Below are 116,391 nucleotides of genomic sequence, written 5' to 3' on the forward strand. Positions count from 1 at the left end.
GGTGGGAGGAAGCAGGAGTACCCAGAGAGAACCCACTCCACTCCACACAGAAAGGCCCCAGTCAGGATTCAAACCTGGAACCCCTCTCGCTGTGAGACGAAGGTGCTAATCACCACAGCGCCGTGCAGCCCCACAGCGATTTTCTGAATATGGAATCTTTTACCAGTTAACTGATGTTTGAATATAACTTTTAAGAAAACTTTTCTTGTCTCAGTCAGACCATATAAAGTTTCATATAAGTTTGATGGAGATTTATATGTATAAAAATGCTCTTTTACATGATAGTGTGACTGCCTCTCCAAAGCTACACTATCATGGCACAGTGTAGCATTAACTATCCAGAGGGTGTGACAGACGTCGTGAATAGCTACATGTTTGCTGCTTATTGGTGTGATGTTGCAACAAATATGGTCAACTGGCAACAGGTCAGTAACGTGACTGGGTATAAAAAGAGCACCTTAAAGAAGAAGAGTATGTCAGAGGTTCAGCAATCTACAAGAAACTATGCCAACAATACAGAATATCATTCTTTGAAAATGATACACCTCTGTGCACAAGAGACAAATCACTGCATGGGCCCAGGAACACAACAGAAATGATTGTCTGTGAACACGGTTCACTGTGCATTCCACACAAATGCAGGTTGAAACTCTGTCATGTAAAGAAGAAGTTAGATGTGTACACATTCCAGAAACACTGTTGTATTCTCAGTGCCAATGCTAATTCAAAATGGACTGAGTCAAAGTGGAAAGATATTCTGTGGTCAAAATGAAAGAGGAGAGGGATCACCCAGCGTGTCTATGTTCTGATGTGAGCATAGTATATAGTACACAGAAAAGTTTTTGTTTAAACTTTATTTACAAGTATTTGCATCTTGCACAATATCTGAGTGTTATTGGAACTGAGGTTTTACTTAAACAGTACTTGAAAGTTACACTTTAAGAATTCACTGTAACATTCAGCACATGAGGTCTTTTAGACCAAACTCTGAATTACCTCCCAGTCCTACAGTCACTCACACACAGCATGAAAGGCAATCGTGTCCAAGAACAACAGGACACACACATGCTCACACACAGACATGGCTAGTTGGGTGAAGATGATTTTCCAAAGTGAGGATTAACTGCTGTAAAGCCTCCTCTCTTTTCTCTTTAGGCCCTTCTCTGTGACACAAAGCCAAGAACAAGTCATGGGATCTACAGAGCGCATTAGATCTGGGCCAAAGGCTCCCTTTATGGTTCATTTCATCTCTCTTAGGCTGCTTGTGGGTGTGTGTTGCACCACTGTGTCAAACAGTACACTCAATATCAGAATTTTCCAATAAAATCAGATACCTGTACTATACGTGTTTTAAAGAGTAAGTGATTTTCATCCGGCTTTAATTTGTGACCAGCGCTTCATCTCAGGAGAAAGGATGTTTCATGTCCTTTCTGTCAAAATGCTCATGTTTTGGTAATACGTAAACACTGTATTGAGTCTTCTGAGAGAGCTTGTTCTTTACAATTAGCCTCTGCTTACTGTGGGCCATTCTGACTCTGCACAGTGGATTTCTGTTCACTGTGTCTCCACACAAAATACTGAGTACAGCTCGGGACATTCTCAGTACAAGTGCAGAATTCAGTCCTTTTATGAGGTAAACAAAAGAACCCACACTTCATTTCGCCCCTGGTGGTCAATGTTACCATTGATAGCTCTGCGGGGAAACAGGGTTTGTCAGCGTGTCCTCAGCACGTGATTGCTGATAAATGAAAATGTTCAAATGCTGTAGTGCTGAACACGAAATCCATAGCAAAAATAACAGAGGTGAAGTATCTTAGTGGTACATAAAAAAAATTTAACAGCAGTTGTCAGCAGCTCTTCACGGGTTCCCACCCCCAGCCTGTTAGGAGACCTTCTGATTTACAATAATCCTACAGTCAAATCAAAGCAGATTTAGATGTTCTAAGGTCACATTTGCAGTTTAATGTTAATTTTTTTTAAAGGCAATTCAAATCTGTGTTAAAGTCCAACTGATTCATCACTGTTGTCAATCTGCTGTGGGAGAGGTAATCTAGTTAGGAGGATTAACTGGGTGAACTGCACCAGACTGAACCACTGCTGGGAGGGTGAAACTTTGAAAAACTTGAAGAAACAACTTCAGGTCCTGCATAAGGATGAATTCCCAAGACTTCACGTTGTGAGAATGCAAAACAAAATTCAAATAGACATACAGTGACATTCGTTCAGCTTGCTCACATTTGTTCTACTCAGCTGGTGCACATAATACATAAAAATCATCATCATTATCAGGTTATGACCTCCTTTGGTCATTAGACCCATAATCTGGCTCAGTGCATTGAAAAGACTCAACAATTTTCTAACTGTGGGATTAAAATGTCAGCTTGTAATTACTCATAATAACTTAGTTAAAACTGAGCCAGCAAAATATACTAATTTAAATGCTAATACATAAAATGCATTTTTTCAACTTAATTTTATGGATCATTGATGAATGTATACCTTGCTATTTGTAAATACAAAGTGTGCAGCAAGGGAAAGTTAAAGGGCGATTGGGATGCTGGTAATTTTTCCCCTCAAATCCCCTGTTTCGTCAAAGCCCCCAGATGGAAGTGATATGCTTGATATGCCCAGTGTTTGCCAAGATAATGGCTACAGACGAGTAACAGAAAACCCTTGACAGTGTAAACACGCGGCTGCTATCCAAACCACTGCTGCTTTTTGGCTGGAGCAGCCATTGACCGGTGTAATCTGCTGTGTAAATCTGCAGCTTGGCCCTGTCTGGCCACTGTCTGGGTTCCGTGCACTTGGACAAAAGCGACCAACACCTTGCTCATTCACAAAGGGCCTGGCCCTAATTGGAGCAGACAAGGCTTGCTGATGGAGCCTTTTTGAGCAATTGAACTTGGTCAATGAATCTTAGAGTGCCTAATGAAACATAAGGGAAAGGCAGTTTGACTCTAACAACAGGATCAACACCAAACTGTCTTCTATCTGCTCGTCAGTCTCAGTACTGAAGTTGTGCTTTGACCCGTGGCACCCTTTCATAAAAGTATGTCAACACAGAACCTGTGAAGACTCAGAAAGCGTTGACATTGTGCCACATAAGGGTTGTTGATGTGGTGCCTTTCTTTGTTATCATGGAATTTAGTTTGGGCCTTTAAAGAAAAAATGAGCCTGACCTGGCGCCATTCTGTTGTTTTGTTTTGTTATGAGCACAGAGAACAGGCTTTGTGTATCTCCGGTCCAAACGGTTTAGGATGGGCGACAAGCTGTTCTTCTTTGAAACTCTGAGGAAGGAGACAGGGTTCCTTTTAGAAAGCCACGAGGAATGTGTATGGGGAAACGTGAGTGGGCCACTGGAATCTCCTCAAAGGGAAGGAGTACAACACCAGCGCAGAGCTCTCACCACAGGAGATAGGAACAGGTCTTTGTAATTAGAAATGCCATGGAAAAATATGTGTATTGTTCACAGCCCACCAATTTTTCTCTCGCTTTTTTTTTTTATCCTTCTAGTCCTGCGCTTCACCTCTAAGGTCTTAGGCTCCTTGATTTCTTCTAGTAGGCCATCCAAAAGGCCTACACAAGTCAGTGACATGACATCTAATTTGTTCTGTGAAATCTGCTGTCTTCAGATTGCTTTATTTGCCAAGATTTTACAGATTTTAGAATGAGAAGTGTTAAATCATTTTTGGGTAAATAATCACACCATGCCTTTTAGTGTATAAGATATTGATATGCTTGTGTCCAATAAATAGATCAGATGGGAGGATAGAGGATGTTTACCTCATACCCACATTACTTGAGCACTTCCATGTTAAATGAACAATGAGAATGTCATACAGAATACAACAATACAAATGATACAAACATGATATAAATGTAACATATCCATAGGTCTTGTTCTCTTTACCCAATTGTATAGCTGCAATGAGATTGCTGTAACCATAGACATAACGTGTATATATGTCTCTATATGGCTGTAATTGCCCATTGTCTCAAGTTTACCACTAAAATATTAAGGCAACAAAAATGCATCCAGAAAAGGAAAAAATATAGTCTGTGTTAGGTTCAGCCTTAATGTAAAAATGTCTTGTTGTGAAATCAACAAGCAAATGACTGCGGAGTAAAAGTGTGCCATTTTATTCACTGGATTTTTTTCTTCTAAATGTGTGCAAATCTTTGTGTGAATGTACAATATTTATTCTCGAAATGTGGTTGCTTTGTGTCAAAAATGCGTGTCAAATGTGTGTAAAGAGTGCAGAGAAGAGAGAAGCTGTCAATTATCAAATTAGCGTTAGCGGCGTTCTACCCCCTTGAGGTTGCCATGGTGATAAAAACTGCAACACATTTCACCTCTGCCCGGAAATTAGCCCCAGAGAGGACAAACGTATTCTTTTCTTACTTTCCTTTTTCTTTCTGGCACTTCTGACTTTAATTGAAAAGAACGCTGCTGGTTCGTACTGGAGCCTATGCGGCAGTCGAAACGCGACATTGCGCGAGAAAAGATTAAAGCCCTTCGCTCATGTTGTAATAAAAAAGATTAAAAAAAAAACACGCGCACGGTTTGTCCCTCATGAAGCCACATAGCTCACAGCGTCGTTTCCATGGAGACTCAAGTATAATAGATACAGAAGGATATATCCACCTCTTTCTGTAAGCTAGCTAATATAGCAACCTTTACGTAGAAAATGTAATTCAGACTAACGGCGGGTTAATTTCCTAAATTACAGTAAATGGTTATGACTAAGTGTTAACGAGCAGTGACCTTTTAAAGCTACGACGACGTGTGAGTCAGTCATGCACGAACCAAATAATTTTTTAATTTCTGACACTGATGAAAGTAAAGAAGAGCCGGGAAGTTTTTCATGTGAGGAAGAGACGGTAAGTCAGCTGCTGAGACCTGAACAAGTGAACCCCACTGAAAGCTAAGTATGGCCAGCAGAATTAAATGTTGTTGAACCTTCTTAAAGACAGCGTTTATGATGTCTTTTAGCATGTTTTATGTATATATTGTTATTCACGTATTTCAAAGCTGTGTGTTTCCTCTGTTTCACCTCGCTCCAGGGACTTATAGAGTGTAGTTTGATCCGAAATGAGTCATAGAGTCATAGAGTCCCCATGTCATAAACAGAGACTCCTGTAATTTCTGCTGTCATCACACGACCATACAGGCTCCCCACTTCACTGTTTCCCTACAAACATTACTTGAAATTAACTTTCCCCTTTGAGTCAGATATTATTTCTGTGACAAGATCAAACCAATAGAATAAAAAAAAAATATTACAGGACTCCGATGGTATCCCACCATCTCTACTCAGCTACTTTGAGACCTCAAAAAGCAGAGCAGCAGTCTGTGAGAAACTCATCTCTGAGGAACTGGGAGGTATGTTGACTTGTGGAAGAATCATTATCACCAACCCTCATGTTTTTATTGTTTTTATGTTTAAAAGAAGCCACTACAAGGACTAATATGGTTTCCCCCACTATGGAGGCTAATATTTGTGCTTTCTTTTACTTTCTACTCAGACTTCACGGCATCACATGATGCTGATGGTTCAACAGATTTACCAATTGAACTTGATGAGGATATGAGGAAAGTGAATGAGCAGGTAACAGTGCCTCTTTACAGTCCAGTCTCAGCGATTGTATTGTATGTCAATGAAAACGCATGTGATCAGACTTTGTTTTCCCTGCTGCAGATTACTTGTGAAACAGAAAATGAGAAGAACATGACCGACGGTAGGTGAAAGTCAGAGTGCATGTTAGGTAAAATAAAAGGAAAATGTGTTATTGAGCGGTGAGTAATCTACAAGAAGAACAATGTTGCTCTGCTGCTTGATAAAATTCTGTGCAGTATTCACTTATTGCAGAATTCTAGCTGTAACTAAACAAACATGCTTCTGTATTTCACTGTAGAGCACCTGCTGCATGCCTCATAAAGCACTTATCCACAATATCTGTGGCAATTGAACTTTTGTCCACGAGAGGTCACTCTTTCTTTTTTTGTTTATATTCAAGCTGTGCAAAATGAGGAAATACAGAATCCCAGCATTTGTACAGATCATTGAGTGTTAATGTTACAATGGGAAGACGTAATTTGATGGTAATGAGGCTTTTAAGTGTTTGACCTTATGGAAAAAGCATCATTTAGACACCGTCTGCTATCAGCCCTGAGTTGGCAAAGCTTGCTACTCATAAGTACCATGCTGCCTTGATAATAAATGGGAAAAATGGTATGTGTTTTGCTAAGTATGCAATGAAGAATAACAGAAAAAGAGATGACTGACGACAGACTAGAGAGGAAAACATTTTTGTACTTTTTTCAGATGAGTATATGGAGAATGATTTGGCACTTGAGATCAGTGAACATGAGGCACAGCGAGAGAAACACCACAGTGAGGAGGTGCAGAAAGAAGAGCAGAGGAGACAAAGGGAGATGGACTTCCAGCAGGAGCTCAGGAAGATCATGGAGGAAGAGAAGGTAAGTCACGTTGGATTCAAAATGGTGCTTCAAACCAATAATGGTGAAAGTAACAGATAAATCATAGATTTTTGGTAACTAGTTGAGCTGAGCAAATATGTAAACCTCTATTGTATGATGTTTTGTGCCTTATTTACCTTATGTGAACTTGCTTTACTTACCTTACTTACCTACTTACCCGACTTACTTGAGACAGAAAGAAACTTTCCACTTGACTTCGTTAGAGTGACATTTAAAACCACTGTCTGTATCCAGCTCCATCAGATGAAACTTGAACTGATGAAGAAGAGAGCCCGGGAAAAGCTTGAACAGGAGCTGCTGCTTCAGCAGGTATGCCTGTTGTTGGTGAATTAGCCATTAGCAATTTAATATTTATGGAAATACCACATTATTTCAACCGACAAGACAAAATATGCTACTGAATTTTTTATATTTTTGGGAGCGATATTTAGCGTCATATGTCAGTGGTTCACTGAGCTCAAACACAAAAATGACATTCCCTCCACTTGGTGATTACACTGTCTTATTCCATTTGAATGTAGTGGACTAAAGTAAGGTTGTTTCTCATTTCCATGTGTTGTTTTTGTATTTTTGAAGCACACGTCATGTGAAGAAGTGAAACAGTAATGCTCGTTGTAGCTTTAATAACAACAGTATTTTTCCAAATTAGGAGTTAATTTGTAACTTACAAAAACGAGTGGAGTACGAGAGGAGGATGATTGAAGAGGAGTGGAAGAGGAAAAAAGAGGAGGAGGCAGAGAGAAAAGCAAAGGAGAAAGAAGAAAGGAGGAAGAGGGAAGAGGAAGACAAACGGAGAAGACAAGAGGACAGGAAAGAAATGGAGGAGGAGAAGAAGAGAAAAATTATAGATATGAGACTTAAAGAGAAAGAGGACAAGAGAAAGAGAGAAGAGCAGAGAAAAAGGAAAGAGGAGTACGATGAAAAGAGGAAAAGTGAAGAAGAAAAAGACAAGAGAGAAAGAGAGATGAGGAAGAAGGAGGAAGAAAGAAAAACACAAGAAATAAAGTTTAGGGAAGAGGAGATGAGAAGGCGGGTTGAAGAGGAGATAAATGAAGGAAAGGAGGAGAGAAGAGTAGAAAAGAGTGAAAGTAGGATAAAATGGAAAACTGAAAAGGAGGAAACAAAAGAAAAAGAGGAAAGATTATTGCTTGAGGTGGCTGTAAAGAAGATCTCACAAGGTGAAAAGAGAAGAAATGAACACAAATTAAATCCTAAAAATGAACTGAGAAAGATGGAAGGTGAGGAGGGGAAAAAGAGGGATGAAGGTGAGAAGAGAGGAGAGACGGAGCTGAGAATAGGTAAGAAAACTGAGGTGAGAACCAAGCGTGAGGAGGGGGACGAGCAAAAATCTGAAGAGGAAAGAGAAAATGGTGAGTTAGAGAGGAAGTCGATGGATGAAGATTTGATAAGAATGAAAGATGGAAGTGGAAAAATGGAGAAAAAAATGCAAGTCAGAGATGATGAAGGAAAGAAAAGGGATGAGGAGAAGGGAAAAAGTGTGGAAAAGAAAGATATGGTGAGAACGGAAGAGGAGAAGACCGCAAACACACAGACTAAATGGCATGAGGTAGAAAAAAAGAACAAAGAAGAGGAATGCAGACACACAGAAGAAGAAATCAGACTCAAGCAAGAAATCCAGGACAACAAGGAGTGTGCAGGAGACACCAGAGAAGTGGAACATGAGAGAAAAGAAGAAGATAAAGACAAGTGGCAGGACGACCTGAAGAAACTTCAAAAGAAAGAGGATGAGACAAAGCGTACGGAGGCAGACATGAGACATTCAGCGGAAGAGGTAAAAGAAGACAAAGAAGAAGAAATGAAAATGGAAGAAATTGGATTGAAAGAGGAGACTGGAGACAGAGAGGGGAAGAAGGAGTCTGAAGAGGAGCGGATGCTTATCAGCGAGAATGAGGTGGAGGAGAAGAAAGAAAACAACAAATTGATATTTCAAAACAAGAAAACTGGCAGAACTGAGCTCTGGTCCTCCTCAAGCCCTGGTCCATCACTCAGTGAGTCCACAGGGAGCCGGACCTGCTCTGAAACTGTACAGAACCATCTTTTAGACAAAAACATCTGTCCGGCTTCTGCATGTGAAACTATGGGTCAACAAGAGTCAGTGATAAAGTGCTGCACCTCCTCCTGCTCCGTACCTGTGAGCCTTCCAGAGCACACAGAGCAGAAGAGGCTGTCCTGGATGAAAGACTGCATGCCTTGGTCCAAACTGTCCCTCCAGAACACGAGGAAGCAGAAAGGTTCTGTGTGGAGTCTGAGAAGGCCGAGGAAGGCGGCCGGGGCCAGCAGGCTGCCCCCCCTCTGCCCCAACACCCTGCTCCAGTCATCAGGCTTCAAATCTCTGCAGGAGGTAACAACTGCTCAGTCGTGACATGACTCAGTGCTTCAAATGAGTGCACCCTGTCTGACGCGTTGTAGTCTAACGCGTTATAGTCTGACGCGTTATAGTCTGACGCGTTATAGTCTGACGCGTTATAGTCTGACGCGTTACAGTCTGACGCGTTACACTCTGACGCGTTACAGTCTGACGCGTTACACTCTGACGCGTTACACTCTGACGCGTTACACTCTGACGCGTTACAGTCTGACGAGTTACAGTCTGGTGTGTTATAGTCAGACGCGTTATACTCTGACGCGTTATAGTCTGACGCGTTATAGTCTGACGCGTTATACTCTGACGAGTTACAGTCTGACGTGTTACAGTCGGGTGTGTTATAGTCTGCCGCGTTATAGTCTGCCGCGTTATACTCTGACGCGTTATACTCTGAGGCGTTATACTCTGACGCGTTATACTCTGACGCGTTATACTCTGAGGCGTTATACTCTGAGGCGTTATACTCTGACGCGTTATACTCTGAGGCGTTATACTCTGACGCGTTATACTCTGACGCGTTATAGTCTGCCGCGTTATAGTCTGACGCGTTATACTCTGACGCGTTATACTCTGACGCGTTACAGTCTGACGCGTTATACTCTGACGCGTTACAGTCTGACGCGTTATACTCTGACGCGTTACACTCTGACGCGTTACACTCTGACGCGTTACAGTCTGACGCGTTATACTCTGACGCGTTATACTCTGACGCGTTACAGTCTGACGCGTTATACTCTGACGCGTTACACTCTGACGCGTTATACTCTGACGCGTTATAGTCTGACGCGTTATAGTCTGACGCGTTACAGTCTGACGCGTTATACTCTGACGCGTTACAGTCTGACGCGTTACACTCTGACGCGTTACACTCTGACGCGTTACACTCTGACGCGTTACACTCTGACGCGTTACAGTCTGACGAGTTACAGTCTGGTGTGTTATAGTCAGACGCGTTATACTCTGACGCGTTATAGTCTGACGCGTTATAGTCTGACGCGTTATACTCTGACGAGTTACAGTCTGACGTGTTACAGTCGGGTGTGTTATAGTCTGCCGCGTTATACTCTGACGCGTTATACTCTGAGGCGTTATACTCTGACGCGTTATACTCTGACGCGTTATAGTCTGCCGCGTTATAGTCTGCCGCGTTATACTCTGACGCGTTATACTCTGACGCGTTACAGTCTGACGCGTTATACTCTGACGCGTTACAGTCTGACGCGTTATACTCTGACGCGTTACACTCTGACGCGTTACAGTCTGACGCGTTATACTCTGACGCGTTATACTCTGACGCGTTACAGTCTGACGCGTTATACTCTGACGCGTTACAGTCTGACGCGTTATACTTTGACGCGTTACACTCTGACGCGTTACACTCTGACGCGTTACACTCTGACGCGTTACAGTCTGACGCGTTATACTCTGACGCGTTACAGTCTGACGCGTTATACTCTGACGCGTTATACTCTGACGCGTTATACTCTGACGCGTTACACTCTGACGCGTTATACTCTGACGCGTTACAGTCTGACGCGTTACAGTCTGACGCGTTACAGTCTGACGCGTTATACTCTGACGCGTTATACTCTGACGCGTTATACTCTGACGCGTTACACTCTGACGCGTTACAGTCTGACGCGTTATACTCTGACGCGTTACAGTCTGACGCGTTACACTCTGACGCGTTACACTCTGACGCGTTACAGTCTGACGCGTTATACTCTGACGCGTTATAGTCTGACGCGTTATAGTCTGACGCGTTATACTCTGACGCGTTATAGTCTGACGCGTTATACTCTGACGCGTTACAGTCTGACGCGTTATACTCTGACGCGTTATACTCTGACGCGTTATACTCTGACGCGTTACAGTCTGACGCGTTACACTCTGACGCGTTACAGTCTGACGCGTTACAGTCTGACGCGTTATACTCTGACGCGTTACACTCTGACGCGTTACACTCTGACGCGTTACAGTCTGACGCGTTATACTCTGACGCGTTACAGTCTGACGCGTTACAGTCTGACGCGTTATACTCTGACGCGTTACACTCTGACGCGTTACACTCTGACGCGTTACAGTCTGACGCGTTATACTCTGACGCGTTATACTCTGACGCGTTATACTCTGACGCGTTACACTCTGACGCGTTACAGTCTGACGCGTTATACTCTGACGCGTTACAGTCTGACGCGTTATACTCTGACGCGTTACAGTCTGACGCGTTACACTCTGACGCGTTATTCTCTGACGCGTTATACTCTGACGCGTTACACTCTGACGCGTCAGAGTATAACGCGTTACAGTCTGACGCGTTATACTCTGACGCGTTATAGTCTGACGCGTTATAGTCTGACGCGTTATACTCTGACGCGTTATATTCTGACGCGTTATAGTCTGACGAGTTACAGTCTGACGAGTTACAGTCTGACGAGTTACAGTCTGACGTGTTATAGTCTGACATGTTAAGTCATGTCAATTATTTTTCCCCTTTCCAAGGAAGTTAATAGAGACACATCTCTCGGTAGCTATTCACCATGAAACATCCCGCTATTAATTTCAATAAATAAATCTTTCTTTTTAGTTCGACTGATGTTCTGATATTTTATGCTTGAATATGATCAAAATTGTTCTCCAACTTGTACAAATTTCCAGAGCAGAAACCTGAGCAATGGTTTAAACTTGGCAACAAGGTCTTGTTCCTTTTTTTAAATATTTGCGAGTGAAAGCTTGCGTAATAAAATTAAGTTAAGTTTAATTTATCCCCACGACTCTTCTCTAGTGTATGAAATGCTATTTTTTTTTAGGATTACAGGTTTTCTGTACTTTAATATGTAAATAAGGTGTTATGTGATCAGACAGACACTCTTTTACAGGATTGTCCTTAAGGCGAAAATGCAACAAAGTCATCATTTTGTTGTGTATTTATGTGTAATTTTTCACTATTACACTGCAAGTTAGGGGGAAAAAATGCATCCACTGCTACTTAAGATTTATCTTTTCCATTGCTGAAAAAACAAACGATTTAAAAGGTAAATGAAAGAAAAATTATATCAGCAGTGAATTAAACCGAATTTAATTAAATTTAAGCTCCTGAGCCCTTAAACGGCTTCACCTCTCCGTCAGGTAACCACGGTGACTCTGGAGGAGTTACCCGGCTGCAGCCTTTCCACTCTTGTCCACTGTCATCAGCTGCGGTCCCTCACCCTCAGACGCTGTGGCCTCAAATCATTGGAGGGCATCAGCCAGTTGCAGGAGCTCTGCTACATTGATCTACGGGTGAATACTGAGTCAAAAATATTTGGAGTTGTCGCTTCCTTTTACAAGGTCCTACAATTTTACATTTGCTCTTCCTCAGGAGAATGACATCTCATCTGTGGACTGTGAACGCATGACCAGTTTACGAGTTCTTCGACTTGCCCACAACAAGCTGACGTCCATCCATGGTCTAAGTGGCGCTGACAGTCTGAGCGTTCTTGACCTCTCGCACAACTCCATCACACGCATCGGTGAGGCCTAGAAAATTCAGCTCCAGCTCACGAAAACAGCAACAGTAACTCTGTGTATTTCTTGTTGGAGTGAAAAACAAGATAAAAGCCAACAAATTAAGCATGAAGAATGAAGTCTCCACATGTTTTTGGTTTGATGAATTTTGATCCTCAAAGTTTGACTACCAGAATTCCAAAAAAGTTGGGACACTGTTAAACATAAGAAAAAAAAACAGAAATCAATGATTTGCAGAGCCTATAAACCAATATTTTATTCACAAAATGTCAAATGTTAAAAGTGAGACATTTTAATATTTCATTTAATATATTAGCTCATCTTGAATTTGCTGACAGCAGCACATCTCAAAACAATTGGGACAGCCATGTTTACTGCTGTGTAGCATCCCCTCTTCTTTCCAGAGCCTTGAGATGACATTTGTTGTGATTTTGTGAGTTGAAATTAAATTTTGACAAAAGTTACGTAAACTAAGGAGATGAGGGGACCGGTGTCTGGATCTTTGTGAGAGGATCGCTGTCCTGATATGTGATTCAAGCTGCTCAGACGCTCTGGGTGTTCTTTGTTGTATTTTGCTTTGCATTTTAAATTCTGATTTGTTTGACCACACAACAGTTTTCCACTTTGCCTCGGTCTATTTTGAATGAGCTTTGAGCCCAGCCCAGAGAAGACAGCAGGACCTCTGAGATGTGTTCACGTAATGGTTTCGTCTTCGCATGAAAGAGCTTTAGAGATTTGCGGGGCGCACGGTGAACTGACAATGATGTCTGAAAGTGTTTCTTAGACCATGTAATGATTTCCATGACGGAATGATGCCTGTTTTTAATGCAGTGCCACTTCAGACCCTGAAGATCATGGGCATCCAATATTAATTTAGTCCCTTGTGTACAGAGATGTCTCCTTTTCTCAGAAGCTTTTGATGATATTATGTACTGTGGACTGTACCGTGACATTGTCCCACAAATTTTTTTATACCCAATTCAGGTGCCAATTAACCGACTTAATTGGCAGGAGGTTCCTACTAGTGGGTTTTTCCTCAAGATGTTTCTTTTTAGCACTGCTTACTTTCCTCAACTTTTTTGAGACGTGTTGCAGCTACAAATTAAAAAATATATATATATAATGAAAATAATAGATATCTGCTTTCGTTTTCACAGCGTCTCAACCTTTTTGGAATTTGGTTGTATAAAGCAGCTTGAAATGGTGCTGAACGGACCTGTACTCAATTTAATGTCTCCAATATTCCACAAGAGGGCAGCATCTCGCCTATTTTCTGTCCTGACTTTCATGAATTTTACAATGAAAACAGAATCATGCCCACATACACTTGTCTATAGACTGCCTATATTATTTTGGAACTGAGCATTTCAAGTTTTTCCTCCTTGTGTGCGGTACTCACCCTCAGCTGTTTTCCTATCTCATCAATCTTCTTGTTTTTGTCTCACTCTTAGCTGGTCTTGAGTCTGTGAGTAGGCTGCAGAGGCTTTCAGTGGACCATAACCAGCTGATCAGTACCAAAGGGCTAAGGGATGTATACACGCTCCTCCACCTGGACTGCTCACACAACCACCTGACAAGTGTGGAGGGTCTGGAGAACAGTGCTCTGCTCCACACACTGGACCTAAAATCCAACAGCCTTACTGAGGTAAAAAGCCCCTGCTGATGAAAACTCTGGATCAAATGCCACTATTGAATAATGAGAGCTGAACTACAGCTGATTTAGGCCTACATCATTCTGCTTTAACCTTTTATTTTTGTGTGTATAATCATAAAAATGATAAAAAGGTTAATTCAACATGGGGTAAGCATGTCAAAACCCTCAGCCAACTTTTTTTCATTAAAAATGCTTAAGGGGAATCCAGAGAATATGACCGGAGAGATGATCTTTTAAATGACAAGTAACTGAAGAAAAAGAACACATGCAAGAATAAAAATGCAAACAAAGAAAACTAGCCAGCATGAAAGTGTGTATTTGCTCCAATGAACGACTTGGTACCCGATGAGCTTGACTTGTGGACGACACCGATGACAGTAACCACAGCAGGACTAAAGCAGCTGACATTGATGGATGGGGTCACTTAGTTGCTGCTCGACCAGCTGCAGCGGCAGTGTAAAGTTAGTCTAACCTCACAGTGTGACTAGTGTTAACTGACAACTTGTTTCTCCATCAGCCCCCCAGTCTGAACAACCAGGTCCTCCTCAGAGAAGTGCATCTGGACGACAACAGCATCTCCTCCCTGCAAGGCCTCGCTGCCTGCTGGCTTCCGCTCATGCAAAACCTCTCTGTGGCCCAAAACAGGTACAGAGTTATTCCTCAAGTCCTGCAAAGACATCCATCTTCACTTTAAACATTTTATTGGATAAAAATGGAAAAGAGAAGAAAAATAGAAGTTGCAATTTTTGGCTTGTAACTTCGGTTTTTCAGATGTAACTGCAACACCCCCCCCCCCCCCCCCCCCACCCCCCCATAGAAATGTATATCGTTTTCAACACTCATGCAGCCACTTCCATATTTTAGAAGGTGACGAAGTGATGATAGTGTGAGAGATGCATGATAAAGTCGTAGCTCAGAGTTTGGATTTTTCTTTTTGTTTCCCAGAATCACCCAGCTGCCTTCCATGATTGATTTTGTGTCCCTTGAAAATCTGGATCTTCGATTGAACTGTCTATCAGGTAACACGTTGTCTTGATTTAACTTAAAGGAAAGCCAACACGTGCTGTCAGTAAGCCTACGGATTTTTATGACTGTCTGCTTACTTTACCTGATTCAGTGAGAACTGTTTAGCTGTTTTTTGTGTAGCATCACATATGACACATTTTGTAACTCTGGTCTACTAAAATGAAAAATTGTTATCATTAACATTCCAGTACTTTTATGTTGTTAGAATTGACCACTTCTCTCTTTCCTTTTGCTTTTCAGTCCCTCGCTACAACTGCTTTTATTAAGTCTTTTAAGTATTAAGTTCAGTGCATTTTGTAGGAAGTTTGTGCAAACTGTGCCATAACATTAAAGCCACATGTTTGATATTTTGAGTCCCTTTGCTGCAACAAAACAACCCTGACCCAGTGGGGTAAGGACATGGGATATGTTGTGGTGTTGCAGAGTGGCAGTGGATCCTCTGATTTGGGCCTCAGTGGATTGGACTTGTTGCTTTGTGTCCCACTGATGTTTGATCTGATTGCGCTCTGGAGAATTTTTTGGCCTGGTCTGTGTTCAGTCTTCCTTTAGCAGTTTTGTGGTGTAGAGGGGGAGACATCTTATTTAAGGCTTTTGAAAGCCGAGAGGCGAAACCTTAACCGTGCAAGCTTTTTCAACATCTTTTTAATCGCTACATACGTAGAAAAATTCCAAAACGTTTAATGCGGAAGTATGTTGTGGTTGTGTTAAACATTTGCAAGTTGTTGTCTTCCTTTAATGGTTTTTTAAAATGTGCTGAGTAAATATCTTTTTAAAACACGGGTCTGACTGCATTGCAGCTACTTCAAAAGTTGAAACTCGGAGCAGGGAATGATGTCGAACCCAAAGTTTTTTAGATTCTAGTTGCCAGTCTTAAAGCCATTATGATCTGATCTCTTACCAAGCTAGCTATCATTAGCAGTGCCATTTGATTACATTACGTTGCGTTTTTCACATATGATCACAGTAGCATCTCAATATATGTTGAGAGATAGAGGTTGGACAGTACCATATGTGCGACTTATTCACTAAAACATAAATTGACAGAGGAGCTATAAACAGTTTAAAGGCAGTGGGGCAGCAGTGTTTGATTTTAAAGCCGGCGAAGAAATCTGACTTTTCAGTTTCTCTTTTTTATTAGAAACTTGAAAGTGATGATTTCCAACTTCAGATGGAACTAACTGTGTGTCACATCTGAAAGACACCATGTTGGAGTGACGTCTGTTGTTCAGTGGGATGTTATTTTACTTTAGTGAGTCAGAAGTTTTGGCTGAATGCATTTATAACTTGGTGAAAAAACGCTGCAAAAGTTCACAAATTTTTGAGAACAAATCTCTGTTTATTTCATACAGTTCATATTGTCTCCACATAAACAAATGAGACTTTTTTTCTTTTTTTTCGTGTCAGAGCTGCCGAATGTGTGTGAAAATCTGAAGGGATGTCACTTCCTTCGAGAAGTCCACCTGTCAGGGAATCCCCTTCAGCAGGAGAGAGGCTGGAGGTAGGGCCGAGGGATGGATGGAGGATGGATGGAGGGCTGTTATTTATCAAACATGTTGTTTTCTCATCTTTTTGTGCCTGCTAATTCAAATGCATGTGATACCATATATTTCCTCTGTCAGACACATTCACTTTGCAGTACCTGCTACATAGTTTAAAATCAAGAAAGAGTAATTAGAAACTTCCAAATTTCTTTCTCTTTGGATAAAAGTTTCAGTTTCCTTTGGTCTCAAATGCCACTTGTCTTTATTGAGGTTGAAAAGAACATACCAGTGAAAAGCCAGTATTTGTCTATCACAATTTCTTCTATTGGCTCAGGTAGTCTAAACATTCCAGACGAACACAGGCCACCCTATCCGCTTCCCAGGCCAACCAAAGTGATCTGCGTTACCTATTAGATTACCGTGAGGTTCCACAGACATCTGTGTCTCTGTACACCCATACTAAGCGCTTATAATTCTCAAAATATTGATACAACAGAAAAGTCAATTATCTTTCATTGTCAATTTGCTCATTCTCTTCCAGCGCCTAAACAGTTCAAGACAGCTTCAGGGAGTTTATCTGAAAAATGTGCAATGACCGCTTATATTATTTTTCTTGTTCTTGTTGGGTTTTAACAAGCTGTGATGTTATTTGGCTCTTCGTAGTTATTCACACCCATTTAGTAACAACAAAATATCTAAAATCTGAAAAGTTATACTCGCCCCTCCAAAAAGCCCTCTGAGTATCAGTTTTAGATTTTTTTCTTTCATGTTTCATCTAGGATTTGACTTTTGTATCAAAAAATGAATCCCTGGTCTTTTTGTGGACTTCAAATCAGCAGCGTCATGCCAAAATTAAAACTGATTATTTGAATATAACGTTGTATATTGTTTATTAGCTCACTATTGTTAGTGGGTCGTTCTCTGTCCAGGTTAGTCCTAAAAGCATGGGTTGCTTTTGAAAACTTTGGCAGTTTTAATCCTTAATTGAAACATTACCTTAATATTTCATTGAACTTTACTTAACCTCCTGTGCCAACAGTGGAATCAACCCTCAGTATTTCCATACTGACCCTGCCGCTTTCATCCCGAGCCAATGATAACACTGGCTAAATTAAAGCACCAAAAGGCAAGCGCTAAGAATTATACTCCCTGTAGGCAGCCCCTGATCCAGGAGACGTCGATGAAGAAAACACTGGGCCTGATTAATCAGAGCCACTTTAGGAGTGTTTTGGTGGAAGTCTTCACTAAATGAAATCGGCCTTGTGCCCGTACAAGCTGGAGAAGGAGTTTGAAGGAATGTGAGGGAAGGATTGCGTTTCCTGCACAAATGCGGATAAAATGTATGTCTCTGTGGCATCTGAACTGCGGAGAACCTATCATTTTGAAAAGTTATTTTTATTTTTTGGGTGGTATTAAACCCATCTGGAGAAATATTTAGTGTACTATACTTCAGTAGAAGTATTTATGCTTTAAAGAGATCAGGGAAACGGTCAGATTGTCCAATGTAGAGATTATTGGTGTATAGAATGAAAACTCTCTCTGAAACTCAAACGGAATCCCCCTTCATAACCTTAAGAACTCAACATGTCTGATTATTTTGTACATTGGCTGTCACAAGTGTGTACAAGTGGCGCCCATTTCTGAGTCGAATTTCACTCCCCACCTCAATGAGGTCATGTAACGACTAAAAGGTCCTATTTGGGTTTGGAGCTTCATTTGAAAACAGACAGCCAGACAACATGCCCACAGGGCTGGAATCTAATCCCCATCTTTGTTGGAAGGACCCAGTGGGCCAAATCAAAACTGTATCACTCTGACGGTACACAGATCAAGTCTTGTGCGTCATGTCTTCTTCACAACGTAAACCGTTAACAGTATGTGGTACGGTGTGATTTTAAAACCTCTGGAGGGATCTAAAAAGGTACCTGAAGTACACTTTACCACCTGATGCACAAGTTCTGTATGTTTGCTTTTATGCTACATAGATAATATATATATATATATATTCATTCTGCTTCATCTTTATTTGTTGTGGATTGATATGAGATCAAATCATTAGTGTAAAATAAACCTTGTCAATAATCCTGCAAAATGTAGAAGGAAAAAACATTGATCAAACCTCTTTCCTTTATGGATGATGCACAGTAACAATCACCTATTCAAGTGGTGTGGTGAAACCAACTCAGCTGTCCACATGTGCACCCTTTATTAATCCATCTGAATCAGGACGTGAAAAGTTCAACCTCAACACATGTTTTATCCTCCTCTGGTGACGTGGTAGGAAAGATTTAAGAGCATATTGTACCCTGGGAATGATTTTTGAAAAAAAAAAAAAAAAGCCCGTTATTAATGTTTTTAAAAATCATCTTTGTGGCGTGAAAACCTGTATTTTTTTTTTACAGATTTTTTATTGTTCCTATTCCCTGGTGTCCTGTAGAGTTTCCAGCTCCACATTTTCCCACTGAGCACAGACCACATTTGGCCTGTGCTCTGCTGGTAGATGCTCGGTCTGTTTCTGTGACGGATAGTTTAGATTCTTCTGCTTGCACATCCTTAGCCTCAGGCAGAGGTTACCTCCTCCCCAGACTCTCAGCCACACAGGGTCCCCCTCCAGTTGATGCTACCAAACACAGTAAGGGTTTTTATTCCAAGAAGCACTGTAACTTTTTGGTCAAACTAAACTATAACTGTATCCCGTCAACATCAGACCAACTGTGTTTTTTGTACATATGTGTGTATAGATATGGGTTATTAGTGAGACAGTAATGACAAGTTTTTATGCTGATAACCTCTATATTTTTTGAATGACTGACTTGAAAAAGGAGAAGAACAAAAATAAGCTTTTAATTCCTCAAGTCTTGAACTTGTTTCTTGATCTGCGAGGTTTGATCACACAATCATAAAAGTTTTATCAGCCCTGAGAAAATCCCAGGCAGGACCTCTGTCTAACTTAAGTTAGCTGCACTGGGGAAATTTCAACTTCTTGATTTTGAGAACTGTTCATTCTTATATGTGGCGATCATGTTTGATATCATGAATGTTTTTATTTGCAGGAATATGAACCACACTGATCTGTTTTTCAAGAAATGTGCAAAATTCAGGGCTATTTGTGCGATGACTTTAATACTACACGCTGTGGTTGACATTTATTGTTCCCCTTCTCAGATCCACACTGCAGAAAGCGCTGCCTGGCCTGAGGGCCATTGACAGCCAGCAGACAGACTCCTTCCTCTCAGTCCTGCCCGCTCAGCAGGTCAACATGGTCCCAGGCTGCTTCCTAACTTTCTGTCAGGCTCAGCTTCAGCAGACTCTGGCTTTAGAACAGCGTCACAGCAAAGAACTCGGGTAAGAGCATGATGCTTTTGTTAACGGGACCATTTCATGCCACTGATATAGTCATTGATTAGCATAATAATACAAGTACACGCTATCAAACAGCAATGCACTTTTAATTCTTAGCTGGAAAGTAAAAAAATATACAAAACAAAGTCTAAAAGAATTAAATGTCTAATCACAAGTGGACAGCACTAAGTACAAAAGTAGGATGGAATTTCCACCAGGATATTTTCTTCTGGTTTCATAAAGAAAAAACCGCCTTCATTCATAGAAAACTTCACGCTTTTCTTTGATGTTAATTTCTGCTGCGAACAGTGAAAAAAAGCAGCTGTGAGCACAGCGGCAAAGCTCCGAATCTGTCCTGTCAGTCCTCTGAGTAGCTTTAACGTACACTGCCCCGAACAAGCACCTCTTAATGCAAGGCAGAAGACAGCCATTCACTTCACTGGATCCCTGTTTGCTACTGCAGCCTGTTGACATGACATGAAAGCTCCTGGAGTCTCAATTTAGGTCTCAATGAAAGCTAAGAACGCTGGCTATATTTTGAGATTGCCATATCAAGATGCAAACTAAAATTATGTATGTATATATATATATGAAAAAAACGGCACAGCTACCAGTTCACTGGAAATGATGTAACAGCAATATGTTTGGATATTGGAAATTATCCGTTGATTGACAGGAGGCTTTATGTGCAAGTTGCCTCAATATAGTGATTTTGGATTTGAATGTTATCGGCTCTGATTGTGATGGCTGTGGTCCCATATTGTAAAATGCCTTGCAACAAGAATCTCAAGCTCTCTAAGTGTATGTCGCATGTACACACAATACTTGTTGTGTAGAAGACAGCCTGTGTGTGAGCTTTCATCATTTAAAGGCTTAAAAGCTTCGGATTATAGATATCTGATCTCACTGAAATGTTTATAAACAACAATTGGGACTCTGTCTGAAAATGAGTCAAGAGACCTGCTGATATCCTGTTTGCTGCTTAGCTGACAGCCAACTGTGTGACATAACCTACATGTTTATGTGCAAAACTAGCGGGTTGCTGAGATCTGTTAGGAAGAGGTCACTGGGTTCGTGTGGGGATACATTGTGAAGCCAGGTCTAAACACATGTACACAGAGCTATCCTCTTGTGACAGATCTACCAGGATTCATGTTGATATCAAATGAGAACAGATTCTTACTCTATACAATGTTTTAGTTAAATTTGTGAACTAAAATGTCAAAATTACTGATTTCCAAAGCAGCTTATGTGGAAGAGGTGAGCAATTCTCAGCCTGATTTCCTTTGTTTTTTAGGTGTCATGGTGTAATAGTACTGCTCTATGGCTCCAGTGTCACAAATAGTGTATCCTCTTCTTTTCATCTGACTTTACAGTGTTTTCGAGGCGGTGCAGTTTTGGCAGCCAGAACCAAGTGTTTCATTGATAGAAGGATAAAGAAAGCTACACAAAGAAGCCATTTTAAGGAAAAACAGAATCAAATGCAGAAGCAGAATATTGCTGAATGGGATAAGATAACACGACTGCAAACCTAGATACAGGAAGTTGTATTGCACTTTTTTATTAATATTAGGTGGAGCAGCCTAATAGACATCAAGCAGTGAGGAATGTTAGCTATCCTCTTGTTATGTCTGATACATAAGGCGTAGTGAGCCCAAAGACAACGTCCATCTATTTTCTCAACTCCTTCAGTGTCACTGGCCTCCGCACACGTTGACACGCCGGTGCAAGCAGGACCACCGGCATTTAAACAGTGGTCAACTTTCTGCTTATCTTCCTGACCTTTTCAAATTACACAGCACAAAAGATGAAACGTGGCAGCGGCTACTCATTCGGGTCATGCTGGGGACTCCTATGGCTTAGGGGTAGCGTGTGCTCCTCTTGCTTCACCCCTCACTGTGCGCCCTCTACCCCCCTGGCCTCTGAACAATGAGCCATTTTGAGGGCTTTGCGAGAGCCAACACAGCCATTTAACCCCAAGTCTGACCTAATGTCAGACTGCAGTTTAGAGGAGGTGAGATGGGTGCCACACGCCAGCTCACTGGTAAGGTGGGGAACTGTGGGGTAAATAAGGGATATAATTGCACAGCTTTTATTACAGTGTGTAGGGTGAAAGCTGGATGTCTCTATTTCACACATATAATGCCCTTTTTGATGTAGCTCAGCGATAATTTCCCCTGTACAACTTCTAGAACAAGTATCCAAAATAAATGCTTCTGTGCCCTTAAAATGAAAAAAAAAAAAATTGGTAAAAATCAGGCTGTGCAGTGCAGAACATGCACTAATTAATGTATTTATTTTATGGATTTGCATCACAGCAAAGGCCATAAGATGTAATGAGTGTCTTATGAAGTACAGCTTCCACACTTTCTGAAAGGAATATATAGAATTTCCTATATCACAGTGAATCTGTTCCACTGCAACAGAAATCATCTCATTAAGCCACATCGTGAAACATAGAGATGATGGAGATTTCAAGAGAAATTTGTTCATAACGTGAATAGAATATAAGTGATGTAGATCTAAATTTATTGTCCTTGTTCGCAGAGATGCATTTCATGTGTATTTCCATCACTGTTATGTAGATGAAATAAATATCTTCTGCTTTTAATATTCTAAATGAATGACTTTGTTGCACAATTCTTTATCTTAGAAAAAAGTAGCTGGGTTTTCATCGCTGTTTTTGATTCACATTAAGATATGATAGGAATTAAAAAGAATAAATAAAAGAAAAGTGAATGGCAACAGTAAAAAAGGGAAAACTTCCACTGATGCTTAAAGTTAATATGCACATATGAGGTGGCTTTTGGGGGATAACTTTGCAAATCACAGCTGTTCTGGAAAAAATTTGAATTGAAATTACATGACTCAAAACCTGTTTCAGATCTGTGCCGGCAAGCAATAAACAGAGTCTTCCTACATATGAGGAAATATGCCAGATATAGTTTTTTCCTCCTGGAGTTTAGTTTCCTGTTAGGACAATTGCTTCTTCTACTGAATTACAACCACTAGCAGTTCAATGTATGCAGGCACCCTCTGGTAAAACTCTGCAACTCAATTTATTTGCTTCAGACCAGTCAATGAAAACGTGTCTGATTCATGTTTCTTTTTGGGGCTTTTCAAGAGATGGCTTCAGATTTGTCTTGCTCGTGAAAACCTGGCTTGTGCCCAGAGAAACAAACTTTAATTATTCCCACTTGAAACATTTGTCGAACTCTGAACTACAGGTTGCCATGGGATTTTGTTTTGGATCCCTTCTTTTTGAGCTGTGCCATGAGACAATCTTTTTTTGGCCATAACAGTTATTAGGGGGATGCGGCAGGTGAAACTTTATTTGATTTTGCTTTCTACATTTAGGGCTCGAAACGGACAAAGCCAATAATAATCAATATGTAACTTCCACTTCCTTTCACGAGTATTATACTGTGCTGATTGAACAATCTAAAATGGCCTCCTGCTTTCATACATCATACTTGTGCAACGTTTATGATGACCTTCGAGCGAACCAGCAGGTACAGGGAGGGATGATCATTGGGGTCACAGTCTTCTGTGACCCCCTGACTCCTCTCTCTTGCCCCACTGAGAATGAAGAGCTAGGTCTTTGTAGAGAAGATGCAGTACTACTTAACACTACCGACCTTCCAGACACACCAAGTGTGTCTCAGCCCCTCAGGGTTGAGGACGGCGAGGGCAGCAGAGCAAAGCACGGTTAATAGATTCATTAAGTTTCCATTGAGGTGGCTTTGTTGTCAGTTTGTCCCTCATTGAAAGAGACATTATGCATCAGGGGCTCCCACAGAGCAGGCAGGGAAGTCTCTTGTCTCTTCTGGAATACACACAGATACCTGTTTAGGATCAAACACCTTACCTTGCAGGGTTTGTTGGAACAAATAAAAATGGAAAAATCTGAACTACCATTCATTTTTATTACTGGGCTATTAGAGCAGAATATATTAGGATTTAGTATCTTGAATAAAGCTTCTTCAGTTTTATTTCGTAACAGTATGCTTTAAACAAAATTGCTCTGTACCTCATTTGAATTATGTGTAAACATTTACATGTTTCCATCCTTTTTGTTTCAATGCTTCCATTCCATAGTGTTCTCCCCTTCAGCAAAAATATTGGAGTAGTCTATAGGTAGGACTTTTTGATAGCAGCTATGTTGTTATATCTATACTGACAACAAAACACACTTTGCTCTTCATACCTTGGGTGTTATGATTCCATCTGAACACCTTGCTATCTAAGTTGCGATGTGGGGGCCTTTCACAGCCAGTCATCCACAGTTCTAAGTTGATTTACAAATGTCACTGGCCTCTTTCTGTCCATCTGCTTCTGGAAAAGCCAGTGAGCTGTTTTCATTGGGAATAAGCTAATGTAATAAATAGTAGGTTGAATTATTTTTTTTTTTGTGTGTTTAGGTGACTGGGGCCGAGACTTCTACAACACTTAATACAAAATGTTTTTATGGTGCCTAAAGCGGTGACTTTTTTATGTCATTTTTTTACAGCAATGCTTCATCTCCATTGGATGCTGTGAAAAGCTTCTGCCGGCATTTCACTGTGGCTCAGAAGCTGGCTGAGGATCAGAGATTCGCCCATGAATACGGTGACACTACTGCGTCTGCTGAATACTTGGCTGAAGGCCATACAACAGCAGAAAAGGAATTGAACATAGACTTAAAAACAGCAGAAAGTTGTATTTACTACCCAGAAATGGATACCAACAGCAAACAAACAGCAGTCTTCCCAAACAAGAACAACATGAGATGTAGCTACAGCGGTTATGAAGAGACACCAGCTGAAGAGAGTCTGCGCGACACATTTGACATTGTTGCCACTGATCCAAGGACAGGGTCAGCAGTTAGCAAAACTAACTCTGGCACTCTTCCCGTCTTCACATCAAATGGAGAAAAAACCTCATTCAGTCTTGACAAAGTGTTTGTGTCCAGCTTTCATGATTTGGACCTCAAAAAGTAATTAACTTGATGTTTTATCTGAGTCAGTCGTGTATACTTCTGTAGAGCCATTGCATTACATACTTAACTGTCGACAAAAGATCAGCTGATTATAATGTATGTAATGAGAGCCTCCAAATTCTTTGATGGTACATAACTAGACACTACTGAATGAAAGCAAGCGCTCCGCTTTTTATATAATTCTCTTTATAGCAGCTCAGAATTTTATTACTTTCTGCTGCAGAGTATTTGTCATCATTGGATCCTCCTCTAAGTGATTTACAGCAGGAGATGTTGAAGATCTTTTTCATTTTAACACGCAGCTTCATCATTAACACTGTGCTATCTTTGAGAGGGCTATAGATCTTTGATATGAAGGGTGGCTCTGGACAGGCTTAAACTCTCCAGGGTCCTGCTCTCCAGATGTCTCCTCAGTAATAAATCTGTGTTTTGAAAGATGAAGGCACTATGACATCATGTATATCTCTCACTCTGAGTGTGTGTTCGTCTGCGTGCGTGTCATTTTTGGAGCAGCACAGCGGCGGTTTTGATTCAGCGGCGGTGGAGGAAATACAGACTGAAATGTGGGAATGTTGATCCCTCCATCGTGGAGAAAGAAGGGGAAATAAGAGGAGACGGTGAAAAGCCTGAATCTGGACCTTCCTATATTAACAGGAGCGCCGCTGGCCGAGACTATGCGGCAACTGTCATCCAGGTAAAACATTTGGAACTATTTCAAACTGGGCTCCCAAAACCTCTAATTTATCTTGGTGGCCAGGGAGTGAAGCTAGAATAAAGGTTCAATATTTTAACTGTAGCATCCCACGCCAAACCTCTTTCCCTCTTAAGTTGTCATAGTGACAGACTCACCTGGGCATCTGAAATGGCTCCATCAATTTTGGTCTGTCAGAGTAAGAAGAGACTGTTCATTAAGCTGTGAATGTGTAATTAATCGCTTTACTAACACAACTGGGAGGAAGTCACTTTGACACAGTGGATTACAACAAGAAACTATCCATATTCAACCCTCAGCATTAATTCCTGAATGCAGGCCTCAAACATGCCATTGAGACTTTCTTGGATAATCCCCCGCACAGAGGTGTAAGCTGCTGCTCTGAAAAACATGCTACTCACCACCTCTCTCAAATCCCCTCTCAACACAAAAAGTGTTTGATGAGTCCTTTAGGATTCTCCAAGGAAGACGGTGGGGGGTTGTAGTGTAGTGTGTGTTTGAGTGTGTGTTTGGACGGGTATGAAGTGATTAATCAGATTCCAAAGAAGTGCGGTAGTAAGAGTTCTAGAATTCCTGCGAGGCTTGACTCGAAGTGAAGTGTGCCCCCACAGCCCTCTGGGAATTGGAGGATTTAGAGGCACACTGGAGCTCCATTTGTCTCAGAGCAGCCTGGAGTCACGCAGAGTTCAGACAACAGAACGTTCAGCAATTAAAATAGGGAGCTAACATGTTTTATCTCCCTAATGGGATAACATACAGTATTTACGTTTGCTCTGATTCATGGATCGCTTTCGACCATTTCTTACTCTGGATACCTCCAGGCATTTTGGAGGGGCTTCACTCTGAGGAGGAGGCTTGCATATGCTCTTGCTGCTGTCACATGGCCTGACGCTGGAGAGGAGGACGCCTTTGAGGAGGTGGATGTGGAGGAATTTGTCTTTGATGAGGTATGCATGAGTTCATGTGTTCTTCACTTTCATGGTTCAGTAATTTCCCACCCCATGACCCATCAGACGCACAGAGCTGCAAAGAGGTTGATACAACAATGCACAAAAGTACGTATGTACATCCCCACCATGCTCTCCATCCACACGCAAACCTGCTAGAAAAGATCTGTGCATGTGCATTGACAGACACATGGACACAATAATGTTTTATAGTACATGCTCCATGTTATGTTTGATTCTTTTTATGCACAAAGCCAGCACTGGAGAAATACTGGACAGTGACTTTTTCTGAGGACTCACCTCCCAGACATCGCCCCGTGTCAGAGCAGCCTTTATCTCAAAAGGTAAACTCCCAGGATATTATCTGATATTCTGAAAACCTAATGGACTGTTATCATAGTAAAAGTGGCCTGTTACTTTTTCTATTTTTCAGGACTAACCACCCCATGTCCAGTCAATGCATTTTGCTTACTGACGCTTTTATTCTCTTGAAAAACAAGGTTATTTACTGAAGGCATGAGGGTCATTTAGCACCAGCAGATGTCATTTTTCACACTTGCAGAAATGTTGCCCCCCCCCCTCTTCATTTACCTCTCGTTGGATCTTTTCTTTGGAGAGCGCTCAGCACTGTACATCATGGTAGCCGGTTCGGAGCGGCTGATGTGCTACAGCTGCTGATGTGGTCAGCCTCAGTGTGTTGACACTGAGATACACATCAAAGGCGGGGGTGAACTATTTAGCACTTGGATAAGGAGAAAATGGAATCTGGACAATATTTATGCTGGTAGTTTGACTTACATATGAGCATGCCATAAACGTGAAAACATTTTTTTTAATGGAAAGTAACAGCTATAATTAAAATGAAAATGTGTTTTTTGAGTTAAATTTGACTGGATATTATTGTATGTATTATTTCTCGTTTTCCTAAGGTAGACAGAGAAGATTGACAATGGTTAAACTCTCACAAACTTTCTCTAAAACATTGCTATTATTATTATTATTATTATTTAAAGCTCTTGAATAACCATTTGAGGATACCTCAATTGATGCTTCCCTGTTCACTGATAAAGATAATAACTTCCAAGTTAAAACTGAACGTGAGAAGAATTACAGCACTATGTTTTTTATTTTATTTTTACTTTTTTTCTTTCTGCATGGCTATTGCTTATGCATTTGTTGAACCAGCAAGCACTTAGAAATCTCATCAAATTAAGTGATAGGATTTGTACATTATCGCTAACACCGATTAATATATGTATTTCAGCCTCCTGTGTCCTCTCATGATTACTCCGAGTACTTATGTTCACCACCACTGGTACAGAGTCCAAAGCAGGCCTGGATGGCTGGGCAACACGTGGACTCGGTTGTACAAAGAATTTCACCAAAGAGTTCCAACAGGTAGAAAAAGCCACACCAAACAAAACAAAATTATGAAATCAGTTTAATCTGCTTGTTTTCAGCTATGCAATGAATAGAGAGATTAAAAAAAAAACAAAAAAACATTTTAAGTGTTAATGTAACAATGAGAAATTTGTTTTCCCATTACTGGCGAAATTTGCTGGCAAGTGTATGAAATTAGGTTTCAAAATAGTGAAAAAAATCAGCAGTGTCCTCAGCTTACATATGCTGAGGGTGGGTCCACTCAGATGAACCAAACTGAGTGTGAAAACGGAAGTGAGTTCATTTTAACCAAACAAACTGAGTCAGTCATGAGCACATACAAAATATAATGTTCATTTCCCAGCTTTGCACTAAGCTCTGAACAATATTAAACCATAACCACAAAGCAAAATACAGTCAGCGACTGTCATGTCTTGTGGAGTCCACAATTCAGTATGCCAGATTTCTCAGTGTTTGCATACGCTTTCAACCATCATTTCCTGACATGTTGTATTTCAGGTTAATCAGCTTTAAACAGACTTTAATTTGGTGCCATTAGAATAAGGGGATCAGTGACCACCAATGATGCCAAGACAGAAAAATAAAATCTTTGTGAACTACATTAAACTTATGAGTACACTGTACTCTTTAATTTGGCGCCCTAAATGAGTTCTTTATATTTTTGGTTTGATATCACAACTGATATGTCGATATAAGAAACAAATCATTTGCCTGAAAGTATAAATCAATATGACTCTTATCTATGCCCATGTTTAACATACTTTAATTTCCATTCACACATCCAGCTCTGATTATCTTGCAAAAATAGACCCAATGCACCAGTCGATCAATGCACCAGTCGATCTCAACATTAGAGGGACATTCAAAAGGACTTTACAGATGCATGCAGTCAGAATTATTGATTTCTTTTGATGATCAGTGGAGATCACTGATAACATGTGAATATGATGGAGTTTAAATGCATCTTGTGCAGTTACGCTATGAAACATGCATTGGTAAATTTGAAAAGTGTTAATGACCTTTTTCTGATTTCAGAGACCAATCTCCTGCTCCATCATCAGTGCTCAGTGGTCTATCTGAAAGATCAGAAAAGATTCTGGAAGAATGGTAACTCATCATTTAATCATACATTGTGTCGATGTCTCATTTTTTGTGTGTGTGGTTATTTAATTGTAAAAGAATTGCAGTTTGACATTACTGCCCTCGTTGTCTCCAGGGGCTTCACTGACAGCCGCACAGCTCTACTCATGTTGAAGAGAGCACAGAAGATGAAGTCGGCTAAAAAACAGCAGAAGAAGAATCGAAGTGAGTATGCTCAGACTGCGATAAAAAAACTATTTGAGCTTTGCTTTTCTTAAGCTTGTTTTTTCTGTTCTGTGTTTGCCTGTGAAACAATTATGGGTGAACAGAATCATTTTCATGTGGTTGTAGAAAATGTTTTTCAGTCCCAAACATTCTGTCCTTGCAGTATGGAAAAAGCTGCTGTTGGTACATAAATCTGTCTCTAAAGTGGAAAAAATCCACACTAATTTTTGAGCCCTTTCATTCTCATCTCTGTTCTCCCTATCGTGCCTCAACTGCAGTGAACCTTTCCACCCCATGTATGTTAACGAGCCATAACAGACAGCAGAAGCCAGGGCCTGTCGCCTCTTATTGGGGCTTATGCGAAAGTCTGGAAAGGAAATAACGATTGCCAAGAAACTTCTTGACAAGTCATCTCGTGATGACTTTCATTCCACCTCAGTGTAGTGGCTGAGTGAAGGTGCAGTGAAAGGTGACCTCACCTCTGCTCTGCTCCAAGAAACAGTAGTCCTGCCACGCCTGTCATGCATGTAGGTCATGTCGGGGGAGGCTGCTCTTTGATCAGAATTGCAAATGCATGATTCTAATAGCAGTGCTCTTGTCATGTTGCTCCACCGACACACAGGTCTATGTCGGCTGTAACTGCTAATGGCATCTGCCTCAGTGGAACCAGAGCGCTGTTCTAATATTTTCCGAATGTTGTATCCTGCTTTTCTGCTTCTTGTTTTAGGCCTGCTCTGTCCTGCCTTGACACTCTATTTTTAATTTTTTTTTTAACTCTCTAAGATCCTTCCCTTGGACTCGCCATGTTCAGAAAGGAGGCACGAAAAAGTCCTGCACAATACAACAGATACTCTTTAAAAGGTAGAGCCTCAGTATGCTACCTTACACGTTTTTTTTTTTTAAAACCCTGTCGTATTTTATTTAAATACTTATTCCCGTTTTGTCTTTGTATTTATTCTTGTCAGTTTAAATGTTTTGGATGGAGGCTAATAATGAGGTTAAACAGACAAAAAATAAGTCAACTGTCAACTGGTGATTTCAGTTATGATTTGGAACAAAAGCACCTTTGATGGAAAGGTTGAGTCTTTGAAGAACAAAGATGTGATCTCTGGTTTGTCAATATTTGTGTAAGAAAAACATTGAACTGCTTGAAAACAGTGTTCATAAAGTAAACATTGAAAGGGTTTTGCATATTTCTCCCTTTACAGTACAGAATATCATCAAACCATTCAAGTGATCTAGAAAAATGTATGTGTATAAAGGGCAAGAGCGCAAGCCTAAGACAGACACCTGGCGTATTCGATTCCTCAGACAGCACTGTATCAAAAACCGTCATTCATCAACAGCTGATATAACCACAAGACCACATGTCCCTTAAAACTTTACTGTACCAAAAAGAAGCCTCATGTTAATGTTGTTCCGCAGCGGTGTCGACTTCTCTGGGTTCAGAGGTTTCTGGGGTGGACCATCACACGGTGAAAACGTGTTTTATGGTCAGACCAACCAGTATTCCTCAAACATTTCGGATGAAACGGATGCGGTATGCTCTGGACCAAAGATGAAAAGGGTCATCAGAAACTGTTTGAGCTAGAAGACCAAAAGACAGGCTCTGTAATAGCTTGGGGTTTGTCAGTATCCGTGGCAAATGTAATCTAGTCTCCTACGAAGGCACCGTTATTGCAGAAAAGTTTCAGAGCAACATATGCTGCCTTCAAGACAACATCTTTTCCAAAAAGGTGAATCCATTTTTCAACAAGACAATGCAAAGCCACATTCTGCACATTGCGAAGAAATGGCTGAGGAAGAAGGTGGTGCAGCTACTGGGCTGACCTGCTTGCAGTCCTCACTTGTATGCAATAGAGAAAGCGCTGAATTTTTTTTCATGAAAATTGTGACAATGCTGACCCAAAGACGTGTTTGTAAAATTTGTTTGTAAGACTTGTTTGTAAGAATAATGGGAACAACAGAAATGCTTAATGGCTTAGTATCCTCAATGCCAGAACCCCTTTTTAAGTGTTGCGAGAAGGAATGGCAACATCGCAAAGTGGTTATACCATTGCTGTCTCACTTTTTTCGGAATATGTTGCAAGCCTAAAATCCAAAAAGGGTTGTATATTAACAAATGAAAGGAAATTGATGAGACAAAAAACATGAAATATTCAAGATTCATACGCTCTACCAAGTTATAAAGGTCACTGAATATAGCCAGTCCTGGTTCTGTCCTGGAATCTGCTGCATGTCATCCTGGATTGCATTTACTGACGCTTTCAAGCAAGTGTTGTGCAGGAAGGGTCATTTCAGAAGAAGTCCAGATTCGAGACTTGCATCATTCTTCCAAGAATGATGTGCCCCAGTGGCCTAATGGATAAGGCACTGGCCCCAACTGGAGGTAGTACCTTTCATGTGAGGGGGTCAGGATTCAACTTCCAGTCACCCACATGAAAGGCAACAATCTTACCACCACACTGTCCAGTCACCTTGAGTCGATATCCTATATTGATAGAATTGCAGCTCTTTGTGGGTTGTTTGTTGGTGGTTGTGGATGAAATGGAGAAAGTTGTCAAAATGAATAGAAATAAGACAAAAATTGCCAATATTTACAAATGCTATTAATGTACTGTAGATTTAAAATTGAGATGTATTTGTTTCTTTGACCAAAAAAGAAATTCCAAATTAAAAAAAGCCGGGCAGATGGCACAAATACTATGACAGATTTGGGATCTTAACTAATGGATGAAATATTCTATAAAAATTAGGACATTAAGTTAAATAAATGATTTAAATATCGGTGTACAATAGCTTACACATGTACACTGCATCATTTATCACAGCTCAGACCAAATCAGCTTGATTCGAAGTCTTGAGAAAAAGAACCATATTTCAACACAATTGGCCCGAAAGCTTCAGTACATCGAGAGTCCTCATCTGGACGTCGCTACTTTACACTTCCCATCCAGCCACTTTCAAATATAGGCCATGAGCGCCCAAAAGTCTTCTGAAAGGATATTGCAGTTAAAGTAAATGTAAGAAACACTGCTTGTTTTTTCAGTTTATCAAAAAAAAGAGAGAGAAAAATGTAAGCATCAGGCTTTTTTGTTGTTGCATTTATCGCTGGTGAGATTCAGGTGGTTATGAAGTTGATTCCAAGCACATTACTATGTTGCAACAGCTGGAGAACACACTAGTTTTCAATGTGGGTGCTGCACTCAGACCAGCTCCAGGGCAGCTGGCAGCACACTCGCATTCTGTGTGCGAATTGCCCCAGTTCACTATATAGTCCACTATGAAATGAGTCAGCTGTATGAGGAGCAACCAGGGACTTTATTTAGAATTAGCTTGAATACACACATATGAAATCAAACTCACTTACATGCTATTCTATCTATATATCTCTGCACTTTATCTTTCTGTGCTTTCCTCTATGCCTGCACTCTATCTCTATTCTGTCACCTCTGACAGGGTCTGACTGGTGGTTTCCTTCTGTGTAGTTAGCTGTTAGCTGTTAGCTTTTTTATATCACTTGTTATATCTTCAATTGTAAGTCGCTTTGGATAAAAGCATCTGCTAAATGCATAAACATAAACTATGCTGAAAAGCTTACATATATACTAATGAAATGCTCTCATACCTGAATTACTCTCATACACACTTATGCTCGCACAAACTGTATTAAAACCTTGCACACATAATAATGAAATGTTCTCATACACATATCATACACATTGGTGGAAAGCCCTTATATAAATTAGTGGAAACCTTTTCAAGTGTAAATTCGTCAAAGCAGTTACACTCGTGGGTATGAAAGTTTTGTTCTCATGTGTGTATAAGGGCTTTTTACTAGTGTATGAGTGCATTTCATTAGTACGTGTGCAAGGTTTTAATACAGTTTGTGAGAGAGTTTGATTTCATATGTGTGTATGCAAACTAATTCTGAATAATGTCCCTGGTGGCTCCCCACACAGCGGTGTCATAGTACTGTTCAATCCACTACCAACTAATCATGTGGTACACCAAAAGTAATGCACAGAATCTGTACACTCCATTGGTACAATTAGACCGCAACGCCTAACACCCCGAAGCCATGCGGTGACAGCTGTGGTCACTGTTTAAATTAATAGTGCACCCATATTTGTCTCTTAAAGCTTTACAGTATGTCTGTGTTGCGGAGAAAGGTGTCAATTTACAACATGTTCTTAACCAAAAACAGCAACCTTGTGCTGTCCATCCCCTCAGATTTGGTGTGTTACTATCCTGCTGAAGTTTATGTGACACATGACTGAATATACTGCGTAATAGTTATCAAGCACTGCTGTATACAAGTAATGCCCAACATGCTTAATCTGCTAACTCTACCTACTAAAAAAAACTGTATATGAACAGTACAACACTTTAACCATTTCAAACACAGTATCTTACTAGCCTTATGGGGTTCGCGTCATTAATACAGTGTAATGTCATCCCTTCATGTTATTGTAGCACTTATCCCATGGGAGGTAGTGGTGTTAGTGGATGTAACCCCTGTTCTGTGTATGTTGTAGTGCAATGAGGATAAACTTATTACTCATGGCAGTGGGAAAAAATATAATCATTTTACCAGGTGTACCCACATTTGATAAACCTGTTTAAACATCCAACTTTTGATGCAAAAATGGATTAATTCCGTGGAGTGTAGACAATAGGTCTGTAGGTAAGACAAACTTACAAGTACTGGTAACTATTAAAAGGTTTTGGAAAAAAATAAAAGATAAAAATGGAATTCCCCTTTTGGTTTACGCCTTTCATGAATTGTGTTGTGGTCCAACCAACAGCTTAAACCGTTCTGCCAATAAATTGTTTTCTTTCTTTTTTTTTTTTTTTCTGTGTCAATGTGCTTTCAGAGAGCCAAACTGGTTGCATTACAGATGACACACGCTGATTTCCTAAGAACTTCATCATTATTTATACAGGGACTTTGCGAGGGTCGACAGGTTGCCTGTAGTTTGAAGTAGTCTGATTGTCAGAGGAGAGACAGATCTCTTCTTCCGTCTTTTTCTACCAAGGCCTGATGTCCTGCCCTGAGGTGCAGCGATGATTTGGCATTGAGTCATACAGAGCCAGACTTAAAAGGGAGAGAGGAGCTGGAGGGAGAGCAGGAGGGAGGATGGGGGAAAGTTGGCTTTTATCATGAGGGCCTGTCTCCATCTTTCCTGCTCACCCCACCTCACCTCCCTTTCCCGCCCCCCTGGGTCAAGGCCTTGCATCCAGAGAGCACAAAGCTTGCGGTCATCCAGCAGTCAGAGGCATGCTGCAACAACAGCCTTTGCCAACAGGCAGTAAAGTGCCTGCTCTTCGTCCAATGTTGATATGCTTATGAAATACCTCTTAATTGGGCAGTAAGGCGCATTCAATTGTCACTTCATGATAAAGCTCCAAGAAAATCTTGAACTTGAATTTCTTTGTTTTAGGTGCAACAAGCTGGTAATTTTGTATAATTGTAAAGTGGTCCCCTTGTTCTGAGGTTGTTTTTCTGTGATATAGCATCCTCATCTGGTAAATGAGAAAGCTTACCACCTGTGGCATAATTTATTTGTTATGAGTCGCTCTGTTAGCATCTTAGATAGTTATCTATTGTTAGCTTCTACTGCAGGTGTATTGTATCAAGTTTCTAATGCCGGGATGAACTCTCAGCCAACTAGCAAACAAGCAACATTTTTTATTCAAATGACCTTTCACATTTAACAATCCAGTTCTGCTTTTGCTCTCCACCTTTCTCTTGATAATTTATCATTCAGGACCAGCGTTCTCAAGCAATGAATTTTAACAGCTACATCAGCGGATAACTTAACGAGGGGTCTCTGGTTAGCATGTCATCCTTCATTCTGCTTTAAACTCAGTATCTTGAGGCATATTTCTGATCCGGTTGAGTGGGATCCTGTAAAATGTGTAACTCTAACCAGCTTAATTCTTGAGGAGACGACTCCTGCTGCCTTTTTACAGGATGACCATGAAGCTAAGGCGACAGTAGCGATAGAGGTGGTGTGTCGGGAGCTGACTCGCGGTGCTGTGATCCTGGGTCTCTGTGAATGGCCCTAGGTTAACCTAAGCCCATGCTCCTCCGGTCCTGACCTGTGAAAGGCACCCCCTCCTCCGGATCCATCCCCAGTGCCCGGGGCCTAGCCAGCCCAACCCAGGCTGGCCCAGCCAGCACTCCCCGACAGAGGCTAACGTTTCAGGCTTTGAGTCAAGCCCCTTCTGGAGGTGATTAGCCCCAAACCCATGACAGATTCTTTCCAAGATATCTGACGCGGCATGTTTATTTTATCCAGGCTCTTTGTGTGGATGTGCTGGACATGAGTAACCCAGTTGAAATGGGTATCAGCTTACATACCCAAAGAGGGAGATAGAGAGAGACAGAATGGTGCAGAACCACGAGAAATATTATTTTAAAGGCAAAAATACATATGTAGACATTTCTCGATTTGATGTAATTTGCATCTTTCAGTGTCTAGTTGCTGCAGCTGTTGAAGATGTTGCATGGCCTCAAGTATTTCTCCTCATTTCTACTCTTAAGTTTCCACCAACTCCGTCTACTCAATGCCCTCAAGCATACACTCTCACTCTCTTCCAACCTTCGCCATCTATCTAAACTCCAACCCCACCAAACATCCGTCTTCAAGTCACAGGGATACGAGAATATGTATTTTTGTTTCAGCCTGGAACCCCCCACCTCCTGAACACTTAACTCGATTTCACACTTCAAGTCATCAACAAAGTCAAACTGAAACATAATCACTGTGTTTATCAGCGATTATTCAAAATAACTCTACGTTGGAGCATTTACCACCCCTCATATGCATTCAATTTATGAGCCTCCATTTTCAGCATCTCAGGCAGTGGAACTTTCTCCTCATGGTATATGTTGGAGAAGCACTGGCACACTTTAGAGACATGCTGAGCTAGAGTATAGTGGAGCAGCAGTCTGAGTCACTAACAGATACACATCCAACTAAATACACTGACTCAGTCTAATTTTAGATCTTGTTTGTCTCTCAGATTGAGACATTTCAATCTCAATTACTGTACACTAAACTCTTGATATCTGATGTCATTTTGAAATACTGTAGTTCTGCCTGATCTTTGCCATGAACCAATACTCAAAAGGCATCTTACATACTTGACAGATGATTACTAAGACACTCGCTGCTTAAATCAATCGTGGTGTTTCATTGTAATTATTCAACAAACTAAAAGCAGCCAATATGTTTTAAAGACAACTAAATTTGACGAGCCTTAACTGTTTCGAGCACATGAAACCAACTTTGAGGATTGCTAATGAAGACGATCCAACAGTCTTTCATACACATAATGCCAGGTGTGCAGACGTAGGAAAACAGGCATTACCTTCCCTCTCAAAGTCTCTTTTTAAAGAGAATAATTAGTCCAATTATTCCATCCTTCTTTGTTTGCACAGCTAAATGCAACATTTTGAATGCTGGGATGTTTTCTAATCCAGGAGTGTGTACTCTAACTTTCATTTGTAAATATCTTTGCATCTCCCATTTTGCTTGTAGATGTAGTTTGAGGGCACTAATTTGTTTCAATCACACCCAGACTGAAACGGGTCTGTTGTAATTTGACTTTGTACTTTAAAGTCTGTGTCCAACATTTAGGTCGACGTATTGGCAGAAATGGCATTTGACGTCCATAACTATGTTTTTATTAGTGTAGCATTGCATGCAAATAACAGTCGTTGGGATTTTACTGCTTTACAGTTTAAATCCCAAAACATAGCAGGTCCACTCTACCTTACACTGCCTCTTGAGTGGCCACTGCGGTGGTTCCTGCATGCTTGGTAGGGAAAGGTGTGCTAAGTTGTTGTGTTTGCACTTTATACCTTTAGTTGTCCCTACATTCTATGCACTAGACCTTTAACTTACTCACTGTGCAAGCTCACAGTCTTAGTGTTCAATTCAGAATTGTTACCAACATCACTGGCGTACCCTCATTCTATCAGCGCCATAAAGTGGCTCAGATCCAGTACTCTGGAAAAACCTTGGTTTTATTTTCAGCCTTTAATTGATTGTTGACTGGCATGCTTTGGTCTCTGAGTTTGTTGTTTTACTTTGTTCCCTGGTTTCAGCAGTAACTTTTCTGAGGACTGAATCGTCTGTTATGATGACTGCAATAAACACGTAAACTTATTCATGCACTGTTTCATTTCTTGTTGTCATCTGATTTGCCTCTGATCCTTTGCAGGACCCGGTGTAGTTTGTTACTGCAGTGAGCTTAAAGGGGGGCTCCAAAGTGCCAACATTGCATCTCCTTTATCTCTGGTTAGCTGCAGGCCAAAACCTTTCCACCCGTCTCCTCCCCAGCTCTCTCATATTGAGTTCTCCCTTCCTCGGTAAAGACGTGATCACTTAATGTGCTTAAGAGCCCCCCTTAACAGGCGTGACTCCTACAGGCCCCCTCCTGATGTCCTGGAGGAATACTGGAGGGGGATTCAGTAGGTTTGGGGAGGTCAAGAGGCAGCTTATAGTCAGGGGGTTATAGTCAGAGTAGAGAGAGAGGAAAACTATGACACCAGAGTGCAACATAAATGTACACTTTTAATGGGACTTATTTATTACTGTAAACATTCTAAGGATATATTTGCTATCCCATGAATTATATGCATTCACCTCACAGCCACTTATGATCTATCCTTATAAAATCAGATTGTTTAAATGGTTCATATAAGAAACATTTAGAAGCTTATTCAAATGTTGTTTGAGTAATTCAGTGCTATGATTAGTTATAAGAGTAACTGTATAAGAGTAAGCTTCTGTTTAAAAATTCATTCATTCATTTGGGCTGCAAATGCTCTCAGTTTGTCTCTCAGCTTTGGGAAGTACTTGTAGCTATTTCCTGGCCTTTGCTGCCCCGGGGGGAAGCATCCATCACTTGACATTTTTAGTGGGACTTCTCAATTAACCCATGAAAACTGTAAGGCTTTTCTCTTCCTTTTACAGCTCAGCAAAAGCAAGTGAATCGCTTAAATAAATGCGTCATTAGTTCCAGCACTGCCCTGTCAAAATTCATTAACAGTTTACACCCATCCACAGCAGCTTTACTGTCAGTGTAACATAAATGTTTACTTTGAATTACATCCTTATTATGGTATTTCAGCAGAACTCGTAAATCAGAAGCCTTTTTAGATTTCTTTTTGTAACAAACTTGTAGAGCGTTGCTTTGATTCTGTTTCACAAAGAACCACATGCCCCGGCAAAATCATTGGAAAAGCCCAAAGAGTCCTTCCTTTGAATCTTTCGGCCACTTTAAATACATTACAGGAATGCACCCCGACAGAACCGCTGAGAGCTCTGACCACTGATCTGTCCCTGTGCATAAAAAGTGTGCTGACAGTAATTACAACGAAACATGTCAAACTTTGCCACAAATGAGACCCGTGACCTGTTTACTTTTTAGAGCTTGTTCACTGACGAGCGTCTGTTAACGCCACTCTGTCGCTGCGGTATTTATTACGCATTCTGTCATTCAAAATCACACCACGACTTGCCTGCATGATCCATCCATCCACCTGTGTTACCCCTGCCATCAAGAACGCCGCTTAACGGACAAGAGGAATAAAATAATAGCCTTTGTTTTTATTTTGCTGTTTCCTGTCGAATGCAGTTGGTGAGGCCGAGCTGGGCCTTCAGCTGGCAGAGAGGACGGAGCAAACAAGGCGGGAACAAGCTCAACACCGGCTGCACACACAGGCTGCTCAGTCTGACAGGCACTCAGAGAGGTGAGGCGCTTCATATCGGTTACAAGGTGCTGAGTTGGGTTGCTAAAATTACTCTGAAGGGACACTTACCCCACTGTCTTGTATAATTTACCACTACAGTAAAATCTAGCCCTACTTTCCCTTTTAATCTTCCAAATTGGGCTGCACCGTGGTGTGGTGGTTAGCACTGACGCCTCACAGGTAGAGGGTTCAAATCCCAGCTGGGGCCTTTCTGGCCGGAGTTTGCATGTTCTCCCCATGTATGCGTGGGCACATTGCGTGGGTTAATTGGTGACTCTAAATTGTCCCTATGAGTGAATGTGAGTGTGCATTGTTCTTTGTCTTGCCCTGCGATGGACTGGCGACCTGTCCAGGGTGTACTCTCACCCACTGACAGCTGCGATAGGTTCTAGATTTAAACATGTTCATTCGGAAATGATAATTGGGCCAGTCAAGATGGTATCAGCTCTCGTTGTTACTTTTTAAAGTTGAATAATGAAAAACAAGACAAACTTTTAAAGACAAACAAAACCATTTTATTCCATCCATAATCTTCCGGTTATCTTGGGTTAGAGAGGCAGCAGGTCCAGAAAGGGAACCCTGGCCATCCCTCTCCTCAGTGACACTCTCCAGATTCTCCTGGGGGATACTGAGATGTTCCCAGGCCAAAAGAGATATAAAATCCCCACAGCGTGCTCTGGGTCTGCCCCAGAGGCCTCCTCCTAGTTGGGCGGGCCTTAAAAACCTCCAAAGAGAGGTGACCACGAGGCATCCTCATCATTATATCTTGTACACACCTTTTATATCACATAAAATATGACAATATTACAATATCACATTTTATATCACGTGATATTGTAAATCACATTTTGCACATGCAAGATTCAAATTTTAAAGGAACAGGATCTCTGACTTTGGAAACCCTCAGTGTCTGCACGGTGACACACAAACATGCATGAGAAGTAAAATAAACTGTGTAATGAGAGAGGCTTTCATCAGCAATATAACCAAAGGATTTCTGGCGCACAGGCAGTGAGTGTGTGGGACCCCGTCTCTACCCCACGGCATCTCTGTAATTTTATCTTCGTTATTTGTATGGAATTGTAGAAAAGTCAGTGGACTAATGAAAATGATAAACATTTCTGTGTCATCCTCAGTGAGCATTTCTTACCGGAGATAAATTCATCCATTCTGAATGGAGGCAGAGTGCAGCTTGTGGTGAGTTTAGTTGCCTCCTGTTTTCCCCCTGCAGTTTATTGCGTGTCATAAAATGCAACGCAGTCTCACACCTTCAGTTTTAAAATGAAGGCTGAAAATGGTATGATTACTATATTTTCTGGGCTAAAAATCATTGCATGGCTACAGCTGCCTTACAAAAACACAAGATGCAAACACTGTGCATGACCAAAACTGTTGCTCCTGCTCAAAAATTGTAAAATTACTACCGTTTTGAAGGCTCCAAAATTGTTACATGCTTGTGTTTTCCTTTGTAGATTGTAGAAAAGCTTATGTTTTTCACTACCTTTTAAATATGAGGACGAATGTATCTATCACAGGTTTTCTAGTGAGACTGGGCTGTAGAATAAATCCAAATCTGTTTGTAAAGATTTGTATTTGAAGATTTGGACCATCTGATTAGAGCCGCAAAACTTGCTGTAGGTTCCCCCTTCAGGAGCCTGCCTCGGGAGCTTTTATTTAAAGAAAGAAGGCGGGAGTTGGGGCTGAACTCATCAGTGACACTTTCAATTGAATCTTCGTGTTGCAATTTCTTCATTTCACTTGCAGAAATCCTTGTGTCACTTGAGTGCAATTTGCCTGGGCCTGCGAATGATACTGATGCTCGTGAGGTCTTTGAAGTCAGAAACCACAAGTGTCCCTGTGTTGTTAAAGAGCTGCTTGAGTTATGATCACTGGCAGGAGGAGCCGCCCTCTTCCTCCAGTTCAGTTATGCTCCGACTGCAGAGTCGCTGGTTGTTTTGTGTTTTCCAACGCTTGGAACATGTCATTCACGTGTTTCTGTGTGGTGCGTGCAGGCTGATGCGGCATGCGCAGATCGTCCTCACGCCACCGGACTGTGGGCCAACAGCAGTTTGGCTGACCAGCCTGGCAAAGTAAACACTTATTCTGGAAGAAACTCCTCAGGTCATGCAAGTGAGTTCTCTGAATTTTTCCACCCATGAACACCATGTTACCCGGAGCCATTGACTGGTCTTTCAATAGAGAGAGAAAAAAAGTGAATATATTTACAATATATCTGAACCTCAACCCCAAAATAAATGTATTTATTTTCTTTTCTTTTAAACTCCGGTAATCCACAGAAATGCTTTTACAGACATTTGAAAAATTCTGCATTTCTTGACTGACCTTTATTGCTGATCTTTCAAAAAATGTTACCTTGTTTTTGCTGTAACATTTAACTATTAAAACTATTTAATTGAAATAACATACAAAAAACAAATAACACAGTGCTCACTGGCGTACACGTCCTTATTTTTATCGTTGTGTACGTAATCAGTCACTGATTAAGGTGTGGTTAAGTCACTGCTGGAAAGAGAGTGGTAGAAGAGCAAATTCACACAAATGTTGTGTTTTAAGCTGTGCATTTATTACATGCATGTAAAGATGTTTTAAGGTTTGCTGCCCATGAGTCTTTGCTCACACAGACTTGAGCTCACAGAGCAGCGGATAAAGACCACTGCTTATTCAGCCTAGATCGAGTCCACCGGTCGGCCGTTGTGGGAGGGTAGGGGAGGGGAGGGGAGGGGAGGGGAGGGGAGGGGAGGGGAGCCACAGGGTCGGGCTGGGGACAGGGTGCCGTGAATTTCTCTCCTGACAGGAAACAGGCAGAGAGGGAGAGAGAGAGAAAAAAAATCAGTCCTTTCACTGAAGAATGACTGGCCCTTCTGTCAGGAGAAGTGGGGGCTCAGGAGTTTGAGTGACAAAGATGCTACTGACAGGCTGACAGCAGATGACCACATTAAACAAGCTCAGGAATCCAAGTGAAGGAGAGCCCTGTCCTTGTTAACGAAGCCAAATTGGATTCCGATGATGATTTCAAAATGATATCCACGAGGTGCAGCAGCGAGTGTCTTCGTGCTAAGCAGGCAGGCTGTTGTTCCCTTCAGGATCGCTGCCGAGAGAGAGAAAACTTCTTTGTCTGAACCGATGAAAACACCACTTATCGACACTGGCGAAGGGCAAATTGAAATGTGAATGTATGTGTAGGGAAAGAGCGTTTTTCAAAAAGCCAATTAGATATTTTATAAACTTGGAAAGGGCACGTAAAGGTCTTGCTGGTATGTCACCAAACTTTCATATCAGAGGCATTGGGTTACTTGGGTGAAATCAGGGAATGTAGAAAATGGCAGTCCAGCATCTTGGATGTAAATCCTCATATTAAGCCTACATGGGTCAGTAAAAGCAAATAAACAAGCTTTATTTGACCAAAAATAGCAGGGCCTTTTCCTTTGAAGTGGCATACACGCATCAAAGTGAAAGTTTGAAGTTGGAAGGTTCACTTAGTTTGCAAGAGCAGTAAAGTCTACGTAAATACTCGGTAACTTACTCTATAACCTGCTGCAATGTGATACTCCCTACTTGCTGGGACACTACAATAAAATGCGTTTCCAGGCCCACAAAATATTTTCATTACATGCACGAAGGAAACCACTTCAGTTGCATATCTGCTCCCCCAATTTTGCCCGCCGTTCAACCCTAATAGGAGTAAAATGATGGAAATCAATTTGTTGGTCACAGCGGTTGGTTCAAATGTGCAGCCCTTCGTTCGTCTATGGACTTTTTAAAAACAGAACAATTTGTGCTGAAAATGGTAACACGTGCAATAAGATTTGTTGTGCTGTTTTTTATTTAGAACACATCGACTGGAAATTCTTCAATAAGCTCGAATGAATTACCACCAGAAGTGTTCCTGGAGATCAGCTCATAAGACTCTGGTGGTAATTCTTTGTTATCGGTTAACACAACCGAAATGAAAAAAATCAAACTCTAAAGAGGTTTGACTTGCTAGAGGACAGATATTCTATACAGAACTGGGTCAGTACCTACGATAGTCCTCCCCCCCGCCGTTCGGCTCCCTGTGTGGGGCAGCTGTGGAGACCGCGGGCTTGAGCTCTACACGTGGAATGCATCATACTCGGTAAAAGCGTTGCCTTTGTTCTGTGTGTTTGAAAAGCTTTGTGCTGATCCTAAAGTAAAATGGAAGGGCCTCTGATACAGCTCAGAGTGCTCCTGAGAGACTGTGGAACAATAACACAAAACTTACCTGCGTACACCTCAGTCTTTACTGTGAGATTTGATACAGAGCTCTCAAAGACTGTTGACACACAATATTTTTAACCTTTAAAATATTGCAGCTTTTTAATGTCAAAGCCCATTGATCATTCTTTAATATCAAACAATGAAATATCAGTATCTGTCATTCTTTAAAGCTTTTATATTCCATTAAAAAATGTAAAACTCTTCTCTTAAAGGGGGAAATCACTATTAGTTTGCTTAAAATCCGTTTCAGATTCAGTAACTAATCATGACATATCTCCCAGCATTCAACAACTAATGCTTTGAACCAATATCGGGATGTTGTTGGACTATTGGAGCAAATTTTTACGTTTAATTCTGTTTGTATTTTGATTAATTCTTTGAAAGTTACATGTTGTTGTCGCAGGAGAACAGCTCCAACAAGAATTAGATTCGGAAGGCACAGGCGGTCCACCTTCTAGAGTCCTATTTTATGGCATTGGGAGTCATTTTTTCAACAACTTTAGACAAAGTTGATCAGACAGTGAGAAGGGTTTCCCATCAGCAAAATGAGTACTTAGCATCAATTATGTCATTTATACTAGCATTTGAAGTTTACGGTGGACTGGTGTCACACTTCTCGTTTCACGTTGTTTCCAGGAAAAGAAGTTGCATCTCCTAAACGAGTCACGTCTGCTCCGTCAAAAAAGGAGCGCATCTCTTTCCGAGACCACCCCGTCCAGCTGAGCGGCGGCTGGGGAGGAGGCAAGAAGAGGGACAGACTGCATAAGTAGAACAAAGGCTGCTGCTGAATATAATACGTATTCCTTTCCCTGACGGAATATAACTATGCCAGTTTTTTTCAGACTGTATACCTTTCTAATCCTGATACATCCTTAGGAATTACACAGAAAAATATGTATGCGATAGAACACCTCGCTGCCATGTCATATTAAAATGTTCTATTGCAAAACATGTATGCTAAATGTTAACCATCATTAGTAAAGTGGAACTAATCTGTTTATTTATGATGCTGTTTTACTGGCAGCTCTGAATTCTTCTTGCCAAACTCAACTGAAAATTTAGGTGACCTCCTGAACAAAGACCAATCGGACCCAATCCAGCCCAAATATCTTCAGGGGCTCCCATTATGCCCATTCTGCTCAAGTGTCACTGCCTGAACTCAATCACAGCCAACTAGTATCAAAACACATGGAAGAAAGTCACAAAACCTGGGGAAATGACACGCTTCAGATGCAAATAATGGCAGGAAATAAGAACCAGGACCTTTTTGTACCTGTGGTTTTACGTTTCTCAAGATGCTGAAATGTTGTTTCCGAGATGATTTCAAAACATGAACTGCAACCGTTGGGAGAGACAGTTTTTTAACCCCAAAAATGTCTCAAGGGTGGACTTTAATAAAACTCTGAGAATTAAGTGCAATTTTCTCCTTCTGCCGTTATGTTTCGCTCTTGCTAGGCAAAAGTGGGCTTCAACTCAATGCTTCTATGAGCTGAGCACAAACATTGGTGTTTTAGAATTCGAACATCGGTTTCTTTGTTTTTAGTTGGGAACTATAATGACCATGTCTCTGTGTTTGTATTTGGAATTTGGAGAGCAACGGGGTTCGTCCACAAACTCCGCTCTACCGGAGGCAGTGAAGCTCAGGCTTGGGGGTTCCTCCCTGGCCTGCTGCCTGCAGACGATAAGTTAATGAATGTCAAAACAAATGGCCAGAGCTTCAGAGTGGTTGCCTGGCAGGAAATGCATGTCTGTCTGTTTATTTTTCCTTCCATCTTTCACCTTTGCATATCTGGAGGGTGGGTTTTTGCTGCGTGTGAGCTGACGGGGAGTTTTGTCCTGAACAGTGACATGTAGCAAAGATGTGAAGATGTGGTGGTCCTATTTAGTTCCACCCTTCTTAAGAGGGAGAGTGATTCTTCGAGATCTACGGGGGAAACAAAATGGCCGTCTTTACATGTAGTGGATGAATGTTATTTTTATTGTATATAGCAGATTAATGGTAGCAGGCAGGTGATATAGAAGTAGTGTACATGCGCATCTTGTCACTCGTATTTTCTTTTACACGAGGCTGCTTCTGAGATTATATTGTAGAACCGTCTTCCCCCACTCTTCATGAGATTTGTTTACTTTTGGATTAGGGTTAAATTAGATGTAACTTTAAACGTCCAAAATTGATTGCCTGGTAAAAATGAGATAAGATAAAAAAAAATAATATAAAAATATAAAATATATAAAAAAAAAAAGCAGCTCTCAGCCTGAATCTCTCTGCCAGCCTGACCTAAAGTCTGCAAAGTGTGTCAACTGGGATCTGACAGGCAGGAGTTTAGAGCTTAGATAAAACTTGGAGCGATCTGGCTCCAAGTTCTATCTTCAAATGCACTGAAAATAAAGAGAAATAATGCATATCTTTACATTTTTTGTTAAGCAATTTTCTGGTATGCTATACAGTTTTAAACACCTTCTGAAGCCACCATTGTCCATTCGTTACTGTATGTTTGAGAGGTAAAAAACCCAGAAATGCTAATCTATGTCAGCTGTATGTTGTCCCTGCATGTTAATGCACTTTATTACAAACCTAATTTTGATCAATCTAAACCAGTGTTGCCCCGACATATTTTTAGAACAATTAGCTGTGACTCTTAAACACTCTGGTGCCTATAGGGTGCTGGACTTTTTCTTGATACATCCATGTAACTGTTATACTACACTAAAATGAAATGGTTTAAGATGAATCAATTTGAGTTATTTAATGTTGCAGAAATAAAGGGTTTTACTCAGAAGGGGAATGCTTACAAACAGTCAGAGAGGAATTATTTAGACCTTACTTTTTTCCACCTGATGACACAAGAAATGGTTTCTTTAGCCAAAGTAAAGAAAGAGGAAATGGACATAAACTGAGAGGAATGTGCAAGCTCTCCTGGAAATGTGAACCAACTCGGTATGAAAGAGGAACGACACACACATAAGCAGACACTGTTCTGTGGCAGACTCCGGTGGAAGCCAGCGCTGATTTGTTTCCTAAAAGAAAACTCAATTTCTCACACATTTATAAAATGGGATCAAGGTGACGCGATGGGAGCTGCTCTCCGCTCGCTTTCCACGTCCAGATGTACGGACACAGCGGGCCTGTATGGAGGTAAGTGCAGCCGCGAGCATGTGGACACGTATGTGTATGCGTCGTGAACCTTGTTCTTCAGTGCATGCTTTTAAAGCCATTTATCTCCTTGATACCTATGTTTTTCTGATGACCCAGACTTTTGTTGTGTTTTGTGATATATCTGAGGAGTGAGATCACAGGAAGAACCTTTGAGAACATTTATTTTTCATCTCGCATCTGAAGGGATTCGTGTTGCAGGTGTTTTAAACAGAAATCAGGCAGAACTCAGAAACGACTAAAACGTGTTTCTGCTTATATTCATGATCTCACAGAACAATTCTTCATGTTTATGTATCTCTACCTACGACCAAGGTCTCGGAGGCTTCCTGTTTATGCACAGAAATTCAAACAAAACATTGTTAGTTAACTTTAGATACATTTTATCTGATAGTGTACGTACGCTGCACTGATTTCTGGACCCCACTATAAAATTCCAGCTCCTGATTATACAGTATGTTATTGTATTGCTACTAAAACTTTCTTTAACCTTGCGGGCTGGTTCTCTCTGCTCTCAGTCACATGGGACCCGTGCAGCCTGTTAACATGAACCCAGATGACTTGGTGGAGTGACTGACAGCTGAAGTTCGTCAGTGCTCAGGAATGCCTGACTCCTGAAACGACAAGAAACAAACAAACAGAATTAAAAAAAAAACAACGAAGATTAAAAGCACTTAAGTGCTGCTTTTTATTTTAGGCCAAAAGTTCTGCAGGCTCCGGCTCAAACAGCATTCACCAACTTCACTCAGCTTTGTGCTTTTTGGGGAAACAAACTCCGGGTCTTTTTCATGTTTTGTGGCACGCCAAACTTTGAAAACATTTTTGGTAGATTGAATTACACCTACTGTAAGAGTAGCTTTGGGCATCGTGATGTCATATTTCTGCCTTCTGAAGTGGCTTGTTTTGGCTTCTCAGGCCTGGTTCGGTTGTTGGACTGTGTTCAGTCACTTTAGGCCTGACATGACTGATAATTAGTTCAGTCATATTTTCAGCATGATGAGTGCTACGTGATGTTAGAGCGAACTGGCACTATATGTCACGTTTTTATTTAATTTTATCATTTTTTTCATTTCTAAATGAAGCTGAAGGTCTTCGCAAGTGGCTCACATGACGTATTGGCTGCAGCACTTTTAGCACTTATTAGTCTGACTGATCAACCTATGAGACCAAACACACCACCCTCACAGACTCTTGCTATTATGGCTGCAATCTCCAAACACAGGCCCATCAAAACCACAGTGAACTTTTCACATTTTCTCCTCAGCATGAGCTAGTCTGCCAGGTCATCTTAGAAGCCCCAATAAGACACCCCCCCTGCTACTTAAGAGTACCCCTATTTATTTTTATTTTTTCTCCTGTGGCACCATGCAGCCCCAGGTAACTGCCACTGACCCCGGGGCGAACCAAAGCTAGGGCTGGTGTGCATTGCAGGTGGTGCGGCTCTGGGTAGAGATGTGGAGGTGCGTGGGAGATGGGCTTTGGTTAGAGGTAACCTAATTCCTTCAATAAGGTGAAATATAGAAGAACTCTTCCTGTCGGTTTAGAAGAGAAAAAAAAGAGAGAAAAACTCCTGCTGAGTCCAGTGTGTGTGAATGAAACCCAACTTTCCTGCGCGAGCTCGCAGGACGCTTCGTTTGTGGAACTTTCGAAAGTCAAATATTGAAGCAAATTTGACGTAATTTATGAAATATTTTTGCAGAAAATAAGAAACAAACAAAATAATAAAAAAAAGAAGCAGATAATTTCGTAGCATATCACCATGTTCACTCGTGCCTTGTTGTCATGGAAAAATAACACATAAAAATCTTTGCCATTATTGAAAAAAGGGATCAAAGCTCAGAGAAGAAGCTGCAATTTGGGGCAGAGATGCGCAAACGATTTCCCCTAAATGAGTAAAAATAAAGAGAACAGCGTCTGCTGAGGTTTCCCTCCAGCAACTCGACGCGTAACTAATGTTTCAGAGCGCGCGGGGTGCTGGCGAAAAATGACAGAAATGTGAATGAAAATCAGTTTGATTTCATTCCGGTTTATAATGTCTTTAAATGTGCCCGTGGGTGTTGATAAAAAAAATTACAAATGTGTGATTTAATATTGCTACCTGGGGAAAAAAGAAACATAAGAAACTAGATAAAGTAGATCCTAATTGATTCAACGGGGCTGACAAATTTTCGGCGAGCCACACGTGCGTACGGACCAAAATTTGCCGATGTTATTTTTTAAATCGAAATGCAGGATTTTCTCCAGAAACGTTTCAGTGTTAAATTTGTGACGCAACACCTTTATAAAGGATTGAACAATCCCGTTTAAGCACATTTATCATTTTTCTCTGAAACAGAAAAGGCCATAAATTAGTTTCCCTATGATTAAGCTCACTGAATAACCAGTCTCGACTGAATGTGCGCGTGTATATCCCGGATGGATCTTCACAGTAAATCAGAACATTTTCCTGATGACTTTATCCCGGTGGCTGCGTTTTAACCCCCCCACCCTTTGAATTTACAGCAGAGATCAGTGTCCACATAAATCCCATCTTCAGGTGCAACTTGTTGCCGCAGATAAATCGCTGCCTCACTCTGGCTGTCTAAACATGCTATAAATTAAAGTCACTTTTGATTGCTTCCTCGGAGTTGCTCTACAATTCCCTCAAACTGCTGTTTGGTTTGGATTCAGCGCGTGGGAGGAGTTGGGTGCTGTTTCCATATTCACGGAGAAGGAGGTTGGAGGGGGGAGTTGGATGGGGTACTCTTTAAGGAGCTCATACTCTTTTCGGGCTATAAAGACGACGTGCGTATAAGACAGAGCAAATTAACTCCATCGGCGAATGATTGCCTCGAGAGCCATCCGTCCGCTCACCCGACGCGCCGCGGCGGACACTTTTTGATTTTCATGCCGGTGTCTGATCAGAGAAAGTGGTGAGGATGATGGAGTACATGGAGGAGAAGTTCGCCCTGAAAAGCCAAGCGATGAAGGCCAGCGATTACTACATGGACCAAGTCATGGAGAGCCTGGACAGCGGGCACTACTTCAACAAGTCCTCCCCCAAATGTGCGCAGGCCTTCGGGCTGCAGAGCGGCGAGCACCGCTCCTCACCCTGTGGGGATCAAACCGGTGAGTTGCGACTTCCCTTTGTCACTTTTTTTTGCGCTCTTTAAGGAGTTGCTCTGCATCTGTGGGAGAGAGTTAAGAAGACATGAAAACATTATTCTCCGCCTCCCGGAAAAGAAATCTGCATCTATTAGTTTCTTTCCTCCCTTTTTTTTTTTTTTTTAAATCTGTTTATGAATTATTTGTTGCTTTCCCTTTTTTCTGAATATTTTGTAGTTGGTGTATCGAAAACATCGATGTGTTGTTAAATAATATAATATATATTATTTAGGAGTGTAACTGAGGGTTTTTTTTATTGGTCACCTCTTCATTCCAGCCAGTTACGGTGTGCCAAAAACGGACGAGGACACTTTGCACTCGGAGCTCGGGAGGTCTTTGGACAGTTGTTGCACCCTGCGGGCGTCTCCGGTGTCAACCGGGCAGGAGAAGACCGATTTGGACGACATGGGAGACAAGAGCGACAGCAACGTGTCCAGCAGCAAGAAGAGGAGACACCGGACGACCTTCACCAGCGCGCAGCTGGAAGAGCTGGAGAAAGTGTTTCAGAAAACTCATTATCCAGATGTTTATGTGAGGGAACAGCTGGCCATGAGGACGGAATTAACAGAGGCTAGAGTGCAGGTACACTTCATCATCTGAGTCTTTTAACTTTTATTTGTATCATTAAGTAAGATGGAGAAGATGACGTGCTGTGCGCAAATGTCCACAATTATGTTTTAGTGTTCCGTTTTATTCAGATTAATTGTGGTTGAATGCAGATAAGCCTTGTTGAAATACTACCAAAAAAAGTATGTATATTATTTATATATAAGTTTTCTTTTTTAAGTCGGTCATCCTTCTTCTTCCAACTAGGTGTGGTTTCAGAACAGAAGAGCAAAATGGAGAAAAAGAGAGCGCTACGGGCAGATCCAACAAGCCAAAACTCACTTCGCAGCCACCTACGATCTATCAGTGTTACCGCGGACCGACAGCTACACACAGGCAAGCCGTGTTCACGTTTCTCTGACAGCATTGCTTTTTATTGTCTGTATCAGAACAAGTCAAAGCTGTTTGTCCGCCGCGCGTCGTGTTTTAAAAAAATCTCCCCAAACCCCACTCTTAAAAAGAAAAAAGACTCAATTTATGTTTGTAACACATTGAATACAGCCTGCCATTACTGCAACCATGAATCACTTATTATGAAACCCATCCTCAGATAAGAGCCCGGGCACTGATTAAACCCCCTGTGAGGTGTCACGTCGGAATTAATGACCTTATATCAGATTTCATGTTGGCCGACCATAAATCTTGCTGCTTGAGCAAAGGTCAGGTACAAGATGAGGTGAGAGGAGATGCGGGATGTCAGTTTGTCCTTTCTGGTAGGTGTTTCCTATCACAAACTGAGATTGGGCCTCCAAGTGTTGCGGGCCCCCTTTTTTTTTTTTTTTTTTTTTTGTCTGAGATGGAAATTTGCCAGCAGCAGCTCTTAATATTGGTTTCTGTTCAAATTATGAAACGAAAGAAAGCAGCTGAAGTATTTTATCTAAAGCTGTAAAAGAGTAGCCAGAGTGAGAGTCACAGTCCGGTTGTGTCCCGGCCAAAGACCCGGTCAGAAATTCGCTGGGACTGTATTGCATTTTCCTCGCACATGTTTCTGATAGAGCCCCTCGGATACCAGCCATGCCCGTCCATGCAGCTGATCCCCATTACTGTCGTGAAAAGGGATGGACCTGCTTGGAACTGCATTGGCTGTTGTCTTTCTAAACACACTGGACATGAACTGGATTCTTGTGGCTTTCAAAGATTTAGGCTTTTCTTTTGCTGACTGTGTGGTTTTGGCCATTGTTGCTGCTCTTTAGGGCAGGAGTTAAAGTCCTGCTTATCAGTGGCACATGTTTTCAAAAAGAAGATTGTTATGGTACAAAGGAAGAGTATCGGTCAGTCAAAAGGAGACTTTAACCCTTTAACCGGTTTGTGATTTTTGTTATCTTCCAAAAGCTCCAATTTTGCAAAATGTGCTGAATAGAAAGCCTGCTTTTTAATCTCATGCAGGTTTTTAGCTACCCTAATTCTATTCACTGGAAGCTGTGGTGGTACATTTATGCAATGTCATTTTGACCAAAAATAGCTAAAGGACTAAATTAATTTGCATGCCACTTCTGCAGGCCTCTCCACTAATTTTGACTGAAATCTTAGCAATCAAGACTGGGTGAGCTGTAGAGTGAATGCAGTCATTTGAATGCGATCAGGCCATCGGTAGAGTCTGTGCGTTTAAGTTAAAGGCTGACATGCTTCAGTGGATGGAAGCTCCAGCTTTAAAACAGTTACTTGGTGTTTACTGTAGTTGACCAGATAGACAGAAATGCTTCCTTTTGGTCCTCTTTGCTCTGATACATAACAAAATGCCAACCTCCTCATAATTAGTTCAGAAAACTTCTGAAACCCTCCAATAAAAAATAATAAGCCCCTGCAAAATCATCTGGATTTTCATTTTTAGTCAGTCAACATATCTAGGTTTTGTTTCTTAGATTCCAGGGTCCTCTCCAGTACAACTGAATTAAAATGTTTTTCATTTCAAGTGATTTAAAACACACGCACACACTAAATAAACCAAGAGCTGCATCATTTTTTTAGAAGCCGTGGCCCTGTTACTCTGAAGTTCGTCTCATGTTTATTCGGGAACTTTTTGGTAGAAAGCTGCTTCAGTGAAAACTGTTTACACGACGCCGCTTACGGACAGAAATCTGAAAACAGACTTCAAATTTTCACTGCGTGCATAACCAATTTACTTTTTCCCCCCCAACTTATTCAAAATGTTTACTTTATGTTACTCCAACAGCTCCTATATTTTACCAAGACTCCCACTTCAGAGAAATAGCTTGCAGCTTATATTTTTGATACTCTTTTCTCTGTTGGCGATTCAGGTTATTTTATTTATGGTTAAGTTGAGTTATAGCAGAATATTAAGGCCCTATCTGAGAAACACCTATTCTAAAAATGTTTTTTTTCTGTTTATCTTTTATCAGATCTTTGATCTATGCTGAGTGAGAATGTGATCACGATAGTAGCACTTTTAGGTCTGAAAATTATACACACAGTTAGGCTGCAATACTCTATATATGTAGTGTATGCAATAATCTGAATTTATCCCCCTATTAACTTTATATATTCTACTTCTGAAATTTTATTTTTTCAACCATTCCCTCCAGTTTCTAACACCCTGTTTACCAGCAGATCCCCAACAACCTGTGGCCGAGCCCGGCACCTGGCGGCTCTGTGGTGTCCTCCTGCATGCTGCCCCGAGGCTCCCCTCCGTGCGTCACTTCCTACTCACATTCCCCTCGTTCGGCCGCCGCTGCAGCCGACCACGGCTACGTGGGCTTCCCCAATCAGCAGAACCAGTTTGGTCACGTCTCCCTCAACAACTTCTTCAGCGCAGACTCTCTCCTCACGCCGGCAGCCAACAGTCACCCGGCCTTTGAGACCAAGCCTGAGTTTGAGAGGCGCTCGTCCAGCATTGCTGTGCTGCGCATGAAGGCCAAGGAGCACACAGCCAACATCTCCTGGGCCATGTGATCAGGTTTTTGGAAAATCTGGATAATGTATGGAAAATATTTCTAGAATTTCCAGTTTTTACAAAATGTGGGAAGTGCCTAAAGAACCTTTCATATATTTTTTTTAAAAACACAAAGCTGTTTGTCTTCAGACTAGATGTCACTGTCCTGCTATGTAGATCTGCATCAAACTCAACTTCTGTCCGCACAGTCAAGAAAATAGTTGTGTAAACATGGAAATAATGCCATGATTTATGCTTCTCTGCATGTTCTAATAGCAACGAGTCAAAAACCTCAAAGTTGAAGATCACTTCTGTCATTAAAAAGTGTCACAAGCTGCCAAGAGACTTCTGTAGCTGAACCAAAGCGTTACATTCATATCATTTACAGTTTCAGGTGAATGTCCCAAACATTTTTCTTTATCTGACTAGATGTCATCCGCTCTAGTCACAGCAGACATTTGATGACGCCCTCGTGATCTGTGGAGGTGAGAGCTGCGATGCGCTTTTGCAATGAAGGTCAGGAAGTCAACATTTCCTCTTGACTGTGACATAAAGAGGGGTGTCAGAGCAGCAGGAAAAGCTAAAGGCTCTGGTGGGGTTTGTGCGCAGTGTGGGTATAGGTGGATCCTGAAGGAAGGGTTCCCAAACCACTTCAGTTATTTCTGAGCACTGTGATTAAGGTTTCTGTCATCGTCCTCCCTCGTTCTGGCTAAGGACTGAAGATGAGCCGCACAGAGGGAAAAAAAAGACTTGACATACTAACATGTTTGTGTGCTTTGTAGCAAAGCTCTGAATTTCTATTTTCTGCCTTTGTTCTGCATAACGAGTTAACAATGCAGGCAAAGGAGGCAAGTTTTGAAATTGTGTTATAAATTTATATGGTGGAAGCATAATAAATGATTGTCACTTGACTCTGGTATGACTGCACTTTTCTCAAAGATGGAAACGCAGGAGAACGTCTGTTTCTTATTGTCATCTAACCTGCCGAAATATACTGCTTTTACTGCAGGGCATTGTAGTTTTCTTTTTCTTTCCTTGAATCCATCTCACACCATGTTAATCTGAAGCTTATTATTACCAGCAAGTTCACTGCTTTAGTCTGGGAAATCATGGCTAAAAACTGAAGAGCTCAGAAGTTAAGGGATTTATTTAATTCTTTCAAAAGAAGGAAACTGGATATTTCTAACCTGTTTTTAGAGATTGTTGTCGTCATTCAGAGGGTTAGCCACAGACGAAACGGAGTAGTTGGGAAAATACTGAGAGGCATACAAGTGCAGAGTTATGTTGTATTTGTTTATAATTAGAAAATTACTCAATAAATCTCACAATTCCAACAATTTGTCAAAGTGATGTATTTATCAAAAATTATGCTTACCTAGATACTATGCCTCTGTACTTATTGTACATTCAAATATTTTGTGAGATATAGATTCAGGTAATTAAATAGGAATTAAATGAAAAATGGTAAATATAAAACTGCACAATACTGCAGCCCTATTGGCTGCTTATATCTAGGCAGCAGCATCAGAGCCTAAGACCCGAAGAAACTGAACAAACTGATAAAGAAGGTTGTTTCTATGCTGGATACTCCCCTGGGGCCCTGGAGCCGATTGTGCAAAGAAGAATGCTGCACCAGATGATGAACATAATGGACAATACTGCACATCTTCTATGTAACAGTGATAAAACAAAAAAAGTGTGTTCAGTCAGAGGCTTCATCAGCTCTGCTTCAACACAGAATGTGACAGAGGATCATTTCTGCCTACAGCAATAACTTTTTTTACAATGACTAATGAACATTGTATATATTTATATACACATATTTATGTATATAACTATATTTATGTATGTATGTGTTTAAGTCACGAAGCATCGGAATAACTGTCACAGGTTGTGCTTATTAAACTTTACAAAGAAAATACACAAGCTTTTTAAAAAAAAATTAAGGAGATGAAGCGAGCATTTTTTGTTGATTAAATGACACACATTTATCATCTATTACCAGTATTGTCGATTTGGCATTTGTCTCTTGACGAGTAAATCAATCAAAGACTCTGAGTCATTATGCTGCACATTAATAAGCTGTAATTGTGCAAATGCATTTGTTGCATTAGTGTGATCAAAGCTCAAGAAAAGATCTGAACCGTCCATGTGTCAGTTTGTCTCAGAACTTTCTCGCTTTCTTCCCCTTTTCTGTTGCAGTGAGCTCTAAGTCCAAAGGTTTCTACTGAACATGTGAATCTTCACTTCTGGTGACCTTATAAAAACAGCTGTTCACCAGATTTTATAAAAAGTTACTCAAACAGAAGTGAACGGTATATGTATTGTCGGGCCACCAGGGCTCAAGAGTACCTTAGAAAACCATTGTTACGCAATACAGTCTATCCCAGCATCCAGAAATGTAACCTCAAGCTGTATCACACAAAGAATATATTGTAGACAATGGACAATAGACACGTGTTCTGTTGTTTCAGCAGGACAATGCAGAATTCATTCTAAATAACTCTCCACAGTACGGCTTCATACACACATTGTGTGTGCTTGACTACCTTGCAGTACAGATCTGTGTCCCGTGCATTACAAAGAGGAGAATTCAAAATACAACGTATTTGGTCAGTGAAGACACTGAAAATCATTTTGTTAAAAAACTTCTCTGGAGATGCTGTTTGTATGTTGCTTGAATTGTTGTGTATATCGGATTTCTTGACAACAAGAAAAAGTAATCACCTTGATCCTATAAGTTCCAAACTCAGGCCTTTCCCTTGTCGTGTAGAAAAATCCATGTCAGCTCATTTGACAGTGTTAATCTCATCAATAGTAGCCCTCTTCACGACGGACCAGCTTTACATGTTTCTTGTAAAACAAAAACTCCTTGTCCTTTAATCTATCAGACCGTCCTGTAATTGGGAGCATGTCTCCTTCTTTCTCCTCTATTTCCTCAGTGACATCATCCTTTTGTTTTGCGCCGAGTTCACAGTCAGCGGTGGAAAACACTTTCAGGGAAACCCTGTCTATAGGACCTGTGGATTTGATTAAATTAGGGCAGTAACTTGTGTCAGATGCTTTGGTTTGGAAACAAGTTTGTTTCCTTGGAGTACTTCCTGGTTGCTGCCATTCAAAAGTACAACACCAAGAACTTTATCTGCACCCATCATAACGCAAAGGCTTTGATGCTGAAGTGCTCATGGAAAGGGGGTTGAATGTGTAGCACTGAAGTGGCACTTAATGTGGATTTTTAATTAACAAATTGTAGTTCACTGCATTAATATGTGTATTTAGGATATTTTCAATATCCTGTATCTACATTTTATGTTTTATATATCATATGCATATTGACTGTGGTCTAAATGATGGAGAATATGCACACAAATAAGACTCTAAGAAAAGATGCAGACACATATTGAGCAAAAAAAAGTTGACTATATTTGATTATTTGCAGTCAATAAACATTACTTTTTTTGTAGTTATTCAATGTATAAGTAAGGAAAAGAGAAGTCTCTGTGTGCACTTCATGATTCCTACATAGCAAACGGACAGGTTTAGTTCATCATCTTTTCTGTTATCAGAAAGTTTTATTTGCAAATAAGTACAATTTAATAAATTTTTTTTTGTCATTTTGCTATTGAAAAGAAAAGCCTGCTTTAAAAGCCCACACAAACATTCAGTCGAACATTCATCAGAGTCTTTTGTTTCCTCTGCCTTTATTGCATCCATCCATGACCTTTCCTCACCTCATTCGATCACGCACAGCTCTGGTAACTTGATACCTGCAGTTATTACTTTTTCTTGATTTTAAAACTGTATCTTTACTGCTGGAAGATACTGGAATGTAACACAATATAAGGCATCAAGACTGCCTTATATTGTTAACTGTAGTGTGTGACAAGCTGTGAGTTTGTGAATTTATTTGCAAGCACAAGCAGTTTGGTGGGCTTCACACAGACATGAAAACATTCAGAGAATGCTGCCTAAGAATGAATAAGATTCATATTGTTGTTTTCAAGTTTAGATAAATCTTAAAGCTATAAAACAAACAGGATCCATATATATTTTAGGGAAGCCTCCGACGCCTTCTGCTAATAATTCTGAGAAAACATTTACCGATTCGTTCAAACACTACCTGCAGCTGACAGTTTTCATGTCTTCCAGACTTGGGAACTATGACAATGAGAACAATGATTTTTTTAAATTTAATATAAAAGCACGAGTGGTGACATTGTAGCTCTTGGGTCAGGTGAACACTTCTACTGACTTTATAACCAGCCACCACAATTAAATTTTTCCCTTCTACCAACAGTCAACTGGTTTTATTGAACCATGAGCAGGTTCTTCCTTAAACATGAAGTGATATTGTAGTTAAACAGGTCCTACAAGCTCTATAATCATATAGCTCGTTTGCTCATACATTTTACCATGACCCATAGGGCCATCCCCTAAGTTACGGCCTATAGAACCACAACGCATGAGCATTTTCGCCACAGGACTGGCGACCTTTCCAGGGTGTACCCTGCCCCACTACTCGTGGGGAGGAAATTCAAGGTCAAGTGAAATGTGAGCTGGGCTGCATGCGAAGGTAAGGACCTGGGCGTGCCAATTCCTGGTGCTGCAAACCGGCTCTAGGGACGTGGAATGTCACCTCACTGGCGGGGAAAGAACCTGAGCTGGAGTGTGAGGTGAAGCAGTACCAAGGCTCACCTCCACACACGGCGTTGGGTCTGGAACCAAAATCCTGAAGAAGGACTGGACTCTCTCAAACTCTGGAGTGGTCCATGGAGAGAGGCATCGGGTGGGTGTGGGTATACTCACAAGCCGAGCTCCTCCACAGTAGAGTTTTCCCTGGTGACCAAGAGGATCGCCTCATTGTGGCTGTAAGTCGCAGGAGGGAAGGTTTTATCTGTCTGTTTGTGCATTTGCACCAAACAGCAGTTAAGATTACCTGGCCTTCTTGGAGTCTCTGAGTGGCGTTCTGGAGAGGGTGTCACCTGGGGATTCCATTGTTCTTCTGGGGTACTTCAATGCCCATGTTGGCAATGATGGAGTGACCTGTAGAGGCATGATTGGGACGGCCTCCCTGATCTGAATCTGAGTGGTGTCTTGTTTTTGGACTTCTGTACTACAAAATGGATTGTCCAACACAAACACCATGTTCGAGACGGGCCACCTTAAGTCAAAGGTCGAGGATCGACTGCCAGACAGACCTGGTAAGCCCAAACAAGTAGTGAGGGTGAACTGGGAACGTCTGGTGGAGGCCCCTGTCAGCAAGGTATTTAACACTCACCTTTAGAAGAATTCATCTCACATACCAAGGGAGTTTGAGAACATGGAATCCGAATGGTCCATGTTCAGGACTGAAGGTTGTCAGTGCCTGTCGTGGTAACCGGAGAACTGCCAACCGCCAACCTGAAAAAGGAGGCCTTTTTGGGCTTGGTAGTCCAGGGGGTCACCCAAAGCAGTTGACAGGTACCCAGCGGCTAAAAGGGCTGCAGCATTGGTGGTTGCTGGAGCTAAAATTCAGGTGTGGGAGGAATTCGGGGAAACAATGGAGAAGGACTTTCAGTTGGCCTCAAGGATGTTCTGGCAAATCATTCAACAACTCAGAAAGGAAAGCAGGGACGTTCCCAGGTTTATGCTTGACCTGGGTGGAGAACTGCTGATCCGAGCTAAGGATATTGGCTATAGGATCTTCTCAGTCCGGGTGGCATGTCCTCCATTGAGTACGCAGAGTTAAATAACCTGGATCTTAACACCACAAAAATAAAATAAAAAATCATCATCACATCATCACAGAAAGAAAAGGGCTGACCTCACTCTACACATCAATGGTGCCTGTGTGGAGGGAGTCCACACCTTTAAATGCCTGGGCGATCTCATCTCTGCTGATCTTTCCTGGTCCGCAAACACCATGGCAGTGATCAAGAAGGCCCAGCAGCGAATTCACTGCCTGAGGGTGCTCAGGAGGAACAACTTGGAGGGCAAGCTGCTGAAGACCTTCTACAGATAATGCATCAAAAGCCTCTTGACATACTGCATCTCAGTGTGGTATGCGAGCTGCACTGAAGTAGACAGGAAGAGGCTGTAGAGAGTGGTCAACACTGCACAGAGGATCATCGGCCACCCTCTCCCCTCCCTGGACTCCATCTACAACTCCTGCTACTCAAACAGAGCTAGAAACATAGCTCAGGACAATTTGCACCCAGGCCATCATCTGTTCAACCTACTGCCATCTGGGAGATGCTAAAGGTGCATCAAGACCAGGACAAACAGACTAAAAAACAGCTTTTATCCCAGAGCCATTACACTGCTGAACATAAACATGCACTGCCAATAGATATATTCATGTATTTATCTTGTTAGTATATCAGTGTTTCTCAATTCCGGTCCTCATGACCCACCGCTCTGCATGTTTTCGATGTTTCCCTCCTCCACCACACCTGATTCAAAAGATCAGCTTGTCATCAAGCTCTGCAGTGGCCTGATAAGGAGACATTCATTTGAATCAGGTGGGGTGGAGGAGGGAAACATCGAAAACATGCAGGGCAGTGGGTCATGAGGACAGGAATTGAGAAACACTGGTATATCACCATGTGTTTACACTTTACTTTATATTTCCGAACGCATACTCAGCTGTTGTTTGTTAAGTGATCTGCATCTTAAAGGCTAAGCTTTTTTTTTGTGCTGTGTACAATGACAATAAAATTCTGAATCTGAATTCATCTGAGAAGGCCCTGGGGCATACCCAGGACTCACCGGAGGGATTATATGCCCCTTCTGGCCTGAGAACGCCTCGGGATCCCCCAGGAAGAGCTGGAGAGTGTTCCTGGGGAGAGGGATCTCTCCCGGACCTGTTGCCTCCACGACCTGACCTCGATTAAGCAGGTGAAAATGGATGGATGGGTGGAATTTTATCACTTCTTGGTTGGGTTTGAGCAATAATATCACTTGCTGATGTCTTTTGATTTGCTGAAGTCAAAACCACTTGGTCAAAGTTTAAAAAACATCATAGTTGGGACTACAATATAACTGTTGTATGATGACAACATCACCATGTTGGTGTCACAGGGTGTTCGTGTGTGTGTGTGTGTGTGTGAGTACATGTGTCACAAACAGACGCTAATTGGAGCAGGGAACCCAACCCACCTCCAACCAGCTAATGGAAAAGATGTGAGCCAGGTGTGTGGGAAGAGGAAAGAAAAGGGAAGGAGAGACACCAAGGGGGTACAGAGCGGACGGTGCGAGAGAAGGAGCCCGAGAGAACGACAGTGACCTGACCAGCCTATGGCTGGATCGACTGAACCCAAGCAGACGAGAAGAATCTCAGTGGCTGCACCGCACCGGGAAGGAGCAGCATCAGAGAGATTATAGACGTCCGACAGCTATGGAGAGGGAGACACACTACGTGGGAAAGTGGAGGGGTGAATGCAAGCTTTGCCCATCCTCCAGTTAAGTCTCTCTTGTTCATTCTATCGTCTACCGCTGACTATACTTAAACTTACCGAATGGCTGATTGTGTCAGAAGAGTAGTATTTACTGAACTGGAGCATGAAAAAGGGGAGGGCCATTAGTTATTTGCATGTTTATTTTGACCCCGCCTTTCGCCCGATGACTGCTGGGATAGGCTCCAGCCCACCCGCTACCCGATTAACGGATTGACGGTATAGGAAATGGATGGATGTTTATTTTAGTTAATTTTTTTTTCTCATTAATTTGCCTAATTAATTTTTCATTTAACTTGTTTAGTGCATCTAATTTTATTGTAGGTAAATGTTTCTAGTATTTAGTTTGCTTTACTAATTGGCCACCCGAAGTAGCTTGAATTAGTCCATTCGGTAAACACATCTAGATAAATGAGTGGGGACTGAAGGGTCTGCTGATTTGGGTTCTCTCTCTTGTTTTCCCCTCCGGTACCTGCAAGCGCCAGACGCTGCATGTGGCAGTGGACACCAGGCCTCCTAGAGTAGCAATCACCCCACAGATTGGACTTTTAGGCATCTTGCACATTGGACCCCGGGACATTGTTGAGACGCATTGGACTGGTTTTTATTCTGGTTTTATATCCTGTTGTTTTGCTGTTTTTGCCATGTTCATTGCCTTTTAAAAATACACACAGTACACAGTACACTGGTGATGTACTGCAAATAGCCTGGTAAGGGATTACTTAAAAGACCAAAACTTTTTTTTCCCCTCTTTCACATAAGTTACAGCTTTACCAACTCCTCAGTTCAAACACTGCATGTAAGGTTTTGAGACTAAAAGCTGAGATTTATTTCATCCAGTGATATGATTTCTACCTCCTCCACCTCTGATAAATAGGCGTGTAACTAAAACTCCAATCTATTCTTTTACTGCATTCATCATCTCTTTTCCACAACCTCTCTCTTTGCTGCCATGCCCCTCCACATCATCTTTTATCTCTATGGAGAGCAGTGATCATCACACTACGACTGGACAACCAGACTCATCTTGCAGCCAGTCCTGCACTGTGTGTGAGTGTGAAAGAGAGAAGGAAAGAGTGAGAGAGCTTCTGCAGACCAGATCCATCAACAGCTCCAATGGGTTTGACCCTTCCAGGTTAACCGCAGCCATTAATATAAGAGCTTCCCTCCCCTGCCTCCCTACTTCCCACACAACCTCACATGGGGGAGGACGGGCCTCTGCATGTGCACAAGCCTGTGTGCATGCATACACACAGCTAAAGATATGAAAAAATAGAGGTAGATCAAACGTTCTGTTGGCAGTCGACTGAAAAATGGTGTCCGCGGTCACGTATGTTCCACAGCGCAGATCTACACTCGTCTGCCCACTGTTGTTGTTCTAATCCCTCAACGCTGATGTTCTACTTCTACTTTTCCCCTGGAATGGATAGAGATATTTCTCATAAGCCTTCCCCCTGGCTCTTTGTGAAATTGTTTGCTTTTCTTTACAGGTCATTTAATACAAGGGTTCTATTTTAAACTGTGGCAAAGACAAATTCCATGAATTACAAACTTATGTACACTTGTTGATGTAAAAAGATCCCTTTCCATTATAATGAATAAATCAGACTACAATGGCAAAAATTAGGAACTGATCTTAATGTCATGAACAAAGACCTGAAGGCAGAGACTGAATCAGTTCTGACCTTATGTTAAAATTTGGAAAATGTTTATAAGGTTCTGTATGTAGGACTTACCATTAAACACTTTAAATAACAAAAATTCACATATCCTTAAGAGTTTCTGAACCCCTCAGTTTTCCTCACATACCCTGCTTGATTCAGGTCCTTTCACAACATTTTTATTGGAATAAGGTCAGGACTTGAAATCCCAAAGTAATAACTTTATTCTTCTTTAATCGTTCTTTGGCAGAACAACTTGTGTGCTTAAGTTTGTTATCTTGCTGCAAGACTCTTTCGTTTCAGTTTACAGACAGATGTCCTGACATTTTGCTTTAGAGTTTGCTGATATAATTAAGAATGAACTGTTCCATCAATGATGACAAAATGTCAAATCTTGTCCAAACCACTATACTACCACAGCCATGTTCCACAGATGCGTTACGGTTCTGTATTAGGCAGTGTTTTCATTCTTTCAAACCAAACCAAAAAGTTTAGTTAAGTTCTCCCAAACATCTTTTCAGCCGCCTTGTGGTTTGTCTTTGTGATCCTCAGCGAACCACAGATGAGCAGCAGCGTTGTTTTTGGAGAGCAGTGGCTTTCTTCTTGCAACCCTGTCATCCACACCGCTGTTGTTCAGCGTGCTCCTGATGATGGACTCATGAACATTTATATTAGTCAACAAGTTTGCTTAAAAGTTGTTCTGTGACACTGTGTAGGTGTAGGAGGTACAAAGTGAATTAAGCCTCAGTACCTACAAAGATTCTGTTCATATCATGAGTGGTGCATGTGGTTGCTCACAATTTTGCATCAAAATGGCTGCTGCAAAAACACTACTTTAAAGCATTTTGTTTAAGTTTAGATGCAAAGAATACTCTTTCTTGTTTTGGAAATTGGAGTATCTCAAATAAAGCTGCTTACCAGGACACAGGAAGGAAAATTTTCTTTGAATGTCTCTTGTTCTTTAAATAAAAAAGTTGTCTGCTCACCCCAGTGAGCCACCCCCTTGAATGAAAACACTTGACCGTAATTTAACCTTTTATTAACACAGATTTTTGGCATTGAAAGAATTTCAATTTCCTAATTTTCCTCATATCACAGAACCTGAACAAGTAGCTTTTGGTATTTTGGGCACCCTTTATCTGCTCACAGAATACGATTGAACATTTGACAGTGTTTTAGATCATAACTGTGTGGCAAAAATCTCTTTTATGAAATCATATTCTTTGCATATACATGTAAAGCCCTAAAAGTCATGGTCTGAGGTGTGTGACACAGTGTAAAACTTCATGCATACAAGTCTGTCGGATAAAACCCAAAGGCCTCAGGAGAGATGAAGATATTTCTTTTATGCCACATGTGGACATCTTCATAGCAGTTTTGAAAAACAGTATAGCAGATGGAATCATATAGGAAATACGTTTTCACTTTAGATGCTGGCATGTAATACACATTTTAATGTTTGTAAAGGAATTCATGGGTTCTTATCACATAACATTGTTTTGTTGCTTTTGTTGCACCAACAGGCAGTTTCTCTCTCTTTTTTTTCAGGAATTTTCACAACAGTTATTAATCTTATCATTATAGTAAAACTTTTGTTGTTCTAGGAACAAGTTCAGTCTTTGAAAAAAATGTTGTGCAAAATGTTCTTTTTACAGTACTGTTTTTACTTTGTATACCTTGCTTTCATTTCCATTTCTGTCATTCACCTTCCTGCATTTCTTGACAATGTACAGCACAATGTTTAACTCTAATAACATTTGTTGTGGACACTTTTTTCCTTTTTCTTTTTTTGGCTTAGCTTTAAACATCAAACATGTTTGATCAGTTGAGGAAACATCCTGGGTGGAATGATATTCCTAAAATTAAAACTGACTTCAGTTGCCAGTGGCTCAGTCTTTAAAATAATACAAACTTGTGCCCATTTTATTTAAGTTGAAAATAAATAGAAAAATAAAGCATGTGTCCTGTTGTTGTCAAAGCTTCTCACAATATACAAATGCCTAATAGCCCTCAGGAATCAGGGTGTGCAGCCAAAAATGCCTTTCAGGAGGTCCCTTAATCTCAGCTCGGGGAGGAAATGGTCCACAACACGCCAGAGGGGACTTACAGGAGGCTATTAGAGGCCTGTGGCAGGATGCCTCACAAATTCAATTAGGAAGAGCTAGGACTGGATCTGGACTTTCTTCTATGGGCTGTCAGTCAGGGTGCAGAGAGCAGGTGTCCAGTTACCAGAAATATTAGAGTGGAACTTTGGTGTGTGTCTGTGTCGATCGTTATTTGTATGAAAACACTCAGTCTGTTGTGCTCTGGTGTACACTCATGTTCTTTCTGAACCTGCACACGTGTGCTTACAGTGTCATTGTGTTAAAGCTGCAGGCCAGGTCCCTTGGTAAATGTAGTCCAATCCACCGTAACCAATGAAGAATCTAGCTGATTATTACCTAATCATTGATGTCATCTCCCTGCTGTACACATGGAGTGACTGACATCACCGTGGGCTGTCACTCTGAGAGTATCATTACATTAATATATCAGACAGCCTCATTTTGAAACTTTGATACTATTTTTGTAACTAAGCAATTCTTATAGCACAACTTTCCACCTACCCTTGTGGACTGGTTTTACTGTGTTTTCTATCTGATGCTTGACTAATGTAGGTGATGCTCTTGTATCTATTTTTTCAGGTTTAAAGAAAGCTCTGTTTTTTATTCAACATATCTTTATGCAAAAATCAAGGATTTCTGCTCCTCAACAGTTTGCAGTCACTTGTGAGGTTCCCTAAGCATATATTTTGGCGCCATATATGACCTTTGGGGGGGGGGGGGGGGGGGGGGGGGGGGGCTCAGCCCCCAGGAAGCAGCTGATATCTGTTCTTAACAAGGAATTATGAGGCTACTGAATTTAATCCAGTTTTTAAATTTCTCACCTGCCTCTTCCAGGTCTTGCACCTTCTGTCTTTCCTCTCTCTATCCATCCTGCTCTTGCCCTCTCTCCATGCTCCTCTCTCCCTCTTTACATACATACAAACGTTTTGCAAGGAAGTTGTTATAAACCTTTATAATAATACATAATACATAAAGCAAACAAGCCCAATGGGCCAATTTCTGGGGTAAATACAGCAAATGCAGGCCTATATTATAACCTGTCAATGTACATTGGGACAGAGCAGTTTTAAAAGATTTAGTAAATAAATATGGGAAAATGCAATCAATGTGGCCAAAACTATGCTTATTATTATGGCATTCTTGTCTACCTGTTCATGTTCTCACCTGTTTCATATTGTTCTCTCTCATTTTCTCTCTCTCTCTATCCTCATCTTCCCTGCTTTGTACTGTCCACCAAAAATGGAGGATGCTATACTACTCAGTGGCATTACATTCTCTCACCTGCACTTGGTCGTTTTGTTTTTTAAAAATAATGTATGTTCATCTATGGAAAAGCAGACATTTGCAAAGGGTTTAATGTCCCAGTGTTTAGGATTGCACCCTACAGTAGATACAAGCAGAATAAGAAAATGAAACGTTTTTTAATAAATTGTTATTCAGGTCTCTATGTGACTCTACTTTTCAGTGTGTTGTCTGGTAAGACATTATGCAAAAATGGCACCAGCGTTATCACTACTCTGCTGTCGCCATGGAGATTCAAAACACAGCAAACAGACAGTCAGCACAAAAACAATAAAATAAAAATCCAGTGAACAGTGACATCGACTCTTGACATTAGAGTGTCCAGATGCATCAGCTGTGCGTCAACTGTGCAGATGCATGTGTGCCGTAGGTGCAACAGCTGTTTAATCACTCACACACTAGCTGAAGGTAGTGGGAGTGTCTGTTCTGAGTTTAGGGGGCACGTCAGCCAGAGCTGTAGTGGGTGTGTGTGTGAGTGAATGAGTGAGTGAGACTGCTGCCTGCTGAACAGAGAGTCGCAGGAAGAAGGATCTGAAGTGCCAGTGTTTTGGCTACAAAAACCCGCTGGCCAACAACTTATCTTGCTGCTGGACAACAATTTAACTCTTTGCAATTGAATAGCACCTATCTTATCATGCTACACATCATTACAAGCCTATTCTGTGGACTTAAATGTAAGAAATGGTATGTACTAATTGTAGGACTACTGTTGTCATTGCATTTGATGGATTACTCTATATTTTATGACAACATTTCAACCTTAAAATTCATTACCGTAACGTGTCCAGGCTTTTATTTTTGATCTTAAACCCAAAATTATCACAATATATCCCCATAATTTAATATACATATAAATAGAAAAAATGGTTGGGGTTATACCCTTTAACTAGCAGTGTTATCATTTTGGGCCAAGTATTTGTGAATAATTATTTTCTGGGCAAAATACATGTGTCCGGAGCATGAACAATTAATTTCCGTAACAATGATATTTGGCTCCATTAAAATCCCTGTGTTCCAATAAATAGGTTTTTTTTATCCCATGATGCCTTGTGTGGAAGAGAAGTTTCAAAATGGCTACTAGGTAAGATCATCTTTCAAGTTCTTCCAGTAGATATTTAAAAAATTGTAATTATATACACCCTTTGGCACACTACTACTGTTCATTACCGTAACAGGGTATATTTAAAATAGTTTTGTAGATAATTATTTTATATTCTGTGGAAAAGTAACTTATATAGAGCCAAACTGTTAGTGAAAATATTTCTGCCCAGTCATGCTAGCTATGCTAATTAATGGTATCAACATGGAACTGCCATTCATTACCGTAACGCTCTGCATTCATTACCGTAACATATGCAAGGCTGTTACGGTAATGAAATGAAGTGTTACGGTAAAGAATTATGTATGTATAATCAGGGCTACAAATTGTGTGGTTCGTTATCTAGGGGTTATACTGTACTGTAGCAGCATTCCTTCTCATATCTACTAACTACCTAGCTAGCTGTAGCCATTTTAGCTAATAAATTTTTTTTCCTTTAAAAATTCATAAAAAAATTACAGGGTCCCTTAATTAACATTAGTTAGTACATTATGAAGCATTAATTAACTGTTTACAGATATATTAGCAATTCCATCCATCCATCATCTACCACTTATCTGGGGGTCGGGTCGCGGGGGCAGCAGCTTTAAAGGAGAAACCCAGACGTCTCTGTCCCCGGCCACTTCCTCCAGCTCTTCCGGGGGGACCCCGAGGCGTTCCCAGGCCAGCCGAAAGACCTAGTCTCTCCAACGTGTCCTGGGTCTTCCCGGAAGTGCCCGGAACACCTCACCAGGGAGGCGTCCCGGGGGCATCCTAACCAGATGCCCGAGCCACCTCATCTGACTCCTCTCAATGCGGAGGAGCAGCGGTTCTACTCCGAGCCCCTCCCGGATGACTGAGCTTCTCACCCTATCTCTAAGGGAGAGCCCAGACACCCTGCGGAGGAAACCCATTTCGGCCGCTTGTATTTGCGATCTTGTTCTTTCGGTCACTACCCAGAACTCGTGACCTTAGGTGAGGATGGGAATGTAGATTGACCAGTAAATAGAGAGCTTCGCCTTCTGGCTCAGCTCCTTCTTTACAACGACGGGTCGGTGCAGAGCCCGCAACACTGCAGACGCCGCACCGATCTGCCCGTCAATCTCGCGTTCCATTCGTCCCTCACTGTGAACAAGACCCCGAGATACTTGAACTCCTCCACTTGGGGAAGGATCTCATTCCCGACCCGGAGAGGGCATTCCACCCTTTTCCGGTTGAGAACCATAGTCTCGGATTTGGAGGTGCTGATTCTCATCCCAGCCGCTTCACACTCGGCTGCGAATCGCTCCAGTGAGAGCTGAAGGTCACGGCCCGACGATGCTAACAGAACCACATCATCCGCAAAAAGCAGAGACCCGATTCTGAGGTAGCCAAATCGGACACCCTCAACACCCTGGCTGCGCCTAGAAATTCTGTCCATAAAAGTTAGGAACAGAATCGGTGACAAAGGGCAGCCCTGACGGAATCCAACCCTCACAGGAAACGTATCCGACTTACTGCCGGCAATGTGGACCAAACTCTGACACTGGTCATACAGAGGCCAAACAGCCCCTATCAAGGGGTCCGGCACTCCATATTCCCGGAGCACCCCCCACAGGACTCCCCGAGGGACATGGTCGAACGCCTTCTCCAAGTCCACAAAACACATGTAGACCGGTTAGGCGAACTCCTATTAGCAATTACTAATACTAAATATTAGCAATTATTGTGTATTACTTAAGAAACACAAGGGACCCTTATTGTAACTGGGGGCTCACACCAAAAGCGGCGTGAGCGGCCAGCTGCGATTCATTTTCAAAGTAAGCTGGCGTCGATGAGCGGCCGGCGTTGTGAGAGGCACGTTGTGAGCTTCGTGAGCCTCAAAAGTTGAGAAAGGCTCAACTTTATGCAAATGAGCAGCGACGCGACGACAGCCAATTGGGACCGATCTGGATTCCGAAGGTGGAAAAAAAGCGGAAAACGGCAGAGCGCAAACACAAAGAAACACTAAGAAGGCTGCCCAGAGTATGATCTATGGTGAAAGAGGGAACCAATGTATGGATGGCTTATTATCTGCTAGTTGCTATACATATAAGCCACGCCCCTTTGGCCGCTTCCGGCTTCTCTGACCGCTTCTGGCAGAAGAAGAAGCAGAAGCGGCGGGCGACCACAGCCGCTCACGACGCTTTTGGTGTGAGCCCCCGGTAAAGTGTTACCATATTAGAAATATACTTGTGTCAAGACCAGCGGTATTCTATAATGTTGTATAAGGGTTAGGGTTAGAGATTTGGACAAAACATGTATAAAGGAGGGTTGGAAAGTTATTGATTGTTTGATTATTGTATTTGATTATTGTATTGTATTGTATTGATTCTTATTCGTATTGATTGTGGTTACACTAAACCTTATGAATTGCTCTTGATTCATTGTTTTATTGTAAAGTCGAGCTTAATTTCTCATTACCTAAGACAACCTAATCATTCAGTAATTCTAATGTAGCCTTGCATGATAAACAGTGAAAAAGATTGGACCATATAGCCTACTTTGTGATTACTAAAAACATGGCTTCTATGTATGAATGCCGTTTGAAGTCATTACCGTACCAAAACTTTTCATTACCGTAACAGCTTTTCATTACTGTAACACTTTCTGTATATGTAAATATTTGGATGGGAATGAGTGATACCTTCAAATTTTATTTTTGTACAGAAACTATTTGTCCAGTCTTTTCAGATTACTGAATTGACATTTTTTAATTACTTGTGAAATTTACACTACAGGAAAGATTTAGTGTAAAAAAATGCAATTTTGTTACGGTAATGTACATAATAACTAAAATTACTGTATCAATAAAAACATTTCTGAATGTTTACACTATGTGACTATTCTGAACTATTAACAGAACATGCATGGAAAAAATAAAAGGTCTACCTTTCATACATATTCAGTTATCATCAATTGAAAATGTGTTACGGTAATGAATTCATTTGGTCAACGACTCAATAAAACATTCCGAAAATGTATTAAAGAACGTGTATTGATCACTAATTTTAATTGAGCCAGTAAATTGAGACACTGCTTAATACTAATAAGAGAAAAAATAGCAAAATTGACCTAAATTTGTTTTTGCAAAGGTTAGGACAGTTTTGTGAGAATCACCCATTCGGTGGAATGACCCTTGTGGTGGCTCGCCACACCAGTAAATCTCTTGGGTGGAGCTCTCTGATAGGGAGTTTGAATCGGCTCTATTCCTATATGCATTACACTTTTCAACCTTTTTTTTTTCCCTTGTCCTGTCTATCATTATGGCAGCAGAATTGTAATCTGAATACCTTTTATGCCAAACAGATTTGCCTTGCCAAAGGAAGCTTTATGAAGCTCCCCTTGATACCCATCAAATGCTTATTATATTTATTTTTGTTACAATGTTCAACATGTATTAGTGCTCAAAAAATAGAAAGAAAAACCAGACAACCAGCTGCTACACTTGTAAAAACAAAACAGAAGACAATCCACAGCCTCTGTGGGGAATCCAGCCTTAGCGCCACCAGGAGCACCTGAAAGCAGACAAGCAGAGAAAAAACACACACTCAAACAAACAAAATTGAGCACAAGTAGCGGCAATCGCATACAACACAACTGTGGATATAGATGACCTCAAACCACAGGATAACACATCAACTGCTTAGCGAACATGCTACTGGGCTAATGAATGTGTGTGTGTGTGTAAACATGCAATACACATGGCACAGGTCCTGCATGATAACCGTGCTTAGTTATGAGTGTATAAGTGTATAGAGCCCCCAGCAATCAGAAGCAGGCAGAGAGGGTCACAAGACCCAGGCCACCAGCAGCCCCAACGGAGTACAGAACCCGGGAAGCCCACAGCAGGGACAACCACCCAGAAGACTGCAGAGGAAGCCCCCGGACAGAGCCCCCATAAGCATAGGGCAGAGCCCCCCCAGGAACCAGACCCCGCCAGGCCCCAGCCACCCAGACATGGGCTGTGCACCGAACCTGGGCCCCAGGAGCCTGAGCGCCCAATAACCCCCGGCAGAGGGCCCACCCAATACCTGAGAGGGCCAGGCGCCTCAGACAGCCACAGTGGGCCAGCACATGCCCCTGTGCCCCTGGCCAAGTCCCCCGGGAGTCAAGACGTGCCCAGAGGTGGGTGAAGCCGCGAGCAGCGGGAAAAGGCAACCCCCCCCCCCCTACATTTACATTCCCACAGCTCGTGTGAGAGTTGAGGCTGTAGAACTATTGAACAGTCTTCTACTGCCAATTAAATGTGCCCTCAGCAGTGACCTATCTATTTCCATGCCGGAATATGTAACTCATAATTAAATTTGAAGAATATGCAACCTCAGTTGCTAATGAGAGAGACTGCATTTGAAGTATAGAAATGGCATCTACCAGGATGACAGTCGCATTGTGAAAAGGCTGTAGATTTAGCCCTCACCATTTCTTTATGATAATTTTCTAACCCTAATCAAGTAATATTATTGCCTCAACCCAACTAGGAGGTGTAGTGGAAAATGTTGTCATGTATTAACTGAAAGTCACTTAGAAATGAAAACACTGTTGTCAAATGTTAGTCGCACAAAGGCATATGTTTGAGAATACTGTGCATGGTCGCAGCTGTTGTATTGTTAGACATTAATAAAATGATTGCTTTCTTTGTTCTATTTGTTTTATTTTTCACTTTGGACAAGTCTGGTTGTTTCTGATTTGATTTGATTGAAATGTTGTCATCATTCAGACAGCTGAAGTAGACACCAGTGCAGTCAAAATAAGTCTTCTGTGCAGGTGGTGTCACCTTTTAACTTAGCTCTTCTGCTGTTTTTGTTTCCCTTCTTGGATATTCAGCTCCCACTACAGCTGAAGAGGATTTGTAATGAACGTCCACTGATAGAAACGCAGAGCTCCTGCTGCAGAGAAAACTGACTTTGGACTCCTGAAGTGGGATCACTTTTTTGCTTCTCTTTGATGGGGCAGTTTATCAAAGTGAGCCACTCTCTCTGTGTCTTAATACACTCTGTTCACCTTCTTCTTTCACACAGCTCTGGATATTGAGAGAGGTATCTGTATCTGTTTCAAAGACCTAAGATACCTCTAGAGCTATTGAATCATTAACTGGAGTTGTTTGAAAAAATGTACTCTTTTTTTGCATGACCACAGGAGCTGTGTTGTCAGAAGAAAACAGCTTCTGGTAGTATTATCCAATCAAATCAGCCCACCATGAGTCTGTGTCCAGCTTTCCAATTGACTCTCGGCTCTTCACTTTTTGTAAGTTTGTAAAGAGAAAACTTCTTTCTGACTTCTTATCTTTTGATAAGGTCAACTGCACTACAGTTCTACCCCATTTTAGATTTATTTTTGCCACTCTGGAGCAAAAGTGAGTAAAGTCACATGTCTGTCAAATGTCTGAGGACATCACATGCATAACCTCTTTTAGACCATTTCAGTTGGCGGACATGTTGCTTCTGTATGTAAAGGTTTCAAGAACTCACACTGTTTAGGAGAGAAAACAGTGTCAGTACCGGTTTTGTGTGTGTAGCCGGCAGTCAAGATTAGCAGGGTGGAGACGTAAAGGAGTAAAGATTATAAAGGTGACCCATTCAAGGTGTACCCTGCCTCATTCTGTGGTAGCTGTGCTCCAAATTATCCAGCTCCAGAGCTGATGGATGGAACTCCCTAATCTTTCTGTAATGAGTCTGCCTGGTAACAGATGACAAATCGCTGCTGATGTTCTTCCTTTGGCTCCATATTTCAGCTCCCCGTAACAGGATATATAGAACATCAGAAAATCATTACATTAATCACTTCTTACAAACTATGCTGCCTCAGATAATCAAGAATTTATGTTTGCTCTAATTGATTTTACAAAAAGAGGAAACAAGTGTGTTAGCAAGCATGCTGTCACTGAAGGTGTCAAAGAATTGCTTTACTCTAAAGCGAATGCGCAGTTTCTCAGAGATGTCACATCAACTGCACGAGAAAAACATTCAAGAACAGTTTCATAAAAGTAGTCCAAGATATGAAAAGCTGCACTTTTTAACCGCTGAAATCGGACCACTGAGAAATGGTATTCATCAAGCTGTAATCCTCCTGCCTTCACAGAGATGAATGTCTGCACCACATGAAAGCTGACAGGGGGAAGATGGCTCCCGCTGTGTGGTGGCCAAACCAAACTGCAGCCAGGTTCTGCAGCAGTCCTACAGTGGCCCATATATCCAACATGACTTTGTTTGGTTTACAATCCCAGGTAGTTCACATATGCTATAAATAAATGTGGGAGCCTATGTGCTCAGAAGGAGGCAAAAGCTGTAATCTGATTCCTGGCTCATACAGACAAAAATGGATGTGTAAAATCACAAGTTTTATATGTAACTGTATATAAAATGCTAATAAAATAATTATGTAATTTAGTTAAGTGTTATGTAGCATCATTGTAAAACAAAGTTTATGTATATGTGACGCTGATGAAGTTCTGTGTGTTTCCACTAGATGGCAGCATATGATCAGTTCGATAACAAGTAAAAAGGCTTTCACTTTACAAAGCTACACTCTGTTTAAGCAATTTTAGACCACCTTGAATATACTGATATATTTACATTGGACTGTGTATATCTGACCAAAGTATGTGAACATTTTTGTCAACAGTGGGGGAAATTTGTCGCACATAATGACTTAAAATGCTGTTGTACTGCAGAATCCAGAAATGATGTCCAGGTCTGCACATATCTTCTTAAGTAAGAGCACAAGAAATGCAGCTGTGGTCTCCTCATCCTGTAATTCTGAGGCCACTTGCGTCACTTGAATTTGAAGGCAGACACATCAGGTCAGCTGTCCTTTCTTTTCTGCAGGAGTGATATTTCTCTGAAAGCATGCCACAAGTACTTCTAAAACCACTTAAACTCAACTTTTTCATCAGAGAAGACAGAAGATGGCAGAGTGCTAGCATTATGATGGAGCACTTAGTCTGTAGATTGAAGAAAAAAAGGAAACATGAATGAACTACCCCCTCAAGAAAAGAAATGGCAGTAATAGTTGGATGATGGTGGACAGATGGTCATGATCAGTGTAGAGTGTTTTTATATGGACTTTTGCAATGATGAACTTATGGCCTTATCTTCTAGACTGACTGTGTCCCTATCAATGCGAAATCAGTTCACAAAATCATAAATGTTGAGAATCAGGTTGGACAGCTTTACACAGTCTACACAGCGAGGCCAAAGGTCATAGTTAACTACAGAAAGCAACCTTGTCAGCCTTCACATGTTTTTTGTTAAAGCTAATTAACTGACTTGAAGACGTAGAGGAAAATCTCACATTTTTACCATCTTAAACCTACAAAGTCTTTGTCAGTTATCTGCCCTGAAAGCTCACAGTGGATCCATATCTCACTGGAATACTTTTTATTTCTTTAGTCATCCATCTGTATATACTGTATCTGTGAAGACATGAAATGCAGAAGTTTACTTTCAACTGTTCAATATGAATGAATGTATGCACCAAGGATTTGGCAGGTTAAAGTGCTGCTGCTTTTAAATCAAAATGCCAAGAAAAAGCAGCTCTAATTATTATGTAGAAATTAGCAGTGGATTAAAAGACAAGGTTGACTGGCCAAATAACATTGATGAAGATGCTGAATATTTCACATGGAAATGCTAACTGATAGTGACACCTATATTTCAAATGAATGTGACATTTTTGTGATCTCTCGATTTAGAAACAGGCAACTATTTCCACGCATGTTGGGCACAATTTTACCTCTTCAATGTGACCTGCTGCCCCCTGGTGGCCAAAAAACATCAACATTGCAGTCTCGAATAACAAGGGATACATAACTCTGGCAATAATTCTGGAATCAACACAATATAGGATGGTCATTCGGCTGTTTTATTTTGAAAGCTGTAGGTGGAAACCATGAAAAAGATTATAAAACTCGTTCAAGAAGATAATTCAACTCATTGTGTGACAAAAGATATTGGTTGTTCCTAGTTAACGTGTCTATAATTTAGAGCAAGTACAAACAAAATGGAAAGGGTGTAATATACAGGTCAACCAAGGAGGACATGTCAGGACATGAGGAGCTGTCAGGACAGAAAACTCGGACAGCACTGTAAGAAAGCGGCTGATGGAAATTGAGTTTTCATTTAGAAAAGCTAAATGTTAACCATGGCTAACACCCACAGAGAAGAAATCAAGGTTGTTAACAGTGGGCTAAAGATGGTTGGATGAAAATTATATTTAGTGATGAATCATTAATTTACATTGGATGAGGAGATGATGATGGAACTTTGATTTGGTCCCGGTCCAAAGAAACATATAAAGATGACTGCCTGAAGAAAACATGCACATTTCCACAGTCTTTGATGATATGGAGTTGATGTCAGGTAAAGCATCATGGGAGATGACAATCACTACCTCTACAGTGAATGTACAGGTGGACATTGGAATTTGGACATTACATTTTTCATCAATCTAAAGGTGGTTTGGTGATGCTGAAGTCATTTTTTAGGATGATGATGCATCTCAGCACAGAGCTAAGAGTCCTCAAACCTTTCTTCATGAAAGACACATTAACTTCATGACATGACCATCGAACGATCCGACTCTCAATCTGAAAGTTTAGGATGGAAACTGAAAACAGAAAAAAGGTTCATAACAAGGATCCATCCTGCAAAGCTGATATGTCAACCTGCACCAGAAAGTTGGTTTCTGTTTGATGAAGAATGATGCATTTCATTAACGAAGTCCTCAAGGAATTAAAGATGTCATAAAAAACAGAGGAGATTCAACAATGTAGCTGTAATTTAGCTGTAACTCCATTATATTTTCCTCCGCTTGATCAGAAAAGAGAATGCCAGCAATGATAAAGCTTGCATGCTCTGCTTTTAAATGAAATACATTATGTGATGTCAATGTTTTTTTTTTCAACTGAATGAACTCAGCTGAACGTACATCCTCCAAAAGTGGTGATTCCATCATTTTTACCACAAAATGTAACAAAATGATCTTTATCACACATTGCTTTTGCTTCTTGACTTGAACATCCTTGCTAAATTAGGGTGTGTGATTTTAATTGTTTTTTCATTTTCAAGCACTGTGATTTAGGAAAAAGAAGCATGATGCATGAAGCATATCTCACCCTTTTGTTATGTATCACAGTTTGATTCTAATCTTATAAAACTTTAATTATGTTCAGAACTTTGAATTATTTAAATGTTGTGCAAGATGAAAAGTTGGGATGAAGTAGAAAATGATCCAAGAAAAAGAAAAGAAAAAGCTGTGATTCTTATATTTATATGGACTTTTATTGCAGACAGTATGAATGCACTATATTCAATGCTGTCTTTCATCAGTTTGATAGAACTTGTCAACTATACATCAGTTTTTGCATTTCAGGCCTGCAACACATTCCAGGAAAAGTTTGGAGAGTGAAGCTTTCACCATTTTGCATTCCTTCTCACCACACTTCAGTCATTAAGGAGACCAAGTGATGAAGTGTTACAGTTGTTATTTTGCCCCATTCTTCCTGCAAATATGTCTGAAGGTATGCATATTAAGGTTTTGCCTTTGCATTTTACTATCTTAAAAGTCTCTGCACATTATCTGACAGGGCAGGACTGCAGGCTTCAATCCTTCTCTTCTTCAGCCATACCTTTGTTATATGTACAGAATGAGGGTTTGCATTGTTCACTGTTGCCCTAAAATCTCTTTTCTGCATTAATGCTTCTGAATAATTCTATATTAAGGCTTATTTTTTGCACATTACATTTTTCAGTTGTCTTTGTGAATGTAACTTAGTATTGTAGTGCTTGACAAAGGTTTCCTACAGTAATCCCTTGCTCTTATGGTTATATGAGCTGTTGATGAATGATGGCTCTGATTTAGACTTGCTCCCTTGCACCGTCTGCATGAAATTCCCTTCAGACTTCTTGAATTGTTTATTGATAATATGCACCGTAGAGAGAGAGGAATTCAGAAATTCCTTCCCATCTTTCTTTAAGTAGTGTTATCTTGAAACACTTCAATGATTTTCTCATGCATTTGTTGGCAAAACTGGAGCTCTCCTGCCCATCTTTGCTCTTTAAAGATATCTGTTTTAAATATACACATATATATATGCATATATATATTTATATATTGTATATATACACTCACCAGCCACTTTATTAGGTGCACCTGTTCAATTGCTTGTTAACACAAATAGCTAATCAGCCAATCACATGGCTGCAACTCAATGCATTTAGGCACTTGCTGAAGTTCAAACCGAGCATCAGAAAGGGGAAGAAAGGGGATTTAAGTGACTTTGAACGTAGCATTGTTACGTTGGTTGTTGGTGCCAGACGGGTAGGTCTGAATATTTCAGAAACTGCTGATCTACTGGGATTTTCACGCACAACCATTTCTAGGGCTTACAGAGAATGGTCAGAAAAAGAGAAAATATCCAGTGAGCAGTTGTGTGGACATTTTGTGTGAAAATGCCTTGCTGATGTGAGAGGTCAGAGGAGAGAGGGCAGACTGGTTCGAGGTGATAGGAAGGCAACAGTTACTCAAATAACCACTCGTTACAGCCAAGGAATGTAGAATACCATCTCTGAACATACAACACAACGAACCTTGAAGATGTCCATCCCTTAAGTACCACAGTGTACCCATTTTCTGATGGCTACTTCCTACAGGATAATGCATCATTTCAAAAAGCTCATATAATCTCAAACAGGTTCATTCTTATTCCCAAATGGATTAAAAGATGAAACAAAGATTGAACTCTTTGGCCTGAATACCATGCGTCATGTCTGGAAGAAACCAGGCACTTCTCATCACCTGACCAATACCATCCCTACAGTGAAGCATGGTGGTGGCAACATCATGCTGTGAGAATGTTTTTCTGCAGCAGGAACTGGGAAACTAGTCAGGGTCGAGGGAAAGGTGACTGCAGCAATGTACAAAGACATCCTTGATGATAACTTGCCTCAGAGCGCCCTGGACCCCAGACTGGGGCGAAGGTTCATCATCCAGCAGGATAGCAATCCAAAGCACACAGCCAAGATAACTAAGGAGTGCTTTATGATTTTTCTGTGAATGTCCTTGAGTAGCCCAGCCAGAACCCAGAGTTGAACCTGATTGAACCTCTCTGGAGAGATCTGAAAATGACGCTCACAATCCAGCACGATGGAGATTGTCAAAGGTGCTTCAACAAGTATTGAGCAAAGGCTGTGAATACTTATGTGCAAGTTATACTTGTAATTTTTCCAACAAACTTTCTTCACTTTGTCTTTATAGTGTATTGTCTGCAGAATTTTGAAGGAAACATATATTTAATCCATTTGGGAATAAGGCTGTAGCATGAAAAAATTGAAGCGCTGTGAGTACTTTCCAAATGCACTGTGTATATTTCTCCATATATATAAATAATCTATGTGGATATTAATTTTAACTCAATTACAAGCACTCAATTCAATTCAATTCAATTCAGTTTTATTTATATAGCGCCAAATTACAACAATTGTCATCTCAAGGCACTTACATAATATAGTCCAATTCAAACCAATTGGAATTCAATTCATTGTAATCATAATCCAATTAAATCCAAATAATTAATTTCAAAATAATCCAATTAATTCATATAGAGCCAATTCAAGAAACAATATCCTAACTAAGGAAACCAACAGATTGCACTGAAACTTGTCTTCAGTCCAATCTCCCGTCCTGAGCATGCCTGTGGCGACTGTGGAAAGGAACGACTCCCTTTTAACAGGAAGAAACTTCTGGCAGAACCAGACTCAGGAAGGGTGGCCATCCGCCTCAACCAGCTGGGGTTTGAGAAGACAGAACAGAAGGGGGAAAAACACCATAACACCATTCAAAGGATACCTGTTGGAACAGGGAAACACAAGTTAATGACCACAATAATGTCACATGTACATAATATCATTTGAGAAATTAAACAAGAGGAAAAAGAGAGCAAAGTGAAGAAAGGTGTGATAGATGAGGTTCCCCAGCAGTCTAAGCCTATAGCAGCTTAACTATGGGATGTTTCAGGATTACCTGAGCCATCCCTAACTATAAGCTTTATCAAAAAGGAAAGTTTTAAGCCTAATCTTAAAAGTGGAAAGGGTGTCTGCTTCCCGGACATTTACTGGCAGCTTATTCCACAAGAGAGGGGCCTGATAACTGAAGGCTCTGCCTCACATTCTACTTTTAGAAACTCTGGGAACAACAAGTAAACCTGCAGTTTGGGAGCAAAGTGCTCTGTTAGGAATTGAATGCAAAACATTGGAATGTGTTGAAATGAAATAAAAAATGACTTTATATAAATCAAACGAGGCAGACTTTACATAACATGACCTATCTTGTTAAATTCGAGTAAAAGTAAGAATCGTGGCAATTCTTTCCCTTATCTTTTCTTATTTTTTTAGTCTGCATTTCCCATTCCTTGTTATATTTTTTATGATATGATGTGTTTAAGGCAGACTGAGTAAAAAAGGAGTCCAGAGGCTGTTGTTTGGTCTTAACAAGATGACAGTAAGATCTATAGACCGGCATTTCCATTGTATGGGAGAAGTGAAAAGCAGCTCTTACACTTTATAAAAATGACTTTGTTAAAAGTGTGAAAGTCTCATCTAGCAGGAGACCACCAGTTACAGTCTGACATTTTACACACACACTCTAGCTGTGTGCCACAGGTTGCAGTGGATTTGGTTCTCACACGAATTCAGGCTTTATTATCTCTGAGTAGTAATAAAATGGACTGTATTGTTAGCTGTTGATTAAGAATCTTACCTTTCAAGGCATTAGCGTAATTACCATTGATGATTTGGGCAGCCTTGGCTGAGGTGGTAGTAGTTGGCCTCTATTCAGAAGACTGGTGGTTCTCGCCCCCAGACCTGTCACATGTTGAAGTATCCTTGAGCAAGACAATGAAACTCTACATTGCCCTTGATATTCTTACTGGTGTTACTGGTAACGTGATGAAAAAAGTCCTAATGATAAATATATAGAGTTCAAACACACAGTCCTGTATGTCTACACGTGGGTAAAAAGCACAATGTAGAGCGCTATTTAAGAGTCAAGAGAGAGTGTCCCTGAGGAGAAATGTCTGAATTTCTCTCCTGAACCTGTTGGCCTCTGTTGCTCAACTATCTAACTAGCTATGTAGCTATTTATATATGCACTGAAATACAGAGTAAAGCTACAGTATTTTTCTTTTCCATGGGATTCTCCCAATTCTCGCCCAATGAAGAAAATAAATAACTTTGGAATAAGATAAGATAGGATAAGATAAGACTTTACTGTCATCGTCACTTTGCAAAGTTACAACGAAATTAAATAAAACAAACTCTGAATCAATATTAGGAAAAACATGTTAGAATGTTAGCAGTTGGCATGCTGGCATCATATCTATAGAATAAATGGAAATTTGGATAAAAATATTATATGGTATATGGTGTCTAATAGTAGATGTTAGCATGCTAAATGTGCCATGGTGAGTTGCTAGAAGTTGAACCATGCTATCCAAAAATATGACAAAAAAATATTTATTGATTAAAAAGTTATCCATATCAAAATGAGCAAAACTTGGGCTAGCTTTGACTTCCATGTTTGTCCCTGAAGATTCCAATGAATAGTCCTTTTTAGGCCTAACAGCCAACTGCCATACATGGGCACATCAGATATCCCTGTGTCTCAGCTGAAAGATGGAAATTATACTTTTTTATGAATGTATTGATAGAATAATGTGAAACAATAATATTTCCAAGATGCAAACAGTGCACCGACCTAGAATGACAGACTATTATATAAGATAAAAGAAGATCTAGGAAAATGATAATAGATGTGTAAAGGGATTATTTATGGTATGACTTATTTGACTGAGTCACTTTGGCATCTTCTTATATGACCTCAGTTCTCTCGTAGAATTCAGCTTTCATGCGTGAGGCTGTGATGTACAGCAAAATAGGTTAAGATGAATCATTGAGATACATTTCTTGGATGAGCGATTGCTTCATAGTGCATCTTCAGCCCAAATGAACAAAGGCGAGGACCATTACTGAGCACTGAAAAAGAATGAAAATACTGTAATGCAAAATTATGTGTTGAAGACAAATTTAAAATGGTTTCTTAGACTAGACGTTGGGAGATTGAATATGAAAAGTATGCACTGGTGTGATTTGGTGGCAGATGCTGACTCCTTTTAGAACTGGAAAGATTTTGACAGGCACCTATGGTTTTACAAGTAGTATTGGTTTGTTGGATTGATGATTGCTTTTCTTGAGCAAGATGCAGAATCATGCTTCTGAAGGTTAACAATGCATACTTAGTTTATATACAAAAACCAAAAAAGCTAGTTATCTCAGCATGTTCTGCACTGGAAGGGCTAACAGCTATGCTAGCAAGCTAACAAGGTATTGATGGTGAGACATGAGTCTGATGATTTTAAATCTTCTTATTTTTCAATTATGTTCTCCCAATCCTGTATTTAAAAAAAAAAAATCCTTAGAATAAGAATGAATTGAAAATAGCTGAAATTATTTTAATCGTGTTGCGTCACATAAACCTAATTTGCCTTGTGATTAATTAAAAAGAGATGACATAAAACAAAGAACAAAAGATATTCAACAAAAGGTCTCCCAATAGATTGAAAATCAAAGCTTTGTATTATAAAGCCTAAGCCTGGAGGCACTTTGTAGAAATGTACTATAGTCTTTTAATGCAGTTTGGTAACCATCAAATCAAGGTTGGAAAACACCAAACCTGTTAAGAGTTGAAATTACAACTGTCAGAGGCTAAACGTTTATTAAAATTGCTGCTGAATGATATGATAGAAAAGAAAACTGAAAGTGTTTATGGAATATCGTTGTGGGCAATGTATCACAGTACTTTATCACGTAAATGTCACAAATTAATTTGGTTTTTGGGCAGTTATGTCTTGTACTGTACATATAACAACCACTTACAAACTGCAGAATAAGCATAATGTGTGGTTGGAAAGGATGGAAACCTCTGGTACATCAGCTTCCATGCACTCACCGATGGTTCACATCTGCACAGTGATGCTATCATTTCTCATACTCGTAGGCTGACATATGCATCTAAACAGAAACTTGCAATAATTGGTAGGAGGAGTAGTATTCCTCCTCCTTTAAAGACAACCAATTCGTAGGACAATGACAACAAACTAAATGACAAATCATCGAGTGTATCTTTATCATTGTAGTGCTAATGAGATGAGATAAAATGAGATTAGAATTAGCACCTTCAAGTCTTAGTTTCTGGCCAAAGTAGAAAAATTTAAGTATCTCATGGTCTTGTTCATGAGTCAGGATAGAATGATCTGCAGTGATGTAGATGCTCTTCAGGGTCTGTTGGGGCGAGGAGGGACCTAAGCTGATAATCAAGCTAATCAAGAAGATAATCTAACTTCCAACATAATATCATAAATACTAGCAGTAGGTTCCTCAGAATGGTCTTTGCACTCACCCCTGGAGATAGTGTGAAGAGCTCAGAATGGACACTGTTCGTCCACATTGAAAGGAACCATTTGGCCCTCTGGACATCTTGCAGGGGAGGTGTTTCAGAAGTCACACAAGGAGGAGGCCTGGCTGACCTCCTTGACCCGCTGGCTGTAGGTTGGCATTGGAAATCACTTATGAAGAGCTTGAGGAGGTGGCTGGGAAGGGGGAAGTCTGGGTATCTCTATCAAGATCATTGCGGCCACAATCTAGTCCCAGAAAAGCAGTAGAAAATGGATGAACGGATAGATGGTTTCATGTGAGAGACAAACAGGAGCAACCTGATGTGTACTGTGCAACACCTTATCTGTAAAACACTCCCTGTGGGTACTGTGTCACACAACAGAGTGGTGTATGTTGTATCACCTCATCAGCCTAAATGGATGCTTACATGACTGTAATACTTATGAACTCTGTTGCTAGAAGAAAAGGGCTGTATCTCATGTCACACAACAATAGCCGACATTCTTCATACATCTAACAGGGATGCTTATTTATGAAATATAGCCCATATTTACCTTCTCTCTTGTTGCAGAACAAATAGCAAGATCAGGTTGCTTCTGGCACCAGTGGGCTTTTCTTTCTATTTCCTTATACTGTTCATATCACACAGGAGATGTTTTATATCTAAATGCATGCTTATCCCTAAACCTTCCTACTACCTTAACCAAGAGTTACTAACGTTCTAATGACAGCAGGCAGACACCAAAAATAGTAATGGTTTGATGATTCATTAACATAAATTATATATTAAAGCAACATCTGGAGGCTCAAAGCGTTCTTTAAAACTTATAACAGCTGCGGTTGCTCAAGCTATTTTAGTTTAGGATTAGTTTGAACTAGCCTGTTGCTGTCAGTACTTTCTGTGAATCAGTATAAATTGTTGACATATCAGATGACAGACATCACAAGTGACATATTGATTATGACTAGTTTTATTTTAGAAGAAAAAATGTTGCTCATTGTCCATTTTTACCTAAACAGAAATTCCCCAGTAAGTTATTTTCAGAGTCCTGTCAACCTCCTTGTTACTGATCCCAAGGTGTCAGAAATTCACAAGTCATCTCCTGTTCCACTGACAGAGTGTCAACTCCGGGTGTACAGGTGTACTAATGGTAATTGGTAGGATTCTAGTTAGTTTGATAAAGTCATAAGTCAAATCTAACAAGAACCTTATGACTTATGTCAGAACGCTCACAGGATTGGTTTTAAGGCAGCCATGCCAATATGGGGTAAATAGATCTTTGTCCAGTGCAGAGTTAGCGGCAAAAACTGGTGATGGGTTCAATGATTAGATAAGCATGCATGCAACAAAAGAAAACTTTTACAATGTAAAGGGCCTGCATGGAATTTTTATTGCCTTTTAGTATGTGCTTATGATAAAACTATAAACTGAGATAAATAGGGGTTGAGGAGGCTAAAACACTATTTGGAGGACTGCACAGTGGTGTTGTGGGGGTTTGTACTTTTGCCTTACAGCAATAAGATTCCTGGATCAAATCCCTGCCTTCTCTGGGAAGTTTGAGTGTTCAGTCCTGGTAGTCCAGCGTTTATCAGTTTGTCCAAAAAACATGAATTATAGGTTAAATAGTGATTATAAATTGACTATGTGAGTGTGCATGGTTGTTTGTACCTGCCTCTCACCTGATGGGAGCTGGGAAAGTGGGTAAGGAAAATAATAGAATGAGCCAACTTTGTGATCAGCTTCAGTAGAATCTTTTAATTAATTTTGCTTTTCTGCCAAATGTCTCTCTCGGAATTTTTGACAAGAACTTCTATTTAACATACCTAATTCTAAAAAAACAGTGAGATTTGACTCGACTTTTCCTTCCGTTAAGTGTTATTTTTGAAAAAGCACATTAAAATTTCAAGTTTATCTCTTTATAAATGCCCTTTGTGCCATCCATGTTTTCTGTTTACACTTTGTCAAGTTTCTTAATCTGATTTGTTATACAGCTCACAAATATTACAAACAAATCCATTGTATGTGGAGGTGGTCAGGACATACAAATATCTGAGGCTGCAGCTGGATGACAGGTTGGACTGGACAGCAAGCATAGACTCTGAAGGGACAGAGCCGTCTGTACTTCCTGAGAAAGCTGGGGTCCCTCAACATCTGCAAAAAACTGCTGCAGATGTTTTACCAGTCTGCGCTGGCCAGTGTCCTCTTCTACGCTGTGGTTTGCTGGGGAGGTTGCAGCAAGAAGAGGGACTCTGCCCGACTGGACAGACTGGTGAGGAGAGCTTTCTCAGTGGTGGGCACAGAGCTGGACTCTCTGGTGACAGTGGCAAGTGACAAGTTAATTCTAATGTATGTTCAATGCATGTTATGTTACTTTTTGCTACTGGATACTTGAATTTCCTTCGGGATCAATAAAGTATCTATCTATCTATCTATCTATCTATCTATCTATCTATCTATCTATCTATCTATCTATCTATCTATCTATCTATCTATCTATCTATCTATCTATCTATCTATCTATCTATCTATCTATCTATCTGTCTGTCTGTCTGTCTGTCTGTCTGTCTGTCTGTCTGTCTGTCTGTCTGTCTGTCTGTCTGTCTGTCTGTCTGTCTGTCTGTCTGTCTGTCTGTCTGTCTGTCTGTCTGTCTGTCTATCTATCTATCTATCTATCTATCTATCTATCTATCTATCTATCTATCTATCTATCTATCTATCTATCTATCTATCTATCTATCTATCTATCTATCTATCTATCTACTTGGATAGGTATGAGAAATACAAAGAGTTTAAACAGGGAAGTTTGACTACTTCTGTGTTTCATTATAATTTGTATTTATGGCCTCTGTACTGTCTTATTTTAACCTTATCTGTTACTAGGGGTGCATGTAAGATGAAAATTTTCAGTATGATAGATGATTATTTAAAATGCTTCTGTTCGCGTGCATGAATCGTTGCCAGGTTTGCTGAGCCTCAGCTGCAGCATTGGCTCCCAGAGGGCCCTCCCCTGCAAACAGAAAGCAGTCCATTAAGATTCAGTAGGAGATTCAGGAGTGGTTGGTTGGCTTCTCCGATAATGTCCAGACATTATTGATCATTAGTAATGCATGAATAAAGCATTTTTTGTTGTGATTACGGCAAAGAAACCAATTATCCCTTCAAGTTTACACTTCTGTAAACCCAAGATTTTATATATCAAATCCATTATTTAAGTCAGCTGGTCATTTTAGAAAAAAATTAATTCCAAATTAAAAATTTCCACATATCTATTCAATACAAACGATCATTTTAAACATCTTTAATTAGCTCCCGTTGAAGTCCATATGTTTTCTGATTGTGTATCAATGTTAATTCTAAAGCCTGCCAAGCTACAAAGTCCGGAGAAATAAGAACATTATGACTCCATAACATGTGCACAGGGTCTACACTGGCTAGCAAGAGCGCTTCGTGACTCAACCTTTGAAGCATGAACTTGAGCATTTGATCCAATTATGAAAGAGGTTTGCAGAGTATGAAGTGTATCTGAGATATTCAAGTGTTTGGGCAATATGAGGCAATTATGGTTTGGGATGTTGTATATCCTATAACAGACAAGAATGGGACAACATTCCTCTTCCAAAGGCCCAGCTATTGGTCCCCCTAGTTTCCAGATTGTCAAACGAAGATGTAATGCTACAGTCAATGGGTCTACATGATGAGATTAATTTGATTATAGCTATAGTTGGACTATGCTTCTTATTTAGGCAAGGGCAATTATCCAAGTATATATGGTAGTGAATAAATCAAATCATTGGCACAAAGCATGTCATACCCCGGTATGATAGGTGGCGCTGTACTCATTTTAACTAGTGGTAATAGAACCACTTCCGGTTGACCTCTTCACCACCACCACCAACAACAAACTCAGGCATTCAAGACAGATGGTGAACAAAGATCAATATGAAGCTACGTCCCTCTACATTTCGTTTGTGATGAACATGGTTATTGCACAAACGTGATGCACAATGTTGCTCTTGGTTGCAATGACTATGGAGGAAAGACGCCGCCACCGATCGTCTCCTTCGACTTCTGGGTCACAACCCCGGGAAAAAAATCTCGAGCATGAACAGAACGCAAAGTCCAATTCCCAGTCCAATTCATCGTATACAAGCACGTTTAGTGCGACTATCAACCGAGCGATCTCGGGGTCTTAATCCAACTGCGAGGAAAAGGATCCGGTCCAATTTTTAATCAGACTAAGGTGTATACATGAACTTAAAAACTCAGTCTTATTGTAATTTATCCATTAATTCGATTGTTTACAGTGCCATGTAACCCCACTGAGTGTCATGCCAGTTGTCACCAGATAAAGATTTAGGTGAAATGGAGCCCAGTCTGTCATCTCAAGTGACAGTGAGAATCAGGTTACCCAAGCATAAGCCCAGCCACCAGACCCAAACACTGGTCCCACTGTCTCTTTGCTACTGACTCAGTCATGTTGCAGTGGAGGTATTCCTCCTATCCTACTTGCCCCCCTGGTGTAACTAGAATCCTATCTTTTCTGCTGCAACATTTTGACAGTAGGAAATCCTTCGTGTCTGCATGTGCTGTTTGGGTTAGTAATAAAACCTCTTCCAAACCCATTGCTGGACTGTTACAGCCTTCACCTATTCCTGCCCCATCTTTGGTCCCATATAGCAGTAGATTTTGTCACCTGCAGTCTGTAGTCTGGGTTCCATCTGCAAAGTAATGGACAAGCCAAATGCAATAATCAAGTTTCTAAAAGGAAAAAAACAGTCTTTTAGAATGACAGCCTTATTTTAACCCACCACCTGGAGTTTACACACTTCAAAACTTGTTGTCATGAGCACTGTACCCTTTTCCTGTGTTTGATACTGAGTTGCTGCACCATGCCTGATGACTGAACTGCAAACAGTCTTCCAGCTCAGACTTCACCTCAGCCTGCTTCTTCTTTTGGAGAAAATGGATTCAGTCAAGCCTGGGAGAAACTTCACCAAGTGGTAGTTTGCAAACTTTGCTCCAACTTTCCCTGGATTACTCCATGAAGCATCCCCACACCCCCTGTGAACCTGGACCGTTGCCAACCATACTCACCTATCTACTTATCATTGTTTAGACTTCATACTGTAGAAATCGTAAAACAGTAGCAAAAAGCCATTTACTATATGAGGATAGGGCAGTGAATAACACTCTTTTCAGACAGCACAGCTACTTTTCCTCATTATGTTTCACAATCCAGGATCATCAAATTTTTTATGGCAACCACTTTGGATGCTCTGAGTACAACAAGAATGAGTGAACTTTAACTTTTTCCCAACTGAATGAACCACATACTTTGGCAAAACATCTTCAGACAAGAAGAGGGATAAAATATGATGAGCCCTTGTTGCTCTGGTTTTTCTGAGATGTATTTCGTAGTCCTGCATGAAAGACTCTGAGATAAATTAGATTTTTGGTTTTGAATCTGTTTGTTTTGGCCTAAAATTTTGCACCTCAAATGCACCACCGAGCGGTTTTCTAAATTTGAGTTTTGGACTTTGTAGAGCACCGTTAGGCAATGTAAGTAAGCAAGCAAAGGGAGATACGACATAAAATAACGCAACAAACACATAAGCAGGCCTCCTCACTGTCTAATTTTGAAACTCTTCTTAAAAACGCACCTCTTTTCTTTGGCTTTTAACACTATGTAGGTTGTTGATTTTATGTGCACACATATTTTATCTGGGGTGGACAGTCTATTGAATAATTTATTTATTATGTTTTATTGTGTTTATCTTACTGTACAGCACTTTGGAAAGCTTTGTGTTTATTTAAACTTAATAAATAAAATAGATTGGATTGGATGGATTCTATTTTTTTTTGACTGAACTGTTAAAATATTGAAGAGCAAAATAAATTCTTGACCGTATTAGTTAAGATCAGAGAGTAATGATCATAATAGTCGAGTAAAACAATCTAGAAACATAACTTACCATCCATCCATCCATTTCCTATACCGTCAATCCGTCAGTCGGGTAGTGGGTGGGCTGGAGCCTATCCCAGCAGTCATTGGGCTGCGACTGGCGACCCTGGACAGGTCGCCAGTACATCACAGACATAACTTACCATGACATGTAAATCAACAACTTAGGCTGCATATTAACAACTATCCTGACACTTTAAATAAATCTAGTACGTGAACCACTGACTTAAATTGCATTGGCAGACATTAAAATATTTTTCTGTGTCATGCTAAAACAATAATATAACTTATTCTTTGATGTCAATATCTTCAAAGGGGAGATATAATGAAAATAAAAATAATTTCTCCTTATTTGAGAGAATATATGGGTGTTTGGGATGTTGTTTGGCAAGGCATTGGTCTGAAATACATTCTCCAGTGGGCCATTTTGATTTAAAGCATAATTTTACCTCAGTACCAGCTCAGAGTGTAATTTGCCAGCCTCCCCATCTCCACCCACAGCTTCTCATCATGCAGCATCCACTATACCTTAGAAGTGTGAACTCGAAACTCTTGATTCTCCGGCCGTCCGTTGGTAGCAGATCATCATCACCAGTTATATTAGCTTACTTGGCTTAAAAAAAAGTCCTTTATCCAATATTTTATTGGATCAAAATAGACTTTGTTTACTTGATAAGCTACAATTCAGGAGAATGACATAAAATGCACTGTTCTTGACGACGGTATCAATCTCTTGCTGTTGTTTTCTCTAATTTTTCCCTGTCCAAATTCAGAAAAGAAATGTTCCCACTGGTTAATGAATGTATCATTGATAAGCATGTCCAAGAGCAACTCTGGAACTCACCATTATAAATATATTTATACATATTGGGGATATGTGCCAACAAAAACAAGAGTACACATGAACATGGGAATCTGCCTGAGGTTTTCCCTTTTGTTGTTTGAAAAAAAAAAATCCCTGTCTCTAGATAAATGCAGTGCAACAAGCACAAAACAAGTTCCAAAGTGACAGCTAACTACACGTCTTTAATTGTCTTGAAACACTTGTAGCGACAAACCTAAAACCAGCAATATCGGTGGCTGATTCTGTGCTACAATATGCTGCAGGGAACTCTGTAGTTCATTCCAAAGCCTCCGTACCTCGATATAATATAGTTGGAGAATAACTTTGTATTTCTGTGTAAAACTTGTGCTGACAAAGTAAGAACTGCAAAAGTCTTGCTGTTATCTCTCGCCGTTCTGATATCAAACCAAGGACGATCTTATGCACAGGATTTCGTGACCCCAGTAACTTTGTCGTCACAGCAACAGTCCAAATAGAAGTGCTCATTGCCTTCCCCCGTGTCTCACTCCACCCCTAAAACTGTCTGCTTTGAACAAAGCTGGAATGACAAGGCTAATGTTAGCATCCAATCATAAAGATCAAGTAAAGCTGTGAAGTCTAACAGTGCACCTGCTTGTAAATGACCTTTTCATTTAAGAGGAAGATTGTGTTTATGTTTTTTATTCTTTTTTAAACAAATAATCAAAGCATTAATGGTGAGAACTAATGGCCCTAATTGGACATTATCCAAAGTTTTGTTGGAGCCATGCAAGTTATAACCATAAAAGTTCTCCCAGAGAAAAAGACATCAACAGCCATTGAACTTTGAGCCACAGGATAGATATGGACAGCAGTCAATAGACTATTATGCAAATCTGAGATAAGGTTAATGCTCTGGAGAGCTTGGGAGGGAGACTCACCATTCGCATTGCGAAAAAGGTCAAAAACTATTTGCGGTCTCCTGAATTTTATTCACACGCTGGGTACCCTCACAGGTTTGATGGGACCTGGCACCGAGGCCAAGGCTTGGATTATGTAAGCTTTCGAAATAGATTTAGCTACCGCGACAGTAAGAAGGCCCAAGGGAGGATGTGTGGGTAGAAACACTTGACATGCTCCCACCACATTCAGTACTTCTTTTTAGCTTGTAAGGAATGAGCTTTGTCGCCACAGGGAGGGATGAATACACTCTTCAAAACCCACTAAATGCTCTCACACTACAGAGGAGGGAAAATAAAAGCCACAGAGATGTGCTGAATAGGTCTGCAGTGTATACAAGGACAGGCTGTCCTTGACATCAAAACAAGAAACATTCTCCTCGTGTAGTCAACCGAAATGTTCCATTACAGTGGAGATCTAACAGACTAAAGGTGTCTGGAGGTGGCTATTTAGCAAGGTAATATTTAGACAGGAAAGAAATAAGAGGTGAATATTTAAAGGCTTTTGCATCTGTGGAATGTGAGGTATGCAGGAACATAAAGTGAGAAGAGAGATGCCCTTGTTTGGAGTGTTTCCAGAATTTACATTTAAATAGCATTCACAGAATGTGTTAGTTAAATAGAGGTACAGAGAATGGATGGAATATAGCACAGTGATAGGACTGTATGGTGATATTCATTTTGTCAAATGCAGGTCATGTGTGCTGAAACTGCAAAGACTCAAATCAAAGACAAATACTTCAGTATGAGCTGGATAATGATGGAAAAAGGGGACTTTTTCCTTTTATATAGAAAGTTTGAACATTAAACTTTGCCTCTATTTTATGCAAGTCATAGAAGAGGCAATTATAATTACCAACCAACAATTACTGTGACTGAAGAGAAATTCTTTGAAAAGCTTCATTGGGATCTTAGGGGTGTAAGAAAAAAACAAAGTCACAGTACACCACAGTGACATGCCCAAAATCCCCACACATGTGACACTAACACACTGTATTTTAAGTGACAACATCTGAAAGCCTGAGTAATGTTTTCACTGTCTGATCTCAGCCACAAAACTTTGTTCCTAACGTTATGCCTCATTCAGAGGGGCTTTATTCCCGAAGCAGTATATTGTGGTAGATAGATAGCTTTGAATGAAACCTTGCAGAGAAGTTCCTGCTGTCACTGATAAAGATCACTATTTGTGAAGATTCATGTGCTGGCGTTTTATCATTTAATGATTTTGAAAGGCTTATTCATGCTTTTATCACTTCTCAGCTGGGCTATTCGAATGTTCTTCATGCTGGTGTTAGCCAGGTCTCCCTTTAAAGCTGTAGCTGAACCAGAATGCTGTAGCTTGTCTGTTAACACAACTATATCAGCGTGAGCGCATCTCTCCAGTACTTACTCCCATTCACTGACTCCCTGTACTATTTAGGATTGATTTTATTTTTGATTGATTATTAGGTTTATTGTTGACTTGTAAATTACTTAATGGGCTTGCTCCTTTTTAATTTGCTTTCTGAATCACTCAGAGCTAATCAGTTTCTCTTCATAGTCCCAAAATAGAAGGAGACTGGGCCTTTGCTGTTGTAGCCCAAAGATTATGGAACCAACTGCTTTTGCATGTTCAGCAGGCCTCCACACTTTAGGTTTTTACGTTTCATCTTAAAACACTTAATCTTAATTCTTGGCTTAAAATCTTTTTTAAATCTTTTTTTTTATTATTCAAATCAGTTCAGTTTTATTTATATAGCATCAAATCACAACAAATGTCATCTCAAGGCATTTCAAAGATACAGTCTAATTACGTAGCTCAGGAAACCAACAGATTGCATCAAAACTTCTCTTTGATTCTGTTGGGCGTAGAGAAAAGAGGCGGGCACCACAACACCAGGCTAGGGATACCTGCTGAGAAAGACAAACACAAGTTAAGTTTTATTTTTCCTCTATTTCATTGATTTTGAAGTTTCTGTCTTTTATGTCAATTTTTCTGATGCCTTAATTACTTAATGTAAATAATTTTGGTCAACCACAGTTGCTTTTAAATGTGCCTTATAAAAAAATTTGACATGGCATGTCTTGTGGAAAACAATCATGGGATACTTGCCACTGTTCCATATGGGCTGTGCTTGGGCAGGCACGGGCAATAGTCGGAATCACAACATTAAATATCCTTAGCAAAACATCTGGCAGTCAAATCTTGTTAATGTTAGTTAAACATTGCCAGTTTACATTCCTGTTCTTTCTGATTTCACACTCCCAGCGTCATAGGGCATGCCCTATGCAAGTGTTCTCATGATATTGTGCATAAATAGCTGGCACACTGCTTACTCCTATAATAAAAAAGGCATTTTAACGTGCCATTAAGTAAGATTTGTCTATCACAGAACTTTTTAACTTTTTCCATGTGCACACCAGTAAACAAGGAAAAAAAAATCTATTTTGAAGTGTTATACTACTGTGGAAATGAAACTTTAGTTTTGGGCTAAACGTCAGGACAAAAAAACAAAAAAACAAAGAAGATGGACTCTGGATTTGGAACTTGTTGACATCAAAGGAAGCATTCCAATATCAGCCTTTACATTTAAAAACAAATGATTTTTATCAATAAATCAGTTTATTTTTTTAGCTTTGTTCACATTCTTCAAAATAACCACATACAGCTTTAGATCTGAAGATATATATGAATGCATTGAAAGCAAATACAGATTTAGTGGGTCCTTTTCTATTGCTAGCTGATATATATGCAGACAAAAAAAACCAAAACAATATACTGTAAATGTGGCTACTGCACAACTGCTTTAGTCGCTCACTTTCACATCACTGTGTGACAGATTTATTGAGCTGTTTTTTTAAACCTCTTGGATATTATTCAGCAGCAGATATGGAAGCATGATGGCAGAGAGAGAGAGCGGGAAGGAGGGTTAAAGTGGTTTATGTGGTTTATATCTCAGCTCAGGATCCTCTGGCTGACCTCACTGTTTTTACTACATCTCAGTTGCATCTTAAGGACTTCAAACTAAAGCCAGAAGAAGTCTATAAACACCAGCAGAGGCATTCGGAGACTGTTAAACCTAAAGCTCTCTACGACCTGTCAGCTTCTTTGTTTTAAAATCACTATCAAGGAGTAAATTACCTTGCTGTCTCCAAGTTTATGAAAAGCATTAATTGCAATAACAAACATCTTTTCTGAGAATCTGATTTTTTAAAAATTTATTTTTATCAAATCATTTCTGTAAATCCCTGAAATTAAACTAATTTGGAAACAAACTTACATAAGTTATTCAATCAGTAAACACCAGAGCTGAAATTGTTCTTGTACTGACTGTTGCACTCCACCAAGTTGGTAAAAATGTATTCAGATGACTGCGATACAGCAAAATTATAGTAGATAACACAGTGTGACAAATTTCACCATGAAACTGAACTTTTTATGTTTGCAGACAGGCTTCATTGACGCATTGGTAATAGGGCTACATGCTATCATCATCTACAGTATGTAATCAGTGCTGTGATACCATGCTAGTCTAATTTGCATCTACAACTGTCAGTTTTTTAGTTAAGCTTGCCGGCATACCAAAACTTAGTGTGCTAAGCTATTTAGATATTATTGATTTTTCTTTTTTTACTTTGTTTACAATAATGTTAAAATTTTACACCAAAAATAGCCTACTTGATTAAGGTAGGACAATAAAAGCACCACATCAACTTGAGGAAAACATCTTGATTAGGTATAGAAATGTACAATAAAGAACATGTTAGTGAGACAAACCGACATTTCCATGGTAATACATTGTGCTACTATTACTTCACGAGCTTGCAAAAAGCCTGTACATCCAAAAGTTAAGCTTTGGGGGTAACCTTATGCTCAAAAACAATATAGCATCCCATGTACTCCTAACCAAGTGTAAATGCAATGAGTTGGGAGTTAGGACTTCTCTTGATTCCTCCTCTTGATAATGTGAACGTCTGACCTATATTTAAGATTTGATCAGAGTGTTGGATCAACCAGATAACCTCTCTGGACTCAAGGAATAGTAGGCAAAAAAATATTAATGAGTGGACAACCAAAGCCTGTAATAGGTGTGTCATTGCACCTCTGATATCCCTGTAGTTGATATGACATAAAGATGTTATCCATCTTTGGGAAGAAATTCACAGAGTGTCTCTGAATGAACACGATAAATGTGACAGGTTTCTGCAGGGAAAGATGAAAGGATGGCAGTGATCAAACTGTGCATTAACACCCTTTCAGTCCTGACGCACACCGAAAATTACAACATAATCACATAAAGTGTTTCCTCTCCTGCCTTTGCTACTTAGAAAATAATTAAATGAGTAGAAACACTTTGCATAACACACATCTGTGTGCTTTAATTAACCTAATCTCCTTGAAAACACATGGCATGATTGCTGCGCTGAGTTCCTCACAACCTTTGAGAGTGGACACAAACCTGCGAGCAGAGAGGATCAGCACTTCTTGGCTTTAAAATTACTGTTTGATTTGAGATGCCATATTGAATCTGTAGTCATAGGCTCCTTATCAGAGACACAGCCTTAAAGGAAAATTAATAGTAAAAAAAAGAAGATAAATCCACCCAGAAAGTGGGCAGGTAGTCTTTAGTAAAATCAAGTGTCTGTAAGAAAAATGAAAAAAACATGGAATGCACTTTCAGCTCTCTCGCTGTGTGTGCATGTCTCAGCACATTAGAATCTACAATATCACCAAGGAGGAAAAAAAGCTAAACACTTATAAACACAGATGCTAAAATGCAAGGTTGGAAGTGACATGAGAGAGTCTTAGGTGCATCTCCAAGTTTCAGAGGGTTTTAAGGTGAATTACTGTTTAAAGTCAGTTGTGCATGTACCTTGCAGAGTGAGACCTTGCCTGGAGCTAGTTTGTTTTACCTTAGAGAAACTGCCATGAGAAATTGTAAAAAAAACTTTAGTAAAATTACTATGTCATGATGAGAATAGTGATACTTTAAAAAGAATTAAAAAAAAACTGTATTAATGAGTCTAAATCAACTCCCATTCCCACTGAAAGAGGTCATACATTTAGTATTCCTCTCACATTTGTAAACTCTTAAAAACTGTGCTGTTGATAAATGAGATACTGATTGTATTGAATCAGTTAGTAAGAGAGATGTACAGCAAAATTGTCAGGGAGTTTAAGAACTGTCAGAACCTTTAAGAATTGTCATGGTAAGAAATACCTCAACAAATTTATACAGAAATGGAAGTGAAATTAATTTAAGGTTGTGTTAAGCGCTGGTACATTTTCTATATATTTTCGACCATAAGATATCAGCCAAAGCCCCATGAACTTCACTGCTGCTGTACATCTTCAACAATAATGTACAGCTAGAGAAAAACCTATGAATTAGTTTGGCTTATTTAGTAATCATTTGGCAAACCCAGAATAGGAAATCACAGCAACAAGAATCAACTTTCAATTTCAGCTTAGTTCACCAACTACGCTTCAATAATGAAAGCAAAAAATGAAAAAAGATTTAAGATCTACAGTGATTTATTGCATGGACAACCTTAAATCAACTCTGACAGAAGGGTGCAGTCTTATGAGCCTGAAGCTGGTTATGAAGCCTAAATGAACACCAACATGAATTGCTCAGTGTGCATTTGATTTATTGCTCACAGGTGAGTGTTTTGGTTAACATGAATTCTTGCTTTTGGTTGCACTTTGGTGCCTTTTTCAACATGGACTGTGTCAACAGTCTAAAGCCGTTGTGCTTTTGAAATTCATATCTCCCGATTGTTCCTTGTAGTTCTGATGTTTGCTGAACTCAGAACGATGAGAGATGAAAAATTGTTGTAATTTGCACAGGAAGTGTGTTTTTCTGTTTTTGATGGTCAGACCTTGAGGACTTTTCTAGACAATTTCTTGTCTAACAGCTCAGGGCAATGTAAAGTCCATGGAAATATATACATTACAGCACCATTTTTGCTAAGTGCTCACAGTTTTGGCCTTTGAGTCACAGTCTTACTGAGCAACAAATTGCAGGCTTTCAAAGAGCGATAACACCGACTGACAGCAAATGTGTGTACAATACCTTGATCAGTTACTACATCTACACTGGTGCAAACAGTGAGCATTGGCAGAAGTTGACAAGCCACTTGTCTCTCAGAAGTTAGGTGAACTTTAAAAGACTTGAAAGCTGCTGTGGGGAAAGGTGGACTGAAGAAACAATTTGTTCATCCTCCTGAAGGCAAATCAGAAACTTTGACGTTGTCTGAACCCGTACACCTGCAATCTACTTGGACCGATTCCCACCTGATACACAACACGCCTGGTAAAGCACACAAAGCTGTTCATGTGCTGAAGAAGGAATGCCGATTTCACATTTTCACCCAACATGTTTTCTGCTTCTCAGAGTTTATCATTTGTAGATGATGCTGTTGAACAAAAGACAAAGCCAAAACTAATTTGTCACGATGACGCTGAGTTAATTCCACCACTTAGTATCAATTTACTCAAACAGGAACTGCATGCACTTTCTCAGGTTGCTAATAAACTGGAAGTAATAAGCTCCTAGATACCGTTTTAGCATGCCAGTCGTGCGTTATGAAGACACACTGCATCAAGCTTTCATATCCTTGAGTAGCACAAACAGAGTCATCACAGTGGAGAACTACTCTCTCAGAGGCAATTTCACTACTTATATTACACAGATGACTAATTAGAAAGATGCGTGCTTCCTTGAGCTTGAGCAAATATGTTGGAGAAAGTCAGATCTCAGGGCCTCTCAGCAGAGCTGGGGATGCTCAGTCATAATGTTTTTTTTATGATACAATTCAAGAGGCCAAGATTCTAAGGCATTTAAGTCAAACATACAGATTAACATACACAATACAGTGCAGAGCTGGTCCATTTAATAGTTGTTCCACGGTTTTTGATCATATCACGTGATGTTCATCTGCAGTTTTCCCTGTTCTTCATTTTTGTCTCCCCTGGCTTCTTCTAAGATTTCATGTCCATTTTTCCTGAAAGGTTGAGTTTAAACATTCTTTCCTGATCGGAATTCTGAGTCATTTTGACATATTTAGTTGAAGATTTCTGAAATGTAATTTTTCATCATGTCATATTAGACAAAATTGGCTCACAGGCCTACAGTGGTAGTTGTTGAAGCATATTTGCAATCCAAGAAGGTAAAGGACATTCCCTGTAATTCAAAAATATGGGGATGTTCTTTTATGATGGAAGACTTGCACTGAAGGAAACTGATTCAATTTAGTAAAACTTCAAAAGTGATTTGGTCACTTTTCCCAACTACAAAATAACAAATAACTTACTCCTGAGCATGTTTATGCTCAACTATAAATGGGGCTCGGTACTCTGCAACTTGATCCAAAGTTCAAGTTCAAGTTCAAAGTTCAAGTTTTTTGCAACATCTTGTTAAAACAGTGAAGTCTAAGTGTATTTTAATACATAAAGCAATACATAAAGCAAATACATACACCAATAAAATGTTATTCTATGTGTCTCATTTCAATTATAAAATCTTTTTTTTTTTAGCTGAAGAACATTAGTGCAGAGGCAGTGTTACATCAAAGCAAGATTATTAGAATCTACTGCTCGCAGAGGCCCTTTCTGTGGAGTTTTAATATGCTCTCCTTGTGGCTGCATGAGTTTTCCTCCCACTTCAAAGACATGCACATTAGGCTAATTGGTGATTCTAAACTGGCCATAGGTACAACCTTGCATGGTTGTGTGCCCTTTTGTGTTAGCTCTGTGATGGACAGGCTTCTGGCCCAAAATAGGTCAAAATGTGGTTCAGCCCCCTATAACTGGATAAATGACGGGAGCTGATGAATAGATGGATATTCTTTCTGTGATGTTCCTGGAGCCGTCTCATTATCTTCCATAATTAGTTTAGCTTCTTGCAACTGTTGATAGCCTCTCCATTTCCTGCAGGCTCAGCAATGAGAGATAATAGTGTCAAATTAGTGTAATACAATATTACCTGTATGCAGATATGTTCTCCTTTTCATGGGTGTACATAAAGTACAAAAAGTCTAACACAGGAAGCAAAATAAACATCTCTTCTGTGTGATCACACAGGATACTTGTCCCAAAGCTTTAGAAAGCTTTAGAATTTAGATTTAGAATGTTTCAGTGTGTTGAACCACAGCTTAAATCTTCACATTGTTGTACTTGTTGTAAAATTAAGGCTAGCGAAGTGTGTCGAACACCATTGAAAATGCAGGTACTGAAATTGCCGGTAATCCTTTTGTCAGTGCAGCCAGTGGAAATTGTGTGCAAGCCATGCTCTCCCCCTCTCTCACTTAAATCTCTCATGCAAATTAAGGTGTTTAGGCCAAACATCACTGCAGAAAGCTACAAATACATTAATTCCTGTTGTAGAATGGCTTTGGGAAACTGGTATCTCCGAGCAGGGTGTAAAATGAAGCCTCTGTCTTTTCATGTGGCATTCAATAGGATTAGAAGTAGAACCGGTAGGTGAGTACTTGTTTGGCCTTACCCCTGGGGAGCCAATTCTCCCTCTCCCAAGATGTATGGCAACTCCAAAGCCTCTGGCTGAAATACAATCTTGAGCTCTGCACAGGAAAATCACATGGACTCCCTAAGAAACAATACACCCAGGTATTGTTTCATGGTGAGGAGGGCATGGGTGGGCAAACACTCACAAGATAAAGTGAAAAGTAAGGACTGTAACAGATACATACAAGGTTTTGGCAATTGAAACAATATATCATTGGTCTCATAATGGTCTTGCAATGGAAACAGGTATTGTATACACATTGATCAAGTAGAGTTTATTAATCATAAAAGAGGTTAATGGCTCTCTGCGAATGCACCATCAGAGCAAGAAAAACAGAAAATCTTAAATGCATGTAGTTTCAGTTCAGTGAGATGCAGAAAATAAGGCTGATTAATGATTTTAATTAATGTGCCAGGAGGTAAAATGGAAAGAAAACCATTTATTTTAAACAAAAGGAGCGGCACAGCCGGATATCCATATCCAAAAAAGGACAAAGGAAAAAAGAGCTAATGAAACCAGGAGTTTAATTCAGAGGAAGGTGATTGGTGATTGAAAACAGCTGAGGGATATAACACAGGTGAAGGGAGTGGAGCTGATGACTGGACTGAAGAGAGATGAGGCAGAGAAGAAGTAAACAGAACTGTGACAAGACAGAAAAAACACAAAAAGACAGATCATGACAGATTCACTGGTATGCATTTTTGTGGGATGCCCGATGGACTGGCGACCTGTTCAGGGTGTACCCTGCCTCTCACCCAGTGATGCCTCGGATGGGCTCCAGTCCCCCCCGACCTTGAGTTGGATCAAACGAGTATAGAAAATGGATGGATGGATGGAGGCATTTTTGTATGTACAGTGTATGTACAGAGAGTAATTTTATCCAAATGAATTAATACTAAATGCCTAGGGCCATTTGTGTTGTGATTTTATGTATATTTTTAGATTAGTCTACTCTTCAAATCAAATTCAACTCATTATGTATTTGGCTTATGCTATTCGTTAAAAGGATACATAAACTGATGAATCTGTTATTTTTGAAAAGATATAGTAATAGCAATATTAATGTATCATTTATATTGATAGGAAATTGATTAAAACCTTGAAATATTTTCAGACTGTAAAAAAATCTGATAATTACTTAAATTTGTATGACAGGTGGCCTTGCAATGGACAGGAGACCCATCCAGAGTGTACCCACTCTTTTGCCTGATGGGAACTGGGATAGGCTCCAGTGCTGCTGCAATCCTGAATTGGATTAAGCAGGAATAGAAAATGGATAGATGACAGGTTTTGGCGCTGCTGCAGGTCTACTTGATATGTGCTTGATCATGAGCCTTATTTTCCTTAAGCACAATTCATCATGGTTTGTATTTGCTGGGCTATTGACCATCAGGTCTACACTACTTTTCACCTTTTCTTTGTATGATCATCTGAGTACACCATATAGGGTTCATAAAATCTCACTATGCAGTCAGAATTTGCTACAGAATAGCAAGCTGAATCTGTAGTCCACTGCATAGTGGGTAGGTAGTGATTTTGGACATAGACAGTGTCTCAGCCAGAGGGTGTCACCCTGTCACATAGTGATGCTTTAAAGGGAACAGTTAGATTTTTGAAAGACTGTATGTGATTATCCGAAACTGGACTTGGTGGATAATGTTGTTTTTAAAAGTAAATAATTAGATTACAGGAATATAATCTTTTAATAGTAATTGGTTCACATATAGTACTTGCTGGGAAACTTGTCAGAATACTGTTGTGTTACCAAATACAGGCACACTTTTGCAATTCTTTGTTTACTGTAGAAATCATGGGGGCATCTACTTTTGAATGTACTTAGAGATTAAGCTAAAATCTCACTGTTTATGTATTTAACCTGCTGATTATTCTGTCAAAATTATTTATACATAAATCCAAGTTCTCTAATTGTTGAATTGATTTTATATGTAAAACATAACATTTATTTCAATAAAAGAGAGTATGAACAAGAAAGCATTAAAAACTTGTAATCTTTTTAAACATTTCTATTTGTTTCTCTAAACTTTTTTTCATGCTGTCTTCTGTTTCTCTCAACTTGATGTATGCCATGTTCTATTATTTTTGTTGTTTCAAAAGTTTTTTTGGAAAAAAAGAACGGCTGTCTGTTGGGGCTGAGAGCAACACAGACATATACCCCTATAAAGATATAAAACGGGCGTAAGGTATTTTCGTAGCACTGGTCTGAACCAGAAAAATTCCTTTAGCAGCAGCATTCAAGCCAACGAGTAAAATATCACTGCTTACACAGGTAAACACCTTGCAAGGTGTTTCCCAGGTACTTAGCTTAACTAACTAGCTTTACAACAAACTTACAAAGCAACATCTTTTGGTAAAGATGATTATAAGCTCCAAAGCAGTTAGCAAGATAAGACTTTGACTTTAGTGTATTAGCTAATGCTAAACTAATGAATGTTATAACAATGCCAGGCCTCCAGCCTAGTATGTATAGTATGCCTAGTGTGTAGTAGTAGTAACACTATAAGTGTACAATTCATAGATGATACAAGGTAATGCTTTGGCTTACAATGATTACATGATATAAGATTACTGCTGTCTGCTGCCGGTTAGACACTGACATTAGTAGCCAACTAAACACAATCCCACGTAAGAAAAAGGCAAAATACCCCTTTAATGTTTTCAGGTCTCCTATTTCCAGCCACATACAAATGTTAAAAACATTATGATCCGGTGATTAGTTCACACCTAATGCAGAATACTAGAAATGCTAACTCATGATTGGAAGATGTATTGTCACCCTGGCTAATTATATATGGATTTATTTATTTGATTATTTCTATGACTGCATAGTGTGAGGGTTATGAGTTACAAATCACAGCCCCAGGGCCTGGGACAGCTCAACGTGGTCTTGCGCAGCAGCGTATCTATTCTATTATCAACTGTCAGAATAATACAGTGAGCAACCACTATAATAGCTTTACAACATAGTTTAGACATGTCCCTACCACGAGAATGACTCTGGTACATTCTTAAATGTGCAAAGAGAGCTTTTTTTATAGTCTACTGTTTTACACGGAGACATCAAAATGAAACAGCATGTAGGGGTTAGCTTCAGAAGGAGGTGATAAGTAAGAACAAAGTGAGCTATCCCACAGTGTCAAAACAAGACCTCCCGTTTCACCCCTATAAACTGCATGGCCCTGAACAAGATATCAGACACTTCTCAGTCTTAGTAAGATTAGGAACAGAGACCTCTTTGGACAAAACTATCCCATAGCTTGCTTTGCAACCAGGCAGGATCTTTAGACATCTTACAGATGTGATTCTTTGGAATTTTCTTTTACTATATGGGTGAGCACACCTGCAAAAGGGAATAAAAATGTTTATTATGATCTTACAAAGGTGATCAGAGTCATGAGAAACACGCCCAGCTATTTAAATCTTTTTAAACATATGTGTGTTTGTGATATTTATCAGCAACTGACATTAAACAGACCCCAATGGTATGTTGCTTATGGTGTTTAAACATATCATATGACAGCACTACAATCCCAAGCACATCCACATGCAGCCCAGTCACACAAGAATATGTGTAATAAGAACGTTTGTCCCCATATCCAAAATGTGAGACATAACCCTAATCATCATGCTAATTTTCGACCTATATTCAGTCTCCAAAATTTCTCAAATGATATTATGTACATGTGACATTATTGTGGTCATTAACTAGTGTTTCCCTCTTCCAACAGATATCCTTTGAATGGTGTTATAGTGTTTCTTTCCCCCTCTTTTCTGTCTTCTCAAACCCCAGCTCGTCGAGGTGGATGGCCACCCTTCCTGAGTCTGGTTCTGCCAGAAGTTTTTTCCTGTTAAAAGGGAGACGTTCCTTTCCACAGTTGCCTCAGTTATGCTTAGGATGGGAGATTGGACTGAAGGGAAGTTTCGGTGCAATCTGTTGGTTTCCTTAGCTAGGATATTGTTTTTGAATTAACTCTATATGAATGAATTGGATTATCTTTGAATTAATTAATTGGATTTCATTGGATTATGATTACAATGAATTGAATTCCAATTGGTTTGAATTGGACTATATTATTTAAGTGCCTTGAGATGACATCCGAGACTATGGTTCTCAGCCGGAAAAGGGTGGAATGCTCTCTCCGGGTCGGGAATGACATCCTTCCCCAAGTGGAGGAGTTCAAGTATCTCTGGGTCTTGTTCACGAGTGAGGGACGAATGGAGCGTGAGATTGACGGGCGGATCGGTGCGGCGTCTGCAGTATTGCGGGCTCTGCACCGACCCGTCGTTGTGAAGAAGGAGCTGAGCCAGAAGGCGAAGCTCTCTATTTACTGGTCAATCTACGTTCCCATCCTCACCTATGGTCACGAGTTGTGGGTAGTGACTGAAAGAACAAGATCGCGAATACAATCGGCCGAAATGGGTTTCCTCCACAGGGTGTCTGGGCTCTCCCTTAGAGATAGGGTGAGAAGCTCAGTCATCCGGGAGGGGCTCGGAGTAGAACCGCTGCTCCTCCGCATTGAGAGGAGTCAGATGAGGTGGCTCGGGCATCAGGTTAGGATGCCCCCTGGATGCCTCCCTGGGGAGGTGTTCCGGGCACGTCCCACTGGGAGGAGACCCCGGGGAAGACCTAGGACACGTTGGAGAGACTATGTCTCTCGGCTGGCCTGGGAACGCCTCGGGGTCCCCCCGGAAGAGCTGGAGGAAGTGGCCGGGGACAGGGACGTCTGGGTTTCTCTGCTCAAGCTGCTGCCCCCGCGACCCGACCCCCGGATAAGCGGCAGATGATGGATGGATGGAGATGACATTTGTTGTAATTTGGCGCTATATAAATAAAATGAATTGAATTTACTTGAACTGAAGCTACATATCTACATCTAACCTTAACCATATCTTTTATGCCAAAGCCTATAAATCATAATTTGGGTCCATGCTCCAAAAGTATTCCTAGATCTTTTTTATTTTGTCCTCGATAGTTACTCTGATGCTAACTAGCTCCCAGCCTCACCCTTACTGTACAGTCTCTTGATCCTGGACTAGGGGTGAATCCCTCTATTGTGAAGAGCTTTCTTGGCCTGAAAGTGGCTTCTATTCCCTCCTTTGGACAAGTTAATACCAGTGGGAAATCTGATAATTGGTAGGTGCGTGTGTTTGGCATTAACTCATAGACTTTCTTGTTGTCAGTCCAGGTGGTAGACAAATTCATATATTTTGAATTCATGACGGTTCTGTTGATCTATAGTTATAGTTTTAGCTTCTTTTGATGTTACTCCCAATTCCTCTCCGGGCTCCACCTAAGTATCAAGCTATGTATCTACTCATCCTCCAAAATACCTGACTGGAGCTTCCATATTGTACAGATTAAGGTTATTGGCTGGTATTGAATGGAATTGCCCCCTTCTGTGTATCCTTTATGATCAGATCTTTCTGATCATGGGTTAACAAGTCTGGGTGGGCCCATCCATTAGTCAGTAGGTGTGTGTCCTGTCAAGGACAATACTTGAGAATCTCTCTTGGATAACTGCCACTGTGATGGTTCCTGGGCTACAAACAAGATATTTCAGGCAGACCAGTGGCAATGCTTTTTTGTTGATAACACTACCTCACTTTTTATCTCTGCTGACATTTGACATATTCAAAAGTTGTGTGACGACCTGAAGGTAGGGAAAACCCCTAAAAGAAAGTTTTAAAATAACTTACTTATTGACTAAAGACAAAAACATTTGTAATTTCTTTCAGGTTTACCTCCTTTAAGTCGTCTGGAGGTGGTGGTAAATTTAGACATTTTCACAAACCTAATCTCCACGAACACCCAGTCACAGTCATCCACTTACTGTTAGATTTTCAATAATGTAATAGGAATGGGATTTTATAGTGTGGGAATTGTTGCCTGTGTAAGCACACTGGCAGGAGTACATTTTAGTATGTCTACGTTTAGTACGTCTTTCCTTTAGGGGTTGTGCTCAGGATGTAGATTAATGCTTTGCAGTCTTAAGTTAAGCAAGAAATAAAAAAATGCAAACCTTACTTTCATTTTGCGCTGACCAAACTGTTTTTTAAATAAAAAAAAAAACAAACATTGTTAATACTGGTTTTCACACTAAGAAGCAGTGAAACTGACAGAAGTGGTTGTGGTTGCGTTACATATGCATTAAAGAAACATGCCTTTTCATATTATTAATCCAATGTATCATCTTGAATTTGACAGCAGGGTCCATTGGGACTGTGTAGCATCCTTACTTTTTTAAACTAATTTATTAAACATCTAGGAACTGAGCAAACCAATTGCAGGACCTTTGGGAAAGAAATGTTTGTCTGATACAGGATTCTAGCTCCTCAACAGTCATGGGTCTTTCTTGTTGTATTTGCATTTTATGTTGTGTTGAAAGTTTTTAAAAGTCTGCAGGCAAGCCAGTCCAGCACCTGGTCTCTTCCATGCTGTTGAGTTGAGAAGCAGTATGTGGTTGAGCATTGTCTTGCTGAAATATGCAAGACCTTTCCTGAAAAAAAACTGTCATCTGGATGGGAGCATAAGTTGCTCTAAAACTTGTTTATATCTTTTAGCTGATAAAAGGTCCTCTTCAGTCCTTTGGATTTTCAAAATTCGGCATCCATAATTTCCAAGAAGAATTTCAGTTTTTGATTTGTCTGACCACTAAACAGTTTTCCAATTTGCCCCAGTCCATTTTAAATGACAGAGTTTCTAGATTATGTTCATATAGGGCTCCTATTTTGCATGACAGATCTTTAAGCTGCATTTGTGGATGGCATGGTGAACTGAATTCACAAACAATCACTTCTGGAAGTGTTTCTGAGCCCATGCAGTAATTTCTAAGTTTTAATGCAGAGTCACCTGTGGGCCTCGAGATTACAGGCATCCAATATTGATTTTTGGCCATGTCTCTTGTACACAGACATGTCTACAGATAGGTACTGTAGATGTGAATATTCAGTCTTTGCAATAAAGTTAACTGAGGCTTTTATTTATTTATTTCTTCTTCTTTTTTTTTTTGCTGATTGTTGATCAGCCTGTCTTTGCCCCTGACAGACTTTGTCAATCTAAGGCTCTTTTTTGTTATATCGAATCAGTTAGCCTGTTGCCAGTTAACTTAATTTGTTGCCACACAACTTTTCTCCAGATGTTTCTTTTTAGCACCACTTACTTTTCCAGATTTTCTTTGCTTCCATCCCAACTTTGTTAGAGATTAACTGGTTTTGAAAAAATGAAGTCTGATAAAAACCTCCGGTGAAATGTAAAACCTGATTACAAACCATACATTAATTTTCTCATTTCGTCAAACAAACCCCTATCAACATCTGTGTTAGCCCATCTGACTTATACTGTCAGCTTAATGCCTAAAATGGAATGGCAAATCTATATCAAAACACAGAGGCCTGTCACAGTAATGAAGAATGGTGTAGAAATGTCTTTTTAATGCAAGGCCAGCCCGTGGGTGTGTGTTAGCTAACATGCAAGAACAATAGAGGGTGTTTCCTAATGGAATCAAAGAGCCTCTGCTACCAGTTTCCTGTGATTACTGATGGAGTGAGTCTGTGATATTTGTGTGTGTGAAAAAGCAACTGACAGTTTTTTACATTTCATGCTTACATTTACTCAGTGTATGTAAAGAAGAGGCTGGACTGTCCTTTCCCTACATCCAGATGCTTCCACATAAGAGCTGGTAGAGGTCATGATCCTACCAGCTCACTCCCTGCCTTAGTGCGTAAAACAACAGGTGCTCCCTGCGTCCGCCCTGACATCATATCCCAAAGCGCATCAATATTTGAGTGCACTCAAGCCAAAGAAAGCAGAGCAAAAACAATGTGAGAGGTGAGACAACATGGGTGGCAGACTGCCTCAGCAGCACTTTGATTTCACAAGTGAGGAGCCAGCTTAGACAACATGTGGGGCTCTTTCTTAATTTAATTTTTTTTTCTGAACAACAATATTTTTTTTCTTACAGTTTTGCAGTTAACTTTTGCAGTTAACTATGATATGGTTGATTAAATTGTCTTCCTCCAATATGAACTGTGACAATATAAACATCCTATGGTCATATCTTGTTTCGGACCAAAAGAGCAATGTATGCATTTGTAATTTGTATTTCATCTTAAAGAATACGCATGCGACTTTAAAGGAATGCAAGAGAAATGATGTCCATCACAATCCTCATTCCGCTAATTGTTGGTGAAAAAAACTGCCACTTTGTAAAAATGAATGTAAACCATGCTTGCCCCAAACTTTAAGAAAAGCTAATTTAATAAAATATTTAATATATACTAGGTGTGGTATTGTGAAACTGTAAATGCAAATTTACAAATAGAAAGAAAAATCACAGCCCATACCTCTGTTTGCCAAAGCCATTAATAACCTAGCTTCTCTGAGATCAACCCATTCTCATATAATTCTATACTGATTAGGTTAGGTTAGGTTAGGATCTCGCTGCGTCGATTTTCAACATGCAGGGTACTCTTTAACCATTGTTTATGGACATATAAGGTCTTTTGCAGTTGGTAATAGTCATGGGTCTGCATCGCCATGGTAACATGGAAAAGGTTGCCATAGCTTATTGAAATACTGCTACACTATATTGCCAAAAGTATTCACTCATCTGCCTTTACTTGCATATGACTTTAAGTGACATCCCATTCTTAATCCATAGGCTTTAGTATGACATTGGCCCACCCCTTTGCAGCTATAACAGCTTCAACTCCTCTGGGCAAGCTTTCCACAAGGTTTAGGTGTGTCTTTATGGGAATTGTTGACCATTCTTCCAGACCGCATTTGTAAGGTGCACTGATGTTGGACGAGAAGGCCTGGCTCGCAGTCTCCACTCTAATTCATCCCAAAGGTCTTCTGTCGGTTGAGGTCAGGACTCTGTGCAGGCCAGTCAAGTTCTTCCACAACAAACTTGCTCACACGTGTCTTCATGGACATTGCTTTGTGCACTGGTGCGCAGTCATGTTGGAACATGAAGGGGCCATGAACTGTTTCCACAAAGTTGGGAGCATGAAATTGTCCAAAATCTCTTGGTATGCTGAAGCATTTAGAGTTCCTTTCACTGGAACTAAGGGGCCAAGCCAAGCGTTCTCCTGGTAACCACCAAACCCAGACCCGTCCATCAGATTGCCAGATGGAGAAGCGTGATTCGTAATTCCAGTAAACATGTCTCCACTGCTCTAAAATGTAGTAGCGGCGTGCTTTACACTACTGTATCCGACGCTTTGCACTTGGTGATGTATGGCTTGGATGCAGCAGCTCGGCAATGGAAACGCATTCCATGAAGCTTTCTACATGCTGTTCTGGAGCTAATCTGAAGACCACATGAAGTTTGGAGGTCTTTAGCGTTTGACTCTGCAGAAAGTTGCTAACCTCTGCGCACTATGCGCATCAGCATTCATTCATTTTACGTGGCCTACCACTTTGTGGCTGAGTTGCTGTCATTCCCAATCGCTTCCTTAAATTTCACAACTGGACTTGTTGAACAGGTGGCATTCTATCACGGTACCACGCTGGAATTTACTGAGCTCCTGACAGCGACCCATTCTTTTACAAATGTTTGTAGAAGCAGTCTGCATGCCTAGATGCTTGAATTTATACACCTGTGGTGTATAATTGGATTGGAAGTGATTGGAACACCTGAATTTAATAATTTGGATGGGTGAGCGAATACTTTTGGCAATATAGAGTATATTCTACATTGTATTTTAACACATAACCAAAGAAAAACTCTTACTGCTTAACTGTAAGCAAGTAATTTTAGTGCATTATGAAGTAATACAGTACTCTTAGAATAAAGACCACAAAAAAATAAAAAAAAATAAGGAATTAAAACAGTTTCAAGATTGGACTCCAACATGAATCCTATGCTTGGAATAGGGGTGAGTATCCGTCACCTCCCCTCCAACACTCTCATGAGGACCATATTACTTGCTGAGTACTTGCTAAGTATTTGTTAATGATACAGCTAGTTTTCTCAATTGGTACCACAGAATGACAGCTGGAGATATGCAGTAAAGAGGTACCTTGCTTGCTGAAAACTGAAAACCTGATTGGGTATAACTAGGTATCAGAATGTAACACGTTGGGAATGAAAATGTCTTGCTGAGATACATGTTGGACTTGGCAGTTTCTTTCATGTAGCACTTAGTTGTTTGCTGCTATATTAAGTTTGTGAATATTACATATTACTGCAGACATTTAAGAAATAAGACAGCTTGGTTGTGCAGTGGTTTGCACGGCCTAGCGCAGTGTAAGTCGTACAGTGGGTATAGAAAATGTACGGAAGAATGTTCATTATCATTCATATTTGTTTTTTTGCTCACTTGTGTTGCAGTTTTTACAGAGGGATTAAAAAGTTTAATTTGTTTCAATATCTTTTTTGAGGATCTTTCAAATTATAGACATTAGGACATTATGGAATTACAATGTATGCATCCCTTTCAGTATGTTCAAATAGTGACAAAAAAATAGACAACTTCTTTTGACATTATAAAAATGATACAAGACATTCGTAACGATGTTTGCATTGACTAGCAGATTTAATACTTCAGTCCCCACAGACTTTGCCCACTTTTGGTTGTATTTCTCACATTTTTCTGAACTGTTGATCCAACGGACATATTCTGGTCTAATTTGCTTGAAATTGTGACAAATCACTGATAAACTTTTCACAAAGTCATTGTAACTCACATTTACAGATAGTATTTAAATTCATTAATCTTTGGCGATTAAAGAGCTGTTGAATTATATGTATGAAAAAGATAAAACGCCATGAGTGCAGTGATTGCTGTTTACTGTTGGTAAGGATCACTTTTGTGGTGCAATTTACTTCTGTGATGATGCTTCATGAAAGCAGCCGACTTGTTTGTTTACTGTCTGCAGGGGTTGTTCATCTCCACTGTGAAATGGCCTGAGCAAAGTGATAATTAAGATGGGAGGTTTTAACTCAAGACCAAAGGAGGGGATGGACAGAGAAGAAAGGCTATGACGTCACTGGTCCAGCAGGGGCTGGTGTTTACGGCATACCACGTCTCCCTGGAGAGAGTTAATGTGATGGTCAAAGCTAATGGAAACAGTGAGGACATCAATGGGTTTAAAATGGGAAGAAAAAGGAGCATTCCTGCAGAGTCAAGGAAGGCAGGAGTGATTGCGTGTCATGGCCAAAAAGGTCATGCCTGTTATTTAACACAATCAATACAATCCTTCCTTTAACAAGCTCTGCTAATTTTCTATTCATATGGTAAACTCACTCATTTCTTTCTTTCTTTGTTTTTTAATTCAATGATCTGTTCACTAGGTCTTATGTGTCCTATGTTCACCTTTAATTTAAGGCTGTGTGATGCTGTCACAACAGACAAGATCGTGTGACTTTAGTCATAGCTTGAAATAATAAAACTTTGGAATTTTATATTGTTTACCTAATATAAACTACTAAGCTACTACCTTGATGATTCCCTAGTCTACTTTACCCATTGATTGAGCAGTTGGAAAAAAGGTCCTGTTTGGTGATTTAAGTGCATTTAAGGCCGGTGTTATAGCTTCTGCATTTATGAGAGTGATGTAGATTTTGGAAAATAATATATGGATAGCCAAACTCCTATATTTGTTCTGGATTCCATGATGTTACAGCTGGGGCACCATCTGTGAATGTGCTACAAAATCAAACTGAATATAAAGAGTGGCTGAGAGAATAAGTATGGAATACAGACTCCAAGTGGACTAGAAAGTACTATTGTAAGTACCACTTTGCGTTGTGTGTGCTTCCACAAGAGGGTATAATTACAGCGTAGATGTGCTGATGTTAGCATTTAGTCCAAAGCTTTGCTGCTCATAGATCCATTACATTCAGGCACATCATTCACATTTCTTTGTTCTTCTCAGCCACTCTTTCTCCTCTCTGTCCTTGGCTGTACTTGGCTTCAAAAGACGTGGTGACCAAATTGAACAAGTGAATTATTGCTACCCCTGCTAACTAGCAAATGTTAGCAATAGCTAATGTTAGGTCTCCGTCCTCTTATCACAATGTGGTTGTTCAAATATACAAATTAATTAAATAAAAGTAGCAGATGGCCTAATGGCCATACACAAACCATGGCTACTCTCTCTCACGGTCTTGGCTGAATATTTACATTTGCAAATTCAACAGTATTACTTTTAGCTTGATTTCTACTCTCAGCTGCTTTGCTCTATCACTGTTCTTCTGAAGTCATTAATTTTCTGTTGATTGTTAAAAGCTAATGTACACTTCTTTCATCTGTGTCAAAGAAAAAATATCATGTCTGCTATAGGAAATGCCTGACTGAATAGGTGATCATAACTGTTGGGGGCTTTCCACTGTTTCATTTCCTTCATTACCAACAACAGTAAATATGTAACTACATCACATCCTTTGAAATAATCATTTCAAGATTGAGCAGGGCTGAAAACAACAGATATAGAGACAGAGGATGTAGTCCAGGAATGCAGCGGGCAAAGTTCATCATGTGATGGCCTTTTTTTTTGTTTGAAAATGGACACTGTTGGCTAAACTTAATTATCATTTGTGCTGGTATGCATCCAGTGCAATCCCAGTGGATTATATGAAATAATAATTAGACACAAGTAGTCTTTAATTGCAAAAAGGTGAATGCAACTCACTACACTGAGAGCCGATTCTTTTTCGAAACAAAAACATGCAAATATTCATGATCAATGTAAAGAACAAGGCACCAAAAGACACAAACAAACCAAATAACTCCTTATATCTCACCAAGATGGCAGACAACAAAAATGTAATTTTTCTTCTTCAAGTGGCTCATAAACACTTTGTTGTAGCTTTGTGACGGAAGAATTTATCAGACACATTAACCTTTGACTTGAAAATCTTGATATTTTTGACGTCTACATCCGGCACAGTTCTCTTTAGATCTACCCAATGCCTCTGAGACATTTCTAATATGACCATGATGCGCAGCATAGATAAAGACAGCACTGTTAGTGATAGTGGAGTGTGGCCCAAACATGTGATCAGTAATCTGATTCATGCCATTCAGAAGGCATAATGTATAATGTCATGGTAAGACCACTTTAAAGGTTAACTACCCATTCTTCTGCACAGTGTCTGTTGTTATATTCAATTGTTTTTTTTCTTTTTCAATAATACAACCTTCAGAGGTCATCATCCCTCTTTACATGAATCATCCAGTATGTTTAAAGTTTACTATCAGTGCTGCATTGGATTAACATTTCCTCCTGTTTGTTTGGACTCACTTCGACGCATGGCTTAGGCTCTGGAACCAGTCCTCTTGAGAGGGGTTGGACTCTCTTTCACTCTGGAGTCGCCCGTGGTGAGAGGCGCAGAGCAGGTGTGGGCATACTTATTGCCCCCTCGCTGTGTGCCTGTACATTGGGGTTTACCCCAGTGGACCAGAGGGTAGCCTCCCTCCGCCTTCGGGTGGGGGGACGGGTCCTGACTGTTGTTTGTACTTATGCGCCAAACAGCAGTCCAGAGTACCCACCCTTTTTTTGGAGTCCCTGGGGGAGGCACTGGAGAATGTTCCTACTGGAGACTCCCTCATTCATGATTGGGAGGAACGGTCCCCCCGATCTGAATCAGAGTGGTGTTATGTTGTTGGACTTCTGTGCCAGTCATGGACTGTCCATAACGAACACTATGTTCAGGCATAAGGGTGCTCCGGGAATATGGAGTGATAGGGGCCATTCGGTCTCTGTATGACCGGTGTCAGAATTTGGTCTGCATTGCCGGCAGTAAGTCGGATACGTTTCCGGTGAGGGTTGGACTCTGTCAGGGCTGCCCTTTGTCACCGATTCTGTTCCTAACTTTTATGGACAGAATTTCTAGGCGCAGCCAGGGTGTTGAGGGTGTCCGATTTGGTGACCTCAGAATCGGGTCTCTGCTTTTTGTGGATGATGTGGTTCTGTTAGCGTCGTCGGGTCGTGACCTTCAGCTCTCACTGGAGCGATTCGCAGCCGAGTGTGAAGCGGCTGGGATGAGAATCAGCACCTCCAAATCAGAGACTATGGTTCTCAGTCGGAAAAAGGTGGACTGCTCTCTCCGGGTCGAGAATGAGATCCTTTCTAATCCAATCGTAATCCATGAAATTCCAATTAATTAAATTCCAAATTAGTCCAATTCAAACAGAGCCAATTTAAAAAACTGGCTCGCTAAGGAAACCAACAGATTGTACTGAAACTTCTCTTTGATCCAATCCCTCATCCTGAGAATCCTGTGGAAATTAAAAGCCAGACCAGGGACAGCTGCAGAGAAAGAGAAACACAAGTTAATCACAACAATAACATTATGTGTACATGAAGAGTAAAAAGAGCAGAGTCAGGAAAGGTGCATCATGAAAGGTCCCCTCCGCTCTCTAGGCCTATAGCAACATAACTATCGCTTAGAAACAGCATAACTAACGATAAGTAACTATTATCAAACAGGAAAGTTTTAAGACAAATCTTAAAGGTAGAGAGGATTTCAGCTTCCTGAACAAATTACTGGCAGCTGGTTCCACAAGAGAGGGACTTTGCTTCCCAGTCTACTTTTAGAAACTCTGGTTACCACAAGTAGACCTGCAGTCTGAGAGCAAAGTCCACTGTTTGGAAAATGTTGCATAATTCAATCTTTAAGATATAATGGAGCTTGGTCATTTAGAGCTTTATAGATGAGGAGAAGAAATTTTAATTCTATTCTGAATTAAACAGGGATCCGATGAAGAGAATCTAAAACTGGAGAAATATGATCTCTGCAGTATTTTGGATCATCTGGAGTCTTTTCAGCAATTTTTTGGGACAGCCCAATAATAATGAATTGCAGTAGTCCAGTCTTACAGTAACAAATGCATGGGACAGTTTTTCTGCTTCAGTTTGAGACATGATGTTCCTAATTTTTGAATATTATGAAGGTGAAAGAAGGCAGTCCTATAAACCTGTTTAATTTTTGAGTCAAAGGACAGATCCTAAATAAAATCCAAGATTCCTCACTGTAGTACTAGAAGCCAAGCCAAGCCACCTAGAGTAACTAAGTAGAGTAAGTAGATAGTACTCCAATCACCCAGCACACAAGCTCTTCACCCTCCTGCCCTCTGGGAGGCGCTACAGGAGCCTCCGGACTAAGACCATCAGGTACCGGAGCAGCTTCTTCCCAACAGCTGTCACACTCCTGAACTCTGCCTCCTGAGATCTGAACAGTAACGATGGACTGTATCCCCATAGACAAACCAGTAACACATGGACTACTGTATATACTGTATAAATAATCTACTCCTGTTCATAAATACTCTCCCATACTTATATTCTTTTTTTATAGTCTGTTTATACACCTTCATATTTATAACCTGTTCACAGTCTGTACATTCATAACCTGTATATACTTTTACTTACAGTTGTAGCATACTCACATAAACTTTACTGTACATTTGTAATATATATATTATATTTTTGCTAAAGCACTTCTGGATGGATGCAAACTGCATTTCGTTGCTTTGTACTTGTGACATGTGCAATGACAATAAAGTTGAATTCTATTCTATTCTATTCTATTCTATTCTATTCTATTCTATTCTATTCTATTCTATTCTATTATATTCTATTCTATTATATTCTACTCTATATAGGTAGAAAGTTTTTTCATCCTAAACCACTCAGATCCAAAGGCAACAACTTCAGTTTTGTCTGAATTTAGAAGCAGAAAATTCAGAGTGATGCAGCTCTTTATGTCTTTTAGGCATGCTTGTAGTTTAACCACGTGATTGGTTTAATCTGGTTTCATAGATAAGTACAGCTGAGTATCATCAGCATAGCAATGGAAATTTATGCCATGTTGTCTAATAATGTTACCTAATGGAAGCATGTATAAAGTGAAAAGAATTGGACCAAGCCCAGAACCCATGACTCCATGGGATCTCCATGACTTACTCTGGGGTGCGAGGAAGATTCTTCGTTTACAAGAACAAACTGGAATCTATTAGATAAATATGACTTAAATCAGCCTAATGCAGTTCCTTAAACCCCAATAACATGTTCACCAGTGCCATTTCTGTGCTGTAATGTGCTCTGAATCCTGATTGAAACTCATAGTTTTAAAGTTAATATGGGATTAGTCAAAAAATGTAATATGGATAACATTTTACTGCTGTGGTTGCATCATGTGCCTCATGGTATAGCATGAGTCAGACTATTCTGAGACAGATGAGAAACAGAATAATTTAGCCACCCAAAGAAAAAGGATAATTCAGGAGAGAATGAAGAAGCACGAGAGGAAAGCATCGGAACATAATTCCACTGTATCTTTCTTTTGATCTGCAGCTCGTGACTGTGTCTCTAAATCTATTTTTCTGTGGAAAAGTTTTTTATGGTTTAACAGGGGAAAAGACTCTGAATAAGGTACACTGTAGTGTTAAAGCATTTCTGTTTAAGTGTGGTTCTTGAAACCATTACTTTGTCATGCTTTCTTCCAGGAAACACACAGCCAGACTTCACCGTAAATACTGACCTTTCTTTGCACAAACAAACCATTTTCCTCACTTCCTGTAGAGCCCGCTATGAACTCGTCTAACTAACAACACATTACATGCAGCAGCTTTGTCAGAACCCCTTTTTGTCATACTGTTGGATGTGCTATAGTTTCAGCATGAATAGTGGATTTTATTAAAGGTCTTAATTTAAGGTAAACCATCATTAATTCTAAGTGGTTTATTTCTAAGCTTAACCTGTGTTGTTACCTAAATCCAACAGCCCGAGTCTAAGAGAAAATGTGAGAAAGCAAAGGTCTCACATGGCACTCACAAAGTAAGTGAAGAAACAAGAGTTTCAAAAGATACTGTAACCCGGCCCACCACAGTCAATTATTTGGTAGACAGTCTTTATTTGATATTGTTCATAATTAATGATATCACAAAGTTAACTTACATAATTTACGTATATTTTCATGAAAACATTTGTGTAACAGTTCAAGGTTATGGTTTTGCAAAAGCTTCTTCCCCCAAGCTCTCAGAGCCGTGTGGTTGAACTGTTTACACTGTCTTGCTCTATTCAACACTTAAGTTCCATTTTTATTGGTGCACTGCCTGTGCGCCTCAGTTTGTAGATAGGACATTGTGTTGTCACTTGGCAAAACAAATGAATACTTAAATTGGTAAATTAATCTAATTTCCAAATTCTCGAGATAACTATAATTTGGTGGCGTGAGGGTCATATATTCTAATAAAGAGTTGTGGACTTCAGGATGACATTCTGTAATTTCAGAAGAAGAATCTTAAACCTGCTCCATGGTCCAAAACTGGCAATGTTAGCATCGGGCTCTGTATCAATGGAGTGTTGTTTTAGCAGTGTACTCCATAATGTGTTCTGACGCCTCGGTTTCTCAAAATAGTCAGCAAGTAACTGTAAATTCATATGCAAACATGTAAAAAAATTCTGCCTGCGAAGTTTGCACAAGACTTACTAGGCCATGTAAACAAAGAGCCCCATTTTCTGGTCCACACATAGATATTACAATCGGGTTGGGTGAAAATCTAAAACCCGAAAGCTGTTTTCAAAAGGTTTTGTTTTAGCGCCTAAAAACTGTCTGCATGCGGGCGGTAGGTGCAACCCCATCGAAAAATCTGTAGTTATCAAAACATTATAATATTCTTGTATACATGACCATCGCGATGTAGTATGGGCTTCAACTAAGACTGAGGTTTCCTGACCTAAACACAAAATTACTCACTTTTTATCTATTGTTTCCATTTGTTTACAATTATTTTTTATTTGAATTTCAGTGAGAGATTAATTCCAACAAGAACAGTTCTTTTGCAGCTTCACAATACTATGTGGGGCCACACATGGTGGTTAGCACTGTCGCCTTGCAGCAAGAGGGTTCCTGGTTTAAATCCTGGCTGTTTCTCACGACCCTGAGTTTAATTAAATGGGTACTAAAAATGGATGGATGGATAATACTATATCTGGTATAAAGCAAAACTTACAGTACACAATACTTGTAATGAAATCAAATGCTAATCGTTTTATTGCTACAGAAACAAGAAGTTAATTTCAG

At 40.2% G+C, this 116,391-nt stretch overlaps 2 protein-coding genes across 2 annotated transcripts; both read left to right on the top strand.

Annotated features, from left to right (window-relative positions):
* The first annotated feature begins 5,701 nt into the window (after positions 1 to 5,701).
* Positions 5,702 to 44,185, top strand: lrriq1 (leucine-rich repeats and IQ motif containing 1). The gene is made up of 23 exons (XM_072385267.1): positions 5,702 to 5,739; positions 6,327 to 6,481; positions 6,737 to 6,811; positions 7,152 to 8,864; positions 12,018 to 12,170; positions 12,250 to 12,400; positions 13,847 to 14,040; positions 14,567 to 14,694; positions 14,995 to 15,068; positions 16,480 to 16,573; positions 19,722 to 19,901; positions 24,409 to 24,873; positions 25,390 to 25,570; positions 26,410 to 26,535; positions 26,790 to 26,879; positions 27,800 to 27,933; positions 28,972 to 29,043; positions 29,153 to 29,241; positions 30,025 to 30,102; positions 38,896 to 39,010; positions 40,147 to 40,207; positions 41,023 to 41,140; positions 43,904 to 44,185. The coding sequence occupies exons 1-23, from the start codon at positions 5,730 to 5,732 to the stop codon at positions 44,035 to 44,037; spliced, it is 4,590 nt and encodes a 1,529-aa protein (XP_072241368.1). The 5' UTR covers positions 5,702 to 5,729; the 3' UTR covers positions 44,038 to 44,185.
* A 5,154-nt stretch (positions 44,186 to 49,339) lies between these two features.
* Positions 49,340 to 53,081, top strand: alx1 (ALX homeobox 1). The gene is made up of 4 exons (XM_072385268.1): positions 49,340 to 49,529; positions 49,843 to 50,147; positions 50,379 to 50,507; positions 52,740 to 53,081. The coding sequence occupies exons 1-4, from the start codon at positions 49,340 to 49,342 to the stop codon at positions 53,079 to 53,081; spliced, it is 966 nt and encodes a 321-aa protein (XP_072241369.1).
* The last annotated feature ends 63,310 nt before the right edge of the window (positions 53,082 to 116,391 follow it).

Source organism: Leuresthes tenuis, unplaced genomic scaffold, assembly GCF_036924035.1.
Source record: "Leuresthes tenuis unplaced genomic scaffold, fLeuTen1.0.hap1 SCAF_5, whole genome shotgun sequence".
Lineage (NCBI taxonomy): Eukaryota > Metazoa > Chordata > Actinopteri > Atheriniformes > Atherinopsidae > Leuresthes > Leuresthes tenuis.

Excerpts from the sequence above, each read along its gene's own strand:
- alx1 (XM_072385268.1), top strand. The coding sequence starts at position 49,340 with ATGATGGAGTACATGGAGGAGAAGTTCGCCCTGAAAAGCCAAGCGATG. Across the intron at positions 49,530-49,842 it reads ACCCTGTGGGGATCAAACCG|CCAGTTACGGTGTGCCAAAA; the intron begins GTGAGTTGCGAC and ends TCTTCATTCCAG. Across the intron at positions 50,508-52,739 it reads GGACCGACAGCTACACACAG|ATCCCCAACAACCTGTGGCC; the intron begins GCAAGCCGTGTT and ends GTTTACCAGCAG.
- lrriq1 (XM_072385267.1), top strand. Across the intron at positions 15,069-16,479 it reads TCGATTGAACTGTCTATCAG|AGCTGCCGAATGTGTGTGAA; the intron begins GTAACACGTTGT and ends TTTTCGTGTCAG. Across the intron at positions 26,536-26,789 it reads AGGAATTTGTCTTTGATGAG|CCAGCACTGGAGAAATACTG; the intron begins GTATGCATGAGT and ends TTATGCACAAAG.